The sequence below is a fragment of the Oryctolagus cuniculus genome, chromosome 8 (assembly GCF_051225735.1).
Source record: "Oryctolagus cuniculus isolate XC-2025 breed Fujian yellow rabbit chromosome 8, ASM5122573v1, whole genome shotgun sequence".
Taxonomy (NCBI): Eukaryota; Metazoa; Chordata; class Mammalia; order Lagomorpha; family Leporidae; genus Oryctolagus; species Oryctolagus cuniculus.
The window spans coordinates 76,369,312-76,491,207 of NC_142874.1; the positions used below are offsets into that span (position 1 = coordinate 76,369,312).

Consider the following 121,896-nt stretch of genomic DNA (forward strand, 5'->3'; position numbering starts at 1 on the left):
TCACACCAGATATTTTTATTTTATTTCTCTTTTTTCTCAGCAAATGGATTTTATTGTCTTCCTATTTCATTAAATATTCTTCAGAATGTTCCTCTGGTGGTTTCTTTAAGATATTTCCAATTCAAAGTACTTTCTCATTTTGCTAATATTAGACATTGAGTTTCTCTCAAATTCTTTATTATTTCAAATAATACCATGATGTCATAGTCTTACAAACATAAATAAACTTTTTTCTACCTCTCTGATGATTTTCAAGCCTAAAAAAATCTTTCCTTCTATTGTCTCTCAATTAAATTTGACAGGAGGGGAATAAAAATCTCTAATCATGACTTTGTATGAGCAGTGCTAAATAACATGACTTCTTAAAAATAATGGAAAATCGGGCCGGCGCCGTGGCTCACTAGGCTAATCCTCCGCCTTGCGGCGCCGGCACACCAGGTTCTAGTCCCGGTCGGGGCACCAGATTCTGTCCCGGTTGCCCCTCTTCCAGGCCAGCTCTCTGCTGTGGCCAGGGAGTGCAGTGGAGGATGGCCCAAGTGCTTGGGCCCTGCACCCCATGGGAGACCAGGGTAAGTACCTGGCTCCTGCCATCGGATCAGCGCAGTGCGCCGGCCACGGTGGCCATTGGAGGGTGAACCAATGGCAAAGGAAGACCTTTCTCTCTGTCTCTCTCTCTCTCACTGTCCATTCTGCCTGTCAAAAAAAAAAAAAAATGGAAAATCTAACTCTAAAATACAATTGAAACATAGCCAACAATTAATTTCAGCAGCTACTAAATGCCTCTCAGTTCCTCTCAACATTTTCCTCTTTCTCTCTATTGTTTGTAAATGAATTCAATGATCTTAGTATCATCCATCAGGAAAAGAAATCTGATACCTTTATATAGATTTTCCACTCTAACACTATAATCCAGAACCAGATTATTTTTACTATTTCTCCACTTTCAACAAACTGCTCAGTAAATAATAAATATCTATCTATCTATATATCTTGATGCTTAATATTGTTTCTTTGAGAAAATATGTTCAGAGATTCAATTGCATATTTATAAATGAACTTTTCAGAACACAATTTATTTGAAATAAAGGGTTTCCAGTATCTCAAAAAGCAAATCATATTATTTAGCCTCATATTCATAATTCATATATTGTCAAATAATACTGTGTTTCAAAATATAATTCTTTATCAGGTCAAATGTGAATCCAGTCTTTACTAAGAGGTGTGCACGTGTGTGCATGCATGTGTGTGCACTCATCAGATAGACACAGTAGATACTTTTCAGGAGTTAGTCACTGGAATTCTTAATATGATGCATAAATTATGTTGACCTACAAAATGAGATATAAACTATAAGAATAAAGATCCTGAGCAAGCTGCATAACATAGCACAGTTGTCTCTGCTGCTTCTGTCCCTTTGCCCTACTTAATTGTTCTTCATCACATTGATCACAGCCTGTCTTACAATGCACTTTTGCTTTTATGCTTATTATATGCCATCCTTCACTAGACTCTGAAAACAGGTAGAATAGGACATTTCTTTCATTTACGGCTTTATTCACTGCCATGTACATAAGAGATGCTCAATGAATGTGTTATCATATTGGAGTAAATATCGAGTGACTAAATGATGAGAATTCTTTGTTTTCAGATTTGATGAAATCCAAATAAAATACTTAAAATTCTATAAATAAGTCCAAGTTTTTAAGATGTTTTTATCATCCCTTTGAAAATGTAATGTGTCAAATGTTTTTCTAAATATGTACAGGAAAGAAATACAAATCTTAAAGCCTAAAGGAAAAATGAAATGTTGATTTTCAAGTGTATTTTAAAATTATGCATTAAAAGAATATGAAAGAGGGGCCAGCGCTGTGGATAGGATGTAAAACCACTGCCTGTAGTGCCAGCATCCCATATGGGTGCCCGTTCAAGTCCTGGTTGCTCCACTTCTGATCCAGCTCTCTGCTATGGCCTGGGAACACAGCAGAAGATTGCCCAAGTCCTTGGGCCCCAGCACCCACATGGGAGCTCTGAAAGAAGCTCCTGACTCCTGGCTTCAGATTGGCATAGCTCCAGCCATCACAGCCATCTGGGGAATGAACAGTGGATGGAAGATCTCTTGCTTTCCCTCTCTCTCTCTCTTTCTCTCTTTCTCTCTTTCTCTGCCTCTTCCTCTCTAGAACTCTGCCTTTCAAATAAATAAATCTTAAAAAAAAAAAAAAAAAAGAATATGAAAGAGACTAAACTCTTTAAACCAAATAGCATTGCTAATGATTTTAAATGTGGTTTCCCTGACCTTCATGGAAAGTCATAAATATGTTTTTAATTTAATACAGACTTCATTTGTTATATTCTTAATAAGTAAATTAAATCACCCACACCATAAAAATTACCCTGGGACAGGGAATATTATGTAATCCAAAATTTCTATAAGTAAGAATTCTCAAAAAGTCAAAGATAAATGGTTTGATCTTTTTCAGACAGGCAAGGATACAAAGAAATAATGAGATGACCAGATGACCAGGGTGAAATCTAGCCTGGTTTTATTCTCCACAGTTCATCACAATATTTAACAGAAATCCCCAAAGTTAAATGAGGGGATGGAATGGATTTTAAACAAATGCTTATTAAAATCCACATCTGTATTCTATGGTAACTGGACCTCCAAAGCAGAGTGATGAACTTTAATATACAATCATAGGAATAATGTTTTAATTTATAAAAGAAACTATAAATTCAGTTGGACAGAAGTCACTGTGCACTTATTCCCCATGTGGGACCTCTGTCCTTAATGGGTTGTACTATGAGAATTAACTGCAAAACTTGTTCTCAAACAATACTTTATATGGTGTGTGTGTGTGTGTGTGTGTGTGTGTGTGCAAATAGTTGAAATTTTTCCTTAGTATAGAGCTGGTCTTCTATATATAAAGCTAATTAAAAATAAATCTAAATGAAGAATGGGATGGGAGAGGGAGTAGGAGTTGGGATGGGAGTTGGGGTGGAGGGGTGGGTATGGGGGAAGAACCACTATATTACTAAAATTGTACCTTTGAATTTTGTATTCGTTAAATAAAAACTTTAAAAAATCAAATAAATCCAGTTGGAAACAATAGGGAAAGAAACATTAGCATCTATCATCTTTTACATTCAAGGCCTTTGCTTTAAGAATCACTGAGAGGTGATCCAGTTGAACACCAATGCTCTGTACATTTCTGTTACACCTCTTTTCCCTGTATGTCTTCTTCACTCTAACCTTCTCTTTCCAGACTCTCCCCACCTCTCCCAATTATAGTCATGCCACACACGAATACACATGCCCACCTCTATCTTGGGTGGGAAGCTATCATTCAAAAGTTTAATGCTGGGCAATTATCTTTACTAAGGGCTACATCATAATTATTTCATTAGAAAAGTTACAGCAATAGCTGCTCATTACCACTAACTGTCATGTGAATAAAAAACATAATGCCACCCTCCTAAAGGAGGTTAAGTGAGATGAAGGATATATCCAGCTAGTGTTACTTCTGGAATCACATAGAAAGATATTTATATAAAAGGCCAGAAAAACAGTAGAGAACATTGACCCAATAATCTCAATGCTAGCAAACCTATCATTAGAAAATATTCCCCAAATATGAAAGAATATACTGCAAGTAACAAAATAGATTTTCACAAAGTTAAAACATATAGGAGAATTTGTAGAAAAGATAATACATAAGTCACAAAATCAATTAGATACTTGGAAAATGAGTTACTGGATGAACAGAAGCTAAAATACAGCTCTAGAGTAAGTGCTACAGGCCACAGGACTTCCTAGAATCCCATCGATGTGCTACTGCTTGAATTAGCTCCAACTTCTTTTTCTGTTTTGGTTTCATTCTGCTTAAGATTCAAAATCCTGGGGCCAATGTTGTGGTATAACAGGTTAAACTGCCACCTGCACAGCCAGCATTACATGTGGGCACCAGTTTCAGTCCAAGCCACTCTACTCCCAATCTGGCTTCTTGTTAATATGCCTGGGAAAGCAGCAGAAGATGGCTGAAGTCCCTGGGTCTCTGCACCCACACGGGAGACCTGGATGCATCTGCTGACTCCCAGCTTTGGCTTGGCCCAGTGCTGGCCATTGTGGCCATTTGGGGCATGAACCAGCAGATGGAAAATCTCTCTATCTTTCTTTCTCTCTGTCTCTAACTGTCATTTAAATAAATAAAATGAATTTTTAAAAATTATTCAAAATCCCAAGAGAAAGTGAAACTGGGGGCCGGCACTGTGGTGTAGCAAGTAAAGCTGCTGGCTGCAGTGCCAGCATCCCATATGGGCACCAATTTGAATCCTGGCTGCTCCACTTTTGATTGAGCTCTCTGCTATTGCCTGGGAAAGCAGTGGAGGATGGCCCAAATCCTTGGGCTCCTACACCCATGTGGGAGACCCAGAGGAAGGTCCTGGTTCCTGGCTTCAGATAAGTGTAGCTCCGGCCATTGTGGCCTTCTGGAGAGTGAACCAGTGGATGGAAGACTCTCTCTCTCCTTTCTCTCTCTCTCTCTCTCTCTCTCTGCCTCTGCCTCTGCCTCTCTGTGTATCTGCCTTTCAAATAAAGAAATAAATAATCTTTAAAAAAAAGTGAATGTGATAAGTTTTGTTTATTAGAGCACCCAACACCCCAAAATACAATGGATCAAAAATAAATACAGGCTGCCTGTGGCGCCGGCACACCAGGTTCTAGTCCCGGTCAGGGTGCCGGATTCTGTCCCGGTTGCCAGGCCAGCTCTCTGCTATGGCTGGAGAGTGCAGTGGAGGATGGCCCAAGTGCTTGGGCCCTGCACCCCATGGGAGACCAGGATAAGTACCTGGCTCCTGGCTTCCGATCAGCATGATGCGCCGGCCACAGCGTGCTGGCCGCAGCGGCCATTGGACGGTGAACCAACGGCAAAAGGAAGACATTTCTCTCTGTCTCTCTCTCTCTCACTGTCCACTCTGCCTGTAAAATAAATAAATTAATAAATAAATACAAATTTAATTCTCTCTCATGTGAGGCCTCAACAGGAAGATAAGAAAGCTGTTTTCCTGTGACATACAAGAATTCCAATTCCTTTTGTTTTTCTGTACCACCCTCCTCTGGGGAGCATTGACCTTGTCTGTGCATTCAGAAGTGGCTCACACAAATGGGAAATGTAGAACTTAAAGGGGATACCTTACTTTTTAAAAGCATGTGACTGAGAAGTTTCATATGATGTTGCATTTTTCAGTTTCTAAATATTAGCCACACAGATGTGGAAGCCATGTTAGAAAATGTAGTCTCTAAACCAAAATTTGGGAATATTCTACTACTGAAAATAGAAAAGGAGAATGGATACTGAGGACCAGAGCAGACTTGGTGAAGCAAGTATGTTGCTTAATATACAGAATTTAAGGAGACATTTGCTTTCAGGGTCTTAGAAATTTTTATTTTCTATGCCTCATTGGCCTCACCCAAGCTGGCCCTGCCAAAGTTTAGTCTCTGCAATACCTAACTTGGATTATATAGGAACATTAGATCTCTTAGTATATAATTCCAACAGAAGTACCTACATTGGGATAGAAGTATTTTCCCCTAAAGAAATGGTAATACTATTGGTGAATGAATATATGGTGAGTATTCTGAAAAAATAAATGTTCATTACAAAGATGACAATGGCTTTGCTATATTGCAAATGTCTTGACAAATTTTCATCCCCCTTTATCTACCCCCATTGTCATGTGACTTTACAGCTAGTTTTTCTTAGGTCAGTTTTGTATTTTTTAAAGATTTATTTTTACTATTTGAAAGGCAAAGTGACAGAGTAAGAGTGAGATACAGTGAAAGAGATCTTCCATCCATTGGCTCACACCCCGATGGCTGCAATGACCTGGTGGGAAGCTCAGAACTTCATCTGGGTCTCCCATGTGGTTGAGAGGAACAAGTACTTGGGTTATTTTCCACTGTTTCCTTCTCTTTTCCCAGGTGCATCAGCAGGGAGCTGGATCAGAAACAAAGCAACAGGGGTGCCAATCACTGCTTTGATATTGGATGCTACCTGGTATGCCTCAAAACTGAGTTGGGAGTGGTTGTATTTCAGGAAAGTTTTGATCAACAATTGGCAAACAGTCCTAGTCAGTTCTGAGCTGAAGTCTCTAGAGCCGTTACACACCATAGTTGGAACTCTCTCAAGGAGCCATGGAAACAAATAGTTTAGCCTGCTAGAAAATGAGTGACCACATGGATGAAGTATATTTTTTCCACCTGATACAAAAGAGAGCATCAGGGTTGTCTACCCAACCTATACTGCTGACTCACAAACTTAGTGCACAGCTACAATCAGATAAGTCTGGCCCAAGCTAGAAGAAGCACACCATGATCAACAAAGCTGTGAGTTATGTTGTTTTAATCCAATAAATTTTGATCTGGCTAGTTGTGCCAGGGTAGTTAACTAAAAGGCAGTCATTCATTGCTGTGTTCTTTATCCTAACAAGAAAGTGGAAACAATCTAAGTAATGACAAGGAATTGACTAAATAGATGTGACACATTTCCTTGGAGGAGTATTTTATGGGCTCAAGGCTGCTCTCATGAAGTTAGCCCACAATCATGCTGACCATTACCAGTGCAAAGAGCAGTAGCTGCCTCCCTCTCCCTACTGTCTTCATACAATCTCAGATTCCCTTTCCATGGCTTCTTATGAATTCCCATGGTAGATTTGATTGCTTATGAGCTGGTAGGGTGGCTTTTTCTGATTTATTGGTTTACTGAAGTTTAGCCTCAGCTTTGGGAAAGAATTGCAAGATCTTCAGATCCCACTTGGTTCTTAAAACTCCAGCCCCTTTGTTACTGAGTCCAGCAAAGCCTTTAGGGCAGTACTTTGAAATAAAATTATGCATTTATTTATCTGGTGGTTTGTAATTTCTTTAGTTATGGATCCTTGGAGGAGTTTTTAGATTCTTAGTTCATCTATGTGCTTAAAGGGATATTTGTAATATTGTATCCAGAATGACTTAATGTTTTGGAATAGAAGTTTTAATATTAAAATCTCTTAAAGTTAGTTTCACATATTTCCCGATATTCAAGTTTCCCTCTATAATCTTTACTCATTGACTCAAAAATTTTGTAAAGTATTTTGTCCCATGTTAAATTCTGCTAAAGGTGGCTAGATATAACTTTTTCTGCCCTGTGAGAGCCTACTTTTTCATCCTGCCCTACTGAATCCTTCCCTACTAAAGGCATACCACAGGAGCCACTGCTTCCAAGTATGTCATGTGTAAGACTGGGCTACTTTCCATACTGAATCTACTGCATACATTATCTTTTATCTTCCTCCAAACTGTTGTTATCTTACACATTTTTTCTATTCATTCAGAGTTTCTTGAGTACATACAATGTAACAAGTTCTCAGTGAGGTTTCAGAGATGCAAAGACAAAACCTCTGCATCCAGCAAGTTTACAGCTTGTTAAGCCTCAATAATACCTAATTTTCTTCATTCCCACACCAGGGTTTAACTATTTTCCTCTCCCAACATGTTGTTTATACATTTAGATTGTACTTAACTCATTCTGTACTCCATTGTTATGTATGTATGTATATATATATAAAAAGATGGATTTTTTTTATTTGAAAGGCATGGTGAAGGGGGAGAGAGAGCGAGCAAGAGCACATTATCTTCCATCCACTAGTTCACTCACTAAATGGCTGCAACAGCTCAGGCTGCTCCAAGCAGAAAATCAGAGCCTAGAACTCCATCTGGGTCTCCCATGTGGTTGGGAGGGGCCCAAGCATTTGGATCATCTTCTGCTGCTTACCCAGGCACAATAGCAGGAAACTGGATCAGAAGTGGGATAGATGGGACTCGCACGAAAGCTCTGATATGAGAAGCTGGTGTCGCAGGCTGCAACTTAGTTCACTGTGCCAGCACAGCACCGGGTCCCTGTTATTTTTAAAACAGACAATATTGAGGGAGGGACTGGCACTGCAGCGCAGTAGGTTAAGCCACTGCCTGTAAAGCCAACATCTCCTACGAGTGCTGGTTCCAGTCCCAGCTGCTCCATTGCCAATGCAGCCCCCTGCTGATGAGTGTGAGAAAGATGGTCCAAGTGCTTGGGCCCCTGCCACCTGTGTAGGAGACCCAGATGTAGTTCCTGGCTTCTGGCTTTGGCCTGACGCAACGTTGGCTATTGTGGCCATTTGGGAAATGAACTAGAAGACGGAAGATCTCTCTTTCTCCCCCCCCCCCTCTTTTTCTGTAACACTGCCTTTCAAATAAATAAGTAAATGATTTTTAAAAATAAAGAAAAGAACAACAATTATTTTTTCATGTGAACTTTTGAGATCTCAAATATAAATCACACATTATAAGAAATAGATCTTATCAGGTCAGGTAATTTTACCCTCTCAACTTCCTGACCCATCAATGGACTTGTCACATCTCTTCTAAGACACATACATAAACACTCTCTCTCTCTCTCTCTCTCTCTCCCTCTCTCTCTCACACACACACACATACATTTTGGGTATATTTAGAGTAAACATTTCAGTAAGTATTTTAGGAAAATGTTCCTAGGCTGTAAAGAAGAAATCATTTCATTTCTTCAGGGATTGAAAGTCGGGAAGACTAGCTGTAATGATCCAATAGGCAGCTGTGTTCACTAAGCAAATTATGGGTTGTGAGCACATGAGGTAAAAAGCTTTGATACATTTCCCTTAAGTTGCCCTTTAGGGACACTTGTGTGATTGTCATATTCCTTTGGTGTCTGTAATTTACTTGATTTCTTACCAATTTTTTTAGGAATAAAGATAACAAAAATTTCTGAAGCAATATTTAGAGGTGTAAGTAGTGGCCAACCATTCAACATTGTTCTAATGACTTTTTTCCTCTTCTCTGTACTTAGACCATTTAACTCATTTAGAATCGCCACTGAAACTCTCGCACATCCTCTACTGTGAACCATTTGTGGACAGACTTAATCTGTGCAATCCATTTCCCATGATATAATGAAAGCCCTGGGCAGAAGGGATTTGTTGGGCATAGCTTACATCCACTGCATAGTCAAACCTTAGCTATTCAGTGGCTGATTATCCTATTTAGGGATCATATGAGCATTTTGTTGCTACGTGGTCCCACTGTTTCCGACTATTCAGCTATTTCGCTAATCATCAGCATGTCTGCCTAGAGTAACATTGGGATAGAGTAAAGCAGAAGATCATGTTGTCTGTTATTTTGCTATTACTTAGAAGATTTAATGAAATATTTAATGAAAGCTGGAATTGAAGCATGTGTGTAAAATGACTGACAGTGGACCTTAGTGTTTCCATTGTCCGCAATATTCTCTGTCTCAAGGACAATATTTTTGTTTTGTTTTTATTTATTTAGATTTCTTTAATGCACAAAATGACATGCTATACATACAATAATGCTTCAAAAAGTACATGGAACCTGAAATGAGAGAAAAATTTATTTTGGTGCAAAAAATTTTGAAATCCATAAATACCAGGAGCTCTCAAAAAGTTAATAAAAATTGCATATTATGAGAAAACTATGGATAGCTTTCAAAGTATTTTTCCACAAAAATAAGTGTATCCTTTTAAAATTTTTTAAATATTTTTTTAATTTGTCACACTTTTAAAAACACTTAAAATTTTTGATTAACACTAATTGTATGTATTTATGGGTACAATGTGACATTTTGGTACATAGATATAATGTGCATTGACCAAATAAAGGTAATTAATATTTACCTCTCCTTGTCATTACTTAATTATTGGAGTCTTGGATATATATATTACATATGTGTGTATATATATGTAGATATACTCACTCAGCCTCTGGAAATTAACCTATGTTCAGATTGAGTTTTTTTTTTTTTTTTTGAGCTTTCACATATGAGGGAGAAGGTGGTATTTGACTTTCACTGTCTATTTTTATTTCATTTAATATAATGTTCTTCACTTTGGTTAATTTGCTGCAGATGAAAGGATTTCATTGTTCTCCTTATAACCAAATAACATTATACTGTGTTTATATACCACATTTTCTTTATCCATTCATCTGTTGATGGACACTTTGGTTGATTCCATGTCTTGGTTATTGTTAATAGTGCCACAATAAACATGATGATACAATTATCTCTTTGAGATAATGACTCAGTTTCTTTTGGCAAACCAAAAGTTTTTTTTGGTTTTTGGATTACATGGTAATTTGATTTTCAGTTTTTAAAGGAATCTCTATACTGTTTTCCACAGTGGCTTTATTAATTTACATTCCTGGGCCCAGCACTGTGTTGTGGTGGGCTAAGCCTCTGCCTGGGTACCAGTTTGAATCCGGCTGCTCCTCTTCTGATCCAGCTCCCTGATATGGTCTGGCAAAGCAATGGAAGGTGGTCCAAGTGCTTGGGCCCCTGCACCAACGTAGGAGACCCAGAAGAAATTGCTGGCTCCTGGCTTCGAATCGGCCCAGCTCTGGCTCTTGAAGCCATTTTGGGGAGTGAACCAACGGATGGAGGACCTTTCTCTCTGTCTTTCCCTCTCTCTGTCTGTAACTCTGCATCTCAAGCAAATAAATAAAATCTTTTAAAAAAATTACATTCCCACCAGCATTATACAGCATTCCCCTTCATCTGACTTTTAGCCAACATGTATTACTTTTTGTCCTTATGAAAATAGGCATTCTAACTGGGATGAGTAGTTTTGACTTGCACTTCCTGGATGGCTGGTGATGTTAAGCATTTTCATATATTTGGTGGTTATTTGTGTTTCTTCTTTTGAGAACTGTCTAATTACATCCTTTGATTGGTTTGGGGAGGGGTTTGTTTTTTAATTCATTATATATTCTGAATGTTAATCCTTTGTCAGATTATTAGCTTGCAAATATTTTCTCCCATTCTGTTAGTTGTCTTTACATTTTGTTCCTTGTTTCCTTTGTTATGCAGAAGCTTCTCAGTTTGATAGCATCCTGTTTGTCTATTTTTGCTTTTATTATCTTTTGTTTTGGGATTTTATCCAAATAATCTTTACCTATGCCAATGAGTTGAAGAGTTTTTCCTATGGCTTTTTCTAGAATTTCATTATTTTAGTATTTGATTCATTACTGTAGCTTTGTAGTATGTTCTGAGGTTAGGTTTGTTGATGATTCTAGCTTTATTTAGTTAGTTATTTTCTCAAAATTGACTTAAATATTCTGGGTCCATAGTGACTCCAAATGATTTTCGAGATTGTATTCTGTATTTCTGTAAAGAATATCATAGATATTATCATGAGTATTGCATTGGATCTGTAGATTGCTTTGAGTAATATGAACATTTTCAGAATATTTTTATGAACAAACATTGCATGAACAATCTATGATTTCCTTCACCAATATTTTACAATTTTCACTGTAGAAATTCTTCACCTCTTTAGCTAAACATATTCCTAAAATTTTTGTGGTCTGAATGGGCTTTCTTTTTTATAATTTAATTTATTTACTTAAAAGGCAGAGCCACAGATTGAGAGAGAGAGAGAGAGAGATAGGGAGGAGGGGGAGAGATCCACTTGTTCACTCCCCAATTGGCCACAATGGTTGGGGCTGGGCTAGGGTGAAGCCAGGAGCCAGGAGCTTCATCTGGGTCTCCCATGTGGGTGCAGGGGCCCAAGCACTTTGACCATCTTCTGCTGCATTCCCATGTACATTAGCAGGAAGCTGGATCAGAAGTGGAGCAGCCTGGACTCAAACAGGCCAACCATATGGCAAGCTGGCATCACAGGCAGTGGCTTAACTCATTAAGCCACAACACCAGCCCCTGAGCTTACTTTCTTGATTTCTCTTCCATCATGTTTATATTTATGTATAAATATTTTGTATGTAAATTTTATATTCTGAAACTTTAGTGAATTTGTTGATAGTTGTAACAGCTTTTTGACATAGTATTTAGGTTTTTCCCTGTATAAAATCATGTCATCTGCTGATATGGATATTTTTACTTTCTCCTTTCCAAATTGGACACCCTTTATTTCTTCCTCTTCCTTAATCACTCTGGCTAAGACCTCAGTCTGAGACATTTCCTCAATTTTTTTCTTTCTCTTATGTTTTTGTTGCTTTTAATGAGTTACTTTGTAGGAAGTCCTTCAATTTTATTTTATCTGATGACTTCTCCTGATTTGGGCATTTCTTTCTTTTTTTTTTTATGATGCCAATTGTCATATGGTTTTATCACCAGCCTTAAAAAAGTCACAGACATTGTAAACACATGGATCACATTTTGTACCTAAACATATCACACATGTTACTTTTTTTTTCCCAAGGAAAACTTTTATTTAAGGAATACAAACTTCATGCATTTCGTAAGTATAATTTTAGGAATATAGTGATTCATCCCACCATACCCGCCCTCCCACTCACATTCCCATTCCTGCTTCTCCTCCCTCTCCCATTCCCAGTCCCATTCTCTGCTAAGACCATTTTTCAATTAACTTTATACACAGAAGACCAACTCTATACTAAGTAAAGTGCTCAACAATTTGCACAAAAACAAAACAAAACAAAACCTGTTCCTCAACAATGGAGACAAGGGCTGTTCAAAGTCATTGCATCTTGAAGCTAATTTCATTTTTTTTTTTTGAGAAACTTAGTTAACTTTAAAGAAGCACCCAAGAATGATACATTTTTTGCAAGCACTTAGACATAACTATAATATAACTCTGAGGACAGAGGTCCTGCATGAGAAATTAGTACACAGTGACTCTCGTTGTTAATTTAACAATTAACACTCTTATGTATGACGTCAGTGATCACCTGAGGCTCTTAACATGAACTGCCTAGGCTATGGAAGCCTTTGATTTGGGCATTTCTGAGAGAAACACCACACAAACTATGCTGTGTTGTATCATTCATTGTATCAAGACCCACAATATGTCAACTTGTCCTTTTTCTGATAATATTAACTTTGAAAAGTTGGTTAAGATGGTGTTTTCTAGTTTTTTATATTTTAAAATTAACTGTTGTTCTTATAAATTAACAACTCATTTTAAAACATATTGGGAGACTTTAATTATCCTATTACTCATCATACTTTCGTCCATCATTTTAGCACCTTTTGCTTATTCTTGCTTGAGTCAATTTTCACTATAATAATGTAGATTATGGCATTCCACAACAGACAATATCCTTCTTGTTTGTTAATTAACTAATTAAGCTTATGGACCCATATATTCCATTACCATCATTGCTGTTTATTGATGATTTTTGAGCTCACTTCCTGGTACCATCTCTTTCCTAGTACCTCTCCCTTCTGTCTGCATAATCTCTACTGCTTCTAGCTGTTGGGGACCTGCATGAGACCTGTTTGTGCTGCAAAGATTGAAACTTTGCCTGAGCTACTTGAGGTGGACAGCTCTGTTCTGGTCTTAAGAGATGCCTATTGCACATTGGCTTCTTTGGGAAACAGAAACCTCACTTCATTTGTTTTGCTGGCCAGATTGCCTTACGTTTGGCCAGTGGCACTCCTTCCGATTGGTTCCTGTGTTCTGTCCACACTGCTCTTGTCTTTTCCTTATTCTATAGCTCAACAAGACATTCCTGCTACAACTCTAGGATCAGCCTTTTCCCAAAGACACCTGGGTCTTTTGAATGAAGAATAATTTCTGGAAAACTAGATCTGGGAACTAAAGAGATTTCTTTACTTATTTAGGTGACCTGGGAAACATAGGTGTCAATATTTGGAAATACACAAATCTACAGAGATACACATTTATTTATGTTTCTATCAGTCCTTTTCTATATACTGAGCTATTGATTTAAATAATGAATTGACAAAGATATTTTAAATTCTGATCCTATATCACAAAATTTATTCCAACATTTCTTCTTTTCATATTAGTACTTCATTTTCCATACTTCCATTATTTTCAGTGTTCTCTGTAAGTAACCAGATTCCTGGGCTCTGCTCCATGAAATCTCAACCCGCTAAAAAGATCCAGACCAAAAGGAGAGCTGTGAGAAAAGAAAGAACGAGGAAAGTCCAGTTAGAAATCTTGGCATCAGACTCACCAAGCCTTCTACTGCCTGGCACACCTGAAGAAAGCTCCATGGACAAAGAAGAGAAAGAGGGAGCCTGTCCAATTGTTGTTGTTATTAATTTTTATCAGTTGTTTAAGGTTGGGTCTACCAGTTTCTTCAATTGCTAAGCAAACTTTTCTTTTTCTAGATAATTTATGGTAAATGTATGGTTAGTTTCTTTGACAGTAATTATGCTGTTCCCCAGAAATATTTTAACACCCAATGGTTTTAGTATTTATCGATGATCCTTAATTGAATGTTATTACATTGGTTGAAAACTGATGGTTTACAAAATCTATAATTCCTTGTACATTCAGTACTTGACATTCCTTTTTAAAGAATGGCCGGTGCCGCGGCTCAATAGGCTAATCCTCTGCCTGCGATGCTGGCACCCTGGGTTCTAGTCCCGGTTGGAGTGCCGGATTCTGTCCTGGTTGCCCCTCTTCCAGGCCAGCTCTCTGCTGTGGCCCGGGAGTGCAGTGGAGGATGGCCCAAGTGCTTGGGCCCTGCACCCGCATGGGAGACCGGGAGAAGCACCTGGCTCCTGGCTTCAGATCAGCGTGGTGCGCCGGCTGCAGCGGCCACTGGGGGGTGAACCAACGGAAAAGGAAGACCTTTCTCTCTGTCTCTCTCTCGCTGTCCACTCTGCCTGTAAAAAAAAAAAAAAAAAAAAAAAAAAAGTAACCTCTTTTTCTTCCATTTTTCTTGGTACCACTATAAACTCATGCATTATTTTTATATTCTATGAACTCAAGCCAAGATCATGAACAAGCCCCACATTCTGGTGACTCATAGTTTAGTAAGGGAGATGTAAGCAGATAATTGTAGGAGTGCAATAAATTGTACAGGAGATTACAGATAAGGAAAAAAGGAAGAATCAAAGTACCTATGAACATTCACTAGAAAGTCTCTTGTTTGGAGACATCAGTTTCAGAAGTTATTCCTCAGCTGGTGCTGTGGCATGGTAGGTTAATCCTCTGCCTGCAGTCCCAGCATCCCATATGGGTGCTGGATCTAGTCCTGGCTGCTCCTCTTCTGATCCAGCTCTCTGCTGTGGCCTGGGAAAGCAGTGGAAGATGCCCAAGTGCTTGGGCCCTTCCACCCATGTGGGAGACCTGGAAGAAGCTCCTGGCTCCTGGCTTCTGATCAGCCCAGCTCCGGCTGTTACAGCCATTTGGGGAGTGAACCAGCACATGGAAGACCTTTCTCTCTGTCTCTCCTTCTCTCTGTCTGTAACTCTACCTCTCAAATAAATAAACAAAATCTTTTAAAAAAATTACTCTTCTCTGTCCCTCCAATACAGCACATTGCTTAAAGATTATAATGTTCCTGTGTACCCATATCCTGTCAATCTGAGAGATATCTAAGGAGAGCCCTTAATTTGGTTATAACAGCTGTTGCTCTGTTTCTACCCTGAGTAACACATTTGGGAACTTTAAATGGACTCAGTGATGTATTTTAGAAAGAATGTATAGGTCATGACTAATGTTGCTGCTGTCTGAGAAAGACAGCTATATTTTGTAAGAACAACAGTCCAAAGGATTATCATATTTTGCATACTTTCCTCCACAAATGTCTCTATTTTCCTGAGAGGCTCATAAGTTCAACTATATTTCATCACCAATCAAAGAACCCAGACAAAGTTCAAACTTGAAAATCCATTGGCTTTGTTTAGGTTTTTAAAATCTCAGTGCTGTCATATTTTTGCTCAGTTTAATTTTTTCCTAGTGAGCTCAAAAATTACCGTACACATCTGTTTGAAGATGAGCAGAAATCCCGTGACCTTCTCAAGGCCTGAAAGTGCCTTTCTGTGAAGGACAGCAGCACAGAGCAGAGTGAAGGGCAAGCTCTGGCACCTGCAGAGGCCTAGTTGGAGTCCTGGTGTTTAGGTGCAGCACATTTTCCTTGCGAGTCAATCTCACCAAACTTCAATATCCTTGGGTAGAATGTGTTTGTTGCAAAGGTTTCTGCTTGAGTAAGTGAGAGAACATGTATTTTTTTTTAAGATTTATTTATTTTACTTGAAAGTCTGAGTTACACAGAGAGAGAAGGAGAGGCAGAGAGAAAGAGAAGTCTTCCATCCGCTGGTTCACTCCCCAATTGGCTGCAACGGCCAGAGCTGCGCTGATCCAAAGCCAGGAGGCAGGAGCTTCTTCCAGGTATCCCCTGTAGGTGCAGGGGCCCAAGGGCTTAGGCCATCTTCTACTGCTTTCCCAGGCCATAGCAGAGAGCTGAATAGGAAGTGGAGCAGCTGGGACTTGAACCTGTGCCCATATGGGATGCTGGCACTGCAGGCCGTGGCTTTACCAGCTATGCCACAGCGCCAGCCCCAAGAACATGTATTAAGTACATTTACTATTACTAGTAGTCAGTCAAGACTTGGGAGTTGTTATCATCCAAATGGCATCAAACAAAAAGCAAATTTTTAAGCCACTACTAAAAGTAGAACTTGGTGACTTCTCCCTTGGATTTATTTACCTACGCAGTTATAGTCAATGCCTTTCTGAAAAATTAGTGATCTCTGATCATTCTATTTGATATCTTTTATAACTAAATGGAAAATTATTTATTTATTTATTTATTTATTTTTGACAGGCAGAGTGGACAGCGAGAGAGAGACAGAGAGAAAGGTCTTCCTTTGCCGTTGGTTCACCCTCCATTGGCCGATGGCAGGAGCCAGGTGCTTCTCCTGGTCTCCCATGCGGGTTCAGGGCCCAAGCACTTGGGCCATCCTCCACTGCACTCCCGGGGCCACAGCAGAGAGCTGGCCTGGAAGAGGGGCAACCGGGACAGAATCCGGCGCCCTGACGGACTAGAACGCGGTGTGCCGGCGCAAGGCAGAGGATTAGCCTAGTGAGCCGTGGCGCCAGCTAAGAAAAATTTGAGTACTGTTTTGGCACTCTAGATTCAATAATTTCACATTTGTATTTATTCCCTACTACCTTTCACCATTGTGCTGTTAGAACACAGTAGTTATTGTCTCTTGATATATGTGGTCTATGTGTCTTCTTAATGAAATTCATATTAGTTATTTAAAATCCAACCGTTTTTCTGAAATTTCCCTTGTGTCATCATTAATGTATAAACTAAAGCTGACTAGATAGCAACTGAAAGCTCTTTAGCAAGAAGCTGATCCTCAATAGTTTAAAAAAACACCCTGCCATGCTACAGAGTTCACTTATAGATGGAGACAAAAGGCTTTTCTTGACTAATTTCAACAGACCCTGTGATTGTAATGTCACTGTGGTAAAACTACAGCTGCAGTTCTGAATGCTTTCTAGAAACAACGAAATTAAAAGTCTCACAGTCACACCATGCGTAGTTTCTAATTTAAATCTCAAAGTGTTTTTTTTATTTTTACTCAGAACATTGATGTTAAATTTCATTGACAGTTTGTGTGAAATGTTATATTGTAGCAAATAATTTTATAGAAACTGTCAAGCCTTACTAAAAGATATAATAGTTTTATTAATGTTTTAATAAACTGATATTTTACATCACCCAATTTGAGATATTAATAAAATTATGACCAGATTAAAGAAGACTGAATAACAAAAGTGGGTTTTTCACTATTTCTCATTATTATCTTCAGTGTTAGTAATAGCAATAGCAATAGCAATGATAGTGCATAAATAAAAGAAAACCTATTTCTGCAGCACTCTCATGGCTTCAGACAGATAATTTGGGGCCTGGATCATCAAGGGAGATGAGTAAACCTCCAAGACTGGTGGGCTTTTCATGGACAAGGTGAGCCTGGTTTCTGTCTGCCAGTCCCACAGAGGAAGATGAGAAGCAGATTCAACACTTCTTTCATCTTTCTTCCTCCTGCCTCTCCTTATTTTCAATTTCTGATGGGAAAATTGCAGAGCTGACTGGACTATCTATTATATAAGTCACATATTCAAAATAGGGATTTTTAAAAAGTGGTAGAGCACATACATGAAAAAGGCAAACAGAAATGTGTAAGCAGAACAATTCCATCTGACTCACCTGTGCAGAACAAAGACCACCGATGGGAAACAAAGGGAGCATTTGGGTGGGAAATATCTGAAAAAATGAGAGAAGACTAATGGGGAGTGAACATGTTTAGAAATCACTATGGAAATAAAAAACATCAAGTAGATAACTTTATTTTTTTACCAAAAAAGTTGCTCAAATGGATTCTTCATCAAGCTCTGGAAAGAGTTATTGACCTCACACCCAGAAGAACTTGAGTTGTTCAGGGAAAGCACTGGTTTCACCCTATTAATTGCATTCTCCTCTTATCTGGTGTAGAATTTTAACCTCTTCACTCATTCCCTTGGAGAACACAACAGAATGGATATTTATCTTAAGAAGCCACAGTTAAGGCTTTCAGAGATAGGGAAGAGGTTCTTCAGGTTGTTTCAGTTTATCATAAAGGAATTTATCAAATTAACTGATACTACTCAAAAAACACCCAAAGCCTCTTAAGGTCTACCAGGAAGTGTCTGTAGGGAGGGAATTCAAGGTAATGGAGAGGGGCCCGCACTGTGGCCTCATGGGCAAAGCAGCCGCCTGCAGTACTGGCATCCCATATGGGTGCCAGTTCCAGTCCTGGCTGCTCCACTTCCAATACAGCTCTCTGCTATGGCCTGGGAAAGCAATAGAAGATGGCCCAAGTCCTAAGGCCCCTGCACCCATGTGGGAGACCTGGAAGAAGCTCCTGACTCCTGGCTTCTGATTGGTGTAGCTCTGGATGTTGCAGCCATCTGGGGAGTGAACCAGCGGATGGAAGACCTCTCACTCTCTGTCTCTGCTTCTCTGTAACTCTGCCTTTCAAATAAATAAATAAATATTTAAGAAATAAATGAAGTACGGAGAATTTCATACTCCTCAAGCCATCGCCTGGCCCTGAATATCTGGACAGCACCAGACCTATGAAAGCAGGCCCTGCTATCTAGTTCAGGAGGCAGTCCCCTAGTGGGAGGGCAAGAGGGCAGCCAAAATTAAGAAGATGGAAAAACAGGAAATCCAGATTGTATTATGTATCATCTTTTTTTTTTTAAGATTTTTTTATTTATTTGAGAGGTAGAGTTACAGACTGAGAGGGAGAAACAGAGAGAAATGACTTACATCCTCTGGTTCACTCCTCAGATCAGAGCTGAGCCAATCTGAAGCTAGGAGCCAGGAGCCTCTTCTGGTCTCCCATGAGTGTGCAGGGGCCCAAGCACTTGGGCCATCTTCTACTGCCATACCAGGCCATTACAGAGAGCTGGATCAGAAGAAGAGCAGCCGGGACTAGAACTGGAGTCTATATGGGATACCAGTGCCGCAGGCAGAGGATTAACCTACTGTGCCACAGCAGAGGCCCCATAACATCTATTTTGATGCCTGCTCAGAGGCAAGAGTAGAATGGACCTGAGTGGGGTTCTTCACTGCCTTGAACAGGCTAGAATGAAACGTCAAGGATTATGGGGTAGGAGTTCAGCCTCCTGACTAAATATTAGCATCCCACATCAAAGAACTTGAGTTTGGTACTTGGTTCTGGATCCTGATTCCAACTTCCTGCTAATGCAGACCCTGGGAGGCAGCAGTGGTTAGCCAGATAATTGGATTCCTGCCACCTGTATGTTTGAGGCCTGGATTAAGTTTCAGGCTCCCTGCTTTGATTCTGGCCCAGACCCAGCCAATTTAGGTATTTGAGGTATGAGCCCCTGGACCGGAGCACACACTCTCACTTTCCTTGTCTCTCAAATAAATTAAAAAAAATGTTTAAAGGATAGCAGGGGAACCAGCACCATAGCATAGCAGGTAATGTTGCCACCTGTAGTGCCAGCATCTCCTATGGGCACCAGTTCCAGTCCTGGCTGCTCCGCTTCTGATCCAGCTCTCTGCTATGGCCTGGGAAAGCAGTAGAAGATGGCCCAAGTCCTTGGGCTCCTGCACCTGTATGGGAGATCTGGAAGAAGCTTCTGGCTCCTGGCTTCAGATTGGTACAACTCCGGCCTTTACAACCATTTAGGGAGTGAACCAGCAGATTGAAGACCTCTCTCTCTCTCTCTCTCTCTCTCTGCCTGTGCCTCTCTGCCTTTCAAATAAGTAAATAAATCTTTTTTTTTTTTTTTTAAAGAAGATAGAGGCCGGCGCCACAGCTCACTAGGCTAATCCTCTGCCTTACGGCGCCAGCACACCGGGTTCTAGTCCCGGTCAGGGCGTTGGATTCTGTCCCGGTTGCCCCTCTTCCAGGCCAGCTCTCTGCTGTGGCCAGGGAGTGCAGTGGAGGATGGCCCAAGTGCTTGGGCCCTACACCCCATGGGAGACCAGGAGAAGCACCTGGCTCCTGCCATCGGATCAGCACGGTGCGCTGGCCGCAGCGCGCTGGCCGTGGTAGCCATTGGAGGGTGAACCAATGGCAAAGGAAGACCTTTCTCTCCGTCTCTCTCTCTCACTGTCCACTCTGCCTGTCAAAAAAAAAAAAAAAAAAAAAAAAAAGAAGATAGAGATTCTACTTCTCTTCTTTACTATCTCGAACAGTCTGGGGCCCCTTTTGACTGTCTTGAGCCAAGTTTTGGGGCTAGTGCTTGATGGGATTATATATTCACAGAGAACTAATTGGAATCATCATTGACTGGTTCCAACTTAAATTCAAAGGTGATCATTTGGGTCTGAGTTGACTATCAATGGAAACAGAGCAGACTAGTGTGGAATTCTGAAAGATGGTCCAGTCCCTTTAAAAATGAGGATGATTGTTTTAATCAAAATTGTGAGCTGGAATCCTCTGGAAGGACATTGATGGGGGAAAATTGTCTTTGACTAATTGGCAAGATTTAAATACATGGAGAAAGAGCTGAAGACAGTTGTTGATTCATTCATTTATTCCTTCAAGAAATATGTATACAACTACATAATAGATAAAATTCATTGGTTGCATTATTCTGTTTTCCATTCCTACATTGAAATAACTGAGGCTGGGGCACTTTACAGAATGTTTTATTTAGCTCACAGTTCTGACCACTCAAGGGCATGGTACCTAAGCTCTGCTGAAGTCCTCATAGTCGACGGCACCACAGTGGTGGGAGTATGTTCAGGAGCAAGAGTTCACATTCCAAGACAGGAAACAGAGAGCAATTAAGGGGTCAGTCTTAGTTTTTAATAAGTGTTTCTTGAGAAAACTAACTCAGTTTCTCATGAGAATTATCTATTCCTTTGCAAAGGCTATGTCCCCAGTGACCTAAGGACTTCTTACTAGGCCTCACCTTGTAAATGTCCTACAAGCTCAACACCTGCCACACAGAGACCAAGCTTTCAACAAACGAACCCTTAGGGGACAAACACCGTATAGACCATAGCATGGCTTAAGAATTTGATATATATTTTTGAATTATTTATTTAATTTGAAAGGCAGAAAGGAAGAGAGAGAGAGAGAGAGAGAGAGAGAGAGAGAGAGAGAGAGAGAAAGAAAGAAAGAAAGAAAGAAAGAAAGAAAGAAAGAAAGAAAGAAAGAAGAAAGAACAAAGAGAAAGAGAAGAGGAAATCTTCCATCTGCTGGTTCATGCTACAAATGCCTGCAACAGCCAGGGCTGGATCAATCTGAAACCAGGAGCCTACAATTCAATCATGGTCTCTTGAGTGGAAGTCAGGGATTCAACTACTAAAGCCATAATCTGCTGCCTCCTAGGGTGCACATTAGGGAAAAGCTGGAATGTGAAGCAGAGCTGGGACTCAAACCCAAGCACTCTGACATGAGATGTGGTCACCCCAAGTGGCATCTTAACCAATGCATCAAATACCACCCTTGATTTTTTTAGTACGCTTTCAAAAAAGTTAAACACCTGTGTGGGAACACAGAAAGTATCAACACATAAGTTAGTCCTTAACAGTAATACTGATATTTCATTTGTTTTGTGCTTAAAAGATTCAACAACACTTTAATTTGGTCTAAATTCCTTGGCCTATGGCTTTGAAGGACAAAGAGGATTTATTTCCTTTTCAAAGAAGTTGAGATTTTACTTAAGCTCAAATTATTTTCTGGACTTTGGACCCCAAGTACACACTGGGTGTGGTTTTTTTTTTATATATATATAAAAGTTAGCATGCCCTCAAGGGTCTATAACAACTTTCCTAACCATTTCCATCTCATTCTGGATTGTGAAACTACTTCATGACTCATGCTTTGCAAAAGAATAAACTTTTAAGTCTCTAAACTACCGAGCAAACATGGAAAAAAAGGGAAAATATGTCATTTGTTGAGTGTCTGTGAAGTAGCAAACACAGAATTTTGAACAACATCTCTGTACAACATCACTATGAAATGACATTGTCATACACAGATGCAACTGAGAGAGGAACTAGCAAAATTCTGAGCTTTAAATGGCAGAATAGGATGTGATATGATGTCTTTTGTTTACTAATCTATGTGCTATTCTAAGACAACATGTTATCTATCCCCTTATGTGATCCAAAATTAACATTTGCCACATTTTGAAAAAAATAGTTATGGTTTGGCCGTTGTTTTTCCTTTCAAAGATTCATGTGTTGGGAGCCTGGTCCTCAGGGTGGTGATACTGGGAGGTAGTGTGGAATCTTTACAAGGTGGGGCCTAAGGTGGCCAAGGTATGCCACTGCTTGTGCCAGCAGCATCCCATATCAGAGCATCAATTCGAGTCTTGGCTGCTCTGCTTCCAATCATGCTGTCTGCTAATACACCTGGGAAAACTGCCGAGGATGGTCCAAGTACTTGAGCCTCAGCCACCCATGTGGGAGACCTGGATGGAACCAGCAGATCAAAGATCTCTTTCTCTGTCTGTTCCTCTCTCTCTGTCACTCTGCCTCTCAAATAAATAAATATAGTAAATCTGAAAGAGAAGGAGAGAGATTTTATAGACTGGCTCTCTCTTTAAAAAATAAAAAATTTGGGGGCCGGCACTGTGGCATAGCGGGTAAAGCCACCACCTGTAGTGCCTGCATTCCATATGGGCGCCAGTTTGAGTCCCGGCTGCTCCACTTCCAATCTAATTCTCTGCTATGGCCTGGGAAAGCAGTAGAACATGGCCCAAGTGCTTGGACCCCTGCACCCGAGTGGGAGAAGCTCCTGATTTCAGATTGACACAGCTCCAGCTGTCCCGGCCATCTCAGGAGTGAACCAGCAAATGGAAGACCTCTCTTCCCCTCTCTGTAACTGTCTTTCAAACAAATAAATAAATATCTTTTAAAAATGAAAATTTTAAAGTATTTTTAAATTTTTAGAAAACAGGTGGGACCTGGAGGGAGCTCCTTAGGTCAATTGAGAGCTTGCCCTCAAAAGGGATTAAGGTCTTTCTTCTGCTTAGTTCCCCAGGAAGGATTGCTATAGAAACCTGAGCCTGACCCCATCCAGCTCCTTCTGCTTCTTTCCTTACCATGTGGTCTCCTCCTCTCACATGCCCTCTTGTCCGCAGCAAAGGGGCACTTACAAGAGTTTGCACCATGACTCTCAGCCTCCAAAGCGATGAGCTAAATAAACTTCCTTTCTTCCTAAGTAGCCTACCCCAGGTATTTTTATGATGTGAAAAGCTAACCAGTATATCTTTTTTCGAAAGTATTTGAGGGAGCCAGCATTGTGGCCCAGTGGGTTAAACTTCCACTTGTGTTGCTGGCATGCCATATTGGAACACTGGTTCAAGTTCCAGTTGTTCTGTTTATAATCCAGCACCCTGGTAATGTGCCTGGGAAGGGAGCAGAAAATGGCCCAAGTGTTTAGGCCTCTGAAGCCTACGTGAGAGATATGGATGGAATTCCAGGCTCCTCTCTTCAACTTGACCCAGCCTTGGCCATTGTAGTCATTTGGAGAGGGAACAAGCAGATGGAAACTCTCTTCCTCTCTCTGTTTCTCTGCCTTTCAAATAAATTAATAAATTTTTTGACAGGCAGAGTTAGACAGTGAGAGAAAGACAGAGAGAAAGGTCTTCCTTTTTCCATTGGTTCACCCCCCAAATGGCTGCTACAGCTGGTGCTCTGCACTGATCCAAAGCCAGGTGCTTCCTCCTGGTCTCCCATGTGGGTGCAGGGCCCAAGGACTTGGGCCATCCTCCCCTGTACTCTGGGGCCACAGCAGAGAGCTGCACTGAAAGAGGAGCAACCGGGACAGAATTTGGCGCCCCAAGCGGGACTAGGGGTGCCGGCGCCGCAGGCAGAGGATTAGCCAAGTGAGCTGCGGTGCCAGCCAAATAAATTAATAAATATTTTTAAAAATATTTATTTGAGAGGGAATGGGAGAGAGAGAGAGAGAGAAGAAACAGAGAACAAGGCAGAGAGAGAGAGACAACATCCTGTTACTCCTCATATGCCTGCAATGACTGGAACTGGACTGGAAGAAAGTAAGGAGCAAGAAACTCAATCTAGGTCTCCCTTGTAGAGGGCAGGAACCCAACCACTTGAGTCATCACTGCTGCCTTTCAGGGTTTACATGAACAGAAATCTGGAGTCAGAAGCTGGAACAGGGAACTGAACCCAGCCAAATGGTTACCCCAGCACACTTTTTTTTTTTTTAATTAATTAATGTATGGTTACAATGACCAGGGCTCAGCTGAGCCAAATACAGGAACCAGGAACTTCATCCAGGTCTCCCATGTGGGTTCAGAAGCCCAAGTACTTGGGCCATCTCTTGCTGCTTTCCCAGGTGCATTAGCAGGGATCTTGACTGGCTCCCATATGGGATGCCAAAATTGTTGATGATGGCTTAACTTGCTATGCCACAATGCCAGCCCCTCAATAAACTTTTTAACAACAAAAGAATCACTAAAGAATAGGAACTCTTTCAGACAACATTATGGATTGATATTCTCCCTTGGCAGAAGAATACTATTAATTATCTGCCATTTGAAACCAAAGAACACAATATTTACCAGGCTCCTGGGCAGGCTAAAGCTATTATTGAACCTACAACTTAACCAAATGATGTCCAAAACTTCTTTCTCCTATCTTTTTCTCAGAAGACAGTCTATTGGTTTGGGCTGTGGCCAAATCCAATGGAAGATAGAAAAGAACAAGGCCAAGTTTCATATCACCTCCCTTCACCTGAGCTTCAGAGGTCTTATTTTTTACTTTTGCTTTAGTAATAATATTTACAATAGAAATGCTAATAATTATCATTTATCTAAAAGTAACTATATGCCAGGTAATATTCTGTTATTGCATCATTTTATTCATTAACCAAATCAAAAAATGATTACTGCTGAGGCAAGTATTACAGTTTTATTCTAATTGTATAGATGAATACACTGGGCTGAAAGAATTTAAGCAGCTTGCCCAGTGTTATCGATAGTAGGCAGTAGAATCAGACACTTTTAAAAGAATACATTTAAAGTTTTTATTTATTGATTTATTTTTATTATATTCGAAAGATAGAGAAAGAGAGCTCTCATCTTCTTGTTCACTCCCCAAATACCTTCAAAAGCCAGGGCTGGGACAAGCTGAATGCAGGAGTCTAATATGCAGTTCTGGGTCTCATATGTGGTGACAGGAACCCAAATACTTGAGGGAATACCTATTGCCTCCCAGGGTGCACATTAATAGGAAGCTGGATTATAAGTGAAGACAGAACTTAAACCAGGCACTCCAATATGGCTTGAGGGTGTCTCTAACACTGATCCAAATGCCCATCCCTAACGTTGGATTTTGAACATAGACTTTTTTAACTTTTAATTAATGAATATAAATTTCCAAAGTACAGACTATGGATTACAATGGCTTTCCCCCCCATAACTTCCCTCTCACCTGCAATCCTCCCCTTTCCCTCTCCCTCCCCCCTTCCATTCACATCAAGATTCATTTTCAATTCTCTTTATATACAGAAGATCAGTTTAGCATATATTAAGTAAAGATTTCAACAGTTTGCACCCACATAGAAACACTTTTTCTAACTTCTCTTGAACCTCAGCACTTAACAACTACATCACGTATTCAATAAATACAAAATTTCTTTAAAAATGTTTCTGTCAGTTGCCAACAGTTTCCAATATTTATTTTTATCATTTTCAATAAGAACAGCTTATGAACTAGATACCTATGTCTTCCTCTTACACTAATACTCGTTACCTCTTTCTCTGTCTCAAAAAAAGGCGCTAAATAAGTGCTATAGAAAATTATCCCATTTAATTCCCATAACAATTTTAGGAGACTAAATGAGATTATATAACTTGCCAAAATGGTTAGATGAAATTGAACCCAAGCCATCTGAACGCATAGTTTGTGTTGGTAATTTCCAAAATATGCCACTAAAACTCTTCTATGTGACAAAATCATAACGAGGTCAGGCGTGCAGCCCAGTGGCAAATATTAGTCTCTCATTAGCTATAATATTCCATTTCCCAGCCTTTCAATAGGTCAGATTTTTGTATTCAGCTGGTTTTTGTGGGTGAAAAGCTACATGATAAACTCATTCACCAGGAATCTGAAGAATTGAGTCTTTCAAATCTATTTTTCTAAATTTTATGGCTTCAAGGCTGCAATTCATTAAAAATCTGATTCAAGCCTTGAGTGAAATATAAATTAGTAGGCTAATGAACTCTACCTGTCATTTTCTTTGAGAAATGGTAAGTTGAGCAACTGTAATGAATTTTGTACTTGAAGATAAAAATTGTTTTCTGTTCTGTAATGTAATGGGTGAGGGCCTGACTACGTATCTCATCTCAGTCACTATCTCCATAGATTTAGTCAAGTTGCTCAGTTTTCTTTTCTTTCTTTCCCAATGTAATAATAATGACAATATTACACAACACAGGAAGAACTAATAAATAAGTATTATGTGGGTGATAACATGCTTAGTGCAGAGACTTGAACAGAATAAAACATTCAATTAATGCCAGTTATTATTTAACCTAACTCATCAGGATATTCACTTTGTTTCTCCTGCATATAAACTGTATGCTTCTAAAGCAAGCTTTTTATTTGTTCGCTTTACTTACTTAAAAGATGTAGAGACAGAGAGAGACAGAGTGGGATCTCCCAATAGCTGGTTCACTCTCTAAATGTTTGTAATAGATGGGGCTAGATCAAGACAAAGCCAGGAGCCAGGAGCTCAATGCAGGTCTCCCACATCAGTGGCAGGAATCCACTACTTACTGCCTCCCAAAGCATGCATCAGCAGAAAGCTGGAATGGAGAGTGGACCTGGGACTCAAACCGAGGCACTTCAATATGGGTTGTAGGTGTTAGAAGTGGTGTGTTACCCATTGTACCAAATACCAGCCCCTAAAGCCAGCTTTGAATCTTAGCTAGGAGTCCACAGGCACACAATTGTGAAGGATTAAGAATGCATTCTAAAATCCAATAGTTATTTATTACATTTTTATTTATAATTCTTTTATAGTTTGTTCTTTAATGGTTCATCTAAAGATTGATTTGACATTCTCAGAGAAGTTCAATTTCAAACAAATCACAATACTCAAGGAGATATACAAAGTTGTTGGCATTTGAGGAGTGAGCCAGTAAATGGGATTGTGTGCTTGCTCTCTTTTCTTTCTCAAATTAAGAGAGAGAGATTACTCTGACTCTATTCCTTACAAATAAAATGCAAGCAATCATAAAAATTCTCAATTGCTTTAGAGTTACTAAAATTTACAAATAATCAAATGTAGAAAATAAAAATTTCTCTTTTAATACAAGAGCATTGTTAATGACATCTTTTTCTTCTGAATACCACAGTGTTAATAATTAATCTTTTTAATTTTATAACTTCCTAAAGTATCTAATCCATTCATAAGTTTTTTCCTTAATACAGCATACATTTCATTTTTGCTGACTTAAAAATAGTGACTTTCTATTGTACTTAAAGTTGTCTTTACAGCAGTATTGTTTAATATCCTGCAACTTCCTGGGCCAGGTAAGTTGGAATGGAATCAGTGAAAAACAGTGTGGGGAGCAAACCGGACTGGACTGTTACTGGAATTAAGACTTATTCTATGCATCTGCTCTCCCACAATATGGCGCTGGGAGAGAAGTAAACAGCTTCCGCACAGCTGCCTCCAGTTCAACCAATTAACTGTAGGACTTGCTCCTGATTGGAGAGCAGCGTGCTCGGCGTGTGGGCAGCCGAGTTGGGATTGGCAGAGAAGGACTATAAAGGAGGAGAGAGACGGCATGCACCAGGAACATCTATGGGGAACATCTAAGGGAACCCGTGCAGCCCCCGAGAAGAGCCGGCCGGCGGTGTGCCGCTCCCCTGCGGAAGTGGGGAATGTGGCCAGGGGGAACTGCCCTTCCACGGAGGTGGAAGGGATAGTAGCCAACCCGGGAAGAACCAGCAGCAAACCCGGGGAGGGCCGAGCAGACGAAAGAACAGCGCAGGGTCCTGTGTTGCTCCTCCACGAAGAGGGGGAGCGACATAATGGTGCCGTGACTCGGATATGAAGCCTAGGCAGGACTTAGTGTCGTTCCTCCATGAAGAGGGGGAGCGACATAATGGTGCCGTGACTCGGATAGGAAACTTAGGACGGATATGAAACTTAGGAGAGAGAAACTAGCAAAGAGCCTAGGAAACTTAGGAGAGAGAAACTAGCAAAGAGCCTAGGGAAATTATCGGAGAGAGAGACTAGCAAACAGCCTAGGGAAAAGCCGGACGAAAAGGGTGCCGGAAGAAGCTGTTGAAAGCCTAGGCATAGACTCGGATATGGACTACGGGGGGAAGCTGGGAGAAATCTTTAAGGTCGAAAGCGAAAGTGAAAGCTAGAACAAACAGACTCGGACGCGGACTGTGGGGAGAGGCCAGGAGAAATGAGGGAGGAATATCGTTGGAGGAAAGTTTGGGGAAACATACCGGGTAGAGAAAAATGTTAGGGAAATTGAAGCCGCGGGGGGCAGGCCGAGGCGGAAACGAAAGCCACTTTGGGATTCTCAAGTTAGCCCGGGAATAGGGGGCGAAAAGTTGAAACTAGAAGCTGAGACGCAAGCCAGGTTGGGATCCGTCTGATTAGCCCGGGGAGCAAAGGACGGGAAGCCAAACCGTGGGGCGGAGACGTATGCTGGGTTGAATTCGCCAGGCTAGCCCGGGGAACTTGGATTGAATGCTAGTGGTGGAGACGCAAGCTACGCTGTGTTACTCGCGGAAGCCGCCGCGTGCAGAGAGAGCACGGGGCGTGAATAGATAGGGAACGCTGGCGTAGGCCGTGGTTCAGACGCGAAAGGGTTAAGCGTGGAGCCCGCGGAGCGCGCGAAACCGGGAAGCCGCGCAAAGCCGGGAAGCTGCGCAGATGAGAGAGGCGCGCGGGCTGAAGCGGCGCAGAGCCGGGAACCCGCCGGCGGGGCGAGGTGCCGGGAAGCTGCGGGGATAAGAAACAGAAGTTTTAGAAGTAAAGTGAGAGAAATAGGAATGCTGGAAGATAGAAGTAAAATGGGAGAAATAGGAATGCCCGGAGATAGAGAAATAGAGAGAAATAAGGCCTCCCCTCAACATGCCAATTAGAAGGCTTGGATTCGGTCTGCCCGATTAGTGAGGCGATGAGCACCTGGGCGGCTAGCCGCAGGTCACCGAAGACAGGCACGAATTAACATCAGTAAAGCTTCCCCACAATGCAACAATTAGGAGGCTTGGATTCGGTCTGCCTGATTTAAGGCGGTAAGCGCCAGCAAAGCTCGACCAGAGTATGAGCTGCAGGTCACCGAAGATAGGCACGAACCAACACTAATAAGTCTCCCCCACAATAAGGCAATGAGAAGGCTTGGATTCGGTTTGCCTGATAGGTCTTGTAAGTCCCCTGCAGGCAGAGCAGAGCATGCGCTGCAGGGCACCGAATACAGGCACGCATCAGCGCCTAAAAACCTCCTCACAACATGGCGAAGAGAGGACCCGGATTCGGTTTTCCTGATTGATAGGACTTGTAAGAGCCTGTGGCAGCTCTAGCAAGTAGAGCAGAGTGTGTGCCGCGGGACACCGAAGACAGGCGCGTATCAACGCCAAAAATAAAAAGAAAGGGGGATCTGTGGGGAGCAAACCGGACTGGACTGTTACTGGAATTAAGACTTATTCTATGCATCTGCTCTCCCACAATATGGCGCTGGGAGAGAAGTAAACAGCTTCCGCACAGCTGCCTCCAGTTCAACCAATTAACTGTAGGACTTGCTCCTGATTGGAGAGCAGCGTGCTCGGCGTGTGGGCAGCCGAGTTGGGATTGGCAGAGAAGGACTATAAAGGAGGAGAGAGACGGCATGCACCAGGAACATCTATGGGGAACATCTAAGGGAACCCGTGCAGCCCCCGAGAAGAGCCGGCCGGCGGTGTGCCGCTCCCCTGCGGAAGTGGGGAATGTGGCCAGGGGGAACTGCCCTTCCACGGAGGTGGAAGGGATAGTAGCCAACCCGGGAAGAACCAGCAGCAAACCCGGGGAGGGCCGAGCAGACGAAAGAACAGCGCAGGGTCCTGTGTTGCTCCTCCACGAAGAGGGGGAGCGACATAATGGTGCCGTGACTCGGATATGAAGCCTAGGCAGGACTTAGTGTCGTTCCTCCATGAAGAGGGGGAGCGACAAACAGTAAAATCCCAGCATTCTTCTGAATTTGTGAGAGAATACAGTATGAGTTCCCTGATTGACTTAGTGGTTCTACAATTAACTTTGACCACTGAAAGCACTTTTCAAATCGTTGTTTCTCCAAATTCATCACCAGATACTTAAAAAAGATGTATTTATTTATTTATTCATTTGACAGGCAGAGGGACAGAGGATGCGACAGACAGAGATAAAGATCTTCCAACCTGGAATTCACTCTCCCAGTGGTTGCAATGGTCAGGCCCAGGCCAAGCTGAAGCCAGGATCCTGGTGTTCCTCTGGGCCACCCCTGTGGGTGGCAGGATCCCAAGGACTTGGGCTACCTTCTGCTGCTTTCCCAGACATATTAGGATCAGAAGCAGAGCAGCCAAGACTCAAACAGGCACCTGGCATTGCAACAGTGGTTCAGCCTATTGAGCCACAACCCTGGCCCCTCCCGACACTTTTACAAATTGTCTAGGTTATTAACCTTTCTAGTTCACAATCAAGACAGAAAAATCATGGCATTATTTAACTTCTTAAAACTCAGTGTTCAATTTTTAATATGTAGGCATTTCGAAGCCCTTGCTTTAAGAAATGTATTTCTAAAAAAATGCATTTCCTAACGGGTTCTTCCTTCTTCTTTAATCTATCATTATATGCTTTGTTGAGCTAGTTAAGGTCCACAGGTTAATGGCATTCAAATTTATTGTTTATTCTTTGAAATAATTTATTTAAGATATTTCTGAAGACCAGCATAGCACAAAACACATGAATTACATTAATCGCCATCCTTTCACAAAGCAAAACTTGACTGGCTACTATTTCTTATTTTAGATTCCTTGGTGGAATCTGGCATCTTCTATAAAGTCGTTTGTTCAACCACTGCTGTGGGCAATGACATAACTAATGCTATGTCTTTCTTGTTGACTGGCCTTATTTCATCTTTCTAATGACCATTTGATAGGAAAGAATATTAAGTCATATACAGAGGCATTTTAAATTGGGTAGAGCTTTCTAAGCCTTCTAAAAATAAAGACTAGTCTAGAGTACTATCATACTTTTAATGCCTTGAGTTTATTACACAATGTAGCTATAAATACAGCCAAAGAGTCTCTGCTTCCAAACTAGATCAATCCTTCTGTATCAAAATGGGGGCATGTGTCATTCATAATGTAACTGTTTTGTGCAAGGGAGGAAAAGAAATTCTTTCTGATTTCAGCCCCAGCAGAAAACTTTGTTCCTAGTTGTTGTAAGTGTATTGAGCATAAATACAAGCCTTGTGACAGATGATTAAGGGACTTGTGTTTGGATGCAGATGCATAGGGAAGTAATAGAAATATGTGCATAATTCATTGGACAGGAAACTCTATTGTATTATAAATACTCAGAATTGCTTGGTAGATAGTGAATATAATTTAATTGAAGAAATTTGGTAACTTTCTAATCAGATTAAACCATGGATGTTTTTGTTTTGTATTATGTTTTAGGAATATTATGTCTATAGGAATTTTTAAATTTATTTTTTAAGATTTATTTATTTGAGCATGTCCCGAATTGCACAATTCGGGACATGCTCAAGCTGACTTACCTCAAACAGTAGAGTTAGAAACATACCAGGGGATTCCAATTCAATCCCATCAAGGTGGCATGTACCAATGCCATCTCACTAGTCCCAGTGATCAATTTCTGTTCACAACTGATCGTAATGATAGGACTAAGAACCAAAGGGATCACATAAACAAGAATAGTGTCTGCAAATATTAGCTGATAGAAGCAAAAAGGGAGAGAATGATCCAACATGGGAAGTGAGATACACAGCAGACCCATAGAATGGCAAATGTCCTAACAGCACTCTGGCCTCATAATCAGCCCTTAAGGCATGTGGATCCGGCTGAAATGCCCATGAGAGTATTTCAGGCATGGAAAGCCAAGACACTCTGGGGGAAAAAAAAAACCTAAATGAAAGATCTCCACAAGTGAGATCCCAGTGGAAAGAACGGGTCATCAAAGAAGGAGGTACCTTTCTCTGAAGGGAGGAGAGAACTTCCACTTTGACCATGGCCTCGTCTAAAAATGATCAGAGTCAGTGAACTCAGGGGGCTTCCATAGCCTTGGCAGCTCATGACAAGAGCCTAGGGTGATTACTGAAGCCATAAACAAGAGTGTCAATTGGTTAAGTCAACAACAGGAGTCACTGTGCACTTACTCCTCATGTAGGATCTTTGTCCTTAGTGTGCTGTACATTGAGATTTAATGCTATAACTAGTACTCAAACAGTATTTTTCACTTTATGTTTCTGTGTGGGAGCAAACTGTTGAAATCTTTACTTAATGTATGCTAAACTGATCTTCTGTATATAAAGAGAATTGAAAATGAATCTTGATGTGAATGGAAGGGGAGAGGGAGTGGGAAAGGGGAGGGTTGCGGGTGGGAGGGACGTTATGGGGGGGGAAGCCATTGTAATCCATATTCTGTACTTTGGAAATTTAAGTTAAAAAAAAAAAGAAACGCTATTCACAGCAAAAAAAAAATAGATTTATTTATTTGAAAGCAGAGTAACGGAGAGGCAGAGGCAGAAAGAGAGAAGAGTCTTCCATCCACTGGTTCACTACCCAAATGGCCACAATGGTCAGAGCTGGGCCAATCTGAAGCCAGGAGCCTGGAGCTTTTTCTGGGTCTCCCACGTGGGTGGAGGGGCCCAAGAACTTGGGCCATCTTCTACTGCTTTCCCAGGTACATCAGCAGGGAGCTGGGATCAAAAGTGGAGCAGCCAGCAGACTTGATCTGGTACCTATATGAGATGCTGGCACTGCAGGTGACAGCTTTACTTGCTACATCACAGTGCCATCCCCAGGAATATTTTTATACTGATGACTTCACAAGTGATAGAATCTCAGCAGATATTTTCTTCAACCCAAATCCTGCCTCCCTAGGATTCAAATCTCATAATTTCGGTATCCACTTAGTGCATTCTTTTGCCTCTGTTAAAAGGTTAATAACTGCAGGTTGGTTGGTACATTAAATATGCCATCAGGGGGCCAGCTCTGCGGTGCAGCAGGTTAACGCCCTGGCCTGAAGTGCCGGCATCCCATATGGGCACTGGTTTTAGTCCTGGCTGCTCCTCTTCCAATCCAGCTCTCTGCTATGGCCTGGGAAAGCAGTAGAAGAAGGCTCAAGTCTCAAGTCCTGGGGCCCCTGCACCGACGTGGGAGACCTGGAAGAACCTCCTGGCTCCTGGCTTTGGATCAGCGCAGCTCCAGCCGTTGCAGCCATCTGGGGAGTGAACCATCAGACAGAAGACCTCTCTCTCTCTGCCTCTCCTCTCTCTGTGTAACTCTGACTTTCAAATAAATAAATTAAAAAAAAAATATGCCATCAGGCAACTGATAAACTCTTCTACAAGGAGTCTGGATACTTGAATTCATGGATACTCTTACTTGTTGCATCCAGACAACAAAGAGTCAGTTCATAAAATAGAATGAAAAATGCAATTGTGGGAAAATTAAAATGCTTTTTATTGGAGCTGATCTTAAGTTTTATATAAATTAATGTTTAATTAACAATACATTTTGAAGATATTCGCTTTTGGAAAACTCATATGGCTATACTACAAATATGCTACCTTTAATTTATCTGTTTTGGGTAATTTTATAAAATATAATTGTGGTAGGTAACCTAAAAAATCTCCAACAGTGATGCCTGTCTCCTAGAATCCACACCTTGTATAGCTCCTTCCTTCCATGTACCAGGGTTAGTTTGTAATGTGAACAATAAAATACAGCAAAAGTGACAGTGTGTCATTTCTGAGATTGTATTACATGGGTATTCATTGCTGTTTCTCTCTTGCTCTTTATAAAAGTTTATTTTCACTTTTAGTTAAAAGGCAGACATAGAGAGATGTCTTTCATGTCCTGTTTCACTGCCCAGATAATCGTAAGCTCCAGGACTAGGCCAGACTGAAATCAGGAGTGAGGGACTTCAAATCTCGCACATGGATGGCAGGAATTCAAGTGCTAAAACCATTACCTTCTGACTCCCAAGATGCACATTACCAAGAAGTATTGGAAAGCTGAGCTAGGACTGGAACTTAGGCGCACTGATATGAGATGCAAGTGGTTGGCCAAGTGGTTTTTCACGTGCCCTGTTTGCTCTTTTTCTCTTGGATCAGTTGCACTGCAGGAAGCCCATGCCTGTTGTAAATGCCTCTGTGAAGCCCATGTGGTCAGGAACTGAGGTGTGGTGTGCAGCCAGCCACCAGAGGAATGATCACAGAAGCAGACGCTCTAGCCTAGTAAGCCTTTAAATGGCTGCAGTCCCACTAATATTTTGACAGAAACTTCTTGACCTTGAGCCAGAACCACCCAGATAAACCATCCCTAGATTCCTGGTTCTCAGAAACTCTGAGGAAATAAACACTTGTTGTATAAGCCACTAAACTGTGGGACAATTTGTTACTTTGCTACAGATAACTAATACAATTACCCATTCATTGGTAGTTTCAAAAGGCATAGACTGAAATGCTCGTAAACATTATAACTTAGCATGTCCTTTCTGTCAGATGCAAAAGTATACACTAGCTTTGGTAAACTCAAACATAAAGGGCAGGTTGGGGGTGGAGGGGGAATGGCCCATGGTGAACTGAAGTGTTCTGTAGGTCTGAGAACTCAAACAGCTATAGACAACTGTTGCTATGTGGAAATTTGGGTTGCAGTGTTCCTCTGTTTTGATTTTTGGAAGCTGTAGTACTGAAGGTTGGTTTATTCCCAAGTACCCATTACGCCCCCAAGTAATCAGTCTAGGCTAATCATAGAAAGTCTCTCCTCCATGCTGCTGAATGTGTCATCAAGAAGCATGTGAGTCAATCCTAGCCAGCAAGGTTTCAGGGAAATCTTCTGGGAGACCTCTGAAAAAGATTTCCATGCTTCTAAAAAAGAAGCACAGAACAGAGACTTTATATAAATGTGACATTTTATCATTTGCTGATATCTGAAGATGAATCGAACATTAAGATGGTCAAGTGGGGGAGTGAAAAGGAGCCTGACATTGCAAAGGCATTGTTAGATACAGAAAGCAGTCAACCCCAGGGAACTTAGTACTTCCTGCTATATGGGACCATATAGCCCCTTAAAATACTTTATTTTTTAAGAGATTTTTAAAGTTTATTTATTTGAGAGGTATAGTTACAGGAAGAGGGAGAGACAGAAAGATCTTCCAGCCACTAATTCACTGCCCCAGTGGTGGCAATGGCTGGACCTGGGCCTATCCGAAACCAGGAACCAGGACCTTCCTCCAGGTCTCCCACATGGGTGCAGGGGCCCAAGCACTTGGGCATCCTCCACTGCTTTTCCAGGCCATAAGCAGAGTGTTGGATTGGAAGTGGAGCAACCAGGACACAAACCAGTGTCCATATGGGATGTCAGCACCGCAGGCGGAGGCTTAGCCTACTATGCCACAGTGCCAGCCCCTAAAATACTTTAAGGCAATTTGAATTGGAGTTTATTTTACTTGGAGCCAAAAGCATTCCAAAAGATACACAAGGGAAACAAGTAATTTATAATTATGTCTGAAAAACTGATTTTTAAGAAAGATGTATTTATTTATTTATTTATTTGAAAGGTTGAGAGAGAGTGCAAGCAAGTGCCAGAGAGAGGGATTGAATACGCTAGTTCAGTTTGTAAATGGCCACAACTCGGGGCTAAGCCAGGCAAAAGTCAGAAGCTAGGAACTCCATTCTGGTCTCCTTATGGTGGAAGGGCTCCAAGAACTTGAGCCATCATCTGCTGCTTTCCCAGGCAAATAGCAGGGAGCTGAATAAGTGGAGTAACCAGAACTCAAACCGGCGCTCCAGTATGGATGTCAGTGCCACAAGCAGCAGCTTAACCTGCTGTATCACAATACTAAGCCCTGCCACTGATATTTTAAAATATTTATTTAGTTATTTATTTGAAAGGCAAGGTGTGTGTGTGTATGTGTGTGTGTGTGTGTAAGAGAGAGACAGAGGTAGCGACAGATAAAAAGAGAAACTTTACATCCACTGGGTTACTCTTCAAATGCCTGCAACAGCCAGGGAGGGGCCACGGCAAATTTGAGGAGCCAGGAGGTCTATCTAGTCTCCGACCCTTGTGGAGAACACCAAGTACTTTGACAATCATCTGATGTCTACTGGGTACATTGTAAAGAAGCTGGATCAGAGGTGGAGGTGAGTCTCAATCTCAAGGGTTTTGATGTAGGATGAGGGCATCTCAAGCAGTAGCTAAATCTGTTATGCCATACCTGCTCCTGGTTTTTAAACAAAGCATGCAATTCTATTTTTAAATGAACCTGTATCAAACAAACCATATTTGCATACATACCCATTATGTTGCCTGCTGTTTTTGATCACTTTTATAGCCATTATACTGTATTCTTAAAAAAAAATGAAAATGGTTTATTTGCATTTTACTTAAAGATTTCATTTGTTCAATGACTGTTTATTGGCCAGTCACAACAGAATGCGTAATTCTTTCCATCAAGGCACTTGTTGATGGCAACTCTGTAGTAATATGATTGTGATTATGAAATTCTATGTGTCCAGCATGCCTGACTAGCACGTGTTGAATGCAGAATTGCATTTAGGTAACTTTTTTTCTTATTGTATTACAACCAAATGTTATATGCTTGTTAAAATAAGTTAGCACTGTAACTGTATTTGAAACAAGTGCAACATTTTTAAAATCTGCATTTGTTAGATAAAATTTAAGGTCCTATTTTTAATCTTATGAACTATAGTTGAATGAGGACACTGCTACACAGGATTATAACCAGACATGGGAACCCAGCAAAAGATAAGGGAGTAAGAAATGGTAGAAGGAAGGGTGGTGTATTTAGTCCAAAAGAAGCAAACAAACCAGGTAATTATCTTCATACACTTAAATGTTAGTCATTTGCTCAGTGACCAGCATTTAATGTCATTTTTCTAATCAGTACAACTCTGCAGAGCAGAATAGTTATTCTCACATTACAAATAGGCAAACTATATTTAGGGAGTTAGCAGTGACTGATGAATGACCAGGAAGCCAGAGTCTTCAGATTCTGTCGATACACTCTCCATCCCATGATTTCCCCAAGCCCAGACAACTGTAGGCTTGCACCATAAAGCCTCCAGATCCTGAAGCAGTTTTCTAGTAGCTCTAACAGCTCAATAACCTCACTCCTTCTCTTTCACCTCAACCTGTGCCCAAATCTCAGCTTTATGTATTGTTCTTAAGATTCCAAAGACAGTGGGGGATAACATGCTAAGCAAAAGGAGGGAAAGCAGGGAATTAATCATTGATGCTTATGTAGACTTACTTATACCTCCTGTGAGAAACACAAGCAGGGGAGTCTACTCATGTGAAGGAATTAATGTTTTTGGATCTACTCCCTCTTAATGGGCACACTTTTTTCTTGAGGAGAGAGAATTGGGAGAAAAGGGAGTATTCAGCATCTTGTGGGAGGCCAGGAATCAATAAATAAATTAATAAAAATATGTATTACTATTTACTTGAAAGGCAGAGAAAGAGAATCTTTCATCTGTTGGTTCACTTGTCAAATGGCTAGAATAGCCAAGCCTGAAACATGCCAAAGCCAGCAGCCAGGAACTCCATCTAGGTTTCTCATGTGGGTGGGAGGGGGTCCAAGCACTTGTATCATCTTCCACTGCTTTCCTAAGCATATTAGCAGGGAGCTGGAGTGGAAGGGAAGCAATGTTCCAACAAGGATGTCAGTGTTGTAGGTGCTGGCTTAACATGCTGTGTTACAATGCTGGCCCCCCTAATAAATAATTTCACAGGGATTTGAACTCAGTGAGCTGGATTAGAAAACTGTTACCTCCCATTCTCTAATCAATAGGAGGGTGGAACCAGAATCACAGGTAGATAAAGGCGATTTCTGCCTCAAGGCAACTTCTGCTTGGTACCCTTTTCTAACAATTTGGACTTTCTACAGTCGAGGTATTCTGGTTCAGAAGCAGGAATTTCTCCTATGATTGATTAAAAAATAGGTGCTGGAAAAGATTCCTGCATTTGATGGAAAGTTGGGGGACACTAAGCCCTTTTCAAAACTAACCTATGATCCCTAGATCACTGGCAAGCAGTTCTGAGCTCTCCTTTCTTCTGTTTACTCTTTTCAGATTTGGCCACAGCTCACTGTCACGGCAAAGGCTGAGGGATTTGAAAACCCCTTGTTATAATTAGGCAACCTCCTCAGCAAAGGAGTCTTAACTAGTAATAGTCTTTCGTTGGCTTTCAGGGACAAAACTTGTTGAAAGGAGGAGAGAGAGCACACCCTATGGAGGATAAAATCAGAGCCGGGCTGACCAATTCCAACATGACCAATTCCATCATGATTGTCATTAATCCTGGGGGACCTGGTGTGGTATGCGGAGATTACTGAGGTGCAGAAAGAGGCAGGGCACGATGGAGAGGGAAGTGTGGACACTTTTCTAGCTTCATTGAGGTGCATTTTCACAGGTTTACATAGTTTCAGGGGTTGAGAAATTAAAGGCAATTACTGAAATTTTGAAGCCTTCTGTTCCTCAGTTCACAAGCATTGTCATACAAGTCCCATTCTTGTCCTTTCTATACAGATGAGAAGCCTTTGGCTTAGGGAAGTAGGGAATCTGTCTAATATTCCATGGTGCATAACATCTAGAGCCAGAATGAGCACGGGTTTGATTCCAAGGCTAAAGGAACCATTTTTTTTTTTTTTAGTACACACACACAAACACACATACATTCCTCCCCTATTAATATGTATAATTTGAGTAACTGAACATGAGTCTATTGAGTTAGTTTACATATAAGAATTCTGCCAAGTTTAGATGAATATTTAAAAAGAATTCAAGCTTAAAAAAGTATTTTTTATTTTATGAAAATCAGTCTAAAACAAAAAGAAAAATAGATATCAAACAACTCTTCCCAGCCTTAAGCACACAACGAGTCAAGGAGAACTTTTCTTTTCCTCTTGGGTACCATACACAATGCTGGTAGCCCAGTGGAATTGCTATTGCAATTGTTGATCCTGGGACATCTTTATGGCTCAGGGTGGTCAGAGAAAAGTGTGACTAACAAGGCAGAAGTATAAACTTGACCTCTACTATCAGAGATCCCCTACCAATAGCGGACCTCTGACCCTGAATCACTGGACCATTCCAGTGATTGAATTGATGGCAATTCATCACTTACTTCCCTGAACTATTAATGAAATATTATATTGTCATGTAATTCTGTTTCCACTCCTCCAAATGCCCGACAATATCCTATTTCTGATCTCCCACAGTCCCTAGACAAATTGTCATAGTATTTGATTCTTTTTCCCTCTTTGGAATGAAAGAGCAATGCCCAGTGTTCTTTTAACAGTTTTTTTGTACTTAGAATTGTAAAAGTAAACACTGTTTTTATGCCATCTGTTTAGAAGCTTTTGGCTTTTCCAAATACAGTCAGTACCTCAATTTTCAATGGATCTTTTTTCCCAAAGTTATTTTGTATATCAGTTTTTAGAACTCTTAAAAATAATATATGCATTGCATTGGGTTTTTTCCAAATCAAACTACAAGGAGATATTCAGCCCATCACATATGCGGAATAAAATGATCCTTTAAAAGCCGGCGCCGTGGCTCAATAGGCTAATCCTCCACCTTGCGGCGCCGGCACACCGGGTTCTAGTCCCGGTTGGGGCGCCGGATTCTGTCCCGGTTGCCCCTCTTCCAGGCCAGCTCTCTGCTATGGCCAGGGAGTGCAGTGGAGGATGGCCCAGGTGCTTGGGCCCTGCACCCCATGGGAGACCAGGAAAAAGCACCTGGCTCCTGGCTCCTGCCAGGATCAGCGCGGTGCGCCGGCTGCAGCGGCGGCCATTGGAGGGTGAACCAACGGCAAAGGAAGACCTTTCTCTCTCTGTCTCTCTCTCTCACTGTCCACTCTGCCTGTCAAAAAAAAAAAAAAAAAAAAAAATGATCCTTTAAGCCATCGTGAAACCAAATGTTCACACATAACATAGTCACCACAGGAAAGAGCGGATTTGCAGGCGAATGTGGCTCTGCCTGAGGGTGGATTGGGAGGCTCCTCTCTTCAGTTCCCTAGTTGTGAATCTGGATGAGACTACCAGAATACGCTGTGAGGCTGAGGGAGTTGAATCCTTGGCCTTGAGACAATGAGTTTGCTTGATGGGATCAAAGGTGAGGAGGGAATAAGTAGGGGCATCCTGAGGACTTCTCAGCATTGTGGAGGGGAAAGCCTGCACATGTTGAGTTGTTCCTCTCCTTGCTCATTAGCTGCTGCTGAAGGAAAGAAAAGGGCATAGAAGGAGCTGGCTGTGGGATGCTTACAGTTGTAACCAGGTGCAGTTGCTTCCCCCACAACTCTGGCTTTGAATCTGCGGTGCAGGGTAATGAGCACTGGAGGAGGGAGCTGTTCCTGAGGCCTAACCATGGAGAAAGGTCTTCCTGCACACCTCCCTCCATATTCACACTACTCTCCCCTCCACTGTAACGTGATGGGGGTAGGAGGGAGAAGAGCATTCGGGGACTGGATTGGGATATGGAAAAACCTAAACATCTATACGTTTGGAGCAGCAAGAAGAAAAGAAGAGAGGAAAGGAAAATGCTAGCAGAGGAGTGTGTGGAAAACAGATTAAAGTGCTACCTTGTCTGTAAAATAGAAGGCAAACCCCAAATTAAGACCCTCAAATCCAGTCTTATTAAACAAATGCCATTTTATTTTCAGAGAAAGGCATGTTTTTAAACCTTAATGATGAAATCCAGCTGTGGGATTTCTGTGGATAGTACCAACTCATATGTGTCAACTTTGTAACCATTTAAAGGTAAGGAGGCTCTGAGAACATTCAGTTCCTATTAGGAGGGGCCAGACTGCACTCTTCTATGTGTCTCAATGCCAACAATCTTCTCTTTGGCCTGCCTCTCTCTCCTTGCTTCCCACTCTGCAAGGTACAGAGATGTGGGAGAGTTGGGTCTGCCTACCAGAACCCCAGGAAGTGTGAAAGCAGTGGTTGTAGGAGCCATGCAGAGAGGGCAGGAAGCAGGGTCCTGGCAGCGCAGGGCAGCAAGAATCCAAAGAGGGACCTCCCCTGGGTCTTTAAGCATGCAGCCTAAATGGAAGAAGAGTCGGGAAGGAAAAGGGCTGACTGCACTTACAGCTCTCACCTGCTGCATCAAGCGCCTGTGATGGTGAGCTCTGTCAGCCCCGACTGAAGTCAGCAGTGAAACACCCCACATGCATAGTTATCTTTCATTCTCTTCCACAAGCAGGGTCTGAGCTATGCTTTTGGACCCAGAAAAACATTCTGAATAAAGTTTTGACAAATACTTCCCTGAGTTCCTAATAGCATTTCATTTATACACGTCATTCTGAGGTAAAATAAAATCTTTCATTAACAGGGATGGAGACAAAACCCAGTAAGAAGATTCACAAAAATTTTAAAAGGATGGATTATTTCAAGCCAGGAGTGGGGAATTAACAATAAACACTTAAGTTGTGTTCAACATTTCTTCAGGGCAGGATTCCTCCCCCATGGGGAAACAGTCATGCCAGAAAGTAAAATAGTAGCTTCTTTGTGGGCTTCCTTCTCATTGTTTTAGTGGCATAGTTGGGCACAACTGAAAGGGGAAATTCCAAAACATCCAACTCCAGTGGCTTCCTGTTTATCCTAAGTTAACTTTTTGGAAGATAGGGAGGGAAGGTGGAAGAGCCTGTTGCAAGGGCCCTACCACAGCTAGGGTCAAATCAATGAACTCGCAGACAGGCGGGCAGAGCAGACTTTGCAGAGACAAACAGGCCTCTCTCAAGTCCTTCCCCCTGTAAAAGCGGGCAGGAGTCAGAGGGTTGAGCTTTTGGGATGGGATGGAGGCTGGGACAGGTGCAGCCTTCTCTGGGTAGAGGAAATGTGGTATCAAGAGGGCTTCACCGTAACCCAATAATAACCGACATTTGGTGCTGTCCAGGGCACCGGGTGAAAAGTGGGAGGCAGGAAGCAGAAAGGCTCAAGCTCCTTTCCGTGAGCCGGTTCAGGAATTTAATTTCAGCCAATGTTGATTTGGGCACAGTGTTAAGTCTGGGATTTCAAGCTGAATGAAAAGTGTGAATCAACGTGGCCTTGTCCTTCAAGCGCTCACAGCTGAGTCAAATGGCTTTAGCACTCCTCGCGGGCTCTTAGAGCTTTTGTCTGGCAGTTATTAGGCGATTCTGGCACCTAAATTCATCCACGCTGTTCTAAAGTCTGCAACACAGAGAAAGAAGGCACTGGACGGGGGTGGAGGAGGAATGACGCGGGGCTGGTGCCAGACGTGGGAGCGGTAGTGGTGCTGCCTGCGGGCAAGAGGCAGCCAAACTCGGCCCCCGCAGTGGCACCCTCCGGCTTGGCCCCTGCACAACCAGCTTGGGCAGTCCCAGCAGCTGGCCCTGCCACGCTGGGGCAAAGTCTAGGTCCCGCTTGGGCGAAACTGCGCGCCCGGCGCCCGCAGCCAGGGGGCAGAGTCCCCAGCCCCTGCTCTGCCAGCCACCTGGTGGCTCAGTTCCCACAGCTCTGGACCGGGTTGCTCCTTCTTCCTGGTCCTCTCGGCCTCCCGAGTCTCTGCTGAGCTCAACTCTGCACGCCTGCCTCCCCCGCCGCGGGAGACAGACCAGAGGCCGGCGGGACAAGCGGGTGGAGGCGCGGCAGGGAAGGCGGTGCGCGGGCGGAGACTGGAGCGGGGAATACAAGGGGCGCCGCGGCCCCGCCTCCACTCCCACCCCTCCATCCCCAGAACCCAGGGAACGCGGGAGCATGAACCAAACCCCGCAGCGCTGGCATGATGACATTCGCCCGCCTCGTGGTGGCTCTGATTTTAGGGGCCCTCTCAGAAGTGGCCAGCTTTGATCCGGTCCTCGGGTATCCCCTCCACCGCCGCCACCGCCCTCGGTCCCCTCTGGATCCCCAGGACACGTATTTCCTTCCTGATCAGCGGCAGCAACAGAGCACGCCTCCGCCACCCCTGGTCCCGCGCCCCCCGAGGGCGCTGCTGGCCCCGCGCCTACACGCCCTCCAAGCTGGGCACACGCCCCGGCCCCATCCTGGGGGCTGCCCCGCCAGCCAGTCGTGGGTCAACGTGACGGACTTCGGCGCCCCATGTCTGCGCTGGGCAGAGGTGCCACCTTTCCTGGAGCGGTCGCCCCCCGCGGGCTGGGTTCACCTGCGAGGACAGCGCCACAACTTTTGCCGGAGCCCAGATGGCGCGGGCAGCCCCTGGTGTTTCTATGGAAACGTCCACGGCAAAGTGGACTGGGGCTACTGCGACTGCAGATACGGTGAGTGGGCTCTGGGCAGGTGCGGCCAGGTGTCGGGACTAGCAGGGAGCTAGCCCTGCATGAGTGGGCATGGAGGTCTCTTGGAGAGGGAGGGGATGTGGGGGTTAGGTTTGCACGGAGGGGTGTGAGGGAGCTGCCACCCAGTTACCAGTAAAGTGGGTAGTGTAAGTTCAAATCGGAAAGGCTGCTTGGTGTGAAGTTGTCAGGGGTGACGGTTTCTATGCTGGGTGCTTGGCTCTGAGTTCCTGGATGTAGTTTGTCTTCTGGTCACTAAGAGTGTGTGTGTGGATGTGTGTGCTCACACACGTGTGTATGCATATGTGAGCATGCATTGTGTGATTGTATGTGCGTTGCCTGTACATTATCTAGATCTCTAACTTGCTCTGAGAGTGTTACTGTATTTATATAAAAGAGAGTGCAAAAGAAAACAGTTAACTACTTGTTTTGGAAAGTGAACTATTGAATCTAATGACAATCAATAATCTTTCCTTCTTCCTGTAGACCCTGGTTTTGGAAAAATGTGGTAGCTTATTTGTTTGAATCTCACTCTTGAACTCTATGTGAGATATAATCCCCAGGCCAAATACAGTGATACATCCTGGGACACTGTATGTTATCATTGAGAAGGAAGGGAAAGGCAAAAGGAATAGTAGCTCTTTGTACAGAAGCAACTAGATTTATCAAATGCAGTTTTCAAGAATGCCATTGTTTAGCTGAAAATGTTTATTTGTGGGAAATCCAGACTATTTGGTAACACCCCATAAAGTTGATCATGTGTCTTGGGTTTGTGGTAATATAAGCATCACATTAATAAATGTAATATCACATCACTATCTTTGAACAGTGCTTCATTTGGGATTGTGGTTTTGTTTAAAATTAGAGCTATCCCTTTTGTTTAACAACTAGGGAAGAAAGACTTTATGTCCTTCAAAGTTTGAATTTCCCTTCAAAAACAATTTTTGGCCGCTCTCCAAATGGGCTGTGGGGCAGGCATTTTGTGCATTGGGATCCTGAAACACGTTGTGCTTTGTACCTCCTGGAGGTAATTTAGAGGTAACCTTTCAGAGTGTCATTCTTTTCCTACAGAGATTTTATTTATCTGTGCCTTCAATTGCATTCGTGCTTTGAGTTAAAGGAAAATGATAGGAAGGTTAAGATCAATTATCCTTCATCCTAGAGAATGAAGTCATCGCTCTACTGGTGTTTCATGGACAGAATGCCAATGTGGCTATAAAAAATTTGAGGTGATATCAAACAAAGAGCCCTAGCATTATTTCACTATTTACTGTAAGAGATTGCAGTAAAATTTCATGTTTAGCTCACATTCACACTGACCTTTCTTTTATTATGCTTAGCTTTATGTATAGTTAAAGGTGAAATATTAAGGAATAAATATATAGTAAAGGATATATGATTTCTTCCTTAAATACTAACACATAAAAAACAAATTTACAGTGTAAAACAATTATAGTGATCTATTGCTGTCTGACACATTTTTCGGCTTTATATTCCAAAAAAGGAGAATAGCTTGTTCTTGTTTTCCCTGCTACTTTACTTACTTTGAATAGAAATTTAAATCTTTGCAATGCCTTTATGCTCATAACTAACTTAGCAGACAAAACCCCAAACACTTCACAGTAGCCTTGTACTTCCTGGAATAAAGTGAATGAACATGAGAGAAACAGAAGAAACCATCCAAGATGGAAGGTAAATGCTCTCCCTATCACCACAGAGTAGAAAACAACAGGCTAAGTAATAATTGAATTATTTTATCAGGCTCATTGTTTTTAAAAATCGGGTTGATTTATTTGAAAGGCAGAAAGAGAGAGAGAAACAAACTTCCGTTTGATGGTTCGGTTCCAAAAAGGCTCAGCCTGGCCAAAGATAGGAGATTGGAGCTCCATCTGGGTCTCCCACATGGGTGGCAGAGACCCAAGTACTTGGGCCATCTTTTGCTGCTTTCCCAAGTGCATTAGCAAGAAGCTAGATTAGAAGTGGAGTTACTAGGACTCCAACAGCACTTAGATGGGCTGCCAGCCTTGCTGGCAGTGGCTTAACCTGGCCCCTAAACAGATTCAATCTTGATGACGCCAGCTTCCCATTCTTCATTTACTCCTTCAGGTTGCCTTGGGCAAACTCACATCTTTGAGATAAATGCTGTAGTCTAAATCATTCGGTACTTCTGTTCCTACATCTCATTTAAGGAAGTAAGCAAAAGTATCATGGAATGGTGAACTTATTGAATTGTGCTTTAGAATACTGGTGTCTGTTTGGCCTCTGCCAGTAGCTATGCAATGTTGGGTAAGACCCTTTTACAACTTTGACTTTCTCACCTGGAGAAAAGCAGGTTTTGAATAGATTATTCAAAGGACTTTTCCAGTTCTGAGCATGCACATAAAGGATGTGGAGCCTTGCTCTGTGCTGGATGATGGACTGAGCATTTCTTGTGCATTTTCTCATTTGAGTCTCACAGCAGCCTGATAAGGGAGTTCCTAAATTGTAATGATGAAAATACCAGAAGGCATATTATGAAGGGTACAGGAGAAAACAGGGTTGAATGTATAGATCTTCACAGCTCATTTTCTTCTAATTTTTTACTTACATACACATGAAGAAATAGCTTGGCTGGGTAGGAATCCTCATTTTCTAGCTGAGAATTAGTCTAAAGGAAGAGAGAAAGGTATAATGATCATGATTTCCAGTGTCTTAGACTTTACAATTTCTCATTTTTTTTATTTTACAAAAAACAGGCATAAGAACAATTTATAGTAATGACATCACACCATAATAAAATAAACCAGCAGCTGGAATTATGCATTTGGCTGTGTTGAGAGAAATGAGGAAGTTGGTGTTTCTGGGTGGAGAATTGGTGGAAGCCCCACTGAAGGGTCAGGGTGGGGATCTCAGGTGAGTCAGGGCAGGGTGCAGATGTTCTAGAGGCTCGCATGTCAGAGGAGAAAAGGTGATGCCTGGGCCCTGGTTTCACAAAACTTTCATGTCAGTGATAACCAGTCTAGGCAGTGGCATGGCCTGAATCAGCCAAAGAAGGACATTTTCATAAAGCATTGAAATCCCCTAAATGCAAAGATTCCTGGGACCTGGGACTAGCCTCAGAGACTGAGTAATTCTCAGCTCTGGATCAGGAATGGAACATGCATTTCTTTCTTTTTTTTTTTTTTAAGATTTATTATTTATTTGAAAGTCAGAATTACATAGAGGCGGAGGTCTTTCATTTGCTGGTTCACTCCTCAAATGGCAGCAATAGCCAGAGCTGGGCCAATCCAAAGCCAGGAAGCAGGAGCTTCTTCAGGATCTCCCACTTGGGTGCAAGGGCCCAAGAACTTGGGCCATCTGCCACTGCTTTCCCAGGCCATAGCAGAGAGCTGGATCGAAGGTAGAGCAGCCAGGCACCTTTATGGAATGCCTGCTCTGCAGGCAGCGGCTTTACCCACTATGACACAGCGCCAACACCTGGAGCATGCATTTCTGATGAGCAGGCAGGTGATTTGGAAGCTGAAAACTCTATATCATAGTCAGGGGAAACCAATGAGAGGGCCTGAAAGCCACCTATAAATGGTGGTGGTGCTGATGATGGAAACTACTGAGCCCAGCTTCCTGTGACAGCCTTAGCAGTAGGCTCAAGAGCAAGGGAAAGCACGCCGATGTAGCTTTTTGTGCGGTTTAAGAAAATGGCTCCACTGGGTGCTATTGACAAGTTGCGGTGATTACAACAGTCTAGTACTTATGAATGTACTTATGAAATGAACGTGAACCAGTTAGTTTTTTTTGGTTGTTTTTTCCAGATTTCCACAAGAAGAATTAACATTTCCCCCGGCAGTACTTTGCAACACGTTAGTGCTTTCTGACAAGGAAGGGCAATCACTTTTCCAGTCTTGAGGTGGTGTGCTAGATGGGGCAACTTGCCTGACACTGTGCTAGGGACTTGCTTTTTTATAAGCTTCTGAGTGGAATTCAACCATAGGTGGCTGATGACCAATATGTGACACAGGTAGAACAAATGACAAAGCGTAACAATTAAGATTTTTGCAGGTGAGGATGACTCATAGATCCGGCTTTTTGTTGTGTCTTGCTAATCTGTTCATATTTACCTACCCACCCCAAAACTCTTGACTCAAATAGAGACAGCAGACAGGTGGATCTAGCATTGTTGTTTATAGGTCTCTTTGTAGTCCATCTGTTGTTTGAAGAGAATCCTAATTCAGACAGCAGCAGACCACCTTCCTTTTTAAAACACAGTGTCTTGATTCTATGTAGCAGATGTTGAAAAACATTTATTAGCACTTCTAGCTTTTACGTATTTTCTGGTTGGATTTTAAATCTTGAGTTCAATCTGTTTTCAGAAAAAGATAGTCGCAAAATACTTAAAATTGGGACGTTTTCTGGCTCTTAAACAGCGTGAAGATTATTTTTAAGAAGAAAATAAGATATCTAATTTGTATTGCTCTTCATAAACTATTGCCCAGGACTGTATATACTTGTTTAGTCACTGCCATGTGTGTGTATTAAGGTAACCTTTGTAAAAGTAATTTGACTTATAATGGTGAGGGCAGGCTGAAATATCCAGCAGTGAGGTACTACTCACAGGTACCTTCATTTGATAATGTGGTGGATTTAATGCAGCTGCTAACATAATAGGTATAGACTTTATAAAGATGTGAAAATGATCGTGATCATATTAAAGGGAAAAGATGGATGCAGAATGTTATGAGTGAAGATAACAATGCTTGTGGATAGTTTGGAAGATAAAACAAATGATAATTATGAATCTGAGTATGGGAATGGCTGTGGCTTGATCACTTTGGTGTTGATGGCAGTGAATAGACACCCAAGTTCAAAATTACTGAAACAGTAAGGAGGCAGGTTGTCTATCTACCCATCTAGTGAGCGGCCTCCAACACTGTACAGTTCTGTTCCTCTGCAGTTCCTTTGGCTCCTCTTCTTTCTCATTAGTCTGGTAGTTACACTAGACTTCACCTAGAGATAGAAGGACCTTCAGAAGAGAGAACCTCCTTTAGGATGTCCCTTTGTTTTTGAAAGGCAGGGAGAGAGAAGGAGAGAGAGATTTTCTAATTCTCTCATTCACTCCCCGGATACCCCCAATAGCTCAGGCTGGGCCGGGCCAAAGCCAGGAGCCAGGAACTGCATCCAGGTCTCTGATATGGGTGGTAGGCACCCAGACACAAGCAGGAAACTGGTTCAGAGTGGAGGTAGGACTCAATCCGTGGTACTCCCAATGTAAGATGAGGGTGTCCCAAGCAGAGGTTGGGATCGCAAGCAGTGGTGGGCAGCCATGCTGTGTCACAGTGCCACCTCAAATATGTCTCTGAAAGTACAAGGAAACCTCCTTGGAATTTATCCAGACTTCCTCCCACATTTTATTGGTCAAGACTCGATAAAATACTCCTTCCTGTTTCTCTGGGAGGCTATCCACTTGCGTGATCGCCTGGCTTAATCAGCACTACCACTGAATCAGCTGCAATTCTGCTGGCCAAGGAGAGGGCAAACATTTGTTAGGGAGAAACAATAGATTCTGCTGAGGAATATGGCTCGGGTTTGTCCTTATATTTGCAAAATTTAATGCAATTAAAAAATAAGTAATTTAAAATTGTGCTGTGAAATGCTACCTCCATTTTTTAAATCTGCAACTAGATGAATAATAGTAAAACATACATTTTGTTGGTAAAATATATCCTGTTTTAAGATGTAGTGTGTAGGCAAATACTGGAAAATTTATTTCTGGAATGAATATTTGCATAATTGTTGGGAATACTGAAGTTAGTTTAGTTGTTAGGTAAACATGAAATAACTATAATTTTTAATTTTTTTTCCCCTATAGAAGTTAACAAAGGGAATGCTCTGAAGCCTCTCTCCTTAGTAAGCATCTGTTCAGTTGTGAACTGTATGAACAGTTTGGTTTAGACTGCCTTCTACTTGGTTGACACACTGTGGTTAGAAAATCAGAGGTTGTTTACTTTTGTCTTTAGGCAGCTTGCTTTTCCAGGCCAGTCCCCTCCTCCTCAGGCTTCCTGCATATCAGTGCAATAATGTCAATAAAACTGTATTGTATGCAAAGCTCTAAAGAAATGAGATCCTCTCACCCCTCAAAGCTACATATGCACATTCATCCTGGATATGCTTTACTTAGAGGGGACACAAAGAGTAGAAAATATTTGTGTATGTAAGAGCAAGAATAGGTTTTATTCATTAAATGTGTACTGTGCTGGCATTAGGTATGTGATTGACAAAGATAAATTGGAAACCATGGGTCCCCATTCTCTAGCTGAGGTGTCAGAAGAATATTAAGCATTTTCATTTCCTCCCCTGTGGTATGTGCTCTGGGAGACAGACAAGAGGATCACAATTCAGTTTTAATTCCATCATTTAGTGCTTCACAAAAATATGATAATGCTGTATCATTTGCTTATGTGCAGCAACACCTAATTTGTGAAATTTTCTGCCAGGCTTATAAGCATATATTGTTGGCATACCATAAATTAACCATGGACTGAGTATTCTTTTTATGATATTGTATAGTGGTTTAAACTAAGGAATAATTCATAAGATGTATAAATTCCTAAATAAGCACAATATAAATGGTTGCAATGGCTTATTCAGAAGATGTGCTTTCATTTTGAACTAGACTCATTCATATTTTTCACAGCATCAAAGGTTTCAGCATGAATAATAAATGAACAATTAATATGAATTATATATGTGAACTAATGGAGGCAAATATAATTCAGTTGGGTATTGGTTCAGGGTAATTTGACATGTGATGTTTTGAATAAAATGTGTTTTACAATAAAAACGTTAAATGAAAAGTTATTTTAGTTAAAACAGTGTACCTAAGTACTGTCAAATGTGGTATAGAAAGAAAATAATATCAAAATTAACTTAGGATCCTTCATTGTGCTTGAAAAATTCAATTGCATCTCCACTCAAGTTTTTTTTTTTTTATGATATTGTGTGTTTTTTGGTATATTTTAAAATTAAGACAGTGTTAGGAAACTGGTGCAGTTGTAGCCAGGTGGACGCATGGCCCAGCTACCTGAGCCAGGCTCCACCCCCATCCTAATGGGATTTGCTGCTCCTGCTTCCCTGCTCGCCCTCAGGCAAAGTTTTAAAAGGGCCTGTTCCTGAACACTCTTGACTCTTCTCTCTCAGTTCCTCTCTCTAGCCTCCTCCTCTGGTCTCTTGGCTCTTGGTTCTTCTCTCCTGGGCTCTCTCCTCTCTCTTGGCTCTTGGTTCTTCTCTCTTGGCTCTGCTCTCCTCTGTCTCCTCTGCTCTATCTTCTCTCCTTGCTAGCTCCTCTCCTCTCTGTTTCTCTCTTATATTCTCTTTCTCTCTTTTTCCTTCACCGCTCCTTCACTCTGGTCTGTAGGGTGTTCCTCAATAAACCCTTTCCCTTACTCTGGTGTCCCGTGTGTTTTGCGACGGCTAGCATTAATATATAACAGACAGCAAATGGTCATGTAGTATATTTTCCCAGAATTGCCTTTGGTGTAAAAATATGCATTATACAGTGTCACATACATATACTAAATTGGCTAACATGTAATGGAATTTTTCTACTCTTTTGAATAGCTCTTAAGTTGAAATGTCTTTATCATTCACAACTTTAAGTAGATTTTTTTGTCAAGGATCTTCACAATAACTTGACATTGCCTGCGTGCATTCTTTTCATTCTACCAGAAATAGAAATAACTAAAATTAGTTATTTAGGGCATATGTGAAACTCATTAATAGATCAGCAAGAATTTGTGTGATAACATGAAATTTTTTTGGCTGTCCATGAAACAGATTTTTAAATATTCTAAAAAGTACTTATTACTGATTCTTTCAGAAAACACTGCTGGATGGGGCCTTTTTTGTTTGTTTGTTTGTTTTTCTCTTCAAATGAGTAAATGCTGTTCTGTAAAAAAATTTTAATTGGTTAAACAATTGTACCTTTTCCTTTGCTTTATTTTGCAATGAGCTGGATTTATAGAATCAAGGTAGCTTATTTGGTTCTTTCCTGATATTTCTTTTAGGCTTCCTTGATGTCTAGAAAGAGCCCAAGAAGGCAGAACACTACAAAGGCTCTATTTCTTTGTTAGGGCTGCCATAACCAGTTTCTCACACTGAAGCTTTATTGCATCACAGTTCTGAAGGCTGCGATTCCAAGACCAACAAGACTGCTGGGCTGACCTCCCTTGAAGTCACCAGGAGGCTTCTGTGCTAGGGTCCTCTTCTAGTTTATCCTAGTCCCTTGGCTTGTGGGACTGAAACTCCCGTATTCATATGGCATACCCCGAGTGGGTGTGTCTTGTGTCTAAATTGCCCCTTTGTTTAAGAACACAGCAGTCATACTGGATTAGAGACCATCATAAGCAAATTTCTGTAACATGAATATTTTTAAATCTCTTCCCCTTATAAAATTATGCATCTTATCTACAGAGAAGAAAAGTAATTATAGGGTTGCATTGTGGCACAGGTTAAGCTGACACTTGCAGCACCAGCACCCCATAGAACCACTGCTTTCTTCTGATCCAGCTCCCTGCTAGGAAGGCAGCAGAAGATCATCCAAGTGCTTGGGTCCCTGTCACCATACGAGAGTCCCTAACAGAGGTCCTGGTTCCTGGCTTTGGCCTGGCCCCGCCATGACTGTTGCAGCCATTTGGGGAGTGAGCCAGTAGATGGAAAATCTCCCTTTCCCTGTTTCTCTCTCTGCCTTCCTTCTTTTCAAATAAATAAACAAACACATAAGTCTTCTTAAAATAAAAAAAAAAGTAATTATAAACTAAAATGACAGTTAAACATTTTTGGCAAGAAATCAAGATAGCAGAATTCTAACCCTTGTTGCTCACTGGAAAATGTTGCCGTTATGTAGCTGTAAGACAACCAGTAACAGTTAACCCTTTGTTTTGGTAGCCATTCATTTTGTGAACTCTGGTGGCTCCTCTCCGTGACATGACATCATATATAGTATTGCAGTTCTAGACTTTCTTCCTATACATTTGTCGTGCTTAGTATCATTAACATATAAAATCTGTTTGCAACTTCAAATTTTAAATCAGTATTATTAACATATTTTTAGAAAGTTATATATAGGATGGAAGAGCTTTCATCAAATTGGTGAGAGACTTTAGGACAGTGCGGCCCTGGCTCCACCAGGGTGTGGTCCAGAGACATTATAACTGTGACTTTGAAGAAGGAACATGGCAGAATGCTTGACTGAAGTAGGAAAGGGTAAGGGAAGGAAGAGAGATCAATTCTTAATAATAATTGATCAGTATTTATCAAACAAAGAATTTGGCCTAACATTTATGCAAAAAATTTTATTTTTAAGTAAGTGTAACAGCAGAAATTAGTTAACCTGACTTACTCTTGTAGAGTTCTGTATTGTTCCAGCCTTTCTTTTCATTGTGCTAAGGATAGTGCCCTTTCTCCATCTTGTAATTAGGTACCTATAAATTTGTGCAGATGTGTGTATACACACACATAGTACAACTACAAATTTGAACAGCCCGTGGGAGAAATCAGCCTTCACTGAAGGATCAACATCAAATGGAGCCTCACCAGAAAGCTACTTCTCTCCTGTTCTACAGTGTATAGAAACTCTTCAGGCTGTCTTGGACTTCTGCCTGCCTTGTTTAGTCCCATTTAACATTTGGTATACTTCAAATACAGTGTTGAAATGCCAACATGATATAAGGCAAAAAATACTAATACTACTACTAATAATAGATGCTTATTGTGTTTCTGGGTCTTAGGTGTAGAGGTAGGCGTACAGTAGCAAGGGCAGGGATCTAGAGTTGTGGGATATAGCACATAGGAGACATATACATATATTTGGGTATAGCACATAAAGCATGAATTGAGGGAAATGAGGTCCAATAAAAATTTTTTAAATTATTTATTTATTTTTCATTTTATTTGAAAGGTAGATAAACAAAGGAGGAGAGATCTTGCATCCACTAGTTCATTCATTCCCCAAATGCCCACAAAAGCCCTGGCTGTGACAGGACAAAGCCAGGAGCCTGGAACTGAATCTGGGTCTCCTACCTGTGTGGCAAAGAGGCAAGTACTTGAGCCATCACCACTGCCTCAGTAATAGGAAGTCAGAATCTGCAGTGCAGTTGAGACTGGAATACAGGCACTGTGATATGGGATGCAGGTGTCCCACACAGTAGGCATTAGCAGTTTTGAAGACCTTAAACACCTTAACCATTCCAAGAGAGTAAATGCAGGAAGAACAAAATAAAGCCAGAACAATTGAAAACTACTATTTTTCTTAAATAAGTCTATTTTACAAGGATACTTGAAAAAGTTCATAGAAAAATGGAATGAAAAGATAAGCTTATTTTGGTGCAGAAATATTTAATTTCTTTTTAAATTTTTTAATTTTTTAAACTTTTATTTAATAAATATAAATTTCCAAAGTATAGCTTTTGGAATACCGTGCCTTTCCCCCCTCATAACTTCCCTCACACCAGCAACCTTCCCATCTCCCGCTCCCTCTCCCATCCCATTCACATTAAAATTCATTTTCATGGCAGGCGCCATGGCTCAATAGGCTAATCCTCTGCCTAGCAGCGCCAGCACACCGGGTTCTAGTCCACGTCAGGGTGCCGGATTCTGTCCCGGCTGCCCCTCTTCCAGGCCAGCTCTCTGCTGTGGCCCGGGAGTGCAGTGGAGGTTGGCCCAAGTGCTTGGGCCCTGCACCCCATGGGAGACCAGGATAAGCACCTGGCTCCTGCCTTCGGATCAGTGCAGTGTGCTGGCCACAGCGCGCCGGCCGCGGCGGCCATTGGAGGGTGAACCAACAGCAAAAGGAAGACCTTTCTCTCTGTCTCTCTCTCTCTCCCTGTCCACTCTGCCTGTAAAAAAAAAATTCATTTTCAATTATCTTTATATACAGAATATCAATTTAGTATATACCAAGTAAAGATTTCAACAGTTTACACCCACACAGAAACACAAAGTATAAAGTACTGTTTGAGTACTAGTTATACCGTTAATTCACATTTTTTGAGTATTTTTTTTTATTTAGTAAATATAAATTTCCAAAGTACAGTTTATGGATTACAATGGCTTCCCCCCCCCCATAATTTCCCTCCCACTCGCACCCCTCCCATCTCCCGCTCCCTCTCCCATTCCATTCACATCAAGATTGATTTTCAATTCTCTTTATATACAGAAGATCGATTTAGTATATATTAAGTAAAGATTTCATCAGTTTGCACCCACACAGAAACACAAAGTGTAAAATACTGTTTCAGTACTAGTTATAGCATTACTTCACATTGGACAACACATTAAGGACAGATCCCACATGAGAAGTAAGGGACTCGAACCAGTGCCCATATGCGATGCTGGCACTGCAGCTATGCCATAGTGCCGGCCCTTCCAACCCTTTTGATGTGAGTAAGCTGCTGGTGGTGAAGAAATTCATAATAATAATAAAAAACTTAATTTACATATAATTTTAAATCATGTCCATTTGAGTTGAACGAATGGATTCTTTGAAAAATTACTGGTATTTGTGACATGCATCAGATTCGGTCTTTGTAGGAGTTCTGTAATCAAAAAAGATCTCAATTGAATTCTTCGTAGTTCTTTAAAAAATATTTTGTAGGTCACACTTTTCACTGAGCTGTACTGAGCTTTGGTTTTATTCAGTTGTTGCTACAGTGAAATTCCTAAGACAAGCTACTTATGAGGAAAGGAGGTTTATTTTAGCTCATAGCTTTGAAAGTTCACTGTGGACAGTCAGCTTTTGGTGATGGTGTTTTTGCTGGCAGAGTCCTGAAGCAGCAGAGTGTCACATGTCCAGGGGGAGTGCACCTTCTGTCCGCCTCTCTTTATAAAGCCACTATGATTCAAATAGGGAACTCACCCCCAACAACCTAATCTGATCTGGTTACTTCCTAAAGGCCTTACATGTAAAAACTATAGTTGGATGAAGTTTCTACCCACTCAGTATTGTTAACATAAGACTGGGGACCAAGCATTTAATATATGAGTTTTTAGGAGGAACATACAAGCTAATTTCAATACCATAGCAACTTCCACTTGCTTGGTCTCAATTAAAGTTTAGAGTGTATGAATGGCTTATAAGTGAGCTATCCTGTAAATGACTCATACCTGGGCTTTCCTGAACAATCAGGAGTAGGCAGTACAATGCTTGCCTCTTTTATTATTGCCTTTTGTTTGAGTTAAAGGAGACCTTGTTTTGGTCATGAGAAAGAAAGTATGATTTTCCTCTATGTTTACATTTCTTTTTAAAGATTTATTTTATTCGTTTGAGCAACAGAGTTAGAGAGAGAGAGAGAGAGAGAGAGAGATCTTCCATCCTCTCATTTACTCCTCAATGGCCAGGGCTGGACCAGACTGAAGCCAGAAGTCAGAAGCCTCTTCCCTTCTCCCACATCAGTTCAGGGGCCCAAGCACCTGGGACATCTGCTTTCCCAGGCACATTAGCATGAGGTTGGATTGGACCTGGGGCAGCTGGGACCCAATTTGATGCCCATATGGGATGCCGGCACTGCAGGCAGTGGCTTAACCCACTATACCACAGTGCCGACCCCCACGATGCTTACATTTCTTAAGGATGATGAAGTGGGAAATAATTGCAGTGAGTGATTAAATCAATAAAAGAAAATGAATGGCTAATTTGTGAATCTAGTATTTTTGTAAAATTATTATAAAGCCATTCGTAGCAACTTTGAGATATATGAATTATGCTAACATTTTTTTTAGGACTCCATTCCTTTACCTATAAAAAAGAAGTGCCTATAGGTGATTTCTAAACAGAATTTTATGAAATTTTTAAATTGCCTCCTTGATTCTTTCTCTGTTTAAGTGTCCTAGTTGCCACCTCCCAGTACCTACTCTGTACCCAGTTCCAGTGAAAAGAGGAATGTAGGAGCTCGATCTCCACATAAGGGATCCACGGTTAACGTATTAAGACTTAATACATTATGTTTCCCAGGGGTGCTTGCATTTAAATTTTGGCCCTTTTAAACACCAAAAATAATGAATCAAATTGTGCACTTTGGGAAAGTTTAATGGGGATGATACTGAAGACGTGGTGATTCCAGGAGATTCAATAATTACATCAAACCACTCTACCTAGTGGCTATTTTCCTAAGACTGGCATTAGGCAGTGTTTTCAAAACTAACAAATTTTTGACTCATTGATTTTGTAGTCCGTACTACAGTCTTTAGATTTTTCGTGACTACTGTGTCAAAATGCCAGCCCCTGCTTGAGTTTACAAGTGGAGAGAGCACTTTATTTTTATTCTCCTTTTATAGATAAATAAAGCAAATAAAAGCAAGGTATAATACAGCTAATTACAGCTAGTTTCTAAGCTGAGCATTTCATGTTTCTGTGTTTCTTATGCTCTTGTGCTAATGGGTGGTAATGCGTAAATGATAAAAACTTCATGTGTGATATAATCTAATATTTGAGATGCAAGATCTCATATTAGTCATACTCTTCTATTTTTCCTTTTTGAAATTATACTGGACTCCTTGTTTGCCCAGATAAAAAAGAGAATATAATTCACATTTTAATATTAAGATGTAACTTCACAAACAAAGAGGAAATTTCTAAACTCTCAAAGAAAGAAGTTGCACAGTGGAGACTAAATCATTCTGACTGGATCTCTCACCATTTAAGTGTAAAGATCCTGTTAGCCTAGGACTGGCTCAGAATGGTCAAATTATTTTTTATTAAAGGGCTTTGGGATTCTCTTCCTCTTTAGGGTCAGTACGACTTCGTGGTGGCAGAAATGAATTTGAAGGCACAGTGGAAGTGTATGCAGGTGGAGCTTGGGGCGCCGTGTGTAGCAGCCACTGGGATGATTCTGATGCATCGGTCATTTGTCACCAGCTGCAACTAGGGTGAGTCTACAAATAGAGACTGAGAATGATATTGGACACTGGTCATTGCTGTGGAAATGTTGCATCTCCCTTCCTTACTGTCACTTTCTTTATTCCCAGTTTCCACAAATGAACTATCAAGAGAGGGCCTCAAATGGAAAGAATGAGTTGTCTATTGTTCAGATGTACTTCATGGGTTATTATCCCTGCTGAACTAAGAAATGGGCAAATGCTAAGTAGGCAAAAGTTAAGAGCACGTTAAAAGAAAAAACAAAAACAGTTTATTTACTTGAAAGGCAGGGAGAGAGAGAAAGAGAGACAGAGAATGAGAATCTTCCATCTGCTGGTGTACTCCCTAACTGCCTGCAACAGCTGGGGCTGGGCCAGACTGAAGTCAAGAGCCTGGAACTCAATCCATGTCTCCCCTACAAGGATGGCAGGGACCCAAGTCCTTAGGCTATTACCTGCTTCTTCTCCGGGAAAGCATTTTCTTCTTTGCCTTTAACAAAATAATTGTTTAGGCCTAGGAACCAAGTAATTTGATTGTAAGAATAACAATTTCTTAGTAGCCTGCACAGCCCTAAGTTGCTATTAAGTTTTTAACTTTCTTTTAGCCATCCACAAATTCTGCTTTTGTATATCCTGTGATTGATAAGGGGTGAGGTCCCAGGCCTTGGGTTTCTGCCCTGGGAGGTCCCATGAGAGATGGCAGCTTCTATCAGCCACTTCCATGTCTAACCATCCTGAGGAACAGCTCATTCAGGCGCTAACTTAACTTATAGCCCTTGGCACTGTCTTTAAAATGCGTCAGTGTACACTGACTCTCACCAGTCTCAGCGTCTTAATGCCATATGCCATAGGGTTTCATCAGATGAAGAAAGATCCATTTTGGAAGAAAGGATTTAGTTTTTGTTGTTCTTATTGTTCTGTTTCTGTGTCTCATTTATTTTTTTGAGTGCCCATACCATATGTTTTTCTTAGCCCTCGTCTTTAGAAAGCATGGAAAATATCTTGTTCTGGAAAACATCTTGTTTTAAAAAAATGGAAGTGTAAAAGGCTGAAAAACAGCTTTCTGATTTATAGTATTTTGGGTTAATAGTAAATGAGTGCCAATATGAATATGATGATACACACAAAGAGGTAGGGCTTTAATCTGTGAGATTCTTCCTGTCTTCTTACTGGGAATATTGAGGAATGAGAAATTTAGTAAGGGCAAACCCAGGAGGTCTAATTTTTCTTCAGGACTTCAATGCTATTAGAACAGCAAACAGGGTTAATGAATGAAATGAAATTTAATTAACTGATCTTTTAATGAGACTAAGTATAACCCAGCATGAAAGAAACAGAAAGGCCTGTCTCTGAAGTGTTATGGTGCTTGGAAATGGTAATTACTGATTTCATCCATCTATGTTTAATTGGCAATCAGTTGTTGGCAGTTGGGCATAAAGAATGTTGATTTGATGATTTTCTTTTGGGATCAGGAGATACAAAAACTTTGGATGCTGATGATAGTGTCTTCTTTCATATTCATACTTCATGCCCACTTATTAAGCCGAAAACCAGAAAATAATACCATTTCCTCTGAGACACAAAGAGAGCAAGAACACTCTAGTAGCGCTGTCAACTGCAGAGTGGTTGCTAGTCTTTTGATTGATGAAAGAATGTAAGCTGCCATTCTGCAGATGTAAATATCAGATAAGACAGTGCTCTTGTTTAGATCATCTCCCAATAGTCCATTAAAAAAATTGCAAAGTAGAGCAGAGCAACTCAGCTCTATTGTGTAAAGACACATTTCAGATTTTAAATATATCCCAGATGTTTACTGTTTGGTTGATGGAAGCTGTAGCCATGGAGACTACTGTTGAGACTATCATGTTAATCAGATGAACGCTTAATCTTTTTCAAATTTAATATCAAGTTGTATATATCAAAGGATACCTCTAAAAGTACGTGGGTAGGTGATCTGAAAGCAGAGCCCATCTGCATGTGATTTTGTTAACCTGTTTCAGTCTTGTGAGCAAATATTATATTTAAGATTTCACAATTTTAAACAGGTTGCCTCCCTTGATATTGTACTCAAATGTGATAATAACTGTCATTTTTGATATGCAAACCTAGAATATTAGCATTAGCAAGAATCGTAAAGCATCTAGACTTCTTGTTTCACACATTAGAAGGCAGAGCCTTAGAAACTTGTAGCTCAGGGTGACTTTTAGCTGAGTCCAGACCAGAATCTCAGCTTCACTGGGCCTTTTGACATAACTTCTTACAGAGCCACGCTGGCTCTCTTTTATATCTGTAGTACTTGCCCATTTTCTTCTAAATCAGCCACAGAGAATAAAGGCACATATTGTACAAAATGATTGCTGCAGGTAAACTCAGATTCTGATCTGATGTTTTTAATTTCCTAGAAATTTACGTGATCTTGCATGATTTTTTTTCCTTTCACATTCATCTCTATTGATTTTTTTCATTTTTAAAAATCCAAATACTTTGATCCAAAGCTTTGTCTACATTTGATAAATCTAATCTAGATCACTGTACTTCCAGAGGTAAAGGAATAGCAAAACAAACTTCCTTTTCTGTACTGGGCCTTATTCCTATTTATTGGAGCAATGTCCGTTGCCGTGGAGATGAAGAAAATATACTTCTGTGTGAAAAAGACATGTGGCAGGGTGGGCCGTGTCCTCACAAGATGGCAGCTGCTGTCACGTGCAGCTCTTATCATGGTAAAAAAATTATTTTCTTGTTTTACTTTCGTTGTGTTTTAAACATGATTTCAGATGATAAAAATGTCTTACTTAAATCATTTCCTTAAAAAGTTTATACAGAAATAAATCCAAATGATCATATCCTATTTTCAAGTCTTCAGTATGAATATATCTGAAAGCATGAATTCCATTTGATTTTCAAATAGTATCTCACTTTAACCTATTTTGTATATAAATTGCTTATAGAAATATTATATCCTATATATGTAATACAATGTACCATATATGGAAATACTTATTTTAATAATAGAATGTCATGATGAAACCAAGATGGAAAAATCTTGAAACCAAATATAAAATAAACCAACTGCAATAAAATGTTTTCAATTTGTATAATGATTATAATCATGATATCATTATTTTCCTTTGGGTTGTAGATAGCATATTCCCCAAAAATGCATTGTTGTCTTGGATAATGGCTTCCTGTAAGCTCCATATACTGGATATATGGTTATTAACAGTATGGTTGAAATATGCAGATATTTATGTTCACCTGAGCACCAGTAATACCCTAAAAAACAAACTTGCTTCCAATAATCTGCAGTTTTTGAGGGTATCTTTTCTGGTGTCTGAAGTTGCTGAGGAAAAGTGAATTTAGACTCTTTCCCCTTAATAGCTATTTACATAAATGTAATTCAATTTTTAATATTTTAATAGGTTGAGATTATTGTAATATGTATTGGGTTTAGATGTGCATGTTTGTATCACTGATGTGTCTTGATAAATACTATTTAATTATTGGAGATGGCAGAGAAATAGATGAACCTGATCTTATTGATCAATGTCAACGTATAGGTGTAACTTGTTTTGGATTTCACATTGCGCAGGTGCAGCGCTCCCCATCATTCGCCTGGCTGGTGGGAGCACTGTGCATGAAGGTCGAGTAGAGCTCTATCATGCTGGCCAGTGGGGAACAATCTGTGATGACCAATGGGATGATGCAGATGCTGAAGTGATTTGCAGGCAGCTAGGCCTCAGGTTTGTTTTTCTTGTTTTGTTTTCATTTTTGAAAAATTATTTCCATACCCAAAGGTAGGTGCTATTTATTTCAATGACACATTTCCTTGAACAAATTTTAACAGTACCTTTTGATCTTTGTCCTTGGTGAGATTCTATGAAGAACACTTAGCTGAAGATTTCACCTACTTGTATCTGCATCAGACTGATTCTATATTACTAAAAATCTAAGCTTTACTTCCTTTCCCTATTTGTCTATGATTTAAATCATATAAGCCTCCACTTGTTAGCATGTAATTAAAGTTTAACCCCCATCCCTCTGATATTGTCTAAACTCTTGAGCTTCTTTATTTGTAGGTATGTGCTTAGAACAAAGGATATTAGTGTTCAAAGGAATAATTCCCATTAGGGTACTGAGAGGAGGCCTGTGTGGCAAAGACAGCTGTATGAAAATCAGCATTGCATGTCCCTCAGTTGTCGTTATTCTGGACTATTACGTTATGTGGTCTCTAGTAATTCTGAGCACTGGTATAACAAGCTTACACGTTTCTCTAAGATTGCATTGGAGGGTCTTTTGAAAGTTAATATTTTACTTTAAATTACAAAAATATTTCCATTAGCACATTGTGGGAGGGCTGTGATGGGGAGGTCTCTTGAGAAGAAATCTTTGTTGTTCATGTCTTATTTGTCCAATTAATCATAATCTTTGATGCTGGAACATGATTTTAACCTTGAACCATTTGTACTCACAGTTTCTTTTTTTCTTTCTTTTCCCCATGATACTGATTTGTTGAAGAGACAAGGTCAGTTGTTCTGGAGAAAATCCTGTCCTCTGAATTTGTCTTCTCTCTTCTTTCTGCTGTCATGTAGTTTACTCTTGTGGTCTTTAGTTCTTGTAATTCCTGAAATTGAAGGTTAGGCCCAAGTGCTTGACTAAATCAAAGCAAACATTTTGACTAGATATCATCCCAATGCCGTCTGCTCATCTTGTGTCCCAACAGGAGTCAGAGAATAGCTCTGGTTTCCCTCACTGGCAGGACTGAAACTGAATACTGCTTTAAGGTGGCATCAGCTTGCTCCTTCAGTGCAAAGTTTAATTTACCCCTGTAACTGATTGACAGTTCATGTATGGGACAGGGCTGGGCATGGCAATCCTGGCAGTGATGTTTACTCATATGATTATTTCCTTTGGATAAGCCAGGAATATGGACAGTCAGTTCTTTTTGCAGAAACTATAATTAGTCTTTACATTTTTGAGGCTTGATTTTTTTAAGTGTTCTGACTGAATATCAATTTCACGACCAGCTTTCTCGAAGTATCCAGGTGTTGCTATTGGAGTCAGCAAAGCATAAGATTGTGAGCATGCACTCTGACTCAGAACCAGTCAGGTTTGAATCCTGCTTTTGGAGTTGACCATAGACACTGAGCATCTCTTGAGTTACAGTTTTCTCATCTATAGCATGTTCCCTAATTTATAAGGTTTTCTGTCTACACAGCAGCTAGCAAATATTCTAATTACACAGGGTCAGTCTAATTAGAGACTGTTATATTTAAAAGATGTTTTTATGCATTCACAGTCAACCGATCATCTGGTGGTGAGATCATCAAACACTATTCGTCTACCCAGAACTTCCATTTAGTTAGCTGTATCTAGTAGTTTCATATTTTTAAAAAGTTTATATATAAGGATACTTCAAAAAGTTCATGGATAAGTAGAACTGATAAGTTTATTTTGGTGCATAAAGATAAAGGCTTACTAACTTGAAGGAATGTGATATCATGAGAATCACTGTTGTATCGGCAGAGACACCATGAATATTAGGTTTATCATAATATACATTTTCCAGGGACTTTATGTAGTACCCTTATGTGTGTATTCACTGGGTTATTGATTATGTGTTCAGTTGATTTTCATGTTAGTTACTAAGAAGTTTTTGCCTTTTCCAGAAATATTAAGAACTTTAAGAGTAGAATAGTTACATACTTATTATCACCATTGTGATTTGGGTTATTTAAATTTAAGCAATAGGTATTTTATACTAATATAATCTTGTGGAGAAAAGGCAAACTTTTGTTGCTTAGAAAATGATAGAAAATTCAGTGACATACTGAAATTAATAACACTAAAGTTATGAAAGTGATTTTGAAAATTCATGTTGTATGTAGAATTCACTTTGTAACGATTAATTTATTTAAAATGCCAAGATACAGTAAGAAAAAGAAAGAGAGAGAGAATCTTCTACATGTTGGTTCACTCTCCAGATGGCCACAGTGGCTGAGACTGGGCCAGGCTGAAGCCAGGAGTCAAGAGCTTCTCCCAGGTCTCATACATGGGTGCAGGGACCCAAGTACTTGGGGCATCTTCCATGGCTTTTCCCAGGCCCATTAACAGGGAACTAGATAGGAAGTGGAGCAGCCAGGACTTTAACTGGCTCCCATATGGATGCTGGTACTGTAGACAGAGGCTTAACTTTCTACAACACAGTGCTGGCTCCTAGAATTCATTTTTGATAGAAATATTTTTTCACTAAATATATAAAGAGTTCTTAAATAAAGGACATGCTGACAATAGTCTTTATACAGAAAGACTGACAATAGTCTTTATACACAAAGAATATAAAGGCAGAATCACAAGGAAGACTATATGAATGTTGAACACACAAATGGGCTAAGTAAAGTGTCAGCATCTTTTCTCAAGCATTAGCTTGTTACAATCTTGTATGAAGGGATCTATGTTTGGAAAGTGATTGAAAGAAAAATATCTCCAGATACACCGGACAACAAAGATTGTACCCAGCCTTTTTTGTGTGTGTTGTTTTAAGATTTATTTATTTATTTATTTATTTATTTATGAGAGGCAGTGTTACAGAAAGAGAGAAGGAGAGAAAGTGAGGTCTTCTGTCCTCTAGTTCACTCCCCAGATGGCCACAATGGCCAGAGCTGGGCCAATCCAAAGCCAGGAGTTTCTTCCAGGTCTTCTACATTGGTGCAGGGGCCCAAGCACTTGAGATATCTTCCACTGCCTTCCCAGGCCATTAGCAGGGAGCTGGATCAGCAGTGGAGCAGCTAGGACTTGAACCAGCACTCATGGGATGTCAATCCTGCAGACACTTAGCCTACTATGCCACAGTGCTGGCAACATTCATAAGCCTTTGTAACAACCAACAATCCAGTTTTGTAGACACCAGTTTTTATCATAAGCACTCATGCTCTGAGCTGACCTTGTTTTTTTGCTTTTCTTTCATTTATTTGATAATTATCTCATGCATTTACATTATATTCTGAAACTCCTCTTCCTCTGTAATTTTTGTTTATTTAAAGATTAAGTACTTTCAGATGAAATAGTTTTTTTTAATGGCACATGGTTGATATCATGCAGCATAATTGTTGCTTGTCTAAATTTATGATTCATTTTTAAGCAGATTTCATCTCAATCTTACTTGCTTTGTTGAAGTCCCAGAGGGAAACTACATCATACTTCCCTGGAGTGGTAGTTACAGTTTCTTCCTGAGACACTGTCTTTGTTGACCCTTATCTATTAATGATGTGTGCACATTTTGTTAGCTGGCAAGCTCCCTAAATACAAAAGGAATGATTGAACTTAAGATATACATATTTGATTAACCCAGAACTTGAAGAAAAATGTGGAGCTGGAAAGGAGACAGCCAAATGTTAGAAAATTCAGTGAGGAGAATTAATATGTACCCAGTGAAGTTTTAGGTGGAGATGTTTTAGAATTCCTCTTTTGTGTGCTTAACATTGAAAGTGTTTCCTCCTGTCTTTAGAAATTCTTAAAAGCAAAGCTAAGAACTGTGACAGCACATTTTATTGTGTAATGTGCTATATTTACACAAGATTTAAAGATCGTTGACATTTATTTCCCCTTTTTTGGGAGGAGGGACTATAAAATTATCACATGGAACCATATTATTGAGTAGTCAGAATAAAGGTTCTTCTGATATAAATTGATATACTGTTTAAAGATTTATTTATTTTAAAGTTACAGGGCAGTGGGAGATAGAAAAAGAGGGAGAGAGAGAGAGAGAGAGAGAGAGATTTTCTACCCGCTGGGTCATTCCACTGGTGGCTACAACAACCAGGTCTAGGGCAGGCTGAAGCCTGGAGCTAGGAACTTCTGGGTCTCCCACGTGGGTGGCAGGAGCCCAAGCACTTGGGACATCTTTCATTGCTTTCCCAGGCCATTAGCAGGGAGTTGGATTGGAAGTGGTGCAGCTGAGACTGGAACCTGTGCCTATAGGGGTCGCAGGCAGTGCATTTTACCTGCTACACCACAACACTGGCCCATAAATTATTTTTTAAAAAAACTTTATTAACAGCAGTTGTACATATTTATAGGCTACAGTGTGACATTTCAAAACATATATACAATGTGTACTGATCAAATCAAGATAATCAACATTTCCCCTTCTTTGATATTACTTTATGATAAGAGCCTTGGGGCTCTTTTAATTTTCTTATAGAATACATCGTAGTTACTGTGAGCTGTAGTCACTCCACTGTTCTTTTTAGCACGTTTGTTCTAACACTGACTTGGTGCCCATTATCCACAGATTCTTTGTCTCCTCCCTTCCATTCTAGCCTCTAGTAGTATCTATCCTATGTTCAGATAGAGTTTTTCCCTCCCTACTTCCAAATTTGAGGAAGAACATGCTGTATTTGTCTTTCCATGTCTGACGTATTTCACTCAACATGATGTACTCTAATTCCATCCATTTTGCTGCACATGGCTGAATAATATTACTTTGTACGTATATACCACATTTTCTTTATTCCTCTGATGATGATGCCTTGGTTGATTCTATATCTTATTTATTGTGAACAGTGCTACAGTAAACACTGTAGAGCAGGTATCTCCTTAATGATTTTCTTTTGCATTTATTCTAAAAGTGGGATTGCTGGATCCTATGGCCGTTCTAATTCTAGATTTTAAGAAAATTCCATATTATTTTCCATAGTAGCTATACTAACTTACATTCTTGGGGCTGACTCTGTGGTGTAGAGGGTAAGGCTGCCGCCTGCAGTGCTGGCATCCCATATAGGCGCCAGTTCAGTTCCCTGCTGCTCCACTTCTGATCTAGCTTTCTGCTATGGCCTGGGATAGCAGTAGAAGATGGCCCAAGTCCTTGAGCCCCTGCACCCACGTGGGAGACCTGGAAGAAGCTCTTGGCTCCTGGCTCCTGGCTACAGATAAGCACAGCTCTGGCCATGCAGCCATTTGAGGAGTGAACCAGCAGATGGAAGATCTCTCTATCTTTCTGCCTCTCCTCTCTCTGTGTAACTCTGATTTTCAAATAAATAAATAAATCTTTTTAAAAAAAATTTACATTCTCACCAATGGTGTATAAGACTTCCCCTTTCTCCACATCCTCACCAGCATTTATGATATCTGTCTTTTTGACAGTAGGCATACTAACAGGGGTGAGGTGATATCTCTTTGAAGTCTTGATTTGCGTTTTCCTGATGGCAAGTGATTTGAGTATTTTTCACTTATCTGTTGGCCATTTGTATTTCTTCTTTTGAGAAGTCTACTTAGGTTCATTTCTTAACTGATTACTTGGGTTTTTTGTTTTGTTGTGGGTATTTTTGAATTCTTATATATTCTGTATGTTAATCCCTAAAATATAGGCAAGACAAAGCAAAATTAGAGAAATCAGGATTATATCAAACTCGGAAACCTCTGCACAGCAAAGGAAACAATAGAGTGAAGAGACATCAAGCAGAATGGGAGAAAATCATTGCAAACTCTAACTTACCTTTAAATTATTTTCTTTATTCTTTTATTTTTAACATTCATTAAATTAAAAAAAATTCAAAATTTATGATAAAAATAGCCAGGTACATGGAATTATGAATAGAAAAGAGACCTCATTTAACCCTTGAGGAAGTGAGGCCTACTGAGATTAGCTAATGGCCTTAAAGTCACACTATTAGTGGGAAGCACAATCTTGAGGCTTATGGCTCCCTTAATTTAGGATGTTTTCTTTCATGTTATAAAATGGTCACATGTTAATAAGAGTAGATACAATTTTAAGACTTGAGAGAAAGTTAAGAAGAAAATGATAATGAACATGTTGTAACTGGATGGTGTTTAGGTCTCATAGGCTAGCAATTGAAAATGTCTCAGGAGACTGTAAAACAACTGGGTGTGTCAGAGTCTGCTTAAGAGTCAGACTAACTTGATCATCTACAAAGGGTGAAGTTTTGGGCACATTATTTAACTTATGAGCCTGTTTCCTTATTTGCAAATTGGGAACCACAGCATGATGGAGCTGTAGAGAGGATTGCGTGATTAAATACATACACAGCTATTAGATCAGTGTGATAAGCATTATCATGTGATAAGCATTTGGTCCATACCAAATATCATTATTGGAGATGGGAGAGATTATTTTTTCAAAGAGAAATCTAGGGTATTGATCATGAAAAAGGAGGTTTTTTGTTTTCCCATCCATAGTTTACAAGTTTTAGAAGCTGATATTTGCAATTAATAAAGCAGCCTTTTATAACTTAATAAATTATTTTCTTGCACATTAGAATGGCATAACTCCATTCTGTGTCCATCTCCGAGTCATATGACTAAGCATGGTTAGTCAGTCAGGTGGTGCTATATGGCCTTTTTCTATTGGGGAAAATAAAAAGAAATACAAAAGCTTTCTATGAAAACAATCTGATGAGCTAAATAAGTTTAAGAATGTTTTGAATAAAGATCAGATGTAGTCCAGTAAGTGTTGGGGGTTGCTGTTATGCAGGTCAAGAAGCTCTACACAAAAAATAGTAACTCAATGTATTACATCAATGCACCCCTGCTGCACAAATGGATTTTGGGGTCAGAGGGTAAGAAAGTAGGCAACCCTGAGACTTTTATCATAGATGAACTGGCAGGGGTAGAAATAATTTCCATAGAAGAAAGACAGAAAACACACAGCTTTATTGAATTTGCTGAGCACTTACTTAACTGCTCACAAGTGTTCTGTTGCTTTCCCCAGTACTGTAAAATCAGTCATCAGTTTCTTTGGTATTCCAAAAGCCAGCATAGTTCAGGGCACCAGGAAAGACTAGCGACTGCTGAAGGAATGTGTGCAAGTATAAATATTATTTTCTTAACCTTTATAAACTCAAATTTTTGCTAGAAAACCTAGTTTGTAGTACAGCATAGTTGTCTAGTTAATGTTATTGTTCCCAAGTTTACTCTATTGGCTTTTTTTCTGATTAGCTTATTTTAATTAAATACCTTTATAGTCAATAAAATATATCTATAAACACTAGAAAATACAGAAATGTGTAAGAAAGAAAATAAAATACTCAAGTCATGTTTTAAGAATGGATTTTAACATAGATTACCATCCCCCAGTCACTGATCAGGGCTGCCCCTCTCCCGTCCTGTTCTCCATCAAGGAAGGGACACAATTCTGAGGCATTTAACAAAGATTTTTACTTATTCTTAAGACTTGTATGACATAAGCATGAGCATGTTTGAAGCACAGTGCATTTCATTTACTCTGCCCCACCCTATCTGTAATTGCTCCCGGCCAATGGATGCTTTTAGGGTCTGCTTGTTATTTTTGCTTGGGAATAAAAGCCTTTGTTAGGTTTTAGCCTGTATAATATTGAAAGTGATAGAAATTTTTAAATCTCCAAAAAGTATGATGTGTCGGAATACTTTATTATTATTTTAATTGGATCACTAGGGAGATCAAACATACATGGTCATTGGTTATGTATATTACTTGTATGAATAGCCTAATACTCTCTATTGCATTTTTTTTTTTTTTTGAAATTGGCTGTTTTGTCTTCCATTAAAACAAAATAATGAGGCCAGCTCCACGGCTCACTAGGCTAATCCTCCGCCTGCGGTGCCGGCACACCGGGTTCTAGTCCCTGTTGGGGCACCGGATTCTGTCCCGGTTGCTCCTCTTCCAGTCCAGCTCTCTGCTGTGGCCCGGGAAGGCAGTGGAGGATGGCCCAAGTGTTTGGACCCTGCACCCGCATGGGAGACCAGGAGGAAGCACCTGGGTCCTGGCTTTGGATCAGTGCAGTGCCGGCCGTAGCGGCCATTTGAGGGGTGGTGAACCAACAAAAGGAAGACCTTTCTCTCTGTCTCTCTCTCTCACTGTCTAACTCTGCCTGCCAAAAAAAAAAACCATTATATTGATACCTTGTTATTAATCTCCAGCAAATTCTTTGGTTATTGCTGTTACATATTGCAAATATTTCTTCCAGACCTTCAGTTTGTGTTTTGTCTCTGCTTATGGTGTAGTTTCCCAAACAGTGGTTTACAATTGTATGTAGTTGAATTAAACTTTTCTTTTCTGACATCTGAGTTTTCTCACTTGCTCAGGAAATCCTCTCTTGCATCCAAGATTAAAAGAATATGTTCCTATTATTTTAGTTTGGTGAGTTTTCAGTGTTCTTTCCTTCCTGCTCCTCTTCTTCCTCTGTGTGGGAGTGGGGGGTGGGGGTGGGGGTGTGATATTTAGTTCTTTAGATCATCTGGATTTCATTTTTGTTTCTGTTGTTGGTTCTCTCACATTGGTCCCAGGTTTCCAATTGTACTCATTGAAATTTTCCTTAATAGATATTTCTCTTTTTTGCTTAGTTTTCTTTTTTCTGTCGCTCATCTCAGAGCAGAGATCCAGGGAGGCTTTTAATCTGCCTTTCTCTACAGCTTTCCTTTCTGGATTCCCTAGGATGTTCACTAGTCATCTCTTCTCTAGTTCTGTTTTGTTCTCTGACTCTCAGTGTTCACTAAGTTTCTATATTTGCTTTCATTAATATCTTTCCTCTGGAGCAGGGGTGTGCAAACTTATTCTGTAAAGGACCAGGAAGTAAATATTTTAGACTCTTCAGCTACTTTACTCTGCCACTTCGGCATAAAAGCAGCCACAGACAATAATTTGAGAATTAGTGTAAATAAAACTTTATTTCTGGACAGTGAAATTTGAACCGAATTTGATTTTCACTTGTTCCAAATTATGTTTGTGTTTTATTTTTTTCTCAACAATTTACAAAATGTAAAAAATCATTCTAAACTCACAAGCCATTTTAAAACAGGTGGTGGCCCATGGATTTGGCCCATGGGTTATAGTGGCTGACATTAGCTCTAGAGTTATAAGCAAGGACTTCTCTCCCTTCCTAGGTCCTCTTGTAAAAGTGAGAAGAGGCCTCAGGCACACAACTCTGAGAAGTTTCCTTCTTTGAACTGATAATACTGGATATATGAACATATTTCAAACAACAGATTTCAATTACCCAACTACCTTACCCCTCAAATTCTGGGATTACTTGTAACTTTTATATGACTCTTGAATTTAATTTTCTGAATGTTAAAAATTTTTCTTGTTTACTTTATTGTGAGTGTTATAGTAATACTTTATCGTATATTCCCTTGGGAAACTATATTTTTCCACTATACCATCAGCTTAAACAAATTGAAACTTGTGTTTGTTTCTTAATAAAAAAGATATCCAACTCAAGGCCACCATGATGTTTCAACATCATCAGGACTCTCGTCTATTTCTTGTTTGTAGTTCTGTCATTTTTTAAAAATTATTATTATGTTTCTTTTTTGTATATATTTGCAGTAATGGGAGGGTTCCATATCAAATTTTATTTATTTATTTTTAAATATTTTATTTATTTATTTGAGAGGTAGAGTTACATAGAGAGAGAGAAGGAGAGACAGAGAGGTCTTCCATCCGCTGGTTTGCTCCACAAACAGTGGCAACGGATGGAGCTGGGCAGATCTGAAGCCAGGAGCTAGGAGCTTCTTCTGGGTTTCCCGTGCAACTGTAGGGGCCCAAGCACTTGGGACATCTTCTACTGCCTTCCCAGGTGCATTAGCAGGGAGCCAGATTGGCAGTAGAGTAGCCAGGATGCTGTAGGGGGATGCTTAACCTGCTATGCCACAGTGTCCCCAGTTCTGTCATTCTTAATATGGCATCTTCTGACCCAAGATAGTTTCTTAGGCTCCAGTTACCACCTCTGCCTTGCAGACAACAGATAGGAGGGAATGGAACAAGGGCACTTTCTAGAAGTTATACATGATGCTTCTACCTAAATATCACTGGTGATAACTTAGTCATTTAAAGTGGCCAGAGTTTCATTTTGGGATGATGAAAAAGTTTTGGTGATGGATGGTGGTGATAGTTTTATAACAGTGTGAATGTACTTAATGTAGTATGCACTTAAAAATAGTTAAAATGTTACTCTTATGTCTATTTTATCAAAAACAAACTACCTAATTAATTAACTACTTTAGTAATATAGAAGCAGGGGAAGATGGCAAATATGGTCTGTAATTGGAATACTTTTGCTCTCCTAGAAATATGAGCTCCAGTACTAATGAAGGAAAGGAGGGTCAGTAATGGAAAATACATAGCAGTCTTTGAAACATGTGCAGTGGCAGGAGATATGAAGAATGGTAACAGACAAAGCAAATATGGAAAGTCAGGTGTTTTTTTTTTTTTTTTTTGACAGGCAGAGTTAGAGAGACAGAGAGAGAGACAGAGAGAAAGGTCTTCCTTCCATTGGTTCACCCCTCAAGTGGCTGCTACTGCTGGCACACTGTGCCAATCTGAAGCAGGAGCCAGGTGCTTCTTCCTGGTCTCCCATGCAGGTGCAGGGCCTAAGCACTTGGGCCATCCTCCACTGCCTTCCCGGGCCACAGCAGAGAGCTGGACTGGAAGAGGAGCAACTGGGATAGAATCCGGCGCCCCAAGGGGGACTGGAATATGGGGTGCCAGTGCCACAGGCGGAGAATTAGCAAGTGAGCCATGACGCTGGATATGTACTCTATAGAATACTATACAGCAGTAAAAAAAAAAATGAAATCCGGTCATTTGCAACAAAATGGAGGAATCTGGAAAACATCATGCTGAGTGAAATAAGCCAGTCCCAAAGGGACAAATATCATGTGTTCTCCCTGATCGGTGATAACTAACCGAGCACCAAAAAGAAAGCCTGTTGAAGTGAAATGAGAAACAGTGACTTCATCAGCCCCTTGTCCTGACTGTTGATGAACAACTTAATACTTTATCCCTTGTAGTATTTTTTTTTGTTCACTTAATACTATTGGTTGAACTCTTTAATTAACACACAGTTATTCTTAGGTGTTTAAATTTAACTGAAACGTGATCCCTGTTAACTATAAGAGTGGGAATAAGAGAGAAAGGAGATGTACAGTTCGACACATGCTCAACCAGAGTTGCCCCAAATGGTAGAGTTAGAAACGTGCCAGGAGATTCCAATTCAGTCCTGTCAAGGTGGCATGTACCAATGCCATCTCACTAGTCAAAGTGATCAGTTTCAGTTCAAAGTTAATCATAATGATAGGACTAAGAGTCAAAGGGATCACATAAACAAGACTAGTGTCTGCTAATACTGATATAATTAAAAAGGAAAAAATGATCCAACATGGAAAGCAGGATACACAGCAGACTCACAGAATGGCAGATGTCCTAAACAGCACTCTGGCCTCAGAATCAGCCCTTAAGGCATTTGGATCTGGCTGAAGAGCCCATGAGAGTAAATGAAAGATCTCTGTGAGTGAGATTCCAGTGGAAAGAAGGGCCATCAAAGAAGGAGGTACCTTTCTCTGAAGGGAGGAGAGAACTTCCACTTTGACTATGACCTTGTCTAAATGAGATCGGAGTTGGTGAACTCAAAAGGCCTCCATAGCCTTGGCAACTCATGACAAGAGCCTAGGGTGATTACTGATGCCATAAACAAGAGTGTCAATTGTTAAGTCAACAACAGGAGTCACTGTGTACTTACTCCCCCTGTAGGATCTCTGTCCTTAATGTGTTGTCCAATGTGAATTAATGCTATAACTAGTACTCAGACAGTACTTTATACTTTGTGTTTCTGTGTGGGTGCAAACTGTTGAAATCTTTACTTAATTATACTAAATTGATCTTCTGTATATAAAGATAATTGAAAATGAATCTTGAGGTGAATGGAATGGGAGAGGGAGTGGGAGAGGGGAGGGTTGTGGTTGGAGGGAAGTTATGGAGGGGAAAGAGCCACAGTGTTCCAAAAGCTGTACTTTGGAAATTTATATTTATTAAATAAAAGTTTAAAAAATAAAAAAAGAAAGTCCTGTTGATCTGGGGAGTAAACTGTTAAATGGAGATTAAAAAGTATGCTTTGACCAGGGCAAATTGAGTAAGTCCAACCAACTTCTGCTGTCTGATCCAGAATTCTTACATTCTTATGTTTTCAGTGGCATCGCTAAAGCATGGAATCAGGCATATTTTGGGGAAGGATCTGGCCCAATAATGTTGGATGAAGTACGTTGCACTGGGAATGAGCTTTCAATTGAGCAATGTCCAAAGAGTTCCTGGGGAGAACATAACTGTGGCCATAAAGAAGATGCTGGAGTGTCCTGTACCCCTTTGACAGGTAAGGATTTTATCTCATTAATATAGTAATACCTGTCCAAGCATCATTTGTACTTACCACATATTTCTATGTCCTCAATTTGGACAATATTACCCAATGACCATACAACTAAGTCCTCCAAATAAAACTAAAACAATCTAACACAGTTACTAAAATGTTATCTGCTTATTTATAGATATTTCTAAGTTTTTAAATTTCAAACTATAAAATTCTGTAAGTATAAATCAGAAAATATGCCATTGATGTATATAGTACCTAATAATCAAAATCTACATGCAATAGTAAATTTCAGATATTGGGTTTTATAATTATGTCTTTAATCCATTCATACATTCAACAGGCTTGAGTGTCAGAATTTATTCCTACCTGGTAAAACGGTATTGATGCAATTGTTAATTAAAGAACACTATTAAAGAAACAAAGTTACCTTTGTTATGCTCAATTTCCATAGTATTCCATATTGCTGCATACTTGTCAAGATGTCATGTGTTATAAGAAGGGCATGTCTGAGTGTACATTTACTTAATTGTTTGGAGGTAGAAGGAAGTAGATGGGCATCCCAAATCCATTGTTCCTATGCTAAAAAGAACATAGAAAAAAATTTCTGTTTAAATTTTTCTTTAACAAAAATCAAAAGAATAACTTCTTAGGACCCATGAAATACTAAATTTGTATTGACATACTTCTGTATGGGCTGCTGCTTTTACCAGCAGAGTAACATGCTTATATTTGTAATTATATCAGAATATATTTTTTCTACCCAAGTAATAGGAGTACAAATAAAAAGAAAAGAATATTTTATTAGGACAGATACATATTATTGCATACAATGTAGTGATGTCAGTTCATTGAGCACTCCTGTAATGCGAGTTGAATGGAATGCCTAGAGGGAAGCCTGAGTATATATGATATTTGTGATGAAATGAAAATGTTGTTTTGCCTTTCTTGGGAGTGAATCTGCTTAGTCTCTGCATCTCCTTCTTATTACAGATGGGGTCATAAGACTTGCAGGCGGGAAAAGTAGCCATGAGGGCCGTTTGGAAGTGTATTACAGGGCACAGTGGGGGACTGTATGTGATGATGGCTGGACTGAGCTGAATACATACGTGGTTTGCCGACAACTGGGATTTAAGTAAGACCCATTGATATGAGGCAGATAAATGCCACATAATTTTTTAAATAATTTTTATTTATATAAGTTGAACAAATTTCATGTATTTTATATATACAAATTTAAGAACATTGTGATACTTCCCACCTATGCTCCCATCCTCCTTCCTCCTTCCTTTCTTATTATTTTTAATTTTTCATTGACATACTTTCAGTTAATTTTATAATCATAAGGCTAAACCTCCACTAAGTAAAGGTGCCACATTATATCTTTAAATGTTTTATTCTGTGATCATTACTTATACTTTCTATAATATTAAACCTATATGTTGTCTATAATCTATTTACCTACCTATGGAAGAACAGTTTAAAAATGACATTTTCTGTGATAATGAATAACTATCTCTTGTTTTTTGTCTTGTTGAACTTTCCTGCCACCACCCTTCTTGAATAATTGGTTGAAGCCAGTGAGACTCCTAGGTCCTTTTGTGTCTTTTCAAGACTTTGAATGCTTGATTTTATTCTGATGCATCATCGCTATTGGATGCGGTTAGTTTTGACATCATTGTATCTAAAATTGTAGAGAAGTTCAGCGTCAAACAATTTGGTAGTATATTATTCTTGTTTTTAGAATGTGATGATAATTATCACTTTTATTTGAGAAAAATGGCCCTCTTGTAATGAGATGACCTTTAAAACTCGCCTTTGACCTCACTCACTTAAAAGCTGAGTATCACACTTGGAGCAATATATTGCTTGTCACATACATCATACATTCAGAGTAAGAACTTAAGTTGGTTGAAGTAACTGCAAATGATGCCTTTGAGCTAAATATTTGAATGAAGCCCATGAATACCCATTCTTTTATGCCATATTTCTGTGTCATGCTTGAAGTAATTTTCTCATTTCAGCTTCAGATACAACTGATTGTAAACATTCATGAAACCTTAAATATATTCCCTCATTCAAGCTAAGCAAAGTCATATTTAACATATATGTTAAAATTTATAAAAAAGCAATATCACACATAAAGTTCAGAGAAGAAACAAAGTAGAAAACTACTTAAAATTTTCCCATGTTTACACTATCATTTACAGTATCTGTTTATAACTTTATATCAGCTCGAGTAGTGGACATGTAATTTAAGTATCCACACTTTTAATACTTTTAATAACAAAACATCCATCAAATGTTGATACTATATTTAATATTGAAGTTGAATTTTTTCCTGTTATAATTTTATTAAGAAGATGTCAATGTACATGATTGCCTCATACTTTGAATTTTATAATTAATGAATAATTAATATATTAATTAAATATATAAATATATTAATGAATCAAGAGGTATGACATAACAAACAGCTAAATAATTATTGACTTTAATTAATAAGAATTACTTTATGAATGTCACTTTAAGTTAATCTGTAGACTGATAAGTATACAGTTTTCTCAAATTAGAGAGACCAATAAATCCTTTTACCCTTTATTTTCACATGGTTTTCTATTAATGAAAACAATTGACACTGATTCTTCATATTTAATTTATTGTTTTCACAAATACAGTTTTCAGTCATAATTTTTCTTGCATTCACAGAATATCTAGAGTTACTGAATATCAAACTTTCAGTATACTATTAGGTGTTCTAAATAATTGTGTTGAAGATTGTATAAGCTTGTGCTGCATTTAATTTACAGAGGAATTCTTGAAAGGATATTCTTAAGGAATAATAAAGAGGGTCAGGTGTGTGTGTTTCCTTGTATAATCCAGGAGTAAAATGACTTCCCTTTATATATTATATAGCTAATATGGACAGATGATTATCAGATTGATACATTTGCAGGAAAATTGATATAAGCTGGAAGTGATAGAGGTTTGGAATTTAGGTTACTTACTTTTCTAGCTAAGTATGGATTAGTTAGCAAAATCACAGGAAAAAGTCTAATTTTTAATGATTAACAGCCAGTTAATTATTGATTGAAAGAATAACTAAAAGTTGCATTGTTTTAATTTATCAAATGTTTGTCAAGTTGAATACATTTAATATAATTGCCCTGGAAAACAATTAGGAAAATTCATTTCAGAAATGTCTATATTCTTAGTATAGCAATAATAAAAGCATCCAGTTAAGGAAAATACTGACATAAAATTTATGAGTAACAGCTGAATTTCATACACTCTTAAAAATGGAAGACACATTAAGGTTATTTAAGCTCAGTAATTCCTGGAGATTTGGATTTTATGTAACAAAAGAAATATCGATAGGATGAAAGTTAAGAAAAAATTACCAATTTTTAAATTTTATAATTTTTTCTAGTTTTACAACATACATTTATTATAATACAGATAATAGAAATGATAAAGTCAACTGGAATATTAAATAATTTATATTTTATATAAATTTATAAAATTTTTACAAAGTTTTAAAAAATGAAATATTCAGTTTATCTATTCCTACAAAAAACTGAATGCTATTATATGATGTTGATGGGCTGAAATCCAAACTTCATGAAGGGTTTGTTAGTGTGTGTGGGGAAATTACTAAACTAGCACACACTCTGTTTGAAGAAGATACCAGAGAGGCCTAGAGAAGCTGAGGGAGTCAGAGGGCTCCCAGTGTTCATCAGAAAACCAAATGACGAACGTGCTCTCGCTGTGTGGTTCACAGTATTAATCCTGTTGTCAGGAATTTGAGATATATCCCTTTGCAGTCTCTCTGTTTGGTAGTTTAAATTGAACACCAAAAAACAAGAATGAATCTGAAAATAGGATTATTACTCAATAGTTACTCATTGAAACAACCAAAAGTTGTTCAGATGTTCGAATCCTGTGACTTCGGCAAACACAGCTGTGTCCTCAAGGTAGGAGAAAGATCAAAGAAATACTCTCTGAAGTCACAGCAATTAGGTTGTTTATGTTTTGTGGTTCATTGTAACATGGTTTATTTTATTATCACAGGTATGGCAAACAGGCTTCTGCAAACCATTTTGAAGAAAGTGCAGGGCCCATTTGGTTGGATGATGTCAGCTGCTCAGGAAAGGAAACCAGTTTCCTTCAGTGTTCTAGGAGACAGTGGGGAAGGCATGACTGCAGCCACCGGGAAGATGTGGCTGTCGCCTGCTACCCTGGCAGTGACGGACACAGACTGTCTCTGGGTGAGAACCGACCACAACTCTAGACATTTATAACTCAGTAGCCATTGTACTTTAAGCCACTGGCCCCAAGTGTAAAGTGTTTCTCCTCTTTGGATTTTTAATTTCCCATATTTTTCTAAGTTTCAGTCATTCCTATGCAGAGAAAAATATTCCTTTGAATCTTTCTATCAGCATTATGAAATTTCCAGCCCTGAAATTGTTTTTCTTTACTTAGAAACCTAACTTTCCCACTAAAAATATTTATAATCGTGTGATCTGAAAGAAGAAAGAAGCTGTGTAATCTGTTTCTCTACTCCTTATTCACCTATTCTGATCATTTAACTTGAGTACAAATGAGCTATTTGGGACAGATTTTTAAGAAAGAAAAAGAAAAGGAATATTCCACTCCTCCCCTTGTCTCATGATTCATTTCTTCTCTGCTCCTGAGGCCTTGTCAATCACTGGTCACCAGCCACCCATTCCTTGCTCTTCCAGGGTTCTCAATAGGCTTCTAAATGGATCAATTGGAGCTAATAGCTTACCCATCTTTCTAAGATATGCCATTATCCTAGAGACCCATCGGGGACCATTGCTACTCTCTTTTTATAAATTTCTTCAGATTTGTAGTTTGATTAAAGGGAACCAGCTCCTCTAACAGTCTTGAACTGTTTATGGCTAACCATTCTTACCAGATTCTTAAGGTCTGACGGGGAGGAAGGCAGGATAAATATGAATGAAGTATATTAAGGGGAATTATTCAAAAGATTGGCCAGAACACTATCAGAGCTCTATTGTTTACCTAGAGTACATATGTTTGTGTATGTGTGTGTGTGTAAATAGATAGATGACCTTCACTTTTAACCTCAGGATTGAATCTACCCGTTTTATCATCCTGTTTTAAGACTGTGAAGCTGAAATCTTCCTATTACAAAATAATAAAACTTGTTGAATTCTGCAATATTAACCATTTTGCACACTTTATTTGTAAAATACTCTTTTTTTATGCTACACCGTGATATCATGGTAACTCACTGCATTATACCAAGGAGAAATGCATCTCTTTACTCCATTCCTATACTCTGGGACCTACTTCCAATTTTCTTTCCATTAGTTCTTGTTTTCTCCTACTGCCTTCTTATGGAAGATTTATGGCCTCCCAGGTTTGTGTGATGAATGATTGCATGTAATTGGTAGATAGGACCCTATTTGCTAAAAAGTGGGTTCTCCCAGCCCCAGATAGCAGGTGTTTAGATCATGGGGTTATCTAATCAGTCATGCCCCATCAGGAGTGCCAGAGACAAAATACTGACTATGTGATCTCAGTTCTCTTAAGGCCTGGATTGTTAAATACTTTATAGGGTAGGACAGCTAACCATTTCAGTTTACCAGAAAATCTTTTTAATTATAGAGTTTTAAATATTTTTTTAAAAAATTTTAAAAGCTGTGGATGATAATAATTAATAAAATATGTGATCATCTTTATTATGAATTTCTTGGTTCTAATCTCAGGAGTGTGTTTATTAACTAAAGTCATTTGAAAAACATTATATCTGAACCAAATATTTTTTTGGGATAGAATCAGGTACTATTTATTTATTCAAATATACCATTGCTTTCCAATTTATTAAAAATACTGCATATTTAAAAGAGAAGGTTAAAGAAATGGATAATGGAAAAATGATACAAACAACAGCACTTAACATGAGGATGTTTATCTTCTTTAGCACTGTAATAATAAGCTGTTGAACTATTATTTTTTTAAAATTTTTTTAATAAATATAAATTTTGAAAGTACAACTTTTGGATTATAGTGGTTTTTTCCCCTATAACCACCCTCCCACCCACAAACCATCCCATCTCCTACTCCCTCTCCCATCCCATTCTTCATTAAGATTCCTTTTTAATTATATACAGAAGATCAACTTGTATATACTAAATAAAGATTTCAACAGACTGCACCCACACAGACATACAAAGTATAAAGTACTGTTTGAATGCTGGTTTTACCATTAATTCACATAGTACAACACATTAAGGACAGAGATCCTACATGGGGAGCAAGTGCACAGTGACTCCTATTATTTTCAGTTACTTAAAGGGTAACTTCTGTGAGCAAAACTCTCCTCAAACTAGTTATAGTTCAGTAGACACTTCATGTATTTGGGTGTGTGGTAGGTAAAATGCTCAAAATCAGTATTCTAAGTTAGTAAAACTTAACTTCATAAGAATGCAGGTAATACCCGTGAGAATTGGAGGAAAATTCTGGGATGGCAAATACTTTATTTTCACCTTAATTTTATATTAATTCTAAAGTTTGTACTAAGTCTTAGCAGAATTTTCCTTCATAGCAAAGTTGTCTCTCACACGCTTTTACCATATAAACTTAGACTTCGTTTGTATTTGCACTAGATTTTTGTCTAAGAGAAAGTATTTTTTTAAATAATATATCTTTGTTACAGGAAAGAGTAAACTACCAGAAATCGTTATGAGATGTGTAATTAAAGATACTTTATACCCGTAGAATTGTTTAGTTTTTCCAAACATTTTGTATTTATTTAAGATTTTACAAATGAAACACACTGAGTATTATTATTACCACCCTAACAAAAAGAACTTAAGTAACAAGATAGTATGGATAGAATGTCTGTTATCCAATTTCCCCTCAAGAATTGAAAATTCAATGACTTTGTAAAAATGATTGGGTTATATTAAGTTCAGAAGCACCATAAGCAGTACTTTTACAAAGCATGAAATTTGAACTTTAAAAATACTGCAAGATTTTTACTTTTGCTTATAAAAGACTGGCATGGAACATGGAGATCTTATTCAGTGTGCAAATGTTTTCTTCACATCAAAGATCTAAAAATTAGGAAAAGGATGTCATCAGTTTGAAGTTAGCCTTTGAGGAGCACTTACTTCACCTTTTCCTCTTACTTCTCTTGCAAAGAACCCTAGAATTTCAGATACATTATTAAGAAACAAAAAGTTTCAAATTTTGTGTGCTTTATGACATAGTTAAAATTTCAAGTTTTTTTTTTTTAAGAACATTAGTTGGTAGTGTGTAGCTCAATAAGTATTTGTTAATTTTGACTTTACTATATAATTCTATTATGTGAATAGTCTACAAAACTTCATGGATAATTCATATTATGAAAGAACTATGGCTGGCGCCACGGCTCACTAGGCTAATCCTCTGCCTGAGGCATTGGCACCCCAGATTCTAGTCCCGGTTGGGGTACCGGTTCTATCCCGGTTGCTCCTCGTCCAGTCCAGCTCTCTGCTGTGACCCAGGAAGGCAATGGAGGATGGCCCAAGTGCTTGGGCCCTGCACCCGCATGGGAGACCAGGAGGAAGCACCTGGCTGCTGGCTTCGGATCGGTGCAGCGTGCCGTCCGCAATGCGCGAGCTGTAGCGGCCATTTGGGGTTGAACCAATGGAAAAGGAAGACCTTTCTCTCTGTCTCTCTCTCTCACTGTCTAACTCTGCCTGTCAAAAAAAAAAAAAAAAAAAAAAAAAGAAAGAAACTATGCATGGATTTAAAAATTCTTTTGCAGCAAAATTAGCTTTTCATTTCATTTTTTTCATGAACTTTTTGAAGTCCCCTCATGTGCCTTAACCCATGAATGAACATGGTCACAGATGTAAACTAAGGGACTAGCAACCTGAGGAGCAGCAAAGAAGGGTGGATAATTACAACTGGGTCAGAGGAATAAGAGCAGAAGTGTCCATTCTGCAAGCAGTATTTCCTTTTAGTCAACAAGAGTCAATTTAGTAATTTCATAGGTTGGTCTAGAGACATACAGTTTGTTCTTTAGCTGCCTACTTCCGCTGTTGTGGTTCTGATCATCTCACCATGCTTCATTGTATTCCCTAAATCCTCACCTGTAAATCTTGGAGACCTTAAAGCTAGAAACCTTCCCAGTGTGTTAATTTGCTTACGTTGCTAAAACATATTACCTCAGATAGGGTAATTTGTTTAGAGATATTTATTGTCTCATAGTTCTGGGGGCTAGAAATTCAAACTCAAGGCATTGGCAGGATAGGGTCCTTCAGAAAGAACAGGGAGAACTAGCTGTGTGGGATAGAGCTGCTCCGGGATTTTCTCCTTGGCTTGTAGATGGCTGTCTTCTCCCCATGTCTCTTCACATCGTATATCTCTGTGTCCAAGCTTCTCCTTTTTATAAGGACAAGAGTCATTTGGATTAGGTCCCATCCTAATGACTTCACACTTTTCCTCCTGACAGAATGCAAGTCACAGTGAACACCTTCTATTAAACAACATCATATTTATTGATGTGGATAAAGATCGTGTGATGTTCTACAAATCACTTCATTTGTACAGTTTAGGTACACTTTAGAGTGCACCTAAAGCTTCTGCACTTTAAATCTTGATAATTTTTATTACTTTTTTCCTTGTACTCAATAGTTCATAGAAACCCTTTGATGGAAATTGTTCCTATTACCTGCCTTTAAAAGAAAAAAAACTTTTTCCTCCTCCTCTGGCATTAAACCCATTCAACTTCCCCAAGTAGGACAAGGTTGTATCTGTTTATAGCTTCCTAAAAATCCTAGCTTTGGAATATATGTTTTTAGCTATGTTCATGGATAAATGAACATCTATAAAACAAAACAACTCTAAGATAATGTTCTTTCATTATGTAGAAGTTAGTTGTAATAAAATAGTTCACAGTTTTATAGTGCCATTCATTCAGTCATTCATGCGTTCATTCATTCAACAAAAATGATTGCCATTTCTTTACAAGCCAGGCACTGTTCCAATAACTGGGGCTACAGATTGCAGCAAGGTGAGCACTTTGACCTCAAGACTTCAAAAGACGTTACACAAGTAGATATAATTTCCTATAGATAGCTCTCCTATCTTCTTCTCCTTTCTTTCTCTCTCCCTCTCTCTTGATCACTCAACTGATTTTATAAAATTTGAATTTTGTAAAGTCTCTCATGCCTTAGTATCTGTATCACTTATTTTCACTTTTCTAATCCTTTTGAATTGTGATTTAGGTTTTCCTATCAGACTGGTGGATGGAGAAAATAAGAAAGAAGGACGAGTGGAAGTTTTTATCAATGGCCAGTGGGGAACAATTTGTGATGATGGATGGACTGATAAGGATGCAACTGTGATCTGTCGACAGCTTGGCTATAAGTAAGGAATATTTAACTTTTGGGATAGTTACTTGCTGAATATCACTGTTTTTTTAAGCTTGTTTTTTAATGAGTTATTAAGTACCTAAAATCATTTTCTATGATTCAGTTAAAAATACTGTCAGCAAGCTTATTTGATTCAGAATTACAAAGAAGTAATAGTCTATTCAAATTTTCTACCTTTCCACACAAAATACACATTGTCACATAAAAATGTAGTTTTTATATAACAAAGTAGTCTAATCACTTCAACTATTCATAATGCTTTCTTCCTCATCCAAAGGTAATTTTTTCTGTATTTTAGCCTTTTTTTTTCCCCAAAATTAATTAATTAATTAATTTGCAGAGCAGAGAGACAATGCTCCCATCTGCTGGTTCACTCCCCACTGCCTCCCATGGTCTGCATTAGCAGGAAGCATCTGTCAGGGGCCACAGCTGGGAGTTGAACCCCAGGTACTCCAATATGGAAGGCAGGCATCTTAACCACTAGTTTAAGCTGCCATTCTAACACTGTAGCCTGTGAATAGCTTCCACAGTTGAAATCACAGTGGTTTTTCATTAATCTTGGTAGAAATGTCTACATTCCCATATTCTTTGCCACATTATGCAAATTAATCAACATACGAAAAGAACCTAAATGCTTATATATGGCTGAATAGATAAGGAAAATCTCTCTCTTTCTCTGTCACACATACACACACAGAGAGAGAGAAAGAGAGAGAGAAATGTTATTCAGCCCTAAAAAAAAAAAAAAACAGGAAATTCTGTCATATGTAATGACGTGGATGAATTTTAAGGGCATTGTTCTAGTGAAAAAAACCAGTCATCAGAGGACTAACCTTACAGAGGAACAGGGGGATATTTTTTAGAGGTGAGGGATATGTTTAGTACCTTGGTTGTGGTGATGGTATGACAGGAAGATGCTTATGTCCAATGTATCAAGATTTTTATATCAAATATGCCTCACTAAACCTTTAAAAAGTTGATTTTATGTGGGAAATATGTGAAATTTATAGTGACTTTCAATGATACTTCTTTATCAGTTATGAAGAAAAGTGTGGGCTAGCAATGTGGTACAGCGGATTAAATAGCCACCTGCCGTGCCAGCATCCAATATGGGCACTGTTTTGGTTCATATCCTAGCTGCATTTCAAATTTCTTCATTTTACACATTTACATTATCAGCAATTATTTATATTTTTTAAAAAAGGTTAATAAAATAAGTGAGAATCTCTGGCAATTGTAAGAGAAACAAAGAAAATATTAGAAAAAAGACAAATAAAACACAGATAAACAGTTTAAAAATTGGAGAATACTCTGAATTATCTTTAGTGAATAAATTTGGGAATATAGATGCAATGTGTAATTGTCTGGGAAACTGTACATTTGCAATAAAGCATAATTATCAAAATTGGTATAAGAGCTAGAAAATCCAATTAGATTAATGGTCCTAGCAGAAAAGACTGATTTTTTTTTTTTGCTGGATTTTTAAGCCAACCCTCATAATGCAGATGATTCCTGAATGATATAAATTGTTGCAAAGCAAAGAAACATATAAATCTTTCTGTTAATTTTATGAGATTAATATAATTCAATTTCAAGACTAGACAAGTACAAAGAAAACTACTCCAGTCTTAGGAATCTACATAAAAATATCTACACAAAACATTAGCAAACTTAATCCAACAGTGTCTTAAAAGAACTGTAAGTGGAGTCTATTGCTGGAATGTAAAAGTGGGTCAAACTGGGGCATTCATTTGATATTATTCAATGGGGGTTGGCTTTGTGGTATAGCAGATAAAACTGCCACCTACAATGCTGATCCAGCTCCCTGCTAATGGCCTGAGAAAAACAGTGGAAGATGCCCAAGTGTTTGGGCACCTACTACCTACGTGGGAGATCTGGAAGAAGCTCCTTGTTCCTGGCTTCCACCGCCTCAGTCCTGGCCATTGCAGCCATGTGGAGAGTGAACCAGCTGATGTTCTCCCTTTATCCACTCCCACCAGAGCTCTAACTTTCAAATAAATAAACAAGCAAATTATTCAGTGAGTCATCTATAAATGAAAACAAATATGATCATCTTAATAATGCTGAAAAGTTATATGAAATCAACATTTCTTCCTCAAGTCTCTTAGAGCAGAGAGTATATTAAATCACCTTAATTGTCTATCACACATACACATCAGTTAGGAACAAAAGAGTGATGTCTGCTATTACTATTGCCTGGAGGTCTCACTAAATTTTAACAGTTGAGGTATCAGCATTGAAAAGGAAGTATCAGCATTGTTATAAGAGTAGTATAATTATCCACCTAGAAAACTCGTGAGAATCAACTGGAAAGACAGTCGAGCTAGTGTTTCTTAATGTAATAAGATAAAGTAAAAAAATTTTTAAAGTAATTGTGCCTATATGCTAGGTAGAAAATAAAAGAAAACTCATGTATAGAAGTCACAAGAAAACCATAAAATCAAAACAAAACAAGGAAAAATGAATAATAAACTCACAGTTGAAACCTATGTGGAGGGGCGGTGCCATAGCACAGTAGGTTAATCCTCATGGTTAATATTTTCCTCATAAATATACACAGGAAGGAAGTATGCTGAAATTCATGCAGTGTGTTAGGATTTTCTTATTTTTTATTTTGCAAATTTGATATAGTGGGTATTTATTAATATTATGAAATAAGTTTTACATAAAAATTTTTACTTCTAAGAAAATCCTTGGAGTCACTTATTTGGGTAAAGGGATCTTCCATGACTATAGATACTTATAGTGGGTTAAACCTTACTTTTATATGCACTTTGTATCAAGGTAGCAATTACCAGTCAGCAGAAATTCCTGGGTTTATTTATGAATATGTTGCCAACTATAAGCATCTGAGGCCACTCTCATTTATGAAAGAGGACTGTATTCAAAAGAATTTCTCAGCTAATCTATATCAATAAGCTAATTTACCCATGCTCCTTGGGTAACTCTAAAGAAGGGATAATTACTTTTATCTTCGTTGAGTCAGAATCTGTTTTAAAGACAGAAATCTGTCCTTGTCGTTTTTAATGAGAACTTTCTTTTGATTTAAAGCTCCCATACTTTGGATAACACATGTGTGGCTCTCAGACTCAGACTAGGAAAGATTTTGAACCAGACTCCGCACCTTTTTCTATATTTGATATTCCCCACCTGGCAGAACAGCACATGAAGAGATCCCAGGCCCCTACACCTTGTAGGATTTTGACAGTTACTCATATATTTACTCAGAATGTAAGCAGTTGGAATGAGAGGTCCACTTTGTGAGAATTAGTTTCAGCTTTTACATAGGTTGAAGTTTCCTTGGTCTGATTGGACAGTTTGAACAGAGCTTAAGGCTTTTCTGCTACTGAGTATGGAAAGAAATAACTTCAAGATTCCCTAGATCATCATTCTTCCAAATGCTTTACTGAGAATTTCCCTTTATCATATTGCTCCTTTAACATGTGATCAACATGTGAGAAAAAGTAAATACATAAATCTCATGTGTAGGCCGACACCGCGGCTCACTAGGCTAATCCTCCGCCTGCGACACTGGCACCCTGGGTTCTAGTCCCGGTTGGAGTGCCGGAGTCTGTCCCGGTTGCCCCTCTTCCAGGCCAGCTCTCTGCTGTGGCCCGGGAGTGCAGTGGAGGATGGCCCAAGTGCTTGGGCCCTGCACCTGCATGGGAGACCAGGAGGAGGCGCCTGGCTCCTGGCTTCAGATAGGCGTAGCGCGTGGCTATAGCAGCCATTTGGGGGGTGAACCAACGGAAGGAAAACCTTTCTCTCTGTCTCGCTCTCTCTCTCACTGTCTAACTCTACCTGTCAAAAAAAAAATTTTTTTTTCATGTGTCTTTCTAGGGTGGAAATGAAAACCTGAGCATTGCCAAAGAGAAATTTTAAGTGAAGGATTCTAAAAGGGGTTATACTGGCCTAATCTGTTTTCTGGCTTGCTTGCATTTATGTTTTCTTCATCTTTTTGAAATTTTAGTAAATAACTAAAGCAACCAGTTATATAGGTAATGCTTAGTGAGCACTTACTACGTGGTAGGAATTATTTTATTTAACCTTTGCAATAATCAGATGAAGTAGTGACTATTAATTCCTTGTTACTGATGAGGAAACACGTTCAGAGAGGCTGCATACTTGTCTATGATTTCATAGCTACTCTAGGTGGAGTTGGATTCACACCGTCTGGTCTCCCACTGACACTGCCTCTTACTCTCAGAGTGACAGTTCCAAACCTCTTCAACCAATATGTGGAACCCTTTCAGTGATCAGTTGCTTCTGTGCACAGCGATGACTGATCTAACAACAAAACCTCTCCCAGCTCTACCACAATATTCTGATGGCAAATACATCATGGTTTGTTTAGTGGTTATTTGCAGAAGTATGATCACCTGGAGGCCCTAGGATAACAGTATAGCATTTTTCTCTGATAAAAGGTATTGTTGATTTATTTTATAATTTCCTAAAGTACAATTAGACTCTTTTTAAAGCTCTTCTTTCTAATTATGATGTTTGACTCAGCTTTTTAAAACAGCTTTTAAGGTCAATATTTTCCTACCTTTTTTCTTTGTCTTTAACTGAAAAGTATACATCCAAATAAGAATATATATATAGTATCTGTATTTTTTAAAGAATGGCATTAAATAAATGCATCATATCCTCCTTGGCCACATGTCCAGCCATGCAGGCTGTGGCCCCTGAATGTCATCCCTAGATCTGTGCTGTGCTCAGCCTTCAGGACCGTACAAGTCAGCTCTGTCTCTACTACTCAGCTTAGGAAGTGGACATTACTTTAAAGTTTTCCTATGCCAACCCCACCCTCCTTATTCCATCACCTTGAGGTAAACAGAGCCTTGAATTTTATATTACTCCATTGTGTTTTTCATAATTTTCATAATTACATCAGGTTAAAACAGTAGTTTTGCCTGTTTTTCAAAATCTGTAGTTGAAAGTACGCAATTATCCTTCAGTTTGTCTTTAGTTACTTGGATTTTTTCCTCAACATGGCTTCCCAGATTCATCTCTGATGCAAATTGCTGTAATTCATTCAAATTTATTTTTCTCTTTAGTCTTATGTCACATAAATATCTAACTTACTAATTTATTGTTTTGAACTGGAACATTTATATTTGTCTAAGTCCTGTCTCTTAATATTGAACAATGGGGATTAAATTTCAGCTTAAGTTTTGGTATGGACATTCAAACCATGGCAATATCACTTTTAGTTTTACTGTTAAAAACTATACTGTTATAAACCTTATACCCTTCTGCTAGTACTGGTGTGCCAGAGATTTTTGAGAGAATATGAGTGTAATCAGCACCTAGCCTGTAGGGCAGGTGCATATTCAACTTTTTCAAGGGATGTATGGTTGCCCTACCAAACAGCTACCTTGATTTATGTGCTCAACACACTGATAATCATCAGTTTTCAATTTGTGCTAAAGTGGTGCGTAGCTAGTGTTTAATGCTTTGTATCCCCACTTACTAATGTGACTGAGCATGTTTTCATCAGTTATTTGCCACTGATGCTTTTCTATAAAATTATTTTTCTTTCTTGGGTTCTCTCTTGCCTATTTTTCTCTTGAGTTGCTGGTTTTTCAAATGTTCTAAACGATTTTGGGGAGCTTTTTGTATTTTCTATCCTGTTGTCTATTAAAAAACATATATGCCCTTAAATATATTTATACATATATATTAAAATATAATCAACATTTGAATTATTCTTTTCATTTTCCTTGGGATAGTTTTTAGTAAAGCAAAACTCTTAATTTCTGCTGAATTTATCAGTCTTTTAATTTGTGGTTTATGCTCTCCAGGTCTTTTATTTAAGATTTATTTATTTGAAAAGAGAGGCAGATATAACTACCATTGCTGGCTCATTCCCCATGGACCACAATAACCAGGATGGGCCAGGCTGAAGCCAGGAGACTGGAACTCCATGTGGGTCTCCTACATGAATGGCAGGGACCAAAGTAGGGACCCAAGACTATCTTTCACAGCTTTCCCAGACATACTAGCAGATAGCAGGATTGGAGAAGGAGTAGTTGGGACTTGAACCAATGGTCATGGGATGCTGGCATTGCAGGCTGTGGCTTAATCTACTGTGCCACAACACTGGCTCTGTCTCCTCAATGTCTTATTTAATTAGTTATTCCTTTGCAAGGTATTAAAGATAATTTTCTATAACTCCAAGTTTAAAGCTTTTGCCTTTCATAATTCTGTCATTAATTTATCAGGAATTGAATTTTAATATTTTTTAAAATATTTCATTAAAACTTTTTGCATTTCCATATTTTAAAAAAGATAATGTCTTACTAAATATAAAATGAAATACATCAAAAGCAAGCCTGGCTTCTATTTGTGATTCCTGATTTTCTCTATTAAAAATTGTACTTTTTGCTTTTTTTTAAAAAAAAAGATTTATTTTGAAAGAGTTACAGAGAAAGAGGGGGGGAGAGAGAGAGAGAAAGAGACACATCTTCCATCTGCTGGTTTACTGCCCAGGTGGTTGTAACGGCCAGTGCAGGGCCAGGCCAAAGCCCAGAGCTACATCCTGGTCTCCCATGTCAGTGACAGGGCCCAAGTACTTGCGCCATCTTCTGCTGCTTTTCTCAGGCCGTTAACAGGGAGCTGGATGAAAAGTGTAGCAGCTGAGACTCGAAACTTGCACATGTGGGAAGCTGGAGTCACAGGTGGCAGCTTTACTTGCTCTGCCACAGTGTTGGCCTCTGTTAACATTTTGCTTTTAAAGGAGAAAGAAAATTGGGTGTTAGCTCCTTAGGTAATTATTTAATCTCATAATTTTCTTGGCAATATATCAATTTACATCTAGAATTCTCGAAGAGGGTAGAGAATTTTGAAGTGATTTGTTTTTCCTCTTTAAACTAGATAGTGTTGGGGCCGGCGCTGTGGCATAGCAGGTAAGGCCACCGCCTACAGTGCTGGCATCCTATATGGACACTGGTTCAAGCCCTGGCTGCTGCACTTCCAATCCAGCTCTCTGCTATGGGCTGGGAAAGCAGTGGAAGATGGCCCAAGTCCTTGAGCCCCGCACCCACGTGGGAGACCTGGAAGAAGCTCCTGGCTCCTGGCTTCGGGTCGGCACAGCTCCAGCTGTTGTGACCATTTAGGAAGTGATCCAGTGGATGGAAGACCTCTCTCTCTCTCTCCCCCTCTCTCTCTCTCTCTGTCTTCCTCTCTCTCTGCCTCTGCCTCTCTGTAACTCTGACTTTCAAATAAAATACTTTTAAAAAAGAAAAAATAAAAAACTAGATAGTCTTAAACCATCTTGATTTTTTTCCCATGCTATTAAATGTGATTTTCTTATCAGAGGCTAAATTAAATTTAATGTATAGTTGCATTAAAGTAGCTGTGGGGTGTGACAATGAAGAAGATACAGTTATTACCTCTCATTTCAATTTTTCTTTTTTTTTTTTGCAACTATGAAATAAATGGTCTCGAGGACATATGGATGCTAATTTTTCTATGTATAAATTAAGGAAGAAAATCAGTTGTGAGTCTATGTTGTGATTTATCTGTATGAATGCTTGATTCTGCATATCCTTAAGAATGTTGTGTTTCTAGGGGACCTGCCAGGGCCAGGACCATGGCTTATTTTGGGGAAGGAAAAGGACCCATCCACGTGGATAATGTAAAGTGCACAGGAAGTGAGAGGTCACTTGCCGACTGTATCAAACAAGATATTGGAAAACACAATTGCCGCCACAGTGAAGATGCCGGAGTTATTTGTGATTATTTTGGCAAGAAAGCATCAAGTAATGGTGATAAAAGTAAGTCATCTTCTGGGTTCCTAAGTGATTCAGAGACTACTAACTTCCACTTTGTTACTACAGCTGTGCTTTGATAACAGAAGTCCCAAGCAACAGACGGCATATAGCACTTGTTCTTTGTACAAGTGTTTGCCAGTCCCTGTGTAGGTGAGGCTTAAAGAGAGAGCAAGATGCAGGGGTAAGACTAGGTTTACAATACTTTCTAATCTCTGGGATTTTCATCCTAAATTAAAAAAAAAATCTTAAAAAATCGTTTGAAAGATAAAACTTCTTCCACTTGTTGCTTCACTCTCCAAACACCCCACAGCAGAATGGTGCTGGGCCAGGCCAAAACCAGGAACCAGGAACTCAATTCAGTCTATCCAGAGGTGGCAGCAACACAGATACTTGAGCAGTCACCTGCTGCCTCCCAGGGTATGCACTACCAGGAAGCCAGTAATGGCAGCAGAAATGGGACAGGAATGCAGTCACCCTGACATGGGATATGGGTGTCCCAAGTGGCATCTTAACTGCTGCACCAAACGCCTACCCTACTGCTTTCCTTTTTACTTTCTCAGGCAATTCTTCATCATTTCTTGTTTCTCGATAATAAAACTATCACATTTGTTGAAGTCCTTTGTGTTTCAGAAAGAAATGAACATATAGAGATGGATTAAAAAAGATACTTCTTTACTCTTACTAATATTCTTTTTTCATCAAAAGGAAAATATTTTAATTCAATTTCTATAAACTTTTTCACAGTTTATATACAATAAATATTAAAATATTCACAGATCATTAAAATTATAGTAGTATAACATTCTTAATCATTAGTTGGACAAAGGTATAAAAGTTTTACAAAACTATTATTTTCAGCAATACTGATACACACAGGTATTTCTTTCATCTTTTGTTTTTTTCATTTTTTTATTTTTTCTGTTTAAATTTTAATTCCCACAGGCCGGCGCCGCGGCTCACTAGGCTAATCCTCCACCTTGCAGCGCCGGTACACCGGGTTCTAGTCCCGGTTGGGAAGCCGGAGTCTGTCCCGGTTGCCCCTCTTCCAGGCCAGCTCTCTGCTGTGGCCAGGGAGTGCAGTCCTTGGGCCCTGCACCCCATGGGAGACCAGGATAAGTACCTGGCTCCTGCCATCGGATCAGCGTGGTGTGCTGGCCGCGGCGGCCATTGGAGGGTGAACCAACGGCAAAAGGAAGACCTTTCTCTCTGTCTCTCTCTCTCACTGTCCACTCTGCTTGTCAAAAAATAAAAAATAAAAAAAAAATAAATTTTAATTCCCACATATAAGGGAGAACACACAGTAATTGTGTTTCTATGTCCAGATTATTTTATTCAACATGATGTCCTCCAGGTACATCAAAATTGATGATAGAATTTCATTCCTTTTTATAGCTGAATAATATTCCATTGTGTATATATACCACATTTTCTTTATCCATTCATCTGATGATAGCCATTTTGGTTGATGCCAAATTTTGGCTATTGTGAATAGTGCTGCTATAAACATGGTGGGGCAGGTATTTGTTTGATACAATGTGTTCATGTTTCTTGGGTATATACCCAATAGTAAGATTGCTGGATCATAAGCAATCTAATTCTAGTTTTTGAAGAAGTTGCCATGCTGTTTTCCACAGTGGTTGCACTAATTTACATTCTCAACAACAGTATATAAATGACCCCTTTCTTCAAGCTTACTAATGTTTTAAACAACAAGGATAATTTTAAAATGAATTTCAAAAAGAAAAGCCATCTTTTATAGATTTTATTCTTTGGAATTTAAACATATAAGGAAAATGATAAATAACCTTCTAGTACAGTACAATAAATAGATGTTTTGTTCTTAAAATAGCTTTTGAAGGCTCTGGGTACATTAAATTTTTTTAAGACTTATTTATTTATGTAATTGAAAGGTGGAGTCACAGAGAGGCAGAGGCAGAGAGAGAGAGGTCTTCCATCCTCTGTTTCACTCCCCAAATGGCCACAATGGCTGGAATGGGGGCAATCGGAAGCCAGGAACCAGGAGCTTCCTTCAGGCCTTCCATGCAGGTACAGGGGTCCCAGCATTTGGGCCATGTTCTACTGCTTTCTCAGGCCATAATAGAGAGCTAGATCAGAAATGGAGCAGCCAGGACATGAACAGTGCCTATATGGGATGCTGGCACTGCAGGCAGAGGCCTTACTTGCTATGCCACAATGCCAGCCCCAAACATTAAATTATGAAACAAATTATTTAAATGAACAAGTGGGATTCAGAATTAGCTATGTTGGATAAATTTGTCATTATTTATAGAAAGAATAATCAGCTCTGTCTGCATTGAAATTTCATAGTTTTAATATATTGGATTTTCTTAAAATCAGGTGCATCTGTATTTGAACATTACGCTTTTTAAACACCTTTTAATGATTGCTAAAGCAATGTAATAAGTGAAGTAGATGTTGTTAATATGATTCTTCATGGCTTGACAGACTTTTAAATGTGGAAGGAACACTTATAACTCTTTATGTTTTGCTTTATGTTCTATTCATCATATGTGTATGTGTATTTGTGTGTGTATGGGAGGGACTTGATAAGCCTGTTTTCTCTAAATATGTATATTGATCACAACTTAATTTATTAAATTCTTATTACAACTTGAACATAACTGATTCCTTGAATTATGTCAGATTCTTAAGCAGTTGAACATCATAAAGACTCAATAGCTGTGAAATAGTTTCATACACTTTTCTATAAACCTACTCTAAAATATGAGATAGCAAGGATTTGTGTTTTTCATTTTCTATACATTTGGTTTTATGCCTTTACAGAGTTGAAGTATTCATTATTTTGATATTTTTCCATGGTTACAGAAATGCTGCCATTTATCACCTAAAAAATTTTCACTTCAGACTAGCCACCTTACAGAATTTGACTTATTAAATAGTTGCCTTTATGTTGCTTCTGAGGATCTGGTGACTTCTGTAAGGTCATTTGTACTCAAGCCAGTGGTGATTGGTCATCTGATGGGATCCTTTTATAAATGAACTTCATTTTGCTTTTTGTTCTTTTAACAATGCATGGCTTTAAGTAGATTTTACTTTCTTACATTCTAGTGCTTTGCTCTATAATGATATCAACTTTAAGTTTTGCTTGCTCAGTATTACATCATTCCTTTTCTTGGCATCATATATATATCAACTTGACTTGAAGCATTATTGGAAACTTGTGTTCTTCTAATATCTTATAATTTGCAGTGTCATCTAAAAGGAGTTGTATCCTAAGATATGAAGGTTAAAGCTTGATGGAATCCCTCTGAGATCATTTGGCAAATGAATCTTCTTGGTACACATTGTTGAACATTTTTCTCCATCAAGAAACTACTACTGATTCTCTATTGATCTCCCTTCTACCTAGTTATTATGGGAAAATATTAGTGCTGACTAGGTTTTCATATTCTTTGCACTATTCCTATCTTTCCCTAAAGGATGAAATACAGAGCATATCTAAGCTTTATATACCTCTGTTTAGCCAAAGGAACAAAGTTGCCTCAAATAGATTCTCCTACTCTGTAAAATTGTTTGAAAAATGTTATGCCTTCTTTATAGTCACTCCTCTTTTGCGCACCACTTTCTCATACATTTTTAATTTAACCTGTCTCTTTTATAGTTCTTGGCAGAAGACTCTTGTCTTGGGAACTTGGTTTATTTACCCTCAAATACAGTTTGCCACATGAATTGGCTTGGCAAACCCTTTCTTGTATGTTACAACACTGTAAGAGTACATGTAAATTCACATTAGGATTTAATCCTAGGAATATGCTTTGCTCCTCTGTATTACATTTTTAATAATAATTTTGAACATTACTGCCAATGTAGTTCTCTTTTTTTATTTAATAATCCTAAATTCCAAATAGCCTCTCCAGGCAATATCAGGTGATACAGATGTCTACCAGGTGTACTGAATAGGGTGAAACTATTCAGCCATACATGAAACCTCTCAGAGAGGAGTGACAGAAAACCTCATAAGGTTTCTCTACTGCTTGCAAATCACTGTCATTTGGTGAAAGGGGAAAACTTTTAATTTTTATTATGAGAATAATTATTTATTATTTGCAGACAGTTGGCACTTAAAATTAGAGTAAGAAGCATGAGGGGAGTATATCACTTAGGTTTTTACCCCTCTACAGCAATTTGATGGTTTAATTAATGACCTATTTCTGCTTCAGAGTCCCTTTCATCTGTTTGTGGTTTAAGATTACTGCATCGCCGGCAGAAGAGGATCATTGGTGGGAAAAATTCTTTAAGGTAAGGTGGTCTTCAAAGGAGGTTTCCATATTACACAATTACTTATATATATATATGGTGTTACAAACTGAGGAATTTCCAGTATGTAAAGAATATGTTTTGCTCTTTTTATTGTCTAAATTACTGATTTCACTGAGAATTTCATTGTTCTTGGACCTACATTTACTTTATATAAACCACTGGTTCCCTGATGTGTGTGACATATGTATTGCTGAAGTTATGTGGCAGAAGCAACAAATTTTAACAGGAAACCTTAAAATGTATAACTACAAAGATTCATTTAATTGAAAATATATTTGTTTCCAATTGGACTCATTTTAAGGACTTTTTTTTTGCTTTTGAATTTATTAATGGAAAGGCAGCACTTTGTTAAGTACTTCAGACCGCTTAGGCAGGGAAGAGGAGAAAAATTACACTTCAAGTTATGAAATATGAGGGAAAATTACCAACCTGTTTGTTGAAAATAAGTGAGATGCATACAAATGCCTGTAAGCTGATAGGTGGTCTTCTGAGCTGTAGGGCCATCATTCTTAAAGCCTTCTTTTCCCCTTACTGCAAATCATACAAATCATTAGTTATTGCTTTGACTAGTGCTTTTTTTTTTTTTTTTTTTTTTTTTTTTTTTTTTTTTTTTGCCTCGTATGAATGTGCGGCTCACTTTTTTCTTAGGGGTGGCTGGCCTTGGCAAGTTTCCCTCAGACTGAAGTCATCACATGGAGATGGCCGGCTCCTTTGTGGGGCTACACTCTTAAGTAGCTGCTGGGTCCTCACAGCAGCTCACTGTTTCAAGAGGTATGTGTCCACCTTGCCACACAACTCAGTTTGGTTTCTCTTCCAGTTCTTATAGTCTTTTCCTGCTCCACAGCACTGGGGTGTCAGAACCAGGCTCTAAACCTTTCGTGTCTGCCTACAGCACTGTGAATATAAGGGAGATGACGTCGAAGCAAAGAGAGCTCATAGGAAGTGATTTGCTACCCTAGTGGTTAAGTAGACTCTGGAGGGGAGGATGGATTTTTAGAAGGGAAGCAACTATATCAGTTATTCCTTCAGGAAAATATTGTAGGTGCACACATATTGCTGCAGAGGTAGAAGAAATGTAACATGATTTATTTAGGAATTCTAAGAAATAGGGAGTGTAGTTGAAGTGATGTGTGTATGTGTTTTTAAAGTTTTTGTCTTTGTCTTTTGTGTCTTTAAGATTTCTCTATTTGTACTTTCAGCAAAGTCAGGTTGCATCTATTTTTATCATTGTATTAACTGACTGTAACTGCAGTAGAATACCTGAGAAATCTAACTTTATGAAGAGAAAAGGCTTATAACAGTTCAGTTTCAGCAGTTCATGTCTAAGATGGGGTGGCAGTGGTGGATTTTCTGCATGTGCGAGGAGGAAGGGTCACACCGTAATCAGGAAGCAGAGTGGTCTAGGCTTTTATAAACAACTCTGTCTTGAGAACTACCTTATTTTTTTTAGGGATTTATTTTATTTATTTGAAAGACAGTAGACAGTTACAGAGAGAGGTAGAGACAGAGAGAGACAGAGAGAGAGAGAGAGAGAGGTCTTCAATCCACTGGTTCACTCCCCAAATGGCTGCAACAGCAGGAGCTGAGCCGATCCGGAGCCAGGAGCCAGGAGCCTCCTCTGGGTCTCCCACATGGGTGCAGGGGACCAAGGACTTGGGCCATCTTCCACTGCTTTCCCAGGCACACTAGCAGGGAACTGGATCAGAAGTGGAGCAGCTGCAACTCAAAGGGGCACCCATAAGGGATGTCGGGGCTGGAGTCCAGGGCTTTAACTCACTGTGCCACAGCACTGGCCCCAAGAACTACCTTCCTTAACAATAATTTAAGTTTCTATCCTTTCAGTATCGTTAGCTTATTATAAATTTTGGAGTTTAAACATCTACATGAGTTTGGGAGCCAAATCATATTCATATTTGATTCAAATCAAAGCAGTCCTGATCATCCCCTCTTGTCCCAAATACTTTATCAGTCCATTGTGAAGTTTTCTCTGTTCAGAGGGAACCCATGCAGAGAAAATCAGTACAGGAGCCACAGAAAGCATGGTAGCAGAGCCTGCAATAGAACCTGACTCTCTTTTCTCCTTGTCCAGTATGTGCACTGTGGTTAATAACCATTGACTTAGCATTAATTTGGGTATGTGTTTTAAAATGTATAACAGTCTCTGACTAAATACTGGTCATTATGGAAGTAAAATGATGAGTACAAATAATCTCATTGTACCATTTTATTTTTTATGCTTAAAAGTGTCATAATAATGTTTTAAAATTTATACTATATTGTTGAAACATTCTTCCTAGCAAAATCTGATTTATATCTTTCCTTATGTGATATCACATGGTATTAGACTTGCTTCATTGTGTATTTTCAATCCATTTTTGAAGACTGTTCACTCTTTAACTGCCATATGAATTCTAACTCCTACTATAAAACTACACCAGTTTATTCCTCTACTGATGAATAAAGGTGATCTATATTCTTTTACTATTAAAAAATATTGTGGTATATATCCTTGCACAAGTATCATGGAGTATGTACATTTCAGAGCATTTTGCTGGGACTCCCTTCAGTTTTTACTAGGCCTTTCCAAATTGCCCTCTAAAGTAATTTATCAGTTTAGATCATATCAATGTGTAAGTTCTTGTTTCCTTACATCTCTACCTAAATTTGATACTATTAAGGTTTTTAATTCTTGTCTTAAAAGTTTTGGGTTTCTTTTTAATTATGCTTCTTTGATTAATGTCTCATGAATTCTGTATTCATATCCTTTGCCTATTTTTCTGTTGGATTATTTATGCTTTTGTAGGTGTTTTTAAATTTTTTGGACATGTTCTGTGCACAGTCTTTGTTGTTATGTGTTACAGATATCTTTTCCTTGTCTGGGCCATGTTCTTTCACTTGTTTATAGTCTTTGTTTTAAGGAAATGTTTTTAATATATATTTAAATGTGTCATCTTTTCCTTTAGTTTTATAAAAGCCAGAAACGTCTTACTTTAAAAATCTTTCAGATATACTCTTATCTTTTTCCTAAACATTTATATTTTTCTTTTCTGGGGCTTCTAATGTTGATTTTTGAGTATACTATGAGTGTGAGGAAGGGATCTTATGCTATGCTTTTCTTTATGAATAATTTCCCCAACATTTTAACTTGAATATATTCCATTCCTTATCCATTGATTTATGTTAAGTATGTCATATGCCAAATTCTCTTACATTCTTGTTTCTCCAATCTTTTTTCTTCTACTCTTCTATTTAAATATATAAGTGTGTAGTAATCTTCCATGTGTAAAGTGCTGCAGAGGATTAAAATCTACATTTTATATAACATTTGCAATTTATGGGATATAACTGAATTTGACAGTTTGCCTTTATTACAGTGAGTTTAACACATTCCTGTGTTATGCTATTATATTCAACTATTATCTTAATAATTATCCAGCCCCTAATATTCCCGAGCATATGCCATGCAGTAGAGATAAAGTGGAGAACAAGACAAGAGCCTTGCTCTCATAGAGTTTACAGTAGAGCTTTAGGAGCCCCTAGGAGGGAGACATTGATATTGCTCATATGACCAAAACAAGTGTAGGGTGCCATTTTAAAAAATATTTTTATTTATTTATATACATATTTATTTAAAGCATTTTCAGAGAGGGAGACACACAGATACACACACACACACACACACACACACACACGGTGTGGGGTGGAATCTTCCATCCGCTGCTTTTCTTCCCAAATGGCCACAACAGTTAGGGTGGGACCAGGCCCATAGGCGGGAGCCTGGAACTCCATCCAAGTCTCACATATAGGTGGCAGGAGCCCAAGCACTTGGGCCATCTTCTACTGCTTTCTCAGACCATGGTAGAGAGCTGGATTGAAGTGAAGCAGCTGGGTCTCAAACCAGTGCACATATCAGATGCCGGCACTGCAGGCAGTGGCTTTACCTGCTATGCCACAGCACCAGCCCCATGGGGCACCATTTTTAAAGTGCGGGATTTTCACCGTAATAATAGAGTCACTTAGATGGTCAGAAATTCAGGTTCTTGAAGCAGCATTCCACATTTGCTGAATCTCTGCAGCTGAGAGTTAGGAGTCTTAATTTTTATAAACCCTCTCCAGAGATTCTTATATGTCCCAGAAGTTAAGACCCACTGGCTTAGTGGAAGAACAGTGTATGGCCTTGATGTTTGAAGAATGTTGATGAAGAAGAATATAATGGAATTGATACTAAATTATACTTGTTAGGCCGGCGCCGTGGCTCACTTGGCTAATCCTCCGCCTGTAGCGCCGGTACCCCGGGTTCTAGTTCGGTTGGGGCGCCGGATCCTGTCCTGGTTGCTCTTCTTCCTGTCCAGCTCTCTGCTGTGGCCTGGGAGTGCAGTGGAGGAAGGCCTAGGTTTTTGGGCCCTGCACCCACATGGGAGACCAGGAGGAAGCACCTGGCTCCTGGCTTCGGATCGGCGCAGCACGCTGACCGTAGTGGCCATTTGGGGGCTGAACCACCGGAAAAAAGGAAGACCTTTCTCTCTGTCTCTCTCTCTCTCTCACTGTCTAACTCTGCCTGTCAAAAAAAAATTATATTTATTGCATGTTGCTTTGAATTCTATAGATATTAAAAGGAGCTAAGGTAATTTGTTATACTTCTTGCTTTTTTAAAAATAATTTCTTGTTAAACACTAGGACAGTTCAAAGATGGAATGGGGTGTATGTTGGAGGAAAAGAGTTCTGTTATGGATTTTAAGCAGAAAGAAGTGATCCCTGTAGAGGTAGAGCCTGGTGGTAGATACTTTCTACTCTTTATTTTATTTTAAGATTTATTTATTTATTTATTTGAAAGGCAGAGTTACAGAGAGGCAGAGGAAGAAGCAGAAACAGAAAGAGAGAGAGAGTAGGAAGGAGAAGGGGAGAGGTAGAGGGGGAGAGAGAGAGAGAGAAGTCTTTCATTTGCTGGTTCAGTCCCCAGATGGCCACAAAGGCCAAACCAGGATCCAAAACCAGGAGCCAGGAGCTTCCTCCAGGTCTCCCGTGCCAGTGCAGAGGCCATCTTCTACTGCTTTGCCAGGCCATACCGGAGTGCTGGATCAGAAGTAGAGCAGCTGGTACTCGAACTGGCACGCATATGGGATGCTGGCACTGCAGCCAGCAGCTTTACCTGCTGTGCCACAGTGCCGGCCCCAGTATCTATCTACCCTTTAGAGTATAGTGGTTAGAAAGCATAAACCATACTTGAAGAATAGCAGTTCTTACCTAGAATGTCAGATTTGAGATTTGTGTAGTCAACTTAGAGGTGAGAAACAACATGGGTCCACAATGCCAAGGTTATTAATTTGTTTCCTTCACTAGGCATTGAAGGTTTTTGTGCCTTAATATATGATCAAAGAAGATTTTTAGGAGATTATAATTTAGAGATGTATGGGATGGCTCTTTTGTGGTCAGGCAAAAAAATTAATCTATAGGACTATGAACGAGCTTAAAACTATCTGAAAAACTTTTGTATATGTACTTGCAGTCTTTAGTCTCTAGTGACTCAAATTGCTTTGTGTTATCATGTGATTAAGACCCACTATGGTAAGTAGAAAGACTGTGAGGAAGGACCCTAATTTTATACATTTACACTGGAGGAAGACCACTAACAAGACTTCCCTATTAATAATAAGAGAACGTGGAAAAGTAAAGGAGGGAAAGAGGTAGAGGCACTATGGTAGAAATCATTAGAAGTTGGTATGATAAAACAGAAGGAGACTTAGATCTGGACAGTAGGGTTATAGTTTAACTTTGCAAAAATTATTTAACCACTTCACTTGGAGCCTCAGCTTACTCATCCGTAAACTGAAGGTACTAATGATCCACAGTGAGAAACAATGACATGCAAAGTATGTGAAAGTATTTTATAAACTATAAGACTCAACATTGGCTATTATTATGTTGGGGTTCAAAGGAGGGCACTGAAGAATCTTTTAGCAAAAGTAAGGAAATTATTTTTTTTTTCAGTTATTGCTAGAAATGAATAATGTAGAAAACTACAGAGAACCTGAAGAAGCCTATTTTGGGGCCGAAGTTTAAGCAAAATAATTCAATATATTTAAATTATCCTCCTGTTATTCAAGACTACTTTTTTTTTTTGCTTTTTTAAAAACTTTTATTTAATGAATATAAATTCCCAAAGTACAGCTTATGGATTACAATGGCTTTTCCCCCCCATAACTTCCCTCCCACCTGCAACCCTCCCCTCTCCTGCTCCATCTCCCCTTCCATTCACATCAAGATTCATTTTCAATTCTCTTTATATACAGAAGATCAATTTGGCATATATTAATAAAGCTTTAAACAGTTTGCACCCACACAGAAACACAAAGTGAAAAATACTATTTGAGTACTAGTTATAGCATTAAATCACAATGTACAGCACATTAAGGACAGAGATCCTACATGAGGAGTAAGTGCACAGTGATTCCTGTTGTTGACTTAACAAATTGACACTCTTGTTTATGGTGTCAGTAATCACCCTAGGCTCTTGTCATGAGTTGCCAAGGCTATGGAGGCCTTTTGAATTTGCCGAATCTGATCATATTTAGACAAGGTCATAGTCAAAGTGGAAGTAAGTGGAAGTTCTCTCCTCCCTTCAGCGAAAGGTACCTCCTTCTTTGATGACCTGTTCTTTCTACTGGGATCTGGGATCTCACTCGCAGAGATCTTTCATTTAGGTTTTGTTGTTGCTTTTTTTTTTTTTTTTTTTTTTTTTTTTTGCCAGCGTGTCTTGGCTTTCCATGCCTGAAATACTCTCATGGGCTTTTCAGCCAGATCCGCATGCCTTAAGGGAAGATTCTGAGGCCAGAGTGCTGTTTAGGACATCTGTCATTCTATGAGTCTGCTGTGCATCCCGCTTCCCATGTTGGATCGTTCTCTCCCTTTTTTATTCTATCAGTTAGTTATTTGCAGACACTAGTCTTGTTTATGTCATCCTTTTGACTCTTAGTCCTATCATTATGATGAATTGTGAACAGAAATTGATCACTTGGACTAGTGAGATGGCACTGGTACATGCCACCTTGATAGGATTGAATTGGAATCCCCTGGCACATTTCTAACTCTAACTCTACCGTTTGGGGCAAGTCCAATTGAGTATGTCCCAAATTGTACATCTCTTCCCTCTCTTATTCCCACTCTTATATTTAACAGGGATCACTTTTCAGTTAAGTTTCAACAATTAAGAATAATTGTGTGTTAATTACAGAGTTCAAGCAATAGTTTTAAACAGAACAAAAAAATACTAAGAGGGATAAAGTATTAAGTTGTTCATCAATAGTCAGGGCAAGGGCTGATCAAGTCACCATTTCTCATAGTGTCCATTTCACTTCAACAGGTTTCCTTTTTGGTGCTCAGTTAGTTGTCACTGATCAGGGAGAACATATGATATTTGTCCCTTTGGGACTGGCTTATTTCACTCAGCATGATGTTTTCCAGATTCCTCCACTTTGTTGCAAATGACCGGATTTCATTGTTTTTAATGCTGTATAGTATTCTATAGAGTACATATCCCATAATTTCTTTATCCAGTCTACTGCTGATGGGCATTTAGGTTGATTCCAGGTCTTAGCTATTGTGAATTGAGCTGCAATAAACATTAAGGTACAGACAGCTTTTTTGTTTGCCAGTTAAATTTCCTTTGGGTAAATTCCAATGCATGGGATGGCTGGGTTGTATGGTAGGGTTATATTCAAGTTTCTGAGGAATCTCCAGACTGACTTCCATAGTGGCTTTACCATCTTGCATTCCCACCAACAGTGGGTTAATGTCCCTTTTTCCCCACATCCTTGCCAGCATCTATTGTTGGTAGATTTCTATATGTGAGCCATTCTCACCGGGGTGAGGTGAAACCTCATTGTGGTTTTGATTTGCATTTCCCTGATTGCTAGTGATCCTGAACATTTTTTCATGCGCCTGTTGGCCATTTGGATTTCCTCTTTTGAAAAATGTCTATATTGAAGTCCTTGGCCCATCTCTTAAGTGGGTTGTTTGTTTTGTTGTTGTGGAAGACTCCTTATCTTTTGAGTAGCAGCTAAATTTTTGATTGTTATAATCTGTTACAGTCTTAAATGTTCAAGGTTTAAAGTATTAAAGTAGGAAGATAGCTACAAAAATTGCCCTTGAGTTTTAAAACTGGTCTATTTTTCTGGAAAGACATTTTTTTTGGTACATGTTGAATGTGTTTGTTTACATGCTATTTTTCCTCCCTTGGCCTGTTCCTTCTAGATTACTACTTAAAGTCTAATAACTCATTTCTCATTTGTGTTTATATGCCAAGTGTCTGCTATATCACTTGGTACATAGTAGATACTCCTAAATGAATGTTGCATGATGAAAGTTGGGGCTCAATTGCCAGATGGGGGATGTTTTTAAGAATGCTGCACTTTTAAGAGGATGGTGGTATTTTTAACCTAGGTTAATAGATAATTGTTTCCACATGTCATTTGGAATTTTTTTCCTAGTATAAGATAAAAAATAGTTGATTAAAGAGAAAAGGAGCAAATTATGAAATACAGCATTTTGATATCTTTGGCTTTAATGCAAGATTCTTTCAGTGTTGAGTAGGAGGAAAACTACTTTGCAAGTGTGTTATGGTTCATCTGACTTGGTCTATAACCTTTGCCAGATCATACAGACTCCCTATTTGGGGTACTTAAGGAGCCTACAACTCACATCTTTATGGCAGTAAGTTTATTAAAAGGCACAGATACAGTTACTCATGATTAGAAAAAGCTCAATTTTTGTTTTCCTATGTTCAGGAATTTTGGTTTAAAACAGCCCTCCTTTAATCACCAGAAATACTGAAGTTTGCAAAATAGAACTGGCTTTCAGAAGTTACTGTCCTTTTAGTTCTTGGAGGGGATGTGAGATATTTTAGCCCAATTTAAGGCCTAGTGACACAGGACCGGGATTCCATATTTTGAAAGTAGTCTCCTACTCCTTTTTTCTTTTTATATTTCTACTCTTTGTTAACCAATAATTTCCGTATAAATAAACGTTTCCTGTTCACTCAGGTCTTCTTTATTACCTAATTCCTACAGTGATGATATAGAATTACGCTTTGGAGTAGCCATTTCTGACAATAAGTCATAAATTTTTTTTTCTTTTTCTTTCTTTCTTTTCTTTCTTTTTTTTTTTTTTTTTTTTTTTTTTTTTTTTTTTTTTTTTTTTTTTACAGGCAGAGTTAGACAGTGTGAGAGCGAGAGACAGAGAGAAAGGTCTTCCTTTTTTCCGGTGGTTCATCCCCCCAAATGGCCACTACAGCTGTTGCGCTGCGCTGATCTGAAGCCAGGAGCCAGGTGCTTCTCCTGGTCTGCTATGGGATGCAGGGCCCAAGCACTTGGGCCATCCTCCACTGCACTCCCGGGCCACAGCAGAGAGCTGGACTGGAAGAGGAGCAACCGGGACAGAATCTGGTGCCCCAACCGGGACTAGAACCCAGGATGCTTGGCGCCGCAGGCGGAGGATTGGCCAAGTGAGCCACAGCGCCGGCCAGGCATATTATTTTCGCAACCTATTATTTTATGGAGTGAGCATTTGTTATGTTTCTTTTACCTTCATAGGATAGTCACAATTTTATATAATTCTCCAATGAGAATGATAGTGTATGGATGATATCAAAATGTCAGTATTGCAGATCCAGCAGCTTCAACTCTATTCATTTCATATAGGATACTCTCTTTAATGGTACATTACTAGAAGATTGGCAGACCTGTAGTAATCCAGTACTTGTTCCCTCATAGTCTAAAACACTTCCATGTCAAGTAACTCAAGTACTTGATGAATCATTACTTAAAGATCTATCTAATTTTTCTCATTTTTCCTAGTGTTAATGCAATACAGATTTTGGATTGCAGTACCCTATTGGCATTTGAAGTAGAAACTTGGATAGATTAAGTTTTGTTGTAGCTGTGCTGTGGCTCTTACACAATATATATTGCTTGTTTCTAAATCACAAGTATTAAGTATCATGAAATAACCTTGTGTCTGTAGTAGTGCAGCAATATAATTGATAAAAATATTTTCACATTTGACTAATTCCTTTTAATTGTTTACTCTGAAAACAAATATAATTTTGAAAGAATGAATATATCTGAAACAAGGGCTCTCTTATTTTTGAAATTCTACTTCAGCTTTGATTTGCCCAAGAATATAACTTTACCTGATTTTATCTTTTTGGTTTCTTGCCTAGAAATTCCACATTGGCAGGAAATTGTTAGATATTATTGCTCTGAAAATTAGAAACCTCTAGACCTTTGTAATTAAAAGATCAGCCACAGAGGTAATGAGACCTACTTTTTATGAGCACAGTGTGTCAGATGCTTAACATTATGTTCTATTATAACATAGTACATGGTAAAATAGAATTCTTAAGAATGTGGTCTTTGGTGACAAACACGGTACCAATAAATCACACTAAAACCATTTGCTGAGTATACCCTATATATGTAAGAGGTAGTGCAGTGTTCTGAGGTTCTTCTCCCTAAGCACTTGGAACCATTTATACAAGCAACTTTGATCAACTACTTTTTGAGTTTCATCCAGACAACAGAGAATAACAGATTATAGTCATAGCAGATGTGAACATGCTGACATAAAATATTGTTTTCTCATAGAGATGAATCCATGTAGAGTACAAACACAAAGAATATGACCTTTGGCCTAAATTAATTATTCTATTTTAAATTCTATTAACTTTTTTACTTTTGTTTACTTTAACCCTAGACTATCAGAGGAACTAGGATATTGGATTTTACTAAACTGCTGTGTCTCAGTCCTTTCTTACTCAAGTTTGGGGATTTCATCCAATTTTTATATGAGGGGGAGTTGAAATCAGTAAAGCAAACAACTGAATTATGTGTCAGCCAAAAGCTGAAATATTTGAGCCATTTTTTGAATATAATAAAATATATTAAAAATAACAAGAGTTCAACTAGAAAGACCTTAAAATACAATCAAAAAGAGAATTCCTTTGAGAATTTACTTGAGAGGGAGGTAAGAAGAAGGGAGGAGTGGAGGAACGGGGAGAGAGGGCGAGAGAGAGAGAGAGAGATAGAGAAGTGAGAGGAGAGAGATGGGAGAGACAGAGAAGGAGGAAAGGAGAAACAGAGAGCTCTCCCACCCTGTGGTTCACTTTCTGTATTTTTGCAACTGTCAGGGCTGGTTCAGGCTGAAGTTGTGAGCCTGGAACTTAGTCTACGTCTTTCACATAGGTGGCGAGGACCCAAGCACATGAGCCATCATCCCTGCTTTCCAGGATGTGCATTAACAGGAAGCTGGAATCAGGCAGGAGGAAAGCTAGGACTCATTCCAATATGGGATGTGGGTGTTCCAAGTGGTACCTTATCTGCTGGGCCAAATGCCTATCCTGTCTGTATATGTTTTCTTGAACCATAATAAGTGTTTTTTTCTAGTCCATGAATTGTGAATTCATTCAAAGTGTTATCCCTAAGGATAGCTCCCACTAGGAGAGGTGACCCTGGAAGACCAACAGCTAGCATTAAACGAGCAGGTTTTTACCTTTATTGGGATTTTTTTTATGAAATAGAAACTTCTCTGATAGCTTTGTTATAATATGGGAATTGGTAAGAAGGTACGTGTTTGAGTTCAGTAAGTTGGAGATTAGAGTATAGGAGTGCAAGTATGTATGAGGACATGCATGTTTTAAAAAATAAGTCATTTACAGTTCAACATTATGGGCCAGTGGGTTAAGCTGATGCTTGCAATGTGGGCTTCCAACAGTAAGATGCTAGTTTGAGTCCTTGTTGTCCCGCTTCCAAGACAGCTTCCTGTTACTGTGCCTGTGAAGGCGGCAGCAGATGGTCCAAGTGCTTGTGCCCCAGCACTCATGTGGGAGACCCAAATGGAGTTTTCTGGCTGTTAATGCAATCTTGGGAGTGAATCAGTGGATGGAAAATACCCTTTCCCATCTGCTACTGCTCTTTCAAATAAATAAATTCATAAATAATTTTAAAAGTCCGTAACATACATTCATTAAAGCTCTGTTACAAGAATAATTGCAATACATTTTTTTGTGAAAGTGTTGCTGAATTGTTGGAATGGGATTTAAGAAATTATCTGGGGCTGCTTGAATATAGTAGCTTGAATATAGTAGCCACTAGCTACAAGGATATTGGAGCACTTAAAATGTGCTAAAAGGATAACATACACCCAGCTAATCCTCACTATGAAAAAAGAATACTAAATATATTGTCTTTACAAAATCTAAATGTCTTAGTGATTTGATATTAAGTGCATTTTTGCAATATTATAAAGAAATATCTGAATATTAATAGGTCACTCTAAATTTTTATAATATGCTAATAATATTAGTGCATGGAAATGAAAGTGAATTATTTAAATACTTGATTATTCTCCGAGGCTGCCAGTATTACTTTTTACATTTTTAGGATGTGATGTAAGCTTAAGGTATACTTAGGGCTATTAGAATGTTCAGGCAGTTCATATCCCCTCCAGTAATATTATTGGAGTAAGTGGGAAGATATATTTTAAATAGGCAGTCAGTAGAAGATTCTGAGCCTTTGAACACTAACTTCTCTAAACATACATTCAAACATAGGCCTTACAATAGTGGAAGACTCAATTTTTGGTCAGAAAACTAAGGTGAGGTTTGTTAAATGTATGCTGCTTCCCTTCAACAGTCAGATGCCAACACAAATCAGGTGGGGAGTTAACAAAACAGGTTGGAGTTTTGGTATGCAAAAGGAAAAGAAGGCTTGAAAGCTTTTACAAAAAATAAGTGATTGTGGTAATGGATGGTGGACTCCAAACCAGATATGAAAGGAGGTCATAAGCACAGTGAGATTGAAATTTAAAAAACAAAGACACAAACAGAAACTAGGGGGACCAAAGATTTTTAAGTCCAGTGAGGTTGAAGGTATGTATAGCTCTAACAGGGGTGGGTGCCATGGTGCAATGGCTTATGCCACCATTTGTGACTGTGGCATCCCACATTGGAGTGCTGGTTTGAGTTCCACATGCCCCACTTCTCATCCAGCTTCCTGCTAATGTGCCCTGAAAGGCAGCAGAAGACAGCCTAAGTACTTGGGTCCCTGCCACCTATGTGGGGAGACCAAGATGGAGTTCTGTGCTAGTGGCTTCAGCTTGGCCCAGGCCTGGCTATTGCAGTCATTTGGAGAGTGAACCAGCAGATGGAAGAACTCTCTCTGTTCTCCGCGTTCCTTCCTCTGATCACTCTGCCTTCCAAATAAGTAAATCAATAAATACTGTAAGATAAAATGTGATAGGCCAAGTATGAGATGCTTGCTATCAAAATTTCAGAACTGTGTAGTATATGATGAACATAGGTGTAGGTGTCATGTTGGGGGTATGTGGCCAAGATGAGGTGGAGAATACATTTATTGCAGAAGAGTAAAATATAAATCAGGGAACTAAAAGGGAAAAGTTTAGGAAATTACAGAATGTTTTAAGTAGTGGTACAGGGGCAAGACATGAACAAGATGCTATAATTTTCCACAAGAATAAGGCAGTAACCACGACATGGGCTGAGTTACATCTTCTAGCTCAGTTGTTCTCAGATGGGGAAATTTTGAATACCCCATGATGTGTCACCAGGAACATTTGACAATGTCTAGGGGCATGACAATGAAGGAGTGAAAAAGAGTCTGAAAGCTATCAGGTAGTAAATATTGTGTTTAAAACAATATAGGTTGTCATAGAAAAATACACACTAGACATGCATTCATTCAATAAGTCAACAAATACGTACTGCCTTCCTGTTAAGAAAGTCATCATTATTCTCTTTAAAGATTCCTTAGCAAAAACCACAGGTAAGATCTCTGACCTAGGATACCTTTCATTCAAGCAGAGGGAGACAGAACAATAAATACAACAAATAGCGATTTGTTAGAAAATCATAAGTTCATAAAAAAGGAAATGTAGAGATTAAGAATATTGGTAGTGCTGGGGATGGGAGGACAAAAAAGTGGGTTGAAATTTTCAATATGAAGGTATCAGAGTAGGCTTCCTTAAAGTGACATCCAAATATGGATTTAAAAGAGGGGAAAGAATACATTGACTATATGTTGACTTGAAAATATGATTTGAGTTTGCATTCAGTTCACAAGAAGGGGGGTAAATGGGTGTATCTACAAAGAAGTGCTCTGAGTGACACAAGATCAGACATGGTTTCTGCCCTTATGGAGCTTCATGGGCAACTAACTGGGAAAGTTGAGAAAATCAAAAACGAAAAATATTAATAGTTTGAAATGACAATTTTACACTCTGGCCTCAGAATCAGCCCTTAAGGCACGTGGATCCGGCTGAAAAGCCTGTGAGAGTATTTCAGACATGGAAAGCCAAGACACTCTGGAAAAAAAAAAAAAAATGACCTAAATGAAAGATCTCCGCGAGTGAGATCCCAGTGGAAAGAACAGGTCATCAAAGAAGGAGGTACCTTTCTCTTAAGGGAGAACTTCCATTCTGACTACGACCTTGCCTAATTATGATCAGTCGGTGAACTCAGGGGGCTTCCATAGCCTTGGCAACTCATGACAAGAGCCTAGGGTGATTACTGATGCCATTAACAAGAGTGTCAATTTGTTAAATCAACAACAGGAGTCACTGTGCACTTACTCATGTAGGATCTCTGTCCTAAATGTGCTGTACATTGTGATTTAATGCTATAACTAGTACTCAAAGAGTATTTTTCACTTTGTGTTTCTATGTGGGTGCAAACTGTTGAAATCTTTACTTCATATATGCTAAACTGATCTTCTGTATATAAAGAGAATTGAAAATGAATCTTGATGTGAATGGAAGGGGAGAGGGAGCGGGAAAGGGGAGGGTTGTGGGTGGGAGGGAAGTTATGGGGGGGAAGCCATTATACTCCATAAGCTGTGCTTTGGAAATTTATATTCATTAAATAAAAGTTTTAAAAAATGAAATGACAGTTTTAATAATTATCCCCCTTTTTCCACTTACTCAACATTTGTTTCTTCTCAGAAAATAGTTGGCTGGTAACATGGGTTACAGTGAAATGAAGATGAAGTATGGTCACAATGAATTTCGAGTAGAAGACTGGGAGTGGTGGGTCAGAGAAATGGAAATGTTAAATTTGCAAAAGGGGCTACTGATTTGGAAGAAAGGCTTGGAAAATTTTATCTTCATTTACTTTCCTGACAGTCACCAATTTCCAAAACACACCTCTCACTGGCTCTCTCTGCCTCTCAGGTATGGGAACAGCACCAGGAACTATGCTGTTCGGATCGGGGATTATCATACTCTGGTACCAGAAGAGTTTGAAGAAGAAATTGGAGTTCAGCAGATCGTGATTCACAAGGAGTACCAACCACATAGCAGTGACTATGACATTGCCCTGGTTCAATTACAAGGATCACAAGAGCAATGTGTCAGATTCAGTAGCCACGTTTTGCCAGCCTGTTTGCCATTCTGGAGAGAGAGGCCACAGAAAACAGCCTCCAATTGTTACATAACAGGATGGGGAGACACAGGTAATAGCAACAAAAGAGCAAATGAGGGAAGCTAGACACCTTTGTCTAGTATTATCCACACAAATGCAATAGATAACTTCTGAAAATGGGTACAGGTTTAATTATTTGGACATTCTGCCAAGTGTGAAATGCACACATGTAATATGGGCTCATAACATTGGGGGGGGGGGTGTACTGTTGGTTCCAACTAGAACTTCAGCACAAACTGAGGAACTGAGTTGCCTGTGGAGCTTAGGGGTGAACAATCCCCTATTAATTTTAGTTACCAAGAAAGAGAGAGAGACCAACTATGACAAGCTTAAGCAAGATGCTGGAGGGAGATTTGAAGACCTTATCCCAAAAACTAGGCCTGGCAGTGTCTACTCCAAAAGGTTCTGGTGTTTAGTCTGTTTCTCTGCCATGAAGTCTTTACTCAAACGGATTGTATGAAGGATTCCTAAGTATAGAGCACGTAAAAGTAGAGCTGCTGAGGCTGAAGTTGAAGAGAAACAGAAGTTTCCCTTTTATCCTCCCTTCCCATACCTTGCAGTCCCCAGCCAAGAGTGATGTTTACCTTATGCTCAAAGATGAATGCAGCTTTTTACATTGTCCTAGGTGATACATCAGTGTTTATGAGCTAATGCTTGTGACGGGCCTTGAAACAATGGCCCAAGGTCTCACTTGGAGGTGTTCAAATAAAAAAAAAAAAAAATGACTATTAAATGGGAAGTGAAAAGCTGATTGCTCTCCACTAAGAAAGTACAATGGTAATTGTGTTTCTGAAAAGCATCAAATAAGTATATTTTTACAGGTAGTAATTACCACAGGAGCTTACTTAGTGACTGTACCTGTATTTATTTCACCCTGTTGGACTCTAGGCTCAAGCTATTTCATTATAGCAAAATGTAGAATATGTGTAGAACACTAAGAAAACATTGGAGATCTATACAGAGATAAACTGTGATTTTTGTTTGTTTTTAAAGAAACATTTCCTGAATGATTTGGGCAGGCAGGGTATATGGCTTGATGGCAAACTGTGAAGTCTCCAGGAATGCCGGTCTAATAGAACTGATTAAATGTGCATTCACTTTTCTGTATCAAATCTGAATTTCTAGATGAACAAGGAAGTGAATTTTATACTTTCCTTATTGTTATTGGACTCGATAGCCAAGGAAAGGAGGACATATCAATTATACAGTTTTGTCATTGAACAAGGAATGAGTGGCTTACCAGCAAATTGAGTACACTTTTCAGGTGGTAAAATCTGACTGTTTTGCGCAATGTATGTTTTATTTTCTTATAGAATATTTAGGGCAGCAATCGCCACTTCAGTGCTTATTCATAATTATTTACAATTCTCATACTCAGTGAAGTCAAAGATCTTAGAGGAATGGATGTGCTAATGCAAAACCAGCATGAGTACATTCTAACTTTAATATGCAGAATTGAAATATTAAAGCCAGCACAGATGTTTTCTTTAGCTTACATTTTTTAAAAAGCCAAGGAATTCACTACTGGGACATAAATTTAACAGTGGAGTAGTGTCAACATTCAAAAAGACCAACATTCTATGCCACTTAGGGTTGTTGCCAATTTTAAAACTACACTGTTGTTACAAAGAAGGATTTTATTTTCAAGACTACCGAAAGACCACTGTTAAGTGTTATGATCTGTAGCTGGAATCTCCTTGACTAACTCAGATATTTGGTTTGAGTAGGACGAGCCTATTCAAGAACACTACAGCAAGCAGCCGTCCCCTTACTTCCCAAGAGATTTTGTGAAGAACGATATAAAGGCCAGTTCACAGGAAGAATGCTGTGTGCTGGAAACCTCCATGAACACCAACGTGTGGACAGCTGCCAAGGAGACAGCGGAGGACCACTCGTGTGTGAAAGGTCTGGGGGGAGCTGGGTGGTATATGGGGTGACCTCCTGGGGGTATGGCTGTGGAGTCAAGGATTCTCCTGGAGTTTACACCAGAGTCTCATCCTTTGTCCCTTGGATAAAAAGTGTCGCCAAACTTTAAGTTGTAGAAAACCTCAACAGGACATAGTGCATAGACTGATGTGGAACTTCTAGTCTCCAATACTAATGTGCCAAGTTGACAACTACTGGGGACTGAAATTGTTTCTGCTTTCTGCTATTGATGAAACTGGTACACCTTTTGTGGCTTCAGAATTTGTGAAGTTTTTGATCATGCATACTTCAGTGTAACACTGATTATCCATTAGCATTGTTTCTTAACCAAATTCCACCTGAGACTAAATTCTTAATTTTCATCTAAGCCTTCTTAAACAGTTCCCAGACTGTTTTTATATTGAATTTACAGTAAGGCTGTTTTATGTTTATTTGGATTGAGAATTCCTTGACACTGAAGCAACATGGTATATTAACCCATTTTTTAGTTCTTTCATGACACAACTTCCAACAAGTATCACTATGTGTATTGATATTTTCGAAAGTGACCAGGAATCTTCACACTTCATGGCATCATCTCTATAGCTTATTAAGTGAGGAAATCAAATTCCATTTTAAACTTACAGGCTGAATAGGACCATTAAGCCACAAGGACATTTGCCTGTCACAATAAATTCCAAGCATGATGGAAACCATATGAAAAATTGCCCTAAGTCAATGTAAAATCTAGGATTTAACATGAGATGCCAGTTAGATTTACAACCCATCAAAAATACTAACATATCTACTCTGATCACTTTGATGAACCATTTGACTTCCAGTAATTACTAACTTCCCCAAGTGTCATGTAGTTATGGTGCAATGGCACCACCTAGTGTAACTTTTTGGTAATTTACCTATGTAGGATGTTTCCCAAGACTAACCCCACAGAAATCCTGTTAACTAGTATAAATGCACAAACCAGTAATAAAACTTGGCAGGCACATTAAGTTGCTGTGTAACTCAGAAATTACAAAATGCTAAGCCTAAAGCCCTGGCTTTCTTACAGTTAACAGGCCGAGTTGCAGGGCATACCACTGGGGAATAGTTGTCCTAGTGTTCATGGTGTAGGTTTTCCCCTCCATGGTTAAGCCACCTAGCTTTCTATTTGAATAGCTGCCTGGGAAACAGGACATTCTTATATAATGCCAATGGGTAAATTATTGCTGTTAAGAGATCCTTCCCCAAACACCCAAGTAGCTTAATAAGAGGTTAATATACAAAGCAGTGCAGTTGTAAATAACCCCCTTAAATGGCTGGACACCATTAAGGTTTCCATTTTCTTAATCGAATCCTGTCCTTCCGTTTTTGTATTAACACACAAACCTGTGGGTACTACTTTATAGACTTAAGATGCTGTGTGCAGGAGTAACATTTTTTTTAAAAAACCAGGAGTTTGATTAAAGCTACATTTGTGTACAGTGCACTTATACCAAGGGCTTGGGGAATGTGCAATATAGGTGAAACCATTACTTTCACCTTAAGTTTCTGTCTGCCCTTCTAACTAGTCATGGTGTGACATACACTTCTGTGGAAATTCTAAATAGATCAGGGATTTGCACACCAAACAAAGGGCAGCAAACAGGCAACCTGCAATTCACTCAATCCTGAGCTGTCACAACGTTCATAAAACATGCCTTTATTATAACCATGTTGGTCTCAAGTATGACTTGGATCTTTAAGTCCAAGTTTTCTATTTGTGTAATAAAGTATTACTTTCTACCTTGTGTGGTCGCAGTATCTTTTGCCTGGCACAGGAAAACTGCTCTCTTGGGGGTAACTTGGTAGTTTTACATACATTACTTTTTTCCTAGTGCTGTAATAACCTCTGCTAAACCACAAGCAGAAGGTACCTATCACTATTTTTAAATTTCTTTCCCACCTACAATTCAGTCAAGCAACACTGATTACCTACAAAAATTAAGCATTTTATTTCATTGCATCAAAGAAGCACCTTCAAATTGAGGTGCTACACTGAAAACACAGTACCAGTTTCTAAAAAAAAAAAAAAAAAAAAAAAAACCATTCTAAACACTCATTCTGTCCAGCAATAAGTTTGGTGATCCACTGCAGGACGCTGCCATTATTCACCTTTATCTCTTTGGACTTCTTGGCATCTGCAAAAGAAAACCAGTAATGTAAAACTCAGGTCTCCATCCTTCCCTCACTGTCCTGACACCTTAGCAGCTAATCCCAATTTCTATTCAGAGGCTATTGCTGGTATCTCAGAGGCAAGAGTCCGATTAAGGTAAAAATGTGGGTATGTGGAAACGTACCTTTTTTAACGTTCTTCATCACCCATCGAACAATCTAGTTCAAGTTCCTAGAAAGATTTTGAACAAGTTTAGAAAAGTGTACCCAATAACAAGGCACCCTTCCAAATCTCTTCATTTAAGAATGTTACTTGTGCAAGTCAGAATCTGATACCAATTAAATGGTGACAGCTTTGCCAATAAACAAGAATATGCTCTTCCATGGCTAGGAAGGGAGACTGCCACGGCTGACAGGTCCCAAAGACACATGGAGATCCACAGTCCGGAGCCGATTACCAAGCACAACTTCTACCAGAGATGGTACTCACCAGCTAGGTCTCGCTGCGACGGGTCTCAGAGGGCTCTGGAACTAATTCGTAGCGAGACTAGACTCGCCGACAGAGCAGCTAACAGCCCTTCACGCAGTCAACAGGTGCGCCGAATCTATCTCCGAGGGCGCCCGGCCCGCGCTGGCTGGGGCTCAGACTCCAGGGCTCCACGTGGTCACCCCGCCATCTAACGTGCGCCTCAGTCCGCTCGGGCTCGCCTGCCTCAAAGTTTTCAAAAATGATCCTGACCTACCACTATAACGAGATTCTTGGAATTCCTGCATTTTGATTAAGCGAAAAAGTTCCGTCCCAACTATCATTTTAGCGCACAAGACAAACGCTGACTTGCACCCACCGCGTCCGCTCCCGGCTGCAAAAGGCCGCGTTGTTGCGCTCACGCCCTCTTATAGAGCTGATGACGTATTCCTGGGGACGCGAAAGGAAGAGCGGGACCCAACGCCCTCCCCTTCCGCTCCACCCCTCCCAGTCCGCCTCGGCTCCACCATTCCCATTGGCCACCACCTTCCTGGTGGCCCCTCCCTTCTCTCGGCTTCTTTCTGCCCTTACCGTCGTCATTGTCTGAGCCAGTTTCCGAGCGCCGACTTCAGGCGCATGCGCATAAGGTGAGCGCCGTGAAGTTATCGCGGGACGGCGAGATCTTAACGCTCTTGGTTGCCTGCTGACTGAAAAGGATGATAGTTGTGTGGTTTCTTGTGTAGAATAGTTATGGTAGAAGTCACTTTGTTACCGAAACGGTTCTCTTCTTAGCCTTTTAGTAGGTTCATTTATACAGAAGTAGTTTTTTTTTTTTTTTTTTCTTTTCCCCTCCTGCTCGAATTGCTGCTCCCGAAGGGCCGGCGTTTCCGGCGGCTCTTTTGTTTTCCTGTGGTTTTGCTCTACTCTCTTTGGTGTATTGACAGTACTGCACCGTCACCAAATGATTTCGAAAGCACGAGATTAGAAAAAGGAAAGGACGTTAGCGCTAATTAGCAGGGCCCGTGTCGCGGTCTGACGGGAGTTTGTTGCCCTCACCTGGCCGCTCTGGGACGCTGCTGTGTCGCGGGCCTTCATTCCCCTGCTGTACTTTTCAAGGTGCAACTACAGAAAGGGTGGAGCTGCTGCCGTTGTGAAGTGGAATTTCCAATGTTGAGGAGAAGTTGTAGTGTTAGACACTGGGCGTCGTTTTATACTTTTCTTTCCCTCCGGGTTTGCGACAAAAAAAAAAAAAAAAGTCCGGGTACAGCTTTTCCTTAGTGCCAGACCACCTGGGACAGCAATTGCCTCAGTTGCTTTCAGGGAAAATGGTTTGAAAATGTCAAGCGAATAAAGTGGCTCCGGAGGTGTTCACAGAAACTCCATGAAGACATTATGTAATTTTTGGGGGAAGGAATTGAATTATAGCATAAAGTGCTGTTTTGGTAAGGATCAGAATGAATAAGCCTATAGGAGATAAATTTTAATTTGAAAGAACAAGAGCATTTTCTGAGGCTCCCCATATTTCACCCTGTATCTCTCACCACACCTCACTTCACTCACTTCCTCTCACTAATGGGCCAAAAGAACTATCTAGGATAAAGGCTTAAATACGGAATCACAGTAAGCAGTTTGGCCCAACAACATATCATTTAAAATTGCTAAATAGTCCTTTATACCAGTTTGCTCGGGCTTTCAGAACAAAATACTGCAGAATGGCTGGCTTAACAAAGTTATTTTGTCACAGTTCTGGAGGCTGGGAGTGGAGGTGAGCAGGCTGTTTCTTCTGCGGACTCTATCCCTGGATGGACTGTAGAAGTCAGCTGTCTCCCTTTATCTTTTTTCCTTAAGTACTTGTCTGTCTCAATCACCTCTTTGTAAAAATCACGTTGGATTAGGGCACACTCTAATGACCTCATTTAACTTGAATTACCATTTTTAAGGACCTTTTCTCTTATACAGTCACATTCAGTGGTACAGGGATTAGAACTTAAATATATGAATTTTGGGGAGCACAATTGGGCCCATAACACTATTCATTTATGCTAAACTATAACATCTTACTGAAGATTTTAAATCAGTGTTTCCATCGGGTTAAATGGCTAGGGCACCATGAATAATTGATTCATTTAAAATCATTTAAAATCATTTCCTAATTTTAAAAAACTTTTTCAAGGTTGACCTTACAATATGAAGGCTATTTGGGACCTTGTTAAGAACAGTCTCAGAGAGAATGGGAAGATAATGAGAGACCTTGGATGTGGATTACTCTTGAGGAATAACACTGTAAAGTGGAAAAGAAATAAAACAGTATCTGGAAAGGGATGTGGGATCAAGAGGTTTTTTGTTTCTTTTTTAAATAATAAGAGAACTTAAAGCATATTTGTATTCTGAAGAGAAAGATTCAATAGAAATGGAATCATTGATGATGAAAGAGAGATTTGGTGATTTGCATTGAAGATGAAATAGAATCTAGTGAACAAAGGTAGAAGTTACCCAAAGAGAGTAGTTTAATCAGTTCATGTATAAAGACAGGAGTACTGTCTGGGAGGTGAATGAACTTTGGAATGTTCTCCAATAACTTTGTTTTCTTTTCATCAACTGGGAGTGAGGATAGGAGAGAGAGTGTTGGGAATTTGAGGAATGAGCAAAAGGTATGGTTAGGAGATAGTGTCAGTAGACTTGGAAATACAGTTGGGTTCTGAGTCATGAGGGATTCACTTGAGTTCTTTTACTGCATTTAAATTCAGATCTTTATCATGATGGTGTATTTTTTTCTATATCAAGCTCATCTTCATAGATGCAGTGTGGAACTGACAGAAGAGAAAGGCATGCAAGGAAATGGTTATATAGATTTGCTATGGAATTTATGTCTACAGCAAGGAATGATAATACACAAATATTTCAAAAAGTTCATAGAAGAATGCATATAAGAGAAATCCATTTTGCTGCAAAAAATTTCGATATTCATGCATACAAGAAGTCGTCAACAAATTCACAGAGAATGTGTATTATGAACAAAATGCATAAGCCGGCGCCGCGGCTAGGCTAATCCTCCGCCTTGCAGCGCCGGCACACCAGGTTCTAGTCCCGGTCGGGGCGCCGGATTCTGTCCCGGTTGCCCCTCTTCCAGGCCAGCTCTCTGCTGTGGCCAGGGAGTGCAGTGGAGGATGGCCCAAGTCCTTGGGCCCTGCACCCCATGGGAGACCAGGAGAAGCACCTGGCTCCTGCCATGGGATCAGCGCGGTGCGCCGGCCGCAGCACGCCAGCCGTGGCGGCCATTGGAGGGTGAACCAACGGCAAAGGAAGACCTTTCTCTCTGTCTCTCTCTCTCTCTTACTGTCCACTCTGCCTATCAAACAAACAAACAAACAAACAAAAACACCTGCATGGGTTTAAAAAGCTTCATTGAATCAAAAAAAATCTTCATTGAATCAAACTTACCTTTAATTCCATTCTTCCATGAACTTTCATATAAGAGAAGCATGAGGGACATTGAAAATGTGGTGGGGCTTAGCAGGTAAAGCTGCCCCTGCGGTGCTGGCATCTCATATGGGTGCGGGTTCTAGTCCTGGCTGCTCCACTTCTGATCCAGCTCTCTGCTGTGGCCTGGGAAAGCAATGGAAAATGGCCCAAGTGCTTGGACCCCTGCAACCGTGTGGGAGACCCGGAAGAGGCTCCGGCTTTGGATCGGCTCAACTCTGGCCGTTGCAGTCATTTGGGGAGTGAACCAGTGGAATGGAAGACTTCTCTCTCTCTCTCTCTCTCTCTCTCTGGCTTTACCTCTCTAACTCTTTCAAATAAAATAAAATAAATCTTAAAAAAAAAAAAAGAAAATATGGCAAGTAGGATCAATTTTCTTTTTTTTTTTTTAAGATTCATTTTGTTTATTTAAAGGGCAGAGTTACAGAGAGTGGAGTCTTGCATCTTCTGGTTCTCTTCTCAAAGGACCTCAACGGCCAGCCAGAGCTTGGCCAGGCTAAGCCAGGAGCCAGGAGCTTCATCCAGTTCTCCCACATGGGTGCAGGGGCTCTAGGACTTGAGTCATTTTCTCCTGGTTTTTCAGGCACATTAGCAGAGAGCTGGATTAGAAGTAAAGCAGCTGGGATTCGAATTGGAACCTGTATGGGATGCCGGTGTTACAAGAAGCAGCTTAACTTGTTAGACCACAATGCCAGCCTCAGATCAGTGAATTTTGAGGTAGTAGGGAGCCAAAAGAATTTTGAATTTTGGAGCTTGGTTCTAGAGTAAATGTTTGATATCATGGAACATCTATTTTATATGCATATATATGTATGCATATATATGTATGGATCAGAAATGCAGCAGATGGGACTCAAACTTGCACTCCAACATGGGCTGCTGACTTTATAAGTGGTGGCTTAACCTTCTGAGCCACAATGCTTGCCCCAACATTGCAGTGTTATTTCATTAGATATTTAACATTTCAAAAGCTTGACTTTTTCTTTCTTTCCATAGTAGATGGCTTGTGAAGTATCTAATGTTTTCATACTAGACATTAAAATAATTTGAAAAGTTGAGGAACACTTGCTAGAATTCTTTTTTTAAAATTTTTTCTCTATATAATCAATATTACAGGTGATTCACAATGTCAAACATTTACTCTACTATCCCAGCTCCAAAATTACTTTGACCCACAATCCATAAGAATTGTAAATATATATTTGAACAGACAAGCTTATATTTATGTAAAACTTGATGGAATGTAACAAAATTACATGAAGCTCAATTTTTGTGAAGCCACTAGATGGCTCCATTATCCTGTTATTTAGGTATATGTTTAAATCCCTAACTGGTTTTGAATTAACTATATTCATTTATTATTGTGTGTGAATGTATCCATATTTATGTGGATAATAACATGGAAATTTCAGAATATCAAATATTTTATACCTTCTAGCTCTGGTTTTATATAATTTCAATAGTGAATACTGAAAAAAACCATAGATTCTACTAGAAAGGAACAACTTTTCTCCAAATGCATATTACATAAATATAAATGAAATATACTAGACCTTTTGATATGTGAACTTGGTGAATATAGGTTTTAGCATAGCAAGTCAATCAATTATCTGAAGTATTTGAATTAATACATTGTGAATGTGGTATATACCAAAGTAGACAATCTTTTGGGACATGGAGTATTTGTCCAATTTACTAAAGGGTAAAGATGTAGTGTTATTTATCTTACCCATATCAGTGCTTTGTATATAGCATGAGTTTAATTAAATGTTGAGTCAGGAATATGGAATGACAAAAGTAAAAGTAAAATGAAAATGAAAATTCAGGAAAATTATACATAATGTTCTCAAAGAAATGAATTTCAGAGTAGGGTATTAAAGGAAAAATAACACAATTTTTGAACTTGGTCATAAATAAAAAGAACAAATGTGTTTTCTTTTTTCCTTTGTACACATTTTTCCTTGTAAAAGTTTTAAATTCAGTCCCCCTCTCTGCTCCAGCATGGGATCAAATTCTTTAATGGAAACATTTCACAGAGAAAATATTTTTGGCAAACTATGGAGTTGATCCCTTTTAACCAACATTTATTACTGGAGTAAGCATATCTTTACTGTGTTGAGTATCAATATTAGAGGTTTGGGTTTTTCATGAGACAGTAAAGATTACATTGATTGATTTCTATTTGATTCTTGAACAGATTGACAAAACTTATTTAATGCCATGAGGAGAATCAGAAAATTTTAACATTCTTAAAAAAAAAACAACAAATAAAAGACTTCAAATGATGTATGAGAGTATTCTAAGTGAATATTTAAGATGTCTTAGTAATTATTTATTCTAGTAAAGCAAGTTTTTATGAAAAATAGAATAAAAAGAAATAAATTATCTGTTTCTCTTGATTAAAATCCTTTTATTGGTATGATAACTTATGGAAATGAACAATATGTCTTAGAAACCAGAAATGTGCTGAAAGAAATACCTGGAAGTCAAGGCTTAATTTGATAAAAACAATTAGAAGTCTTAATTATACACCATTATTTAGGGCATGGGACAAACAGAGGGAGAATGACTAAGAAGAGAAATTATTAAAGTTAATGTACATGAAAGGGATTACAAATAATCTTTAATATTTATTTTATAGAATTTATTTTATCTCTAGGAGGTAATAATAAATTTAGCTAGTGCTTATTGGTTATATCTGTGTTCATTAATTCATTTAACTTAAGTTTAATTGACGTTGTAAAGGAAGAAAAATTATATATAAGGTAAGTCTGGGCACAAATCCTTGGCTTTGCTGCCCACGTGACTTTTGGAAAGTTATATATCCTTTTCAAAACTGTTTTCTCATTTGCAGAAGAAAACTAATACATTTTCCTTTTGGCCTTGTTATGATAATTTATAAGGGTTGTCTGGTACATAGAAAGCATTTTATTTATTTTACATTTAAAACTTATTTTGCTGGGGCCAGTGTTGTGTGTAATAGATAAAGCTGCTGCCTATAATGCCGGCATGTCATATGGGCACTGGTTCGTGTCCGGCTACTCCATTCCAATC

The 121,896-nt window shown here is 39.3% G+C and overlaps 1 protein-coding gene, 1 long non-coding RNA gene and 1 other non-coding gene across 5 annotated transcripts; 1 reads left to right on the forward strand and 2 right to left on the reverse strand.

Annotated features, from left to right (window-relative positions):
- The first annotated feature begins 43,017 nt into the window (after positions 1 to 43,017).
- Positions 43,018 to 114,532, forward strand: PRSS12 (serine protease 12). 2 transcript variants are annotated; one of them, XM_089302881.1, is made up of 13 exons: positions 43,018 to 43,810; positions 57,580 to 57,718; positions 60,248 to 60,426; positions 61,296 to 61,446; positions 73,667 to 73,845; positions 74,836 to 74,977; positions 77,914 to 78,110; positions 83,109 to 83,250; positions 90,849 to 91,054; positions 95,254 to 95,332; positions 96,002 to 96,124; positions 110,591 to 110,871; positions 112,623 to 114,532. In XM_089302881.1, the coding sequence occupies exons 1-13, from the start codon at positions 43,315 to 43,317 to the stop codon at positions 112,775 to 112,777; spliced, it is 2,469 nt and encodes an 822-aa protein (XP_089159007.1). In that variant the 5' UTR covers positions 43,018 to 43,314; the 3' UTR covers positions 112,778 to 114,532. The 2 variants fall into 2 exon arrangements, with proteins under 2 accessions (XP_089159007.1, XP_051676014.2); XM_051820054.3 differs by having other exon boundaries at positions 43,024 to 43,810; positions 112,568 to 114,532.
- A 180-nt stretch (positions 114,533 to 114,712) lies between these two features.
- On the reverse strand, positions 114,713 to 116,433 carry LOC103350713 (uncharacterized). Of its 2 annotated transcripts, none has more exons than XR_518624.5 (4): positions 116,419 to 116,433; positions 115,387 to 116,065; positions 115,082 to 115,128; positions 114,713 to 114,922 (listed from the first exon to the last, which is right to left on the reverse strand). It is a non-coding gene; the product is annotated as an uncharacterized LOC103350713 (long non-coding RNA). The 2 variants fall into 2 exon arrangements; XR_016212292.1 differs by having other exon boundaries at positions 115,387 to 116,069.
- On the reverse strand, positions 115,201 to 115,331 carry LOC127483342 (small nucleolar RNA SNORA24). The gene has a single exon (XR_007909537.1). It is a non-coding gene; the product is annotated as a small nucleolar RNA SNORA24 (small nucleolar RNA).
- Positions 116,434 to 121,896: the final 5,463 nt, after the last annotated feature.

What these genes read in the sequence shown, in the direction of transcription:
- PRSS12 (XM_051820054.3), top strand. Translation starts at nt 43,315, where the DNA reads ATGATGACATTCGCCCGCCTCGTGGTGGCTCTGATTTTAGGGGCCCTC. An exon ending in TGTCGACAGCTTGGCTATAA is followed by an intron (nt 83,251 to 90,848) that starts GTAAGGAATATT and finishes TTGTGTTTCTAG; the next exon opens with GGGACCTGCCAGGGCCAGGA. An exon ending in GGTGGGAAAAATTCTTTAAG is followed by an intron (nt 95,333 to 96,001) that starts GTAAGGTGGTCT and finishes CTTTTTTCTTAG; the next exon opens with GGGTGGCTGGCCTTGGCAAG.